We start from the raw sequence: 144,179 nt of genomic DNA, 5'->3' as shown, positions 1-144,179 counted from the left end.
TTTAAACAATCCCTCCACCTTAATCTTCAAGTCAAACCTCACCATGTGTGCCCTTGACCCATTCCCATCCCAACTCATCTCCAACTTCGCCAATATGGTTATCCCTGCCTTAACCCGCCTCTTCAACCTATCACTAACTACTTGTGCTTTCCCTTCCTCTTTTAAACATGCCATCATCACACCCATACTTAAGAAGCCTTCCCTGGACTCATCCTCTTTATCGTCTCACTACTCCCATTCACATTAAAACTCCTAGAATAACATGTCCATTTTGAACTGTCCTCCCATCTCTCATTTCACTCACTCTTTGACTACAATCCGGCTTCAGACCCAATCACTCCACTGAATTGTCCTAACTAAAGTTGCCAACAATCTGGTAGCTGCCAAAGCTAAACTTCATTTCTCTGTGCTACCCCTTTTTGACCAGTCTCTCCTGTTATAATCCCTCTTCTCTTTTCCCTTGGCATCAATGTCCTGGCCCTCTCCTAGATCTCCTAAATCACCAACAGAACCTTCATAGTTTCCCATTCACATACCACCTCCTCATCACGTCCCCTTTCTAATGGTGTCCCTCAAGTCTCTGTACTGGATCTCCTAATTTTCTCCACTTATATGTTTGGCCTGGGACAGCTCATAGAGTCCCATGGCTTCCAATACCACCTCTATGCTGATGACTCTCAAATCTACCTCTGTGGCTCAAGTGGCTCTTCCCTGATGCTGGCATATTAGCCCTTGTATGCTGTAGTCAGTGCTGACCGCGGCATGCACTGGATTTGCAGTGGGTACACACAGTCATCAGTGCTTGCCTCCTTTGAAGCCTATAAGACCCAGCCCTAGGCTGGATCTCATAGGAATGATGTCAGTGTAATACACTGACAGGAAATGCATTACAATTCACAATGTATTTGTCGCGGCCTTTGTTGTGCGCCGTGACACGGTTGCCGTGCATGCTGTTGCCAGCAGCAACGTGTTGTGGTTGCAGCATGTAGGTGCCTCCTCCTTTCTCCTGGGGCCTTCCCTGTCTGGTGCCGAGGGGGTTAATTATCTAGCTGGTGGGGATTTAGGTGTGTCCTGGGTGTAGCCATGAGGTTTATATTGTCTGCGGCCTGTTGGCTGGGTTGAGTGTTCCTCCAGCCGTGCTCCTTCCAGGCCTCTACTATCTGCCCAGTGCTTGAGGGCCACCTTGTGGCAAACAACTGACCTCCAGCTCACAACTCCAACATAGGAAGAGCCATGAGGCCACACCCAGCTCCACCTTGCACACACCTTAACCCCATACACACCAAAATGGGAAGGTACACCAGACTAAAAGGGGAAGTGACCACACATGCTAAAACACGTTGCCACCGGCCAAAAGCATGCACGGCACAAGTGTCACGGTCCACTACCACCAGACCATGACACAGCCGTGACAGTATTGTAATGCATTTCAGAGGGGATCAGACCCCCAAAAGTTGAATGAAGTTCCACAGTGGGACAAAAATAAAACAAAAAGTGTTTTTCATAATAAAAAAATAAAAGTATCAAGTAAAAAAAAAAACCCCTTTCCTATAATATGGACATATAAAAGTGCAAAAAAAAGAAAAAAAAAAAAGGTATCACCACGTCCGTAACAACCGGCGCTATAAAAATATAACATGATTCACCCAGTAAGATGAACGCCGTTTAAAAAAAAATAATAACTGTGTCAAAACAGCCATTTTTTTGGTCACCTTGCCTCAAAAAAACTAATACCAGAAGGTTGTATGTACCCCAATCAAACCGTCACCTCATCCTGCAAAAAAATTTGCCCCTACATAAGACAATTGGCCAATATGTCTATATTAGCCATATTTCTGGCGATGTAGTCTGCGACGTTTCCCCGCTCATGCCAGGTCTAAAAAAGTGGGCATAGTTTCTAAAATACCGGTCTTAATAAATGACCTCCAGGATTTTTTCTTTTCCAAAATGCTTTTACTGTATAAAACTTAACAAAAAAAAAAAAAAAGACATATTAGGTATCGCTGTGTCCGTAACGACCTATTCTATAAAAAAAATTACATGATCTACCCCTCAGGTGAATTCTGTAAAAAAAAAAAAAAAGAAAAATGTGCCAAAACACTTTGCCCCAAATAGTGTAATATTGAACAATCAAAAAATCATATGTACCCAAAAATGGTAACAGTAAAAACATCAACTCTTCCCCCCAAAAACAAGCCCCTACACAGACGATTGGCAGAAAAAAAGGGCTTTCACAAAATGGAGACACAAAACCTGATTTAAAATTAGACATATTAGGTATCGCTGTGTTCGTAACGACCTGCTCTTTAAACATATCACATGATCTACCCCCCAGGTGAATGCCTACACAAGATGATCGGCAGACAAAAAAAAAATATATAAGGCTTTCAGAAAATGGACACAAACGCTTTAAAAAAAAATAATAACTGTGTCAAAACAGCCATTTTTTTGGTCACCTTGCCTCAAAAAAACTAATACCAGAAGGTTGTATGTACCCCAATCAAACCGTCACCTCATCCTGCAAAAAAATTTGCCCCTACATAAGACAATTGGCCAATATGTCTATATTAGCCATATTTCTGGCGATGTAGTCTGCGACGTTTCCCCGCTCATGCCAGGTCTAAAAAAGTGGGCATAGTTTCTAAAATACCGGTCTTAATAAATGACCTCCAGGATTTTTTCTTTTCCAAAATGCTTTTACTGTATAAAACTTAACAAAAAAAAAAAAAAAGACATATTAGGTATCGCTGTGTCCGTAACGACCTATTCTATAAAAAAAATTACATGATCTACCCCTCAGGTGAATTCTGTAAAAAAAAAAAAAAAGAAAAATGTGCCAAAACACTTTGCCCCAAATAGTGTAATATTGAACAATCAAAAAATCATATGTACCCAAAAATGGTAACAGTAAAAACATCAACTCTTCCCCCCAAAAACAAGCCCCTACACAGACGATTGGCAGAAAAAAAGGGCTTTCACAAAATGGAGACACAAAACCTGATTTAAAATTAGACATATTAGGTATCGCTGTGTTCGTAACGACCTGCTCTTTAAACATATCACATGATCTACCCCCCAGGTGAATGCCTACACAAGATGATCGGCAGACAAAAAAAAAATATATAAGGCTTTCAGAAAATGGACACAAACGCTTTATTATGTAAAACTGAAATTTTAAAAATAAAAATACACATATTTGGTATTGATGCGTCCATAACAACCTGCTCTATAAAAATAACACATGATCTATCCTGTCAGGTGGTTACCTTAAAAAAATAAAAACTGTGCCAGAACAGCCATTTTTTGGTTACCTTGCCTCACAAAAAGCATAATATTGAGCAATCAAAAATCATATGTACCCCAAAATAGTACCAATAAAACTGTCACCCTCTCTCAATCCGTGGTGGCTTAACATAATCAAACTAAGCAACCAGATCTGCCAGACTTCCTTCTCCTGCTCACCAGATATAGCTCTGTTATCTCTAGGAATAGGGGGAGTCAACCCATTTAAGTCCTCACTCTTCTCACTTTTGATAGCTGCTGCCAGACTACTACTACCGACTTGTTGGCTGTCTCCTGAAGTTCCTAACTTGGAACACTGGATTAGCAGTGTAGACCAGATCTACAGAATGGAGGAGATCTCCCATTGGGAATCTCGCACTAGACACACTTTTCTCCAGATTTGGTCCCCTTGGAGAGCCTATAGGAACTTCTCTTAGCTCTCCTCCCCCACCCCACTGTTCCTGGGCTAATACCTTAATTCTATTCTAACGGTTCTCATACATACACCATGTCGGTTCTATCTTAGTACCCTGTCACAAAGTTAAATTAACTTAGTGTTACTGTTCGCCTTTATTTGACACTTGCCTTTATGTGGCCTTACAGGCCTCTCTCTGCGTTTTCAAATGTAAACTGTACTTATGACTGTTAAGCATAGATATTGCATATGTATAACTTTCCACATTGTATATCAGTCAATGCTCTTTATTATGACTATGAATATGAAAATGGAAAAAACTATAAAAATTGTCAATATAAAAAAAAAAAAAAAAAACTGTCACCCTCTCCTATATTTTCTAAAATGGGGTTACTTTTTGGGAGTTTCTACTGAAAGGGTGTCTCAGGGGGGGTCTTCAAAGGCGACATGGCAACCAGTAAAATCTGCCCTCCAAAACCATATGGTGCTCATTCCCTTCTGAGCTCTGCATTGTGCCCATACAGCAGTTTATGTCCACATATTGGGTGTTTCTGTAAACTGCAGAATCAGGGTTAGAAATATTGAGTTTGGCTGTTAACCCTTGCTGTGGTACAGGAAAAATGGATAAAAATGGAAAATCTGCAAGAAAATTTCACCTCCATTTTCCTTTAATTCTTGTGGAATACCAAACGAGGTTAACAAAGTTTGGAAAATCAGTTTAGAATAAATTGAGGGGTGTAATTTTTAAAATGGGATCATTTAAAATAACAGTAGTGGATGTATAGGAAATGTAAAATAATAACTATTTTCCAAAATTTATAAATAAATAAATAAAGGTAAAACATATTGACTCAAATGTATTACATGAAGTACTATGTGTCACACGAAAACAATCTCAGAATGGTTTGGATAAGTAAAAGCGTTTCAAAGTTATTACCACATAAAGTGACACATACCAGATTTGCAAAAATCGGCCTGGGATTTAAGGTGAAAAGTTGCTCAGTACAGAAGGGGTTAACGACGCTTTCAAATAAATAATAATAATGGTAACAGCTTATAATGTCAATTTGTATAGATAACCAGAGGTTATTATAGTTGAATGAAAATAAAATATGGCTTCCTGGTATGATTTTCTGCACCAATGTAGAAATATTATGATGCAGTTTGTGTTAGTTCTTTGTATAATGTGTATGTACAGCAATTTGGGGGTATGGATTCTTCCTTTCCAAGCCCCTAAGTGCTCTGTTATAGAACTACTGACAATTTCTACACCAAATATAAGGATGCACATCCTGAAATGAATATTACAGACGTGGACAAAATTGTTGGTACCCTTTGGTCAATGAAAGAAAAAGTCACAATGGTCACAGAAATAACTTTAATCTGACAAAAGTAATAATAAATTAAAATTCTATAAATGTTAACCAATGAAAGTCAGACATTGTTTTTCAACCATGCTTCAACAGAATTATGTAAAAAAATAAACTCATGAAACAGGCATGGACAAAAATGATGGTACCCCTAGAAAACACAGAACATAATGTGACCAAAGGGACATGTTAATTCAAGGTGTGTCCACTAATTAGCATCACAGGTGTCTACAACCTTGTAATCAGCCATTGGGCCTATATATATGGCTCCAGGTAATCACTGTGTTGTTTGGTGATATGGTGTGTACCACACTCGACATGGACCAGAGGAAGCAAAGGAAAGAGCTGTCTCAAGAGATCAGAAAGAAAATTATAGACAAGCATGTTAAAGGTAAAGGCTATAAGACCATCTCCAAGCAACTAGATGTTCCTGTGAGTACAGTTGCACATATTATTCATAAGTTTAAGATCCATGGGACTGTAGCCAACCTCCCTGGACGTGGCCGCAGGAGGAAAATTGATGACAAATCTAAGAGACGGATAATCCGAATGGTAACAAAAGAGCCTAGAAAGACTTCTAAAGAGATTCAAGGTGAACTTCATGCTCAAGGAACATCAGTGTCAGATCGCACCATCCGTCGTTGTTTGAGCCAAAGTGGACTACATGGGAGACGACCAAGGAGGACACCATTGTTGAAAACGAATCATAAAAAAGCAAGACTGGAATATGCCAAACTACATGTTGACAAGCCACAAAGCTTCTGGGAGAATGTCCTGTGGACAGATGAGACAAAAATCGAAGTTTTTGCCAAGGCACATCAGCTGTATGTTCACAGACGAAAAAATGAAGCATATCAAGAAAAGAACACTGTCCCTACTGTGAAACATGGAGGAGGCTCTGTTATGTTCTGGGGCTGCTTTGCTGCGTCTGGCACAGGGTGTCTTGAATCTGTGCAGGGTACAATGAAATCTCAAGACTATCAAGGAATTCTAGAGAGAAATGTACTAGCCAGTGTCAGAAAGCTTGGTCTCAGTCGCAGGTCATGGGTCTTGCAACAGGACAATGACCCAAAACACACCGCTAAAAACACCCAAGAATGGCTAAGAGGAAAAAATTGGACTATTCTAAAGTGGCCTTCTATGAGCCCTGACCTCAATCCTATTGAGCATCTTTGGAAGGAGCTGAAACATGCAGTCTGGAAAAGGCACCCTTCAAACCGGACACAACTGGAGCAGTTTGCTCATGAGGAGTGGGCCAAAATACCTGCTGAGAGGTGCAGATGTCTCATTGACAGTTACAGGAAGCGTTTGATTGCAGTGATTGCCTCAAAAGGTTGCGCAACAAAATATTAAGTTAGGGGTACCATCATTTTTGTCCATGCCTGTTTCATGAGTTTATTTTTTTACATAATTCTGTTGAAGCATGGTTGAAAAACAATGTCTGACTTTCATTGGTTAACATTTATAGAATTTTAATTTATTATTACTTTTGTCAGATTAAAGTTATTTCTGTGACCATTGTGACTTTTTCTTTCATTGACCAAAGGGTACCAACAATTTTGTCCACGTCTGTATATGAAGTTTTGTCAGACACCAAGACTCCCATGTGTTTTCAGAGCCATAGCTCATTTAATACATCAAAGAAACTTCCTCTATTTGTTTTGTGATTTCTAAAGAAACATATTTGTGCCAAACCACAGATAAGACTCACACAACTAATACTGCTGTGTTCAAAGGCAGGGATGAAAAGCCAGCTCTCCCCACATCCAGTGGACAGTCTGGCCAAATATTGTATTAAATCAGAGAAATGCTAACAGTATGATGGTTTCCTGGCCTCTGAGCTCAGCCATTACAGATTATTACAAACTCATAGCCTGCAACCTAAGGATTCTTTACATATATACAGTGCCTTGAAAAAGTATTTATACCCCTTCAACTTTTCCAATTTTTTTCACGTTACAACCACAAATTTAGGCTACATGCACACGAACATATGTGTTTTGCCATCCGCAAATTGCGGATCTACAAAAAAAAAAAAAAAGAATGCCATCCTTTTTTTTTTTCTTTGCGGATCCATTGTAACTATGCCTAAAACAGACAAGAACAGGACATGTTCTATATTTTTTTTTGCAGGACTAAGGAACAGACATACTGATGCGGACAGCATACGGTGTGCTGTCCACATTTTTTGTGCACCTATTGAAATGAATGGGTTCGCATCCTATCTGCAAAAAAAAAACGGAACGGACATGGAAACAAAATAAGTTTGTGTGCATGTAGCCTAAAATGTATTTTATTGAGATTTTATGTGATATGCTAACACAAAGTTGCAAGCATGTGTGAAGTGAAAAGAAAATGATGGATGGGTTTCAAAATTTGTAATAAATAAAAATCTGAAAAGTGTGACATTTGTATTCAGCCCCTTGTACTCTGATACCCCTAAATAAAATCCAGTGTGACCAATAGCCTTCAGAAGTCACCTAATTAGTAAATAGAGTTCACCTTTGTGTAATTTATTCTCAGTATAAGTACAGCTGTTCTGTGAAGGCCTCAGAGGTGTGTTAGAGAACATTAGTAATCAAATAGCATCATGAAAAGCAAGGCACACACCAGACAGGTCAGGAATAAAGTTGTGGAGAAGTATAAAGCAGGGTTAGGGTATAACAAAATTTCCCAAGCTTTGAACAGCTCACAGAGCGCTATAGAATATGACACAAGTAAAAACCTACCAAGACTGACAACCCAAGCAAAGAGAGCACTAATAGAGAAGCAGCCAAGAAAGCCATGGTCACTCTGGAAGAGCTGCAGAGATCCACAGCTCATATGGGAGAACTATTAGTCGTGTACTCTACAAATCTGGAAAAGTGGCAAGAAGAGAGACATTTTTGAAAGCAAGACTTATGAAGTCCAATTTGCAGTTTTGCCACAAGCCATGTAGGGGGCACAGCAAACATGGAAGAAGGTACTTTGGTGAGATGAGACCAAAGTTGAACTTTTAGGCCTAAATGCAAAATGCTCTGTGCAGAAGAAAACTAACACTGCACATCACCCTGAACACACAATCCCGATCGTGAAACATGGTGGTGTCAGCATAATGCTGTGGGGATGCTTTTCTTCACCAGGGACAGGGAAGCTCTACAGAGTTGATGGTAAGATGCAGTGGCGTAGGGATAGCCATAGCAACCATAGCAGTGGCTATGGGGCCCTACGCCACTGGGGGCCCGTCCCGGACTGCATTCATTTTTTTATTTTATTTTTTTTACACAGCCAGGCAGCCAGGTGGGCGGGGCTTGGGCGGTCCGCGGCTGTAGTGGGCGGGGCTTGGGCGGTCCGCGGCTCGGCTTGGCTGGGGGGAAGCCAAGGAAGGAGTAGTCAGGTCAGGACTGGAGTAGGCGGGCCGAGGCGCACTGCTGCACGAGCAGAAGATGAGGTAGGCCAGTGAAGGGGGGATCTGTGGAGGACACTGAAGGGGGGGATCTGTGGAGGACACTGAAGGGGGGGGGGATCTGTGGAGGACACTGAAGGGGGGGGGATCTGTGGAGGACACTGAAGGGGGGATCTGTGGAGGACACTGAAGGGATCTGTGGAGGACACTGAAGGAGATCTGTAGGACTGAGGACACTGAAGGGGGGATCTGTGGAGGACACTGAAGGGGGGATCTGTGGAGGACACTGAAGGGGGGGATCTGTGGAGGACACTGAAGGGGGATCTGTGGACGACACTGAAGAGGGGATCTGTGGACGACACTAAAGGGGGGATCTGTGGACGACACTAAAGGGGGGATCTGTGGACGACACTAAAGGGGGGATCTGTGGACGACACTAAAGGGGGGATCTGTGGACGACACTAAAGGGGGGATCTGTGGACGACACTAAAGGGGGGATCTGTGGACGACACTAAAGGGGGGATCTGTGGACGACACTAAAGGGGGGATCTGTGGACGACACTAAAGGGGGGATCTGTGGACGACACTAAAGGGGGGATCTGTGGAGAACACTAAAGGGGGGATCTGTGGACGACACTGAAGGGGGGGGAATCTGTGGACGACACTTAAGGGGGGGATCTGTGGACGACACTTGGGGGGGGATGTTGGGGTGGGAGGTCCTGGAGGGGTGTTTGGGTGGGAGCTCTGGAAGGGGTGGGAGGTCCAATAGGTATGTGGGGGTGGGAGATCCGGGAGGGGGGGCCCATAATTTTTTTTTGCTATGGGGCCCAGTCATTTCTAGCTACGCCCCTGGTAAGATGGATGGAGCTAAATACAGGGCAACCCTGGAGGAAAACCTGTTAGAGGCTGCAAAAAACGGATTTGATTGATTTCATTGTCATTCAATGGGGCTAATCCTTCATGTTTCTGCCTAAACTAAGTAACAAACCCCTTATTTCTACGGGGGATTGTTTTACATTATGCAGTTTGAAATGTGCTCTGAAATCTTCTATTGCATGGGAACTGGGTTGTGGATATCCCATTCACATGTATATGATGATGCAGACCTGTTCTCCCTGTGAAACACTGCAGTGTCTCAGAGTTAGGGCTCATGCACATACATTTATTTTCTTTCTGCTTCAGTTCTGTTTTTTTTTGCGGACCATATGCAGAACCATTCACTTCAATGGGTCTGCAAAAACAACGGAAGATACTCCGTGTGCATTCCGTTTCCGTATTTCCGTTCCTCAAAAAAGTAGCGCATGTCCCATTATTGTCCGCAAATCACAGTCCGAGGCTCCATTCAAGTAAACGGGTCCGGAAAAAATATGGAACGCACACGGAAGACATCTGTATTTCATCCGTATTTTGCTGATCCATACTGTAGAATTTCTATGCCCATATTGCTCATGTGTTTGGTGATTAATAAGTTACTGTTTATATTTCCAATCCGCAAAAAACGGATTGCATACAGAAACAATACGGATATGTTTTGTGGAATAACAAAACAGGACTTAAATCAGAGAAAAAAAAACCTCAGATACGGAACAACGGATCTGTGAAAAACGGACCGCAAAACAACGGTCGTGTGCATGAGGCCTTAAGTTGTTTGTATCCAGGGACCTGGAGCATGTGGTTCAGACAGCATGAAGCTCCTGACAGTTCCATTCCCTTAGTGACCACCATTATGTTTTTTTACAGCAGTCACTAATGGGCTCATTTATTAAGACAGACATTTAAGACGCTGGTCCTGCACTGGAGCTTGATGCGCCTAAGGTATGTAGAGACGCTGGCCTCTACACAACTTAGGTGCATCCCCCGATGGAGTGCAACAAGCTTAAATCTATGGCAACTCCCTTGCTGGTGTAGATTTTGTTCATTTACTATGCAAAAAGCTGTCATCCCGCCCTCTTCACACCCACGTCACACCCCTTAGTGGGGTACATGGCGTGGAAGGGGAAGAAGTCACATGTTTTGTCCCAAATCACCTTTGCAACAAAATCTGCGCCAAATATATGCCAAAAAGGGGCATATATTTGGTCATAAATTACCCCTTAAGTGGCAAATTTATAAGGTTTCTCCAAAATTGATAACCTATCCTCAGGATAGGTTATCAATATGAGATTGGCAGGTGAGCCATGGTGTTCACCAGAGCTCAGGTAAGCATCGCTGCCTTCTCGCAGCTTACATAGCACCGTCTATTATTTAATAGCGGCTGGGCTTGATATCACAGCTCATCCCAACTTACTTGAATAGGACTGACCTGTACTTAGGCCAAGTGACCAATGAACGTGACATCATAATCCAAGGAAGAGGCTTTAGCATTCATGGATGGCCTCTTCATACAGCTGATCGGTGAATGTCCCGGGACCACTGCCAATCTGATATTGATGATCTCTCCTAAGCATAGATCATCAATATGTAAATCCGAGAAAACCACTTTAAAGGGCTTCTGTCACCCCCAAAACACATTTTCTTTGGGGCTTGTTAAAATCCTTATTTAACGACTATTCCCTATATAGGGCTCTTACCTTTGTCTGTGGCTTTGTTTCCTTAAAAATCGATCTTTTAAAATATGCAAATCACTTCACTACCAGCAAGTAGGGCGTCTACTTGCTGGTAGCCGCCGCAAAAAACCGCCCCCTCCTCCTGTTGATTGACAGGGCCAGCGAGCCTTCTCCTCTTCCGGCTGGCCCTTTCAGCATTTCAAATCCCGCGCCTGTCTTCATTCAGCGCAGGCGCTCTGAGAGAAGGAGGCTCACATCCTCAGCATCCCCTCAGTGCGCCTGCACCGATGACGTCACTGAAAGAGAAACTGCCAAAGCGGCGGACCGTACTGAATTGCTGCAATCAAAACCTAAGCCTCGGAACACCCAAGTTCACCTTATCACTAAGTATAACAACCAACGGCGTGATCTGTACACAATACTGAACGCACACTGGCACCTCCTATTGGCGGATCCCAAACTGAGTGGCTATGTTAATACATGTCCCAAGATTGTTGCACGAAGAGCCCCAAATCTACGAGACAAACTGGTACGTAGCCACTTCCAAAGGCCCACACAGGATGCGCGGGACATACCCATGTGGGAATTGCAATGTGTGTCAATATATGATCTGTACTGACTCCTTTTCCACCTGCAGGCATCCAGCTGCAATTCCTCTGGGTCACTACATCAATTGCCGGACTAGAAGCGTGGTCTATGCACTCATCTGCGAATGTGGAAAGTTATATGTGGGCCAGACTAGTCAGGAGTTACGGAAACACATTCAACAGCATCTATCCAACATCACCTTGGCCCGCCGGGACCGGACCCAAGCCAAGAAACCGTTGACCTCAGTGGCCGCGCACTTTCTGGATTGCCACCAATGTATCACCTCTGGACTTAGGATTGCCGGCCTAGACATGGCATGCACCAATATAAGGGGAGGATCATCTTCTTCCCAATTATTACACCTGGAATCGAAATGGATCTTTAATTTGGATACGGTGGCCCCACAAGGACTGAATGAAGAGCTCTTGTTTACGGGCTTCTATCAATAAAGTCTGGTGTTTATCATCTGAAACGTACCCAATTGGGTTGCCTACCCTTACTCATGAATATTCAGCCATGTTGGTCAACATGAGATCTATTCACTTCAGTTGGACTGGTAACTTTTGATGCTGGCCTACCCGGACACATATTGACGTGAAGTTCTGGCAGCAGTCGATGAGTGATATAATGTGGACATGGGGAAACGCCTAAGTCTGCGACTATATAGTCATGGAATTAAACACTATTGTCTGACTTAGGCTTAAATGCATATGTGGATTTTATTATCTCATGCTGGTTTTCACCGCCCCTTGCACTCCGTATATTATTTGGTGTGCCCCCTAAACTTGTGACTCCACCGAAAGAGAAGACGTCATCGGCGCAGGCGCACTGAGGGAGTGCTGAGGATGCGAGCCTCCTTCGATCAGAGCGCCTGCGCCGAATAAAGACAGGTGCGGAACTTGAAATGCTGACAGGGCCAGCCGGAGGAGGAGAGGGCTCGCTGGCCCTGTCAATCAACAGGAGGAGGGGGCGGTTTTTTGTGGCGGCTACCAGCAAGTAGACGCCCTACTTGCTGGTAGTGAAGTGATTTGCATATTTTAAAAGATCGATTTTTAAGAAAACAAAGCCACAGAACAAGGTAAGAGCCCTATATAGGGAATAGTCGTTAAATAAGGATTTTAACAAGCCCAAAAAAGAAATTTGTGTTTTGGGGGTGACAGAAGCCCTTTAAATATCTGGAGACCATAATTTTAACTATGTCTAGGCAATAAAAGCTATTGTCCAATGTAATTTTCAGGGTTTTTCCCTCTTTATTAGGCTTCATGCACACTACTGTGTCTGTAGTTTGATCCGCAAAATACAGATACAGTACCTTTTTTATGCATTATGCATTTTTCTAACTCCCATCAATATAAATTACTTTTTGTGTCTGCAATATGTTCCAGAATAGGACCGGTTCTATAATTTGTAGAAAGGGTACTCAGGTCCGCAAAAAATAATGATGTATGCACAGCCCCATAGAAATGAACGACTCATTGTGCTATCCGCAAAAAAATGCAGCTTGCACATGGACTATAACAAGGTCATGTGCATGAGGCCCTAAAGGGGTATTCCCATCTCAGACAATGGGGGCATATTGTTAGGATATGCCCCCATTGTCTGATAGGTGCGGGTCCCACCTCTGGGACCTAAACTTACACAAAGAACATAGCGGGGAAGGTGGTGGCCAGAGCGCTCTCCCCATAGAAGTTAATGGGAGCGCATCATACATTAATTTCTATGGCGCCGACGGAAATAGCCGAGCCAGCGCTCAGCTATTTTCAGCGGCTCCATAGAAATGAATGAAGGGCGGCTGCGCATGCGCAGTGCAACCTCCACATCCTTCAGGGATCCATACTCAATGCAGATGTGGGTCTCAGAGGTGGGACCCGCACCTATAAGGCAATGGGAGCATATCCTAGCAATATGCCCCCATTGCCTGAGATGGGAATACACCTTAAATCACTTTATCTAGAGGACTTCTCTATTTCCTTTCTGTGGGTGGACAGCAAATTATCAAGCCTCTGCAGCCCCAAGAGTGCACTGCAATCGTCTCTTGTTAGCCCCTTCCTCCCTTGCATAGAAAATAGTCCTTTACACACAGTCCCAGCGATACCACTGATAAATAGGACTATTGTGCATAATGCCCCCCCCCCCCCCCCCCCCCCCCCAAATTTCCTTCTACACTGTTAGGTTTCTGGGCTACTTCGCTATGAGATCATTATGCCAGCAGGAAATAGAGAGCAGGGTAGTTACTGAACATGTTAGTCCACCACTGAATTTAGTAGAAGGTGACCAGAATTTTGGCCAGACGAGAAAAGGCCAACCGAACTACCAAAAGAACAATATTTTTATTGCATGTACTGTATATTGAAATGGTACTTTATTTGTAATGCCCTACTCATTGCATAGTAATGCACCAGTTTTAGTCAGGCTGAAACCCAGAGCTGATGCTGGGAACTGTCCTATCTCTGGCAGATCCCATTATAGTCAATTAGGCTCATTTATTAAGCTCGCCTTATTTTAGGAGTAAAAAAAGACTGGCGTATTTGAAACACCTGTCTTAGTAAAACAGCTTAATCCTGACCTCTAGTGGTTGTTTCCTTGTAAGACATCTTCATATTTACTAACATAATACCCATTGAAATGAATGCATCAGGATTCAGTCTGGGTGCTATGCATTTGCAACATGGAAAACTTGCTTGTGTGAAAGAGGCCATAAAGTGCACCTTCAGCAGTTTTGTTTTCTAAATTCATTTTCTAATATAGTATACAGCCCCATATTCTTTCAGTCAAGTACTGATGACTTGTTCCTCTTCATTAAGGGCAGCCACCAACTATTTGGTCAAGTATCAAGAGAAATGGAAGCCTTATATAGATCTCTCTCAATTGGAGAAGAATACGGGAAAGGTTTAAACACTCCATGCTGCTGAGACATGGCCAACATTAAATAACGTTTTTTGTTTTGTTTTTTAAAGTAGAAATATATAACTGGAGGCACTCTATAAATAATCTGGCATGATGCCTTTGAAACATTTTTGTTTATTAAGCCCAAACTTAATTGTGCATATTAAATTACCTGACTTCACAAATACAACACATTCCCTGCCTCTCTTCTGATACTAAAGGGGTTTTCAGTTTTTCATAACAGTTGTCCCCTAGTCACATTCTAGTAATAACAGAGAAAAGGAGGGCACACATACACAATTCAATATAGTATACGGACATTACACTAACAGCAAGATATGTATCCCTTTATGCAGTGTCAGACTGGGGTACCTAGGGCCCACCAGTAAAATTTATTTTGGGGGCCCACCATACGGATACATTCAAATATAATAAATAATCTAACAAGTTTTTTATATGAACATAGGCTGGTTGAGGTGCTGTACATTGAATATATGTATGAAATCCAGTAAGTCTACTGTGTTATATGCCATTTGTGCAGGGGGTGGGAGACTAGGGGCCCACCTGGGGATTCCCCTGTACCCCTGTGGGCCAGTCCGAGCCTGCCTTTATGTCAGTCTTCATCAAAAATTCTAACTGCCTGCAGCCACCACTAGGAGTGATCTAATTTATGCAGATTTTCCCAGTTTCAATTTAATTTAATATAATAATAATAAATAATTGTATGGTTATGGGAAAAATGTATATGTACCGTATTTTTCGCCCCATAAGACGCACCTGGGTTTTTGTGGAGGAAAATAAGAAGAAAAAAAAAAAGGTGTGCTTTTTGTGGGTTTTAAACTACCGTAATGGTGGTCTGTGGATGGCACTGTTATGGGGGCATATGTGGATGGCACTGTTATGGGGGATCATTATGGGGGCATCTGTGGATGGCACTGTTATGGGGGCATCTGTGGATGACACATATATAGCATCTTATGTGTCATCCACAGATCCCCCATAAGTGTCCCTGTGTAGTGAATGAGGGCCGGCACCTGTTTCTGTAATGGCAGCGGGGCCCGGTGCAGTCACTGTATTCTACTACACCGGGCCCCGCTCTCTGTAGTATACGGTAATCATATCTAATGTGGGGGGTTCAGTCAGCACAACCCTGTATGCAGATGCACATTGCTATGGCGAAATACAAACGCAAAAAAACAAATGCAATCACACTCTGCAACCAGCACTCTGCCCTGCCTTTATGCTGGATGTTGAATGCGGCATTAGTGTACATTTTGGCCAAAGCGTAATTAGCCACTCACCGCGTCAAGGTCGCCTCTATGAGCCAAGCACACTCTGCTTTTAACCCCGTCTGGTGCCATTACAGCTTTCATCGGATCCAGGGATGCAAATACCAACATGCATGCTGAGCCCACTATATACTTCTCCTGGAGCCAAATGGCTACTGGTAGGCGCTATGAAAGCAGACTCAGTTTTATACTGACTTTAAAACCAGCCTCCAGGGCAGACTAACTGGTCAGGTGTGCATGACTGCATGGAGATCGCCACGCCTCCAATATATACTACAAAGAAAAAAATGTGGGGGGTTCAGTCAGCACAACCCTGCATGCAGGTGCACATTGCTATGGCGAAATACAGATACAAACGCAAAAACACAAATGCAATCGCAATCTGCAATCAGCACTTTGCCCTGCCTCTATGCTGGATGTTGAATGAGGCATTAGTGTACATTTTGGCCAAAGCGTAATTAGCCACTCACCGTGTCCGTCTTAGAGGGCGAAAAATACGGTATATACACAATTACATCACATTTGCAGTGGCCGGGTTTGCGATGGCCCCAACGCTACGCTGGGTTCCCCAGACACCGTTGAGGTGTCACCACGTGTTGCTGCTCTCCGAAAGGGATGGAAAGGCGTGGTGCACCCCAATAGTAAATAAGTCCAGAGAGTCAGGGTCTGCAGTAAACCAGTGTGCTTCTATACTGGAGGAATTTAGGTGCAAAAGAATACATACAAGGCATAAGGCTGGCTTCTCCAGTCTCCTCTCTGGCAGAAGAGGGGTTTGATGCTGAGGAAAGGCCTGAGCTAGCTGTCCCTCTCTCTCTTCAGAAGGCTGGTACCCTGGTCAAAGGCTGATGATCCAGGGTCTATGGCAGCATATCCCCACCTCAATGTCTTCTTCTGGTCACTCAGTAGTCTGGCAGAGTCTCCTCTTCCAAGCACTGTTCCCTAACTGCAGAACACTCTGACTGCTCTCCTTATATACCATTTCTAGCTAGACTGGAACCTACTAGTGGGAGGGGTGGAGTGGAGAAACTCAGCACAAACAATTACAAAGTTACCACTCACGTCTGGCATTAATTACATTGGAGCTTCAATGATACTCAATGGCAAGGACATAGCATTTTTTCCAGACAAAAACAAGTTTTCAGACATAACAACACAGCTAAAACCAGACATTCAAAAGGTCAGTCTGTCTGGTTTTGGTGGTAAATAAGTCTGGCTTTTTCGCTCCAAAATAGGTTTTTCTTCAAACTATGGCAGCTGTGTAAAATTACCAGTTTCTTATTCAAAGTCCCAAAAGTCTCTCGGTATTCATTAACCCTTTCCACAAAGCCTTACAAATACAGTGCAAATGAGCAGGATATAGCGTACACCCCTCATTATTGTAAATATTTTATTGTATCTTTTCATGGGACAACAATGAAAATATGACACTTTGATACAATATAAAGTAGTCAGTGTTCAGCTTGTATAACAGTGTAAATTCGGTTTGTTCTCAAAATAACTCAACACACAGCCATTAAAGTCTAAACCGCTGGCAACAAAAATGAGTACACCCCTAAGTGAAAATGGCCAAATTGTCCAATTACCCATTTTCCCTCCCCGGTGTCAAGTGACTCGTTAGTGTTATGCGGTCTTAGTGTGAATGGGGAGCAGATGTGTTAAATTTGGTGTTATCGCTCTCACACTCTCTCATACTGGTCACTGGAAGTTCAACATGGCACAGCATGGTAAAGAACTCTGAGGATTTGAAAAAAAGAATTGTTCCTCTACATAAAGATGGCCTAGTAAGAAGATTGCCAACATCCTGAAACTGCGCTGCAGCACTATTGCTATAACCATACAGTGGTTTAACAATACAGGTTCCACTTAGAACAGGACTCTCCATGGTCGACCAAAGAAGTTCAGTGCACGTGCTCAGCGTCATATCCAGAGGTTGTTTTTTCAAAATAGATGTATGTGTATATGAGTAATGTCAGCATTGCTGCAAAGGCAAAAGGGGTGTGGGGGGGGGGGGGGGGTCAGCCTGTCAGGGTGCTCAGACCATACACCACATGTCGTCCCAGAAGGAAGCCTTTTATAAAGATGATGCACAAGAAAGCCTGCAGTTTGCTGAAGACAAGCAGACTAAGGATATGGATTACTGGAACCATGTCCTGTGGTCTGATGAGACCAAGATAAATGTATTTGGTTCAGATGGTGTCAACCAACTGAGGAGTACAAAGACAAGTGTGTCTTGCCTAAAGTCAAGCATGGTGGTGGAAGTTCCATGGTTTGGGGCTGCATGAGTGCTGCTGGCTGGATACCAACATGTACTGTGACATGCTGAAGCATAGCATGGTCCCCTCACTTCGGAAACTAGGCTGCAGGGCAGTATTTCAACATGATAACCCCAAACACACCTTCAAGACAATCACTGCTTTGCTAAAGAATCTAAAGGGTAAAGGTGCTGGACAAGCCAAGCATGTTTCCAGACCTAAACCCTTTTGAGCATCTGTGGGGCATTCCAGTGGCAACCTTTGAAGCTCTAGAGAAATCCATGCCCAAGTGAGTTAAGGCAGTGCTGGAAAATGATGGTGGCCACGCAAAATATTGATACTTTGGGCACAATTTGTCAATTTTCACTTAGGGGTACTTAGGTACTCACTTTTGTTACCAGCGGTTTAGACATTAGTGGCTGTGTGTTGAGTAGGGATGAGCGAACTCGAACTGTATAGTTCGGGTTCGTACCGAATTTTGGGGTGTCCGTGACACGGACCCGAACCCGGACATTTTCGTAAAAGTCCGGGTTCGGGTTCGGTGTTCGTCGCTTTCTTGGCGCTTTTGTGACGCTTTCTTGGCGCTTTTTGAAAGGCTGCAAAGCAGCCAATCAACAAGCGTCATACTACTTGCCCCAAGAGGCCGTCACAGCCATGCCTACTATTGGCATGGCTGTGATTGGCCAGAGCACCATGTGACCCAGCCTCTATTTAAGCTGGAGTCACATAGCGCCGCCCGTCACTCTGCTCTGATTAGCGTAGGGAGAGGTTGCGGATGCGACAGTAGGGCGAGATTAGGCAGATTAACTCCTCCAAAGGACTTCACTTGATTAATCGATCGATCTGCAGCTGTGCATCATTGAGCTGCTGATACTCAAATGCTCACTCACTGTTTTTAGGCTGCCCAGACCGTTTGTCAGTCACTTTTTTATGGGGTGATCGGCGGCCATTTTGTGTCTTGTGCGGTGCTGCGACCAAGTGCATCCAAGCTGCGACCAAGTGCATTTAACCCTCAATGGTGTGGTTGTTTTTTGGCTAAAGCCTACATCAGGGTGAAGCTGTCACACCAAGTGCATTTAACCAGCAATAGTCTGTTCATTTTTTGGCCATATACTAAATCAGGGGCAAGCTGCGCCTGTCACCAAGTGCATTTAACCCTCAATGGTGTGGTTGTTTTTTGGCTAAAGCCTACATCAGGGTGAAGCTGTCACACCAAGTGCATTTAACCAGCAATAGTCTGTTCATTTTTTGGCCATATACTAAATCAGGGGCAAGCTGCGCCTGTCACCAAGTGCATTTAACCCTCAATGGTGTGGTTGTTTTTTGGCTAAAGCCTACATCAGGGTGAAGCTGTCACACCAAGTGCATTTAACCAGCAATAGTCTGTTCATTTTTTGGCCATATACTACATCAGGGGCAAGCTGCGCCCGTCACCAAGTGCATTTAACCCTCAGTAGTGTGGTTGGTCAAGCTGTGACACCAAGTGCATTTAACCAGCAATAGTCTGTTCATTTTTTGGCCATATACTACATCAGGGGCAAGCTGCGCCCGTCACCAAGTGCATTTAACCAGCAATAGTGTGGTTATTTTTTGGCCATATCCCAGTCTAATTCTGTCACTAAATCCATACCGGTCACCCAGCGCCTAAATACTAGGCCTCAAATTTATATCCCGCTAAATCTCTCGTTACCGCTGTCCTGTTGTGGCTGGGAAAGTTATTTAGTGTCCGTCAAAGCACATTTTTTGTTCTGGGTTGAAGTACAATTCCCAATTTAGCAATTTCATAATTTAGTGGTTCCTGCTATATCAGAGCTATTTGAAATCTATCCCTAAAAGGGTATATAATATTCAAGGTGCACATAGGGTCATTCAGAATAACTTCACACACACGCTTCTGTGCATTTCCAAGTCTAATTCTGTCACTAAATCCATACCGGTCACCCAGCGCCTAAATACTAGGCCTCAAATTTATATCCCGCTAAATCTCTCGTTACCGCTGTCCTGTTGTAGCTGGGAAAGTTATTTAGTGTCCGTCAAAGCACATTTTTTGTTCTGGGTTGAAGTACAATTCCCAATTTAGCAATTTCATAATTTAGTGGTTCCTGCTATATCAGAGCTATTTGAAATCTATCCCTAAAAGGGTATATAATATTCAAGGTGCACATAGGGTCATTCAGAATAACTTCACACACACGCTTCTGTGCATTTCCAAGTCTAATTCTGTCACTAAATCCATACCGGTCACCCAGCGCCTAAATACTAGGCCTCAAATTTATATCCCGCTAAATCTCTCGTTACCGCTGTCCTGTTGTAGCTGGGAAAGTTATTTAGTGTCCGTCAAAGCACATTTTTTGTTCTGGGTTGAAGTACAATTCCCAATTTAGCAATTTCATAATTTAGTGGTTCCTGCTATATCAGAGCTATTTGAAATCTATCCCTAAAAGGGTATATAATATTCAAGGTGCACATAGGGTCATTCAGAATAACTTCACACACACGCTTCTGTGCATTTCCAAGTCTAATTCTGTCACTAAATCCATACCGGTCACCCAGCGCCTAAATACTAGGCCTCAAATTTATATCCCGCTAAATCTCTCGTTACCGCTGTCCTGTTGTAGCTGGGAAAGTTATTTAGTGTCCGTCAAAGCACATTTTTTGTTCTGGGTTGAAGTACAATTCCCAATTTAGCAATTTCATAATTTAGTGGTTCCTGCTATATCAGAGCTATTTGAAATCTATCCCTAAAAGGGTATATAATATTCAAGGTGCACATAGGGTCATTCAGAATAACTTCACACACACGCTTCTGTGCATTTCCAAGTCTAATTCTGTCACTAAATCCATACCGGTCACCCAGCGCCTAAATACTAGGCCTCAAATTTATATCCCGCTAAATCTCTCGTTACCGCTGTCCTGTTGTAGCTGGGAAAGTTATTTAGTGTCCGTCAAAGCACATTTTTTGTTCTGGGTTGAAGTACAATTCCCAATTTAGCAATTTCATAATTTAGTGGTTCCTGCTATATCAGAGCTATTTGAAATCTATCCCTAAAAGGGTATATAATATTCAAGGTGCACATAGGGTCATTCAGAATAACTTCACACACACGCTTCTGTGCATTTCCAAGTCTAATTCTGTCACTAAATCCATACCGGTCACCCAGCGCCTAAATACTAGGCCTCAAATTTATATCCCGCTAAATCTCTCGTTACCGCTGTCCTGTTGTAGCTGGGAAAGTTATTTAGTGTCCGTCAAAGCACATTTTTTGTTCTGGGTTGAAGTACAATTCCCAATTTAGCAATTTCATAATTTAGTGGTTCCTGCTATATCAGAGCTATTTGAAATCTATCCCTAAAAGGGTATATAATATTCAAGGTGCACATAGGGTCATTCAGAATAACTTCACACACACGCTTACTGTGCATTTCCAAGTCTAATTCTGTCACTAAATCCATACCGGTCACCCAGCGCCTAAATACTAGGCCTCAAATTTATATCCCGCTAAATCTCTCGTTACCGCTGTCCTGTTGTAGCTGGGAAAGTTATTTAGTGTCCGTCAAAGCACATTTTTTGTTCTGGGTTGAAGTACAATTCCCAATTTAGCAATTTCATAATTTAGTGGTTCCTGCTATATCAGAGCTATTTGAAATCTATCCCTAAAAGGGTATATAATATTCAAGGTGCACATAGGGTCATTCAGAATAACTTCACACACACGCTTCTGTGCATTTCCAAGTCTAATTCTGTCACTAAATCCATACCGGTCACCCAGCGCCTAAATACTAGGCCTCAAATTTATATCCCGCTAAATCTCTCGTTACCGCTGTCCTGTTGTAGCTGGGAAAGTTATTTAGTGTCCGTCAAAGCACATTTTTTGTTCTGGGTTGAAGTACAATTCCCAATTTAGCAATTTCATAATTTAGTGGTTCCTGCTATATCAGAGCTATTTGAAATCTATCCCTAAAAGGGTATATAATATTCAAGGTGCACATAGGGTCATTCAGAATAACTTCACACACACGCTTCTGTGCATTTCCAAGTCTAATTCTGTCACTAAATCCATACCGGTCACCCAGCGCCTAAATACTAGGCCTCAAATTTATATCCCGCTAAATCTCTCGTTACCGCTGTCCTGTTGTAGCTGGGAAAGTTATTTAGTGTCCGTCAAAGCACATTTTTTGTTCTGGGTTGAAGTACAATTCCCAATTTAGCAATTTCATAATTTAGTGGTTCCTGCTATATCAGAGCTATTTGAAATCTATCCCTAAAAGGGTATATAATATTCAAGGTGCACATAGGGTCATTCAGAATAACTTCACACACACGCTTACTGTGCATTTCCAAGTCTAATTCTGTCACTAAATCCATACCGGTCACCCAGCGCCTAAATACTAGGCCTCAAATTTATATCCCGCTAAATCTCTCGTTACCGCTGTCCTGTTGTAGCTGGGAAAGTTATTTAGTGTCCGTCAAAGCACATTTTTTGTTCTGGGTTGAAGTACAATTCCCAATTTAGCAATTTCATAATTTAGTGGTTCCTGCTATATCAGAGCTATTTGAAATCTATCCCTAAAAGGGTATATAATATTCAAGGTGCACATAGGGTCATTCAGAATAACTTCACACACACGCTTCTGTGCATTTCCAAGTCTAATTCTGTCACTAAATCCATACCGGTCACCCAGCGCCTAAATACTAGGCCTCAAATTTATATCCCGCTAAATCTCTCGTTACCGCTGTCCTGTTGTAGCTGGGAAAGTTATTTAGTGTCCGTCAAAGCACATTTTTTGTTCTGGGTTGAAGTACAATTCCCAATTTAGCAATTTCATAATTTAGTGGTTCCTGCTATATCAGAGCTATTTGAAATCTATCCCTAAAAGGGTATATAATATTCAAGGTGCACATAGGGTCATTCAGAATAACTTCACACACACGCTTCTGTGCATTTCCAAGTCTAATTCTGTCACTAAATCCATACCGGTCACCCAGCGCCTAAATACTAGGCCTCAAATTTATATCCCGCTAAATCTCTCGTTACCGCTGTCCTGTTGTAGCTGGGAAAGTTATTTAGTGTCCGTCAAAGCACATTTTTTGTTCTGGGTTGAAGTACAATTCCCAATTTAGCAATTTCATAATTTAGTGGTTCCTGCTATATCAGAGCTATTTGAAATCTATCCCTAAAAGGGTATATAATATTCAAGGTGCACATAGGGTCATTCAGAATAACTTCACACACACGCTTCTGTGCATTTCCAAGTCTAATTCTGTCACTAAATCCATACCGGTCACCCAGCGCCTAAATACTAGGCCTCAAATTTATATCCCGCTAAATCTCTCGTTACCGCTGTCCTGTTGTAGCTGGGAAAGTTATTTAGTGTCCGTCAAAGCACATTTTTTGTTCTGGGTTGAAGTACAATTCCCAATTTAGCAATTTCATAATTTAGTGGTTCCTGCTATATCAGAGCTATTTGAAATCTATCCCTAAAAGGGTATATAATATTCAAGGTGCACATAGGGTCATTCAGAATAACTTCACACACACGCTTCTGTGCATTTCCAAGTCTAATTCTGTCACTAAATCCATACCGGTCACCCAGCGCCTAAATACTAGGCCTCAAATTTATATCCCGCTAAATCTCTCGTTACCGCTGTCCTGTTGTAGCTGGGAAAGTTATTTAGTGTCCGTCAAAGCACATTTTTTGTTCTGGGTTGAAGTACAATTCCCAATTTAGCAATTTCATAATTTAGTGGTTCCTGCTATATCAGAGCTATTTGAAATCTATCCCTAAAAGGGTATATAATATTCAAGGTGCACATAGGGTCATTCAGAATAACTTCACACACACGCTTACTGTGCATTTCCAAGTCTAATTCTGTCACTAAATCCATACCGGTCACCCAGCGCCTAAATACTAGGCCTCAAATTTATATCCCGCTAAATCTCTCGTTACCGCTGTCCTGTTGTAGCTGGGAAAGTTATTTAGTGTCCGTCAAAGCACATTTTTTGTTCTGGGTTGAAGTACAATTCCCAATTTAGCAATTTCATAATTTAGTGGTTCCTGCTATATCAGAGCTATTTGAAATCTATCCCTAAAAGGGTATATAATATTCAAGGTGCACATAGGGTCATTCAGAATAACTTCACACACACGCTTCTGTGCATTTCCAAGTCTAATTCTGTCACTAAATCCATACCGGTCACCCAGCGCCTAAATACTAGGCCTCAAATTTATATCCCGCTAAATCTCTCGTTACCGCTGTCCTGTTGTAGCTGGGAAAGTTATTTAGTGTCCGTCAAAGCACATTTTTTGTTCTGGGTTGAAGTACAATTCCCAATTTAGCAATTTCATAATTTAGTGGTTCCTGCTATATCAGAGCTATTTGAAATCTATCCCTAAAAGGGTATATAATATTCAAGGTGCACATAGGGTCATTCAGAATAACTTCACACACACGCTTCTGTGCATTTCCAAGTCTAATTCTGTCACTAAATCCATACCGGTCACCCAGCGCCTAAATACTAGGCCTCAAATTTATATCCCGCTAAATCTCTCGTTACCGCTGTCCTGTTGTAGCTGGGAAAGTTATTTAGTGTCCGTCAAAGCACATTTTTTGTTCTGGGTTGAAGTACAATTCCCAATTTAGCAATTTCATAATTTAGTGGTTCCTGCTATATCAGAGCTATTTGAAATCTATCCCTAAAAGGGTATATAATATTCAAGGTGCACATAGGGTCATTCAGAATAACTTCACACACACGCTTCTGTGCATTTCCAAGTCTAATTCTGTCACTAAATCCATACCGGTCACCCAGCGCCTAAATACTAGGCCTCAAATTTATATCCCGCTAAATCTCTCGTTACCGCTGTCCTGTTGTAGCTGGGAAAGTTATTTAGTGTCCGTCAAAGCACATTTTTTGTTCTGGGTTGAAGTACAATTCCCAATTTAGCAATTTCATAATTTAGTGGTTCCTGCTATATCAGAGCTATTTGAAATCTATCCCTAAAAGGGTATATAATATTCAAGGTGCACATAGGGTCATTCAGAATAACTTCACACACACGCTACTGTGCATTTCCAAGTCTAATTCTGTCACTAAATCCATACCGGTCACCCAGCGCCTAAATACTAGGCCTCAAATTTATATCCCGCTAAATCTCTCGTTACCGCTGTCCTGTTGTAGCTGGGAAAGTTATTTAGTGTCCGTCAAAGCACATTTTTTGTTCTGGGTTGAAGTACAATTCCCAATTTAGCAATTTCATAATTTAGTGGTTCCTGCTATATCAGAGCTATTTGAAATCTATCCCTAAAAGGGTATATAATATTCAAGGTGCACATAGGGTCATTCAGAATAACTTCACACACACGCTTCTGTGCATTTCCAAGTCTAATTCTGTCACTAAATCCATACCGGTCACCCAGCGCCTAAATACTAGGCCTCAAATTTATATCCCGCTAAATCTCTCGTTACCGCTGTCCTGTTGTAGCTGGGAAAGTTATTTAGTGTCCGTCAAAGCACATTTTTTGTTCTGGGTTGAAGTACAATTCCCAATTTAGCAATTTCATAATTTAGTGGTTCCTGCTATATCAGAGCTATTTGAAATCTATCCCTAAAAGGGTATATAATATTCAAGGTGCACATAGGGTCATTCAGAATAACTTCACACACACGCTTCTGTGCATTTCCAAGTCTAATTCTGTCACTAAATCCATACCGGTCACCCAGCGCCTAAATACTAGGCCTCAAATTTATATCCCGCTAAATCTCTCGTTACCGCTGTCCTGTTGTAGCTGGGAAAGTTATTTAGTGTCCGTCAAAGCACATTTTTTGTTCTGGGTTGAAGTACAATTCCCAATTTAGCAATTTCATAATTTAGTGGTTCCTGCTATATCAGAGCTATTTGAAATCTATCCCTAAAAGGGTATATAATATTCAAGGTGCACATAGGGTCATTCAGAATAACTTCACACACACGCTTCTGTGCATTTCCAAGTCTAATTCTGTCACTAAATCCATACCGGTCACCCAGCGCCTAAATACTAGGCCTCAAATTTATATCCCGCTAAATCTCTCGTTACCGCTGTCCTGTTGTAGCTGGGAAAGTTATTTAGTGTCCGTCAAAGCACATTTTTTGTTCTGGGTTGAAGTACAATTCCCAATTTAGCAATTTCATAATTTAGTGGTTCCTGCTATATCAGAGCTATTTGAAATCTATCCCTAAAAGGGTATATAATATTCAAGGTGCACATAGGGTCATTCAGAATAACTTCACACACACGCTTCTGTGCATTTCCAAGTCTAATTCTGTCACTAAATCCATACCGGTCACCCAGCGCCTAAATACTAGGCCTCAAATTTATATTCCGCTGAATTTGAATACAATACATTGGGCCAAATAATATATTTGTTGTTGTGGTGAACCATAACAATGAGAAAAACATCTAGTAAGGGACGCGGACGTGGACATGGTCGTGGTGGTGTTAGTGGACCCTCTGGTGCTGGGAGAGGACGTGGCCGTTCTGCCACATCCACACGTCCTAGTGTACCAACTACCTCAGGTCCCAGTAGCCGCCAGAATTTACAGCGATATATGGTGGGGCCCAATGCCGTTCTAAGGATGGTAAGGCCTGAGCAGGTACAGGCATTAGTCAATTGGGTGGCCGACAGTGGATCCAGCACGTTCACATTATCTCCCACCCAGTCTTCTGCAGAAAGCGCACAGATGGCGCCTGAAAACCAACCCCATCAGTCTGTCACATCACCCCCATGCATACCAGGGAAACTGTCTCAGCCTCAAGTTATGCAGCAGTCTCTTATGCTGTTTGAAGACTCCGCTGGCAGGGTTTCCCAAGGGCATCCACCTAGCCCTTCCCCAGCGGTGAAAGACATAGAATGCACTGACGCACAACCACTTATGTTTCCTGATGATGAGGACATGGGAATACCACCTCAGCATGTCTCTGATGATGACGAAACACAGGTGCCAACTGCTGCGTCTTTCTGCAGTGTGCAGACTGAACAGGAGGTCAGGGATCAAGACTGGGTGGAAGACGATGCAGGGGACGATGAGGTCCTAGACCCCACATGGAATGAAGGTCGTGCCATTGACTTTCACAGTTCGGAGGAAGAGGCAGTGGTGAGACCGAGCCAACAGCGTAGCAAAAGAGGGAGCAGTGGGCAAAAGCAGAACACCCGCCGCCAAGAGACTCCGCCTGCTACTGACCGCCGCCATCTGGGACCGAGCACCCCAAAGGCAGCTTCAAGGAGTTCCCTGGCATGGCACTTCTTCAAACAATGTGCTGACGACAAGACCCGAGTGGTTTGCACGCTGTGCCATCAGAGCCTGAAGCGAGGCATTAACGTTCTGAACCTGAGCACAACCTGCATGACCAGGCACCTGCATGCAAAGCATGAACTGCAGTGGAGTAAACACCTTAAAACCAAGGAAGTCACTCAGGCTCCCCCTGCTACCTCTTCTGCTGCTGCCACCTCGGCCTATTCTGCTGCTGCCGCCTCGGCCTCTTCCTCCGCCTCTGGAGGAACGTTGGCACCTGCCGCCCAGCAAACAGGGGATGTACCACCAACACCACCACCACCACCTCCGTCACCAAGCGTCTCAACCATGTCACACGCCAGCGTTCAGCTCTCCATCTCACAAACATTTGATAGAAAGCGTAAATTCCCACCTAGCCACCCTCGATCCCTGGCCCTGAATGCCAGCATTTCTAAACTACTGGCCTATGAAATGCTGTCATTTAGGCTGGTGGACACAGACAGCTTCAAACAGCTCATGTCGCTTGCTGTCCCACAGTATGTTGTTCCCAGCCGGCACTACTTCTCCAAGAGAGCCGTGCCTTCCCTGCACAACCAAGTATCCGATAAAATCAAGTGTGCACTGCGCAACGCCATCTGTGGCAAGGTCCACCTAACCACAGATACGTGGACCAGTAAGCACGGCCAGGGACGCTATATCTCCCTAACTGCACACTGGGTAAATGTAGTGGCAGCTGGGCCCCAGGCGGAGAGCTGTTCGGCGCACGTCCTTCCGCCGCCAAGAATCGCAGGGCAACATTCTTTGCCTCCTGTTGCCACCTCCTCCTTCTCGGCTTCCTCCTCCTCTTCTTCCACCTGCTCATCCAGTCAGCCACACACCTTCACCACCAACTTCAGCACAGCCCGGGGTAAACGTCAGCAGGCCATTCTGAAACTCATATGTTTGGGGGACAGGCCCCACACCGCACAGGAGTTGTGGCGGGGTATTGAACAACAGACCGACGAGTGGTTGCTGCCGGTGAGCCTCAAGCCCGGCCTGGTGGTGTGTGATAATGGGCGAAATCTCGTTGCAGCTCTGGGACTAGCCAATTTGACGCACATCCCTTGCTTGGCGCATGTGCTGAATTTGGTGGTGCAGAAGTTCATTCACAACTACCCCGACATGTCAGAGCTGCTGCATAAAGTGCGGGCCGTCTGTTCGCGCTTCCGGCGTTCACATCCTGCTGCTGCTCGCCTGTCTGCGCTACAGCGTAACTTCGGCCTTCCCGCTCACCGCCTCATATGCGACGTGCCCACCAGGTGGAACTCCACCTTGCACATGCTGGACAGACTGTGCGAGCAGCAGCAGGCCATAGTGGAGTTTCAGCTGCAGCACGCACGGGTCAGTCGCACTACAGAACAGCACCACTTCACCACCAATGACTGGGCCTCCATGCGAGACCTGTGTGCCCTGTTGCGCTGTTTCGAGTACTCCACCAACATGGCCAGTGGCGATGACACCGTTATCAGCGTTACAATACCACTTCTATGTCTCCTTGAGAAAACACTTAGGGCGATGATGGAAGAGGAGGTGGCCCAGGAGGAGGAGGAGGAGGAGGAGGAAGAGGGGTCATTTTTAGCACTTTCAGGCCAGTCTCTTCGAAGTGACTCAGAGGGAGGTTTTTGGCAACAGCAGAGGCCAGGTACAAATGTGGCCAGCCAGGGCCCACTACTGGAGGACGAGGAGGACGAGGATGAGGAGGAGGTGGAGGAGGATGAGGATGAAGCATGGTCACAGCGGGGTGGCACCCAACGCAGCTCGGGTCCATCACTGGTGCGTGGCTGGGGGGAAAGGCAGGACGATGACGATACGCCTCCCACAGAGGACAGCTTGTCCTTACCCCTGGGCAGCCTGGCACACATGAGCGACTACATGCTGCAGTGCCTGCGCAACGACAGCAGAGTTGCCCACATTTTAACCTGTGCGGACTACTGGGTTGCCACCCTGCTGGATCCACGCTACAAAGACAATGTGCCCACCTTACTTCCTGCACTGGAGCGTGATAGGAAGATGCGCGAGTACAAGCGCACGTTGGTAGACGCGCTACTGAGAGCATTCCCAAATGTCACAGGGGAACAAGTGGAAGCCCAAGGCCAAGGCAGAGGAGGAGCAAGAGGTCGCCAAGGCAGCTGTGTCACGGCCAGCTCCTCTGAGGGCAGGGTTAGCATGGCAGAGATGTGGAAAACTTTTGTCAACACGCCACAGCTAACTGCACCACCACCTGATACGCAACGTGTTAGCAGGAGGCAACATTTCACTAACATGGTGGAACAGTACGTGTGCACACCCCTCCACGTACTGACTGATGGTTCGGCCCCATTCAACTTCTGGGTCTCTAAATTGTCCACGTGGCCAGAGCTAGCCTTTTATGCCTTGGAGGTGCTGGCCTGCCCGGCAGCCAGCGTTTTGTCTGAACGTGTATTCAGCACGGCAGGGGGCGTCATTACAGACAAACGCAGCCGCCTGTCTACAGCCAATGTGGACAAGCTGACGTTCATAAAAATGAACCAGGCATGGATCCCACAGGACCTGTCCGTCCCTTGTCCAGATTAGACATTAACTACCTCCCCATAACCATATATTATTGGACTCCAGGGCACTTCCTCATTCAATCCTATTTTTATTTTCATTTTACCATTATATTGCGAGGCTACCCAAAGTTGAATGAACCTCTCCTCTGCCTGTGTGCTAGGCCTAAATATATGCCAATGGACTGTTGCAGTGGTGGCTGACGTGAAGCCTCATTCTCTGCTATGACATGCAGACTAATTCTCTGCTGACATGAAGCCAGATTGTCTGTTACGGGACCTCTCTCCTCTGCCTGGGTGCTGGGCCTAAATTTATGACAATGGACTATTGCAGTGGTGGCTGACGTGAAGCCTGATTCTCTGCTATGACATGCAGACTGATTCTCTGCTGACATGAAGCCAGATCCTCTGTTACGGGACCTCTCTCCTCTGCCTGGGTGCTGGGCCTAAATTTATGACAATGGACTGTTGCAGTGGTGGCTGACGTGAAGCCTGATTCTCTGCTATGACATGAAGACTGATTCTCTGCTGACATGAAGCCAGATTGTCTGTTACGGGACCTCTCTCCTCTGCCTGGGTGCCGGGGCCTAAATATCTGAGAATGGACTGTTCCAGTGGTGGGTGACGGGAAGCCAGATTCTCTGCTATGGAACCTCTCTCCAATTGATTTTGGTTAATTTTTATTTATTTAATTTTTATTTTAATTCATTTCCCTATCCACATTTGTTTGCAGGGGATTTACCTACATGTTGCTGCCTTTTGCAGCCCTCTAGCCCTTTCCTGGGCTGTTTTACAGCCGTTTTAGTGCCGAAAAGTTCGGGTCCCCATTGACTTCAATGGGGTTCGGGTTCGGGACGAAGTTCGGATCGGGTTCGGATCCCGAACCCGAACATTTCCGGGATGTTCGGCCGAACTTCTCGAACCCGAACATCCAGGTGTTCGCTCAACTCTAGTGTTGAGTTATTTTGAGGGCACCCCACATTACACTGTTATACACGCTGTACACTGACTATTTTACATTGTGTCAAAGTGTCATATCTTCAGAGTTGTCCCATGAAAATATAAAATATTTACAAAAATGTGAGGGGTGTACTCACTTTTGTGAGATACTGTATATCACAACATACATATGAAATGCAGTACCAGAGTAATAAAAAGTATAAGTTAAGAAAAATAAAGTAAGAATTTTTAACTTTGCATAGGGGAAACTGGAAAATGTCCACAAATGTACAAACGTCCAGGGCACTACACATTATTATGACTATTTCCTACTTTTGACGTTGGCAGCGGAAAGCTCATAAAGTCACGTGTCGTGAGCTGCCTTGGTGAGTATATAAAGGTGTGCAATAAGCTGTCTGCACACACATCCCTTGTTTGTGTCATGGGTAAAAGAGGCGATTTATCAGAGCTGCAAAAAGAGATGATTATTGGCTTTTGGGCCAAGGATGGCAGTATTTCTGAAACTGTGTAGTTTGTGAACTGTTCATGTGCTGCTGTGGTGAAAGTGTAAATTGTAAATAAGAGAGGTAGAAACTGCGGAACACCATGTGCCATTGATGTGAATGGTAAACATTGCCTACGAAGATGTGCAAGGATTTGCTACAGTGGAGCAGCTCCCCACCAAAATGAACCAGGGGGTTACCAGACGTGTCTAAAACAACGAAGTTGCATCAGCAGAAAAGGCTTCACTTTTTGCAGCAGTATCAGAATTGCTTCTTACTACTTTGCATTCTCTGATAAGTCATGTTTTCTGCTTCATCACATGGAAGGACATGGGAAACAGCAGAGAACAAACAGCCTGCGACCTTTGCTGAAAGAACACAAGCTGGCGGTGGCAGCGTTATTATCTGGGGAGTATTCACTGGGATTGAGCTGTGGAACCCACTGAGTGCATGGTTATGAATGAAATCCCCGGTGAATCCCCATGACATTTCCTCAACAGAAAGGGCATACTGCAGATCTGAAAATCCAAAGCATGTCATATACACCATGGATTTTTGTACACTGTGATTGAATGGGGATTGTATGGTTCTTGTAAACTACAACCAGTTATAAAAAATAAAGTCCATATAGTTATATTGATCTACGTTTAAAAAAAACAAAAAACTATGCAATGCACCAACACAAAAAACACCTTTTTCTTTTCCCCCCCAATATGTACGGTATTTATTGTGCAGACATACAACATTAAAGGGATTATACCATCTTAGACAACGGGGGCATACATTGTCTGATAGGTGCGGGTCCCACCTCTGGGACTCGCACCTAGAAAGAGAACGGAGCGGAGAAAGTTGAGGAGGGCGCACTGCGCATGCTCAGCCGCCCTCCATTCATTTCTATGGATCCAGCTGAAAATAGCCAAGCGATGGCTCGGCTATTTCCGTCGGGCCCATAGAAATGAATGGGAGCGGTAGCCGCGCATGCGCTCCCATTCACTTCCATGGGAGAGGCAGGGAGCTGCGCCTAGTGGTGGACGGACCCTGGGAAACCCGGGGTCCTCCAGCCGCAACTCTCCCCGGCTCCGTTCTTCTTCCTATCAGACAATAGGGGCATATCCTAGAAATATGCCCATTGTCTAAGATGGGATAACCCCTTTAAAATATACATATTTGTTAATGATTCCTGGAATAAAATAACATGTTATTTTTACCACACAGTAGACAGAAAATAGAAAAAAAAAAAACAAACAGGAAAAAGCTATCTTCCTGTTTTTCTGCATTTCATTCCCAAAAAGACCCTCATAAAAGCTGATCAATAAATTAAATGTACTGCAAAATGGTAGATTTACACTTATTGCTCTTAGTGCTGGCGGTCATTTTAAATTATTAGAAGCTCTTTAGTTTTTCAGTTCCATTAAATATTATACAAAAAGCTGATAATGATTTAAAATATCAAAAGGTGTCATACTTAACCAATCACCCGCCGCTTTCATGCCCACATTGTCCTGGTTCCCCACTGGTCTATGTTTAACCTGCTGCAGTGATGTTGTGTCATTTCCACATGTAACTGTTGCAGCCAAGCAATGGACACAGGGGTGATTTCAGTATATCACCACTACAGCTAACGACTGGCTGCATCAGTCATGTGTTGACAGACCACATGATTGTTGGAAGCAGAGAAACAGAGACCACTGGGGAACCAGAGTACACAGGGGAAATTTACCCAATGACAAAAATAAAATAAAAAAGCACCAAGAAGGATTTCCTAGAATAGAATGAAACTGTATATTTGATAGATATGTTTATTGGGGGAACTGTACAACCGAAAGAAGGCTCTAGTACTATATAAGGCCGTTCTCTAGTCTGGCCACAAGATGAGATATGGCTGGAGATGGAGGCATACAGGTTCCATATAGTATCCTGCGGAATATTTGCCAACAGATGTTGCAGCTGGGTCTGTAGAACCTGCAGACTCATAGGTTGCTGAAGCTGGCATCCCCCTGCTGGTCCCATAAATGCTCAATTGGCAATAAATCTTGCGACCTGGTAGGCCAATGAAGTGTTGCAATCTGGCAGAGACATTCCTTGGAACCCTTTGCTGTATGGGGATGAGCATTGTCCTTCTGAACAATGCCAGTTGGAAGCCCTGCCATAAGAGAGGATGCAGGGTGTCCTGCACATATTGCTGAGCTGTTAGTGTCCCTCACATCACTACTAGGGGTGACTGACTGTCGTAAGCAATGCTTCCCCAAATCATCACACCACAGCAAACTCAGGGTTGAAGTGTTCACAAGGACGCCATACTCAAACCCGACCTTCATTGGATCCCAAACAGAACGGGGATTTGTTGCTAAACACAACATGGTTCCAGTCTGTAGCAATCCAGCTTTCTCGTTCACAACACCACTGCAAATGAAAACAACGTTGACTGGCTGTCAATGGCAGGACTTGTAATGTGTGCATTGACACCAAATTTCCTTCTGTTAAGTGCCTGGAAATGGTCCTGGCAGAGACAGGGGGGTGTAACGAAGGTGCCGCCTATATCAGGATGGTGGACAACTGTCTGGCCTGTGCGTGTGTGTGCATACCTTCACTTAACCACTACTCCCAACACCTCCTAATGGCTAGGTCAGAATGCTATAGATGGTAGTCAATTCGCCATAAACACCATCCTGCTTCTCTCAGTCCAATATCGTGCCCTCTCAGAGTCTTTGAGTGTGTCGTTCAGGCATGTCTAGCAGCCAACGATTTCTCACAAAGAGGTACACTAGCCAAAAGTAGTGTCTGAGAGCCTAGGGCAGTAAGGGAAGAACTTCTAGGCCCTCTTATGGCAAGACCCAGAGTCTTGACAATATTTGTAATCATTTACGTATATATGCATCTGCAACTTGTTATGTTTCTTTCGGTGTTTTTTTTTTGTTTTTTTCCCTATAGGTGATGTAGCTGTTTGAGGCCTTGTTTTGTGGGACAAGTCAACTTGTTTTTGATAATATATATAAGGTTTCATTTATATTTTATTTATTATATTTTGTTAACTTATGTGGGACAGGTGGAAAGGGGCCAACATTGCCAAAAAGACTGCTTGCCAAACTATAATGAGACAATGCATTCTATTGTTTACTAAAAATGGGTATCCACATCCAGACAATTCATATGCTTAGTATTTACACCTCTGCCTATAAAGGGAGTAGCACTATTCCTTATATTGCCAGAATAATCCATTTGCCAGAATAATAATTTGGCACTGCCCTAGCCTTCTCCCTGCTCACCAAGCACAATGCCGTCCATTTGATAGCAGCTGTGCTTGGCATCAAAGCTCAGCCCCATTCACTTCCATGAGGCTGAGCTGTGCCTAGACCATGTGACCAATGAATGTGACGTTATATGTCCTAGGGAAAGGTGAGAGAAGGCCACAGCGCTACTGCATTCTCAAACAGTTAATTAGCAGGGGTCCCAGATTTCGGACCCCCACGATCAGATGCTGATGACCTATCCAGGGCATAGCTCATCAGTAGTAAAGTCTCGGAAGACCTCTTTAAGCTTTATATTATAAATTAGTAATTTATTATTAAAAAGTTGCACTGTGTATACACAACTTGTTTATTCTCAATTCAATTTAACATCTTAAAATAAATAGTTATATAAATAAACATTTTACAGCTATGGAAAACGTTGTCGAAAATTTCCGCAAAAAATGATAAATTAATTTGTGAGTGGAGTTTACAATATAACAGCTGGGATGTTCTTGGATGAATAGGAGGACTTCAGTCTTTATGCACTGCGATGAGCAGACTCCAGCACTTGGCTCACACTGGTGCTGTTAAATATAGGTTTTAGCAAAGCAACTAGCTCAAGTAAGCGACCCAGTGTTTTGTTCAGTGTCACCTTCACATATGGCAGCATAAAACTGGCGAGTTTCCCTTTAAAAGGATTTTCAGGTTACACACTAAAAATAAAAATGACACTAGCATTGAACATTACTTAATTATATAAATCAGATGAAGTTCTGGGAGCATTTTGACTCCTTTAGCATAATTGTGATCTGTGACCCACACCTTGTGTTTACACCATGGTGCAAGACTCCCTGGGAGGGTCTGTAGAATCAGGTCTCTGCCTCTCCTTCCTCTTCCAGCTCGAACATCACAGATCCAAGCCTGCTTGAAGCCCTGCCGGAAAACCAAACCCTAAGACACAGAATCAATGCTGGCATCACGCTGGTCCGGAATACACGGGCACTGGCTGTGTGCACTCCCCATCATGGATGCGGACCCATTTACTTGAAAGGGTCCACAATCTGCAAGATACGGAGTGCTTTCTTGGGATTTCGGTCTGTGCCTCCGCACCACAAAAAAATAGGACGTCCTATTGAAGATTGCGACCCATTCAAGTCAATGGCTCCGCATCTGAAAACGGCAGGCACACGGACGGTGCCCGTGCATTGTGGACTGCTATTTGCGGTCCACAGGCACGGGCCTTACATGTTCGTGTGCATGAGCCTTCAGAGATGTGTTGTTTCCTGTTAACTGATGCTAAAAACTGCAAAATCAGAATACCCCTTTAATTTGCAGAAACCGCTTTAAAATATATTCATGCTAGTGGCTGACATGCACAATGTGTAAGATAGAGGCTCCCTCTTACCCGATTTGCTGAGAGCAGGCCATGTAGCCACAACCAAGGTACTTTTGCAGAAGGGATTTGGGTATTTATAACAAATACCCATAGCCGTTGATCCCAAAAGGAGTTTTTGACCCCAAGTACCACTGACTTACATGTTTGTCTTTGTTGAATGGGTTCGCCTTCCCCATAATATGTACTCATTCTTCTCACAGGTGGTAGAAACAGATCAATGGTACTTGAAGTTAATGGAAGGTTCAATACCTTAGACTAGATATAAGAACATCTCAGAGCTATGATCCAAAACAGCACATCACACAGGCAAACCCCTCGGAGTATTTCTTCTAGAAACCAGTAGTGATCCCAGCCCACAGAATCCCACTGATTCTATCTTCCGGCATGTAAACGAGTAGAAAAAATGTACTGCACATTTCATTAAGTGGTTCAACTTTGTGAAATGCATCAAAGTCTAAGCACATTTTAATACTGACCACTTATTATACTGGAAAAACAACGTGTACCGTTTTCTGAGGCTTCTAGCATTAAATACATTAACAGCTGTCTTCTAATATAAATGATCTTTTCGTATTATGTCGAAAAGGTAGTTTAGACGCACAAGTTTGCGTGACCACCACACGGGGTGCCCACAGTTGAGTAGTAACACCCCACTACTCAAAATAGTATAGAATAAATGTATAAGAGACTGGGCACACCTCCAGATATTGGGCCACTGACTTTAATGATATTCAAATAAAAATGTAAAAAAAATAAAAAAAATATTAATAGTGTATTGCTAATAAAATACATAAATACTATAACGATGCGATCATAAATATAGCGCTAAAAATGGAAAATAGAAATCAGCAGCAATCATATAAATGTGAAAAAAGCGCAAAACTGGAGTAGTACTGTGGCAGAGAATGACAGTCACTGACAATGGGAGAGTTCCTTAAAAGCTGCAGTACGTTTACAGAGCAGCCGGCAACAGGATCTTTATTTAAGAATCAGTGTCCCTTATAGGTACCAGAAATTTGCGGAACAGCCGACAGCAAAATAGCAGTTAGGTGAACGACTGGATGAATATTCTTATACAAGGTAGTAACACTCCGTATCTGTCACAGGCAGCTTTGTACTACCTGTATAGCGCGTACAGTGAAGTTAGTTCAGTGCAGCAGAAAGCTAAACATACGGCGGCGTCCCGCTGCATGTATGGCTCAACAATGTTTCGCTACAAAGTTACTTGATAGCAAACTGGATTACGCCGACCTCAAAGTCGGAACGGTCTTACCCGCTTGGTGCGGCCCCAGCCGTCCTACGATATTCAGATGGACTTAAGCTCTCTATCCAGCAGAGTTTCGTTCGCTGGCGTAGGTTTGCACACGTGGGTCCGCCGGTTTGGCTTCGGATCCAGTATAGTAGTGCCCTCCACGCGAATTTTCAGTGGACAATAAGCGGCAGTCTTTATCCTTTAAGTAGTGCACTACTTCTTTAAGTGATGGGGGGTCTGACAAGACGCGTTTCAGGGCTGGAGTGTCCCCTTCTTCAGTGGAGACGTTTGGCTCACTCACAGACTTTCCGTCTCACCACTGGTGCCGTCGGCTGTTCCGCAAATTTCTGGTACCTATAAGGGACACTGATTCTTAAATAAAGATCCTGTTGCCGGCTGCTCTGTAAACGTACTGCAGCTTTTAAGGAACTCTCCCATTGTCAGTGACTGTCATTCTCTGCCACAGTACTACTCCAGTTTTGCGCTTTTTTCACATTTATATGATTGCTGCTGATTTCTATTTTCCATTTTTAGCGCTATATTTATGATCGCATCGTTATAGTATTTATGTATTTTATTAGCAATACACTATTTATAGGTTTTTATTATATGATTGTCATTTTTATTTGAATATCATTAAAGTCAGTGGCCCAATATCTGGAGGTGTGCCCAGTCCCTTATATATTTTTTCTTATTATGTGTCTCTGCGGTCACAGACTGAGGCCGTACTGTTAATACACACACGTCCCTACTACTGTACATACAGAAGCTTTGTTCACTGAAGTCTATGGGGGAAGATTAATCATCTCTCTTGCACCTGAAAAGTGGCGTTAGAAAGTCGCAAACTATGCGTTTATGACTTTTCAAAAAGTTGCTGCATCTCTCACTTTTTTACCTACCCTTGCCACTTTTCAGAAAGGAGTGTGACAAGAGTGGAAGGGGGCATGGCCAGCAGCAGCGACTAATTTATCTTCATTTACGCCAGTTTTCTGGCGGAAATGAGGTCAGAGATCTATGGCAGCTCAGATCTCTGTTTAGACGCACAGACTGCCGGAGGATGTGCCCAATTCATGACAAGGCCTGAGCCTCATCATACAGTAGGTGCATCCTCCGGCAGTGCAGGTGATATCAAGACCAGCACAGAAAGCATCTATCTTGATAAATCTCACACTGTGTGCACCATACTGAATTTTAATACCTATGTTAAGGTGACATGTTAAAACTACAGAACCTATTAAACAGGAGCATTTTCAAGTAGCCAATAAATAACTAGTAAACCTAGAGGGCGCTAGCGTACACCGCGTTTCATTTATCCTTACGCAGAAATGTCTTTTCAAGGGTTTCAATGAATTTGTGCTTGAGCTTTAGTTTGAACTGTCTGTACCATTCTAGAATCCTCTTTCTTCTCTGAATCTTCTCTTGTAAGCTCATGTTTTTCTCCTGATTTATAATGGCAGGAAGTTCTTTCCATGATTTGATAAAAATAAATGGAGCGCCATAAGACTTCAGTAGTCGCAAAGGAGCGTTACTGTTAACAGACGAGTTTCCACAATTTCCGGGTGTCATCACATCTTCTACCACAGGAACAGAGCCATAGGAACAGGCCTCATAAATTCTGTAGCACTCCGTGTTTACTCCCACTGGGCTCAACGTTATATCGCTCTGTAGCAGTGCGTCATGATAGCTCTTATAACTTTCATTCGCTTCTTGTGGTTGCCACCTATAGATACAAAGTTTACTCATTTATGTTGTACCTATATAGCCCTGTAGTAATATAATATATAGATTGGTATCACATGCTTTCCAAACCTACAAGATTTAAAGCCCATTTGCATTAGGGAAGGGGGTAAAGATATTCAAAGTTGTCCACTTTGGAGAGCCCCTTTCCATACACCGTATATAAGGTAGAGGGCAGCTCCTCTCGGAGTCTCTCCATTAAGCAGCATGAACATGTGTTACAGATACCCATGGATTACAATGGGCACTGTGTAAAGCTGCTTTGACATGGCAAATATGTGGTCTGGGTAAAAGTCCATTTGACTGCTGCTTTCCCTTACCAGCTGTGGCTCAACATCCTTAGGCCCATTCACACGTCCGCAATTTCGTTCCGCATTTTGCTTAACCGAATTGTGGACACATTCATTTCTATGGGGCCGCACGATGTGCTGCCCGGATACGGAATTTCGGACCTGCACTTCCGGCTCTGAAATTTTGTTCCCGGAAAAAAAAAATAGAACATGTCCTATTCTTGTCTGAAATGGTGGACAAGAATAGGCATATTCTATTAGTGCCGGCGATGTGCAGTCTGCAAAATGTGGAACGCACATTGCCGGTGTCTGTGTTTTGCGGATCCGTGGATCCGCAAAAACACGCTACGGACGTGTGAATGGACCCCAACCGTAAGTCTACTGTCCTATACACAAATGATGCGATGAGTACAAGGCAACAGATTGGTGGTCAGGCTGGAACTCATAGCATAATAGATCACTATGATAAGTGATAGTTTGGCTTCCATGAGCTGTGGTTGGTCCAGTAAATGCAGCTATCACAAGAATAGTCTCCCCAGACCACACACCTCTGTCTGAAAGAAGCCTAATACTACTTCTACATTGCCAGGAAAAAAAAAAAAAGTATTAATGTGTGCAGCCGCTATGCTGGGATTCCTTCTTTACCAGGAGAAGAGGCTGCTGGACAAGGCTTGTCTAAAGTGGCTAGCCTTTTAAGCATATGTATACTTACTCATTTCTGGGTGAGATCCAACAGTGCTGGTCAAGACCCTCCTTCCTTATAACCTCCATAAGATTTTCTCTAGATGAATTGCCATACACAGTCCCTAGAAAGTTGCACAAGTATGGCCGAGAATCATGAACCAGAGACCAACTTGGATCAATGACTGGAAAGTTTCTGTACCTGAAATGTTAATATAATAGAATTAATACTTGAAAGACTACAAGAGATATTTGAAACTGAGAAAGAAATGAATAATTGTTAAGCAGTCTACATCTTGAAGTGTCCATCAGAGTTTTGATGACTTGTACCTCCGTCCATTGGAGATGCCTTGCCTAAGACAGATACAGTACTCAGGCTAATTACTGCAGTCCCCTAGAATAAATGGACCTGACACTCCATCATGGTGGGGGTATGGAGCCCACATTGTCCGGATCGATGGGGATCCCTGCAGTCAGAAACCCGCTGATTAGTTAGTTATCCCCTATCCAGTGGACAGGGTACAAGCTTTAGTTATGGAATAGCCACTTAATGCCAGTAATAATCCAATACCTGCAACATACTGTCATAAGGTGAAAGTGCACTTTATATCTTAAGCCTCATATTTTTCATTCATGTAGTATCCACATTGTTTTGCGGATGTCACACTGATCCATTTATTTCTATGGGGCCTTACTCACACGTACTTTTTGTGGATCTTTGTGACCATTTTTCAAATTATAGAACGTCTTTATTTTTTCTGTAGAGCAGACAAAAAAAAGTTATTTATATTGATGGTAGTGAGAAAAATGAGGAATGTACACAAAAGTGTTTGCAGTCCGAAATACCAACACGGCTGTGTGTATGAAGCTTTAGGGTGTAGTCACACAGTGAGCTTGTGTTGCAGCTCTTGCTGTGCAACTGGGAACCATGTGGTTTTACCGCAAAAGGCCACCGTTTTTGGACTCGCTGTGGAACCACGGCAGCTTGCAGTAAAAATGCATGCAGTTTTTGCTGTCTAGAGCCACAATGAGAAACATGTCATGTTATTCACAGTCAATGTTTTCATCAACTAATGAATTAAAACATTCTAGTTGACAAACTCAAACACATGGCTGAACAAATCATACATTTTCAGGGATTTGGTTTTCAAAAGGTTGTCTCATCAGCTGATTCCTGCTCCCAGCAAACAGTCATTCTTGTAGGAGAAAGTCACAGACAGCCAGGCGAGTAGTATTACATCATGGCCATTCAGATGCATGGCTGTCCATATAGTAGATGTATACCTGAAGCTTGTCAGAACAAATGGGTGCCAAACAGGGAACTCCCCCTAAAAGGGTATATGGACAGGGTTAGTCTTCATGAGACAACCCATTTAAAGGAGTTGCCCTACGAAAAATATTCATCAGTTTTCAAACCAGCATCTGGATCGGAGGTGGACACACATGCTCGGTTCCATCCTTCAACTGCCTCCTGAGCTGTGATAAGGAGAGACATGCAGCATAAAGTCCCCTGTGCTCCCAGCTTGATACAAATCGAGCAAAGCAGAAACCAAAAAACAAAAAAATTTATTAGTGGCAATTTTGGAGGAGCTGCTCAACCCCTGACACAGTGGCGTGTCCTCAATTAGGGGGAGCAACCCGACCGCATGTGGACCGCGGTAATCGACTAACCCCAGCAAAATATGCATACAATGGAGGACGTTGACGCGGTCCACATGCACCACAAGAGCAAACTACACAGAATGTAGCAATCATATGAAACACAGAGAAAGAATGCACCAAACAGATATAACACTGACTATACTGGCAAGATACAAATGAAGATATTAAAAGCTGAGACTTTCGCCAATATATACCAGTGATGGATATATCGGAGCCCATCATGCACCACGTCACGGCTCTCAGCATGGCAAGGGGTCCTAACCGCTGCTCTAACTATGGTGTGAACACGGTCTGGGGGTGATATAGTTCAGCTCGCAGCAAAGCTTCCCACAAACGTCCAGCATGAATGCTGCGGTTGTGCGATGTGAATGAAGCCAGGCTGCAAGCCACACCCACACCAGACCATGTGATGGAGGTTACCAGGTGCAAAGGAGTGTTTAAATGCCAGGTAAAGGCAGACACACTCAAATCTAGCAAAGCAGAAACCAAAAAACAAAAAAATTTATTAGTGGCAATTTTGGAGGAGCTGCTCAACCCCTGACACAGTGGCGCGTCCTCAATTAGGGGGAGCAACCCGACCGCATGTGGACCGCGGTAATCGACTAACCCCAGCAAAATATGCATACAATGGAGGACGTCGACGCTGATACAAATCTAGCAGAGCGACTGGAACAATGAATGGGAAGTTCTAGCTTTGTTAAAAAGATTGTCATATATTATATGATGCCTGATTTTCATTTTTTACATTAATAATGGGCAAACCCCTTTAAACATTATCATCCATTCAACTTTTGTATTATGATGTCCTGAAAGCGTAAAAGAATTTAAAAAACACTTACGTAGCCACTCCTAGGGGCCACTGGTAAACATCTTCCTCATTAATCCAAGTACTGTCATAGACGAGATAGAGGACCTCCACAAAGCCTCCATTCTTCTTCAAATAGGGAAGGATCCAGTTATTGATGCACTGCTCACTTCCTAGCAGAACTACAGCAACGTGCCGGAGTTTATGGTTTTCAACCAGAGTCTGGGTGTAATGAAGCCACTGAGTGGCAAAAGAAATCTTTGCTTCTTCTCTGCCGTTGAGAACAAGAACTATATTCTGGACTCCCACCGAGAAGTAACCAGGAACAACTGCGGGACCGGTGATGAAGCTGGAGAAAAAGGGATCAAGCAAAAAATAATGACCAAGGAGCTCATACATTGAAGTTTTAAAACATGATCCTAATGGAAATAATATTTACTGAAATTAACAGTGTTTTCCCGTCTCATATAATGAACATGTAAAGGGATTATCCAAGAATTTGATACGGATGGTCTATCCTCAGGAGGAGGTCAAACTCCCGGGACCCCTGTGTTTGAAGAGATCCGCAGCACTCCATGAGCGCTTGGGCCTCTTTGTAGTAGTGAAGTCAATAAACATTAGTCACATTGCCTAGACACAGCTCAGTCCCATTCAAAGCTGCAATACCAAGCATAGCTGCTATACAACGCAATGATAATACAATGGTCAGCTCACGCAGTGGCTTCTTCAAACAGCTCATCGGCTGGGGTGTCAGGAGTCAGCCCCCCCCCCCCCCCCCCATTCTCATACTGATTACCTATCCTGGTTAATCCTTTAAAGTGATTGTCTATATGCACTGGTGGATTAAACATGACCATGAACACTAAATGTCCTGCTGAGGAATACATTGTGTATGAAACTTAAAGGGGTTGTGCCACGAAAAATATTCTACAGTTTTCAAAGCAGCACCTGGAGCTGAATACTTCTTTAATTGCATGTAATAAAAAATTAAGTATAGCCACTCAGTTATTCAATAAAATGTATCTGTATCGCGCCACCTGCTGTTTGTTTTTCTTATTTTTTGACCTGCTCACTGAGAAGACCGCCCATGCTCCGTTTCATCCTTCAACTGCCTCCTGAGCTGTGATAGGGAGGGAGCTCCAGCAGAATGGACACGCCTCCTGAGCTGTGATAGGGAGAGAGGTCCAGCATAAAAGACACATCTCCTGGGGTGTGATAGCGAGAGAGCTATAGCAGGAAAGACATGCCTCCTGAGCTGTGATAGGGAGAGAGCTCCAGCAGAAAAGACACGCCTCCTGAGCTGTGATAGGGAGAGAACTCCAGCAGAAAAGACACACCTCCTGAGCTGTGATAGGGAGAGAACTCCAGCAGAAAAGACACACCTCCTGAGCTGTGATAGGGAGAGAGCTCCAGCAGAAAAGACACGCCTCCTGAGCTGTGATAGGGAGAGAACTCCAGCAGAAAAGACACACCTCCTGAGCTGTGATAGGGAGAGAACTCCAGCAGAAAAGACACACCTCCTGAGCTGTGATAGGGAGAGAGCTCCAGCAGAAAAGACACACCTCCTGGGCTGTGATAGGGAGAGAGCTCCAGCAGAAAAGACATGCCTCCTGAACTGTGATAGGGAAAGAGCTCCAGCAGAAAAGACACCCTTCCTGAGCTGTGATAGGGAGAAAGCTCCAGCAGAAAAGACACACTTCCTGAGCTGTGATAGGGAAAGAGCTCCAGCAGAAAAGACACGCTTCCTGAGCTGTAATAGGGAAAGAGCTCCAGCAGAAAAGACACGCTTCCTGAGCTGTAATAGGGAGAGAGCTCCAGCAGAAAAGACACGCTTCCTGAGCTGTAATAGGGAGAGAGCTCCAGCAGAAAAGACACGCTTCCTGAGCTGTGATAGGGAGAGAGCTCCAGCAGAAAAGACACATCTCCTGAGCTGTGATAGGGAAAGAGCTCCAGCAGAAAAGACACGCTTCCTGAGCTGTGATAGGGAGAGAGCTCCAGCAGAAAATACACATCTCCTGGGGTGTGATAGGGAGAGAGGTCCAGCATAAAAGACACCTCCTGAGCTGTGATAGGGAGAGAGGTCCAGCATAAAAGACACACCTCCTGAGCTGTGATAGGGAGAGAGGTCCAGCATAAAAGACACACCTCCTGAGCTCTGATAGGGAGAGAGCTCCAGCAGAAAAGACACACCTCCTGAGCTGTGATAGGGAGAGTGTTCCAGCAGAAAAGACACACCCCCTTAGCTGCATTAGATAAGACACTCCCCTTAAGCTTTCATCTTGATATAAATCAAGAGCAATGAATGGGGAGATCTCTGGATCCATGCGAGATACAGGGCTGGTTCTAGCTTTGTTAGAAAGATATTATCATGTACTATATGATGCCTGATTTTCATTTTTTTTACATTAGTTATGGGATAACCCCTTTAATATACTCATACACTAGTTCACAAAATGTTTTTATGTGCCCTCATCGACATGCAAGATTTAACTGCACTTATCAGTTTTATGCACTTCAGAAAAAAAATTGATATGTCAAAGTGACATTTGGGCCAGTCAATAGCAGGCCGCAATGGTGACGAGCCTAACGTTACCCGCAATGTTAGGGAGGCTCGTCCCCGTCACGGCCTGCGATTTGGCTGCATCAACAATCCTCCCCCCCTTGTCGCCAGATGTTTTAATCCTCGCAATGAGGGGGATGTAGCTTTGGCTGTGAGGGTAGCAGGAGCCATGCGGGTGCTTGGTTTTGTCAGCCTCTTATAGAATTGATAAGTAAACCCCACTGTGTTCAAAATCTGCAGTATTTCTACACACTGCTTCTAGAGATTTAAAGGGAACCTGTCATCAGTTTTATGTTGCCCTAAGGAAGATGCTGGGTCACTTACTTTTGTGGCATTCGAGTCCACCCAAACTGCACGAGCTGTCTTCCTATACATAGTATACAAGGAGGGCCATCAGTCACCCACAGGGGGCAGGGAGAGACAGGAGCTCAGGATTTCGAGGACTCCTGAGCTTGTGCAGTGTATTCCAGGTGGACTCTAGCACTAGGCTCGCACTAAAGCTGCTCAGTAGACATTTTAAAGGGCTTCTGTCAGCCCACTAAACCCTTTTTTTTTCTTTTTTCGTTAATATTAATCCCTACACTGCAAGCTCCCTGTACATATGCGAAATATTAATTTTCGTTCAGTAGATATTGTTAAAAATCAAGTTTTATCATATGTAAATTACCTTGCTACCAGCAAGTAGGGCGGCTACTTGCTGGTAGCAGCCGCATCCTCCTCTCATCATGACGCCCCCTCCGCCGTTTGATTGACAGGGCCAGGGAACGGGTTCGTTCTCTGCTGGCCCTGTTCGAATTCAAAATATCGCGCCTGCGCCGATGACGTCACATCTACACCCGGCGCAGGCGCATTGAGGATGGAGCGGCCGGGAGAGAGGCCGCCTCTCAGTGCGCCTGCGCCGATGACGTCACATCCACACCCGGCGCAGGCGCATTGAGGATGGAGCGGCCGGGAGAGAGGCCGCCTCTCAGTGCGCCTGCACCGATTAAAGAAAGGTACGGCGCAGGCGCGATATTTTGAATTCGAACAGGGACAGCAGAGAACGAACCCGTTCCCTGGCCCTGTCAATCAAACGGCGGAGGGGGCGTCATGATGAGAGGAGGATGCGGCTGCTACCAGCAAGTAGCCGCCCTACTTGCTGGTAGCAAGGTAACTTACATATGATAAAACTTGATTTTTAACAATATCTACTGAACGAAAATTAATATTTAGCATATGTACAGGGAGCTTGCAGTGTAGGGATTAATATTAGCGGGAAAAAAAAAAAAAGGGTTTAGTGGGCTGACAGAAGCCCTTTAACAACAGAGGCAAGTGACCCAGCAATTTCACCAGGGACTCAGTCACCAGTTTATGTTGCTCGCAGATAAGGAAGCATAAAACTCATTACAGATTCCCTTTAAACATCTTTATTTTTCTGTGTACATTTGAAGAGATGTACTGTGCTGGGAGAGAAAGAGATAGGGAGACACATAGATGATTAGATTTTCTTTCAGACTTTTCCAAAAATGTATTTGACAAATGGATATTGGATATTCACTTTAGGCTACTTTCACACCTGCGTTTAGGTGCGGATCCGTCTGGTATCTGCACAGACGGATCCGCACCTATAATGCAAACGCTTAGATCCGTTCAGAACGGATCCGTTTGAATTACCATGATAGTGTTCATGATAGTGCAAACGGATCCGTTTTGACTTTACATTGAAAGTCAATGGGGGACGGATCCGTTTGAAAATTGAGCCATACTGTGTCAACGTCAAACGGATCCGTCCCCATTGACTTACATTGTAAGTCTGGATGGATCCGTTTGCCTCCGCACGGCCAGGCGGACATCCGAACGCTGCAAGCAGCGTTCAGGTGTCCGCCTGCTGAGCGGAGGACAGACGCTGCCAGACTGATGCATTCTGAGCAGATCCGCATACACTCAGAATGCATTAGGGCTGGACGGATCCGTTCGGGGACGCTTGTGAGAGCCTTCAAACAGAACTCACAATCGGAGCCCCGAACGCAAGTGTGAAAGTAGCCTTACATGACTATATTGCTATAGCTGGTTAGGATTCATAGGACATAATACTGTGCCCTCTTGAGACGAATCAGCATATCATACCTGATGTCAGTTCTTCCAGTTTTAAGCTTGCCCTCCCTCCAGTGAGCAGTATCCTCAAGAGGTTCAAGTGGTCCCTCCAATATATGCTGCCAAAAGTAATGCCCTAAAGAAAATAGAAAAAAATTGTGTAAAACTATACATGACATTTTCCTTTATTAGACTGGCTTTTCCATAAAGCGGAGTCTGATTTCAGAAGTCCCTTTTAGTTTATGGCTACACGGCATCTTTGGCCACAACACGTCACATGCTGCCTTCATCACAACTAATGAAAGTAAGTAAGGTAGAGTTGCGACTCACAAGTTGTCACAAGAAGCTCAAACTTGCTTAATTATTTGCGACTGTTGTGTGGCTGCAACTTTCAAGTCGCAACCTCATTTGCTTCCGTTACTTGAAAAGCACATGAAATAAAGAGAGGAGGTGCATCACGTATAGCGCGATAAAAAAGGAAAGAAAGGTTCACCAAGGGTTCTCACCTTCTGGTGGTATAACATCTCCGGGCCTGTACAGACAAATGTGTGGGGTCCACTGCTGCACGTCGCGGGCTCCGTTCCAAGTATCACAGGTACGATCAAGTACAAAAATGCACGGCACTTCTTTAATAACTTTTATTGTTTACAGAATAGAACTACGCATTTCAGGGATGTCCAGTGAACCTGACAAAGGGGGCGTTCCATCTCCAAAATGCCACGAGTTCTATTCTGGAAACAATACAGTTTATTAAAGAATCCCTGTGTCAGACGTCCTGTCCTGCTGCACATTTTTCTACTTGATATTTACTTGCAAAGCAGAGATTTCCAGCGGTGCAACATGTGTCAAGGCCACAGTCGCCTTGCAGCAGAGCACGTAGGAAGTACCTCGGACCTGTATAGACAAGGGTGCGTTCCTACATTTCAGCTTTTCCAAAGAGTCAGTGAACGGACAGCAGTAAGTACATATATGAATCGTACTCAAATTTTTAAAAACCTTGCTACAAAACCATGACTGACAAAACATGCTGCGGGTCGATAAAATGATCTGAGAATGCCATAGAAACTCCACAATTATCCTCCATATTATGCGAACAGGATTTTTGAAAAACCCCTCACTACAACATACAATCTTGAAAAAAAATTAAAATAAAATACAACACATATGATCGGACCCCAAGTCTATTCGATGATGTCTACCCATCACTTACCAATGGCAGCCTTCCCCCAGATCTGCACCTGGAGCTCTGCTTGTTCTTGATGGGAGTTTGGGTTTAATAGGTCTTTCCAGTTTTTTTCTCCTTTTTGCAAACGTGAGCCCTTATGTCCGTTTTCATCTTCTTCCCAAGGATTCCATTGTTCACTTCCAAGGTAGAGAGACCCTGTCAAGCAGGAAAATATTGCACTCACACAGAAACAAAAGTGATCATTGGGGTTAAAATGCTGGAACATCTGTAAATCAGCCAGTAGAGATGGTAAAGCTGCCAGCTCCCTTGCAGTTAATCTACAGAAGAAACGTAGTGTTACCCTGAAATTTTATAGGTGAGACCCACACCATTCCTTCAGAAGGAGGTGCCCGAACCAGCCTGGTGAGGCGACCAACGGCCACCGACTGCAGGAGGGGAAAAAATTGAGAAGTGACCACAATGCTCCCTATTAATTTTTTATGGGAGTTACAGGAATAGCTGATCAAGTACACCCCGTCCATTCATCCCTCACATGGATGGTGCTGCCTGTGGGTATTGGGGGGCCACCTTTCTGGAGGCAGGTATGGGTTTTACCTCTGGGATCCCGACCTATTAAACATTTATGGTACATAACCACCATATAAGGCTACATGTACACGACCGTATGTGATTTGCGGTCCACAAAAAAAAAAAAAAAAAACGGGTGCCATCCGTTTTTTTTTTTGCTGATTCATTGTAACAATGCCTAAAACGGACAAGAATAGGACATGTTCTATTTTTTTTTGCGGGGCTACGGAACGGACATACTGATGTGGACAGCACATTAAAATGAATGGGTCCGCATCCTATCTGCAAAAAAAAATGGAACGGACACGGAAACAAACAATGTTCGTGTGCATGTAGTCTAAATGCTACAAATATCAGTGATGGGAATGCCCATTTAAAGAGGAACAGGTCAGTGTCAACATCGGGTGCACTGTGTTGATCTTAATCATGACCTTAATCAACATCCACATCCAAGGGTTTATTCACCAGTCACAGTCCTGTCACAGTTTTTTGCACAATTTTCCAAAATCACAGCAGAGCTCTTGCAGTGCTTTCGGACCGATACTACGGCCGTGTTCATGGGTACTTAGGAAGAAAACTATGTAGAGCATTTCTGGGTGGGTGTATTTATATAGGATTATGGGCTGTTCACATTTTTGCCCCACATTTAACATATATGTTGAGAAAAAGTGTATATATATTCACCAGTCACGGTCCCGTCACAGTTTTTTGCGCAATTTTCCAAAATCCGAGCAGAGCTCTTGCAGTGCTTTCGGAAAACAGCAGCCAAAATCAAGAAATGATAATGAGTGAATAAATCCTAGGCAGTTACAGGGGCGGTTAGGGTGTGAATATTGGGGTGGTCAGTTCTACATTATAAATACTATATCTTTATTTGATATACAGTATATCTAACAATGTGATTAATAGCCATCAATATTCAAATTAAAGTGCTCATGCACACGATCGGCCCAGGAAACAAGGTTCGGGTATCGGCCACATCTCCCACACCGATGGCATCATAGTACCTTTTGATACGTCTCTATCTGATCACTGGGACGATCGCTGTGTACTCACATCATCACGCAGTATCCCTGCAATCAGATACAACTGACTGTATTATAAATCACTATGATACAGTCAGTTCGGGTCAGTGGAGCCGTGGCAGACACACGGACTGTGTTTCCTGGGCATGAGTCCTAAAGCATTCCTATGGCTGTTGCTGTGTTTTCAAAGTCCTCATCTACACAGCCGTGTTTTGTGGTCCGCAAATCGCAGATCCGCAAAACACAGATCCCCCCACCCCCCCTCCCTCATCTAAAATGGACAAGAATATAAATATAAATAGGTGGTTAGCTCACACTTAGTGGCTATGATGGGTGCTACTAACTCAACTTGGGTGCCCGACCCAAAAAAACAATAGAAACAGAAGGGACTGCAGAATGGACTTACTGTCCGCATCATATGAGATGAATGGGTTGGCATCCAATCTGCCAAAAATGCAAACCGGATGTGGACCGAAACTACGGCCGTGTTCATGAAGAAAATTAAGAAGAAAATTATGTAGAGCATTTCTGGGTGGGTGTATTTATATAGGATAATGGGCTGTTCACATCTTTGTCCCACATTTAACATATACGTTGAGAAAAAGTGTGTGTGTGTGTATATATATATATATATATATATATACACACATATATATATATATATACATACACACACACACGTACATACTTTTTTTGCTGCATTCTACAGGATGGGAAATCATTGCATACTACACTTGTGAATCCCTTTTATATGTCAGCCCATGCTATACACTTGTAATGAGGGCACTATAAGGCCTCTTTCACACGGGCGTGAGTTTTTTTGCCCGGATAAGAGCCGGGTGCGTTGCGGGAAAATGCGCGATTTTTTCTGCGCAAGTGCAAAACATTGTCATGCGTTGCACTCGCGTGAGAAAAATCGCGCATGTTTGGTACCCAAACCCGAACTTCTTCATAGAAGTTCTTCTTCATAGAAGTTCTTCTTCATAGAAGTTCGGGCTTGGGATTGATGTTCTGAAGATTGTATTATTTTCCCTTATAACATGGTTATAAGGGAAAATAATAGCATTCTGAATACAGAATGCATAGTAAACCAGCGCTAGAGGGGTTAAAAAAAAATTAAAAAAAATTTAACTCACCTTAGTCCACTTGCTCGCGAAGCTGGCATCTCCTTGTGTCTCCGCTGCTGATGAACAGGACCTGGGGTGAGCTGCTCCATTAAATACAGGTTAAGGACCTTCGATGACGTCACTCCGGTCATCACATGGTATGTCACATGATCTTTTACCATGGTGATTCACCATGGTAAAAGACCATGTGATGACCGGAGTGACGTCATCGAAGGTCCTTAAGCTCTATTTAATGGAGTAGCTCACCCCAGGTCCTGTTCATCAGCAGCGGAGACACAAGGAGATGCCAGCTTCGCGAGCAAGTGGACTAAGGTGAGTTAAATTATTTTTTATTTTATTTTTTAACCCCTCTAGCGCTGGTTTACTATGCATTCTGTATTCAGAATGCTATTATTTTCCCTTATAACCATGTTATAAGGGAAAATAATAATGATCGGGTCTCCATCCCGATGGTCTCCTAGCAACCATGCGTGCAAATCGCACGGCATCCGTACTTGCTTGCGGATGCCATCTGATTTTCACACACCCCATTCACTTCTATGGGGCCTGCGTCACGTCAAAATCGGAAAATATAGAGCATGCTGCGATTTCAACTGAACGCACAAGTGATGCGTTAAAAACATCGCTCATGTGCACAGCCCCATAGAAATGAATGGGTCAGGATTTAGTGCGGGTGCAATACGTTCGTCGCACGGATCGCACCCGCACGGAAAACTCGCCCGTGTGAAAGGGGCCTAAGAGTATCTACGTTCTACCTCTGACTTGTAGACCCCCACTGGTGACCACTATTTTTTATCCCCCTAGTTCTGGTCTACAGGTCAGATAAGAGCTCATCTCTACATATGTCCTGAATCATATAGTCACACATTGCAGTTTTTTTAAAATAAATTTCTGTTCCATTTATCTGAATGGGCTTGCTTCTGCTTCATGCACATGGCTATTCTCCAACCTCAAATCCCATGAGACAGTCTCAGACATTCCTGCAACAAACCTGCCAGGTGTGAATGTAACCCTGCAAGTTACAGAGCCAGTATATTCCTATATACTCTTACAGCCCCCTAAATAAACGTCATACGGCAGAATTGTATAAGTCCCAAGTAACCAATCAGGCCACTGCTTTCATTTATTATGATGGCTTTTACAAATGACAACGGGATTGGTTCCTTCCTTCTCCGTATAGCCCCCCTTTGTTATAGTCCAGAGCCGCAGACGTCATTACCTCTGCTGCCTCCTTCCTTCTTGCTCACCACCCGGTGCACCCGGGACACCTGGGGAGGTCGGAAGAAGACATTATAGGCGGCGTAGAAGGAGAAGGCGCAGTACACGAGCACTAGCACATAGCAGCAGAACTTCTTTCGAGAGAATCTCATGCTGCTCCCTCTGCAGCCATATCCAGCTCCTGTCACCAGTGACTCCGCCCCCTTTCCGCTCACGTGACTAGCGCCCTGATTGGTCCGGGTGGAGGCGGGGCGGTATATAAAGCGGACCTACTTCCGGTTAGAGGCAGTGCTCAGCTCTTGTGTATGGGGAGGCTTTGGAGTGAGATTATTAATGGGAATAACTGAGGAGCACATGCAGGCAGAGGCTAAACCGACCTCTGTTCAAGCGCTGTCCAGAAAATCCGCGCAGGGACAGCTTTTTCCGTACTTCTGTTCTGTATAACTTATAGTGTGGCTCTCCCCTTTAGGGCTTATTCACACTTTTGTGCTGCACCTGCAACACGCTGACAGTTTTAGGCCGGCGGTGAAAATCAGTTCCATTCATTGATAAGGTGCAGCAAGCACGTGAAATTCTGCCAGCTCTATTCAGGTGGCTGGAACTGATTTTCAGTTGTGGTAAATTGTTCAGCATGTGAAGGCACCCTTAGGTGTCTTTCACACGAGCAATATGGATTGTGTCAGGGTAAGGCCTCATGCACGTGACCATTTGTGTTTTGATATCTGCAAAACATGGATCCAGAAAAAAAATACAGATGACGTCTATCAGGGCCGGCAACAGATTCATGTGGGCCCTCGGGCAATAAAGCTTCAGTGGGCCCCCTTCTGGCATTTTGCACAACACACAAGGCAACAAAACTGCATGTATTATATATTGTGCCAAATACAAAAGACAGAACACGCTACAGAGCGGATATATGTGAATCAATCCTTATGTCCCTACTTTTATTTTTTATCTACACAGTGTTTTAATCCCTCAGGTCTACTCACAGTATTCAATTTTTACTGTACACCCTCTAAAGAGAAACAGACATTGAATATAAAAATATTTTATTTGGACATACTGTAAAGACATAAAACATTTGAAAAAGTACAAAAGGAAGTTGATGCAGAACACTTTGAAATGTCTTGTTGGAGTCCATGCATTGATGGGCCAGAACTTTTTTGGCAGAACACAAAAGTGGTATCTTGTGTATATCAGTTAAAACACTTTTCTATGTGTTTTTTCTGCTGCAAAAAAATGTAGTAGGCTATTTACACACTAGCGGCAGGACGGATCCGACAGGCTGTTCACCCTGTCGGAACCGTCCTGCCGCTATTTCGCCGGATCGCCGCTCCATCCCCATTGACTATTATGGGGGCGGAGCCCCGATGCAGCACGGCAGTTCGCGGTGAGAGGCTGCCGGACTAAAAAGTCAGACATGCAGCCTCTCGCCGTGCTGCACCGGAGCTCCGCCCCCATCCCCATTATAGTCAATGGGGACATAGCGGCAGGACGGATTAAAGTCTACACATTCTGCTTCTTGAGATTCGATTGAAAGAACCGCCTTAGGTAGTTTTTAATTAGCTTCCATTTAGGGTACTTTCACACTAGCGTTTTTTGTTTTCAGGTATTGAGTTCCGTCATAGGGGCTCAATACCGGAAAAAAACTGATCAGTTTTTATCCTAATGCATTCTGAATGGAGAGCAATCCGTTCAGTATGCATCAGGATGTCTTCAGGTCAGTCACTTCATGCTACGGTATTTTCTCCAGCTAAAATTCCGGCATTATTTTCTATTGAAATGCTTTAAAGGGGTTGGGACATACCCTTATTTTCACCCAGACAGCCCCCCTGAGGCTAGCATCGGAGCATCTCATGCTCCGATGCGCTCCCTTACCCTGCGCTAAATCGTGCAAGGCACAGGCTCTTTTGTTTTCAATAACACACTGCCAGGCGGAAACTTCCGCCCGGCAGTGTGTTCGGTGACGTCACCGGCTCTGAGGGGCGGGCTTTAGCTCTGCCCTAGCTGTTTTACTAGGCTAGGGCAGAGCTAAATCCCGCCCATCAGTGCCGGTGACGTCACCGGGGTTCCTGGCAGCCCCATGGAGAGCCCCGGTACGTCACCGGATCTCCAAAAAATGCCTTTGCCCTGCGCAATTTAGCGCAGGGCAAAAGGGGAGCATCGGAGCATACCATTTTTCCGGATGACAACCGGAAAACACGGATTTGGTATTGCAATGCATTTGCGAGATGGATCCGCATCCGGAATGCATCAGTTTGCGTCCAGATTGCCGGATCTGCCTGCCGGAATCCTCTGCTCATGTCCGAAAGTACCCTTACTAAAGCTCCTTTCAGCAGATGCAACTGAAACAGGCACAGTTAAAGGGGTTATCCGAGTTATGGGGAAAAAAAAAAAAAAAAAAAGCTTAAAAAACGAATCAGGACATCATATACATTAGTTAAGCTTGATTTCTTAACCCCTTCCCGACACATGACGTACTATTATGTCATTGAAGCCACTGCGTTCATGCAATTTGACGTAATAGTACGTCATGGTGATCAGGCAGGCTTTGGAGCGGTGCGCTCGCGATCACTGCAGGGGCCCAGCAGTCCCTGGTAGCCGGGCCCCATGCTGTATACGCGGGCATGATTAACCCCTTCTGTGGCGCGGTCCGCGCTGAACGTGACATAGAATGGGTTTGTGTAGGGTGAGGGAGCGCATTGAGTCCCCGCGCTGCTGTGCCGGGGACTCGATGTCTCAGAAGGCAGCCCGATGCCGTGCAGAGGCTGCCCAATGCCTTGCATGACATCGGGACCTGCCGTCTACGGGAGCCGAGGAGATCCAGCCTCAGGCTGCGTCTCCTAGGCAACCTGTTAGTGTATGACTCAGTGTAGCACACGAACAGACAATGCATCACAATACAGATATATTGTAATGCATTGCAGAGGAGATCAGACCCCCCAAAAAGTGAAAACAACAAGACAAAGAAATACCATATAATGGCCGAACATCAAAGTAGAAAATAGAAAATATTTTATTGAAATGTCAAAGTTAAAAACAACATGCACATGGGGCAACCCCAAGGATGGTGCAGTAAATAGTATAACAGTAATTATGTCAACATTAGAATAATGTCCCACAGAGATGACAATGAATAAGCGGGATAATCATGAAAACACTGTCAAGAAATTGTATCCCTCAATCCTATGGTGAGAACATAATCAATGGTAACACACAAGGCATACAAAACCCATCCAAGAGGAATGCACAGCAGCCTAACGCGTATCGCTGGTTCCTAGACCAGCTTCCTCAGAGGTCCATGTGCATTGTGATCCTAAAACTCAGCTTTTATAGTCAATATCATTAATTGAATAAATGTTACATAAATTGTGGTCAAACCTGATAAGGCAATTTAGATATTCTTAGGTAAGAGGGTCGACAGGTATCACCTGTATGTGTCCCGGTGCATGGTCCACGCACACCCGCGGGCGCCAGCTAAGCCGGCGTGTTGACATCGCGGGTGCGCATGCGCAAAATGGCTCCCGGAAGTGACCCCAGCCCAACGATGCGCTCCAAACAGCGGAAGTACACCGTGGAGCCCGACGTCACATCCGTGAGCCACGTCGCAAGATACTCCCCATATGACGCAAGGCGCGAGCACGCACAGCCACAGCAAGGATTACTAGTATACAATGCTTATGCAATATTCTTAACCATGATTAGGTCCTCAAGATGCATGATGATGGAGCAATATGTGAGAGAAATAATCCATTTCGGAGTATTCTCTTAAAGATGGATCCTATATCCCACAATAAATATACAATCATACAGAAAATGTGAAAAAGTGCAAAATATATTTGCAGTATATATTTGTTCATGTGATCCACATCAATCTTAGCAGTAGCGATATAATTTATAAAACAAAATTCATAGATTTCTAAGGGATATTGCATATCATACATGATTGAAAGAAGAATAAAAACTCATCATCATAATGTGCAAACATGCAAGAATATATATATCATGAACTATAATTTATGTCAATGATAACAGTCTGATCAATATAATTTATAAAACCAGGTTTTTTAAAAGGATATTACATATTGTGCATGATTGAAAAAAAAAAGGGTAAAAAAGTCATCATCATGATGTGCAAACAACACAAAAATTTCTACCACAAAGACCATGATTATATATAGGGCCATAATTCATATCAGTAATCAATGACCAACATATCTATTAGCATATTACAATTCACCAAAAATATATTTTTATGCTGAAGCGGTGATCGCATACGCACCCCACACATCCAAGGGATTTATGGACCATGCACCGGGACAGAAGGGACCAAACAAGTGCAAGCGCATATATGAGCAAAAAAGAGAGCGAGCCTGGAGCACTCATAGAGGGATGAGTGGTACATGTCTGAGTTATCAATTATCAGTTTCAGATCCCACTATTATTATACCAAGATCAAATTATCGGTGGTCCATGCAACATACAATTACCTATTACATATTACAAATCCCACCATTTTCATACCAACACCAAATTATCGGCGATTCATACAGCATGGAGATATATAACAAAATGTTACATCACAAAAATTGCAACACCAAGCGATCAAAAAGGCATATACCCTCCAAAATAGTACCAATCAAACCATCACCTCATCCTGCAAAAAATGAGATCCGACCTAAGACAATCGGTCAAAAAATAAAAAAGCTATGGCTCTCAGACTATGGATACACTAAAATATAATTATTTCGGTTTCAAAAATGCTATTATTGTGTAAAACTGAAATAAATAAGAAAAAGTAGACATATTAGGTATTGCCACGTCCGTAACGATCTGCTGTATAAAAAGGTCACATGACCTAATCCCTCATGTAACCGCTTTAGAAATAAATAAAAACTGCGCAAAAATAACCAATTTTTTGGTCAACTTGCCCCATAAACTGTAATAATGAATGATCAAAAAATCATATGTACCCAAAAATGGTACCAACAAAAACTTTAACTCTTCCTGCAAAAAACGAGGCCCCTGCACAAGACGATCAGCAGAAAAATAAATAAAAATAGGGCGTTCAAAAAATAGAGATACAAAAAACAAATTTTTGTTTTAAAAAATGCTTTATTATGTAAAATTTAAACAAACATCATAGAAAGTAGACATATTTGATATCATTGCGTCCGTAACAACCTTCTCTATAAAAATAGCACATGATCTACCCTGCCAGATGAATGTTAAAAATAAAAACGTTGCCAAAACATCAATTTTTTGGTTACCTTGCCTCACAAAATACGTAATATAGAGCAATTAAAAAATCATATGTACCCCAAAATAGTACCAATAAAACTGGTACCTTATCCCGTAGTTTCAAAAAAGTGGTCACTTTTTTGAGTTTCTACTGTACGGGTGCATCAGGGGGGCTTCAAATGGGACATGGCATCTAAAAACCAGTTCAGCTAAATCTGCCTTGCAAAAACCATATGGCGTTCCCTTTCCTACTACACCCTGCGGTGTAGCCATACAGCAGTTTACGACCACATTAGGGGTGTTTCTGTAGACCGCAGAATCCAGGTAATAAATATTGAGTTTGTTAACCCTTGCTTTGCTACTGGAAAAAATGAATTAAAATGTAAAATCTGCCAAAAAAGTGAAATTCTGAAACTTCATCTCCATTTTCCATTAATTCTTGTGGAATACATAAAGGGTTAACAAAGTTTGTAAAATCAGTTTTAAATACCTTGAGGGGTGTAGTTTCAAAAATGGGGTCATGTTTGGGTGGTTTCTACTATGTAAGCCCCACAAAGTGACTTCAAACCTGAACTGGTCCTTAACCCCTTAAGGGTTTTTGCAAATCTGACCAGTGTCACTTTAAGTGATGATAACTTTAAAACGCTTTGACTTACCCAGGCCGTTCCATTCTGAGATAGTTTTTTCGTCACATATTGTACTTCATGACACTGCTAAAATTGGGTCAAAAAAGTTAATTTTTTTGCTTAAAAAAATACCATATTTACCCATTTTTTTTAAAAAAATAGCAAATTTCAAGGTTTCAGTTTCTCTACTTCTGTAATACATAGTAATACCCCCAAAAATTGTGATGCCTTTACATTCCCCATATGTCTACTTCATGTTTGTAGCATTTTGGGAATGATATTTTATTTTTTGGGGATGTTACAAGGCTTAGAGGTTTAGAAGCAAATTTTGAAATTACCCCATTCTAGAAACTACACCCCTCAAGGTATTCAAAACAGTTTTTTCAAACTTTATTAACCCTTTAGGTGTTCCACAAGAGTTAATGGCAGATTGAGAAACAATTTCAAAATTGAATTTGAATCAATTTTTTCCAGGAATAAAACAAGGGTTATCTGCCAAACAAAACTCAAAATGGGTTTCCCTGATTCTGTAGTTTGCAGAAACCCCCCATATGTGGTCGTAAACTACTGTTTGGCCAAACGGGAGCACATAGAAGGAGGGGAACACCATATGGGTTTTGGAAGGCAGATTTTGCAGGACTGATTTTGTTTATACCATGTCCCATTTGAAGCCCCCTGTTGCACCCCTAGAATAGAAATTTCAAAAAAGTGACTCCATCTAAGAAAGTACACCCCTCAAGGTATTCAAAACTGGGTTTACAAACTTTGTCAACCCTTTAGGTGTTCCACAAGAGTTAATGGCAGATGGAGAAACAATTTCGAAATTTCTATTTTTGGGAAAATTTTCCATTTTAACCCTTATTTTATTACTGGAAAAAATGGGTTAACAGCCAAACAAAACTCAAAATGGGTTCTGTAGTTTGCAGAAAGACCCCATATGTGGTCGTAAACTACTATTTGGTTAAACGGCAGGACATAGAAGAAGGGGAACACCATATGGGTTTTGGAAGGCAGATTTTGCTGGACTGGTTTATTTACACCATGTACCCTTTCAAGCCCCCTGATGCACCCCTAGAGTAGAAACTCCATAAAAGTGACCCCATCTAGGAAACTACGGGATAAGGTGGTTGTTGTTTTGGGACTATTTTAGGGGTAAATATGATTTTTGGTTGCTCTATATTACTCTTTTTTGAGGCAAGGTAACAAAAAAATTGAATTCTAAAATTGTTTCTACATTCGCTATTTAGTTTTGTGGAACACCTAAAGGGTTAACATAGTTTGTAAAGTAACTTTTGAATACCTTGAGGGGTGTAGTTTCTTAGATGGGGTCACTTTTTTGGACTTTCTAGTCTAGGCTACATCAGGGGGGCTTCTAATGGGACATGGTGTAAAAAAAAAATAAAAAAAATAGTCCATCAAAATCTGCCTTCCAGAAACCGTTCTATGTCCTGCCGTGCGGCTATATAGCCATTTACGACCACATATGGGGTGTTTCTGCAAACTACAGAATCAGGGCAATAAATATTTAGTTTTGTTTGGCTGTTAACCCTTGCTTTATTACCCAAAAAAAAGGATTCAAAGTGAAATTTTGCCCCCAAATGGGTTTTTTGGCACCGTTTTTATTTTATATTTTTAACACCGTTCATCCGAGGCGTTTGGTCAAAAGTTATTTTTATAGCGACGGCTTTTACGCACGCGAAGATGCCCAATATGTATGGCTCTCAGACTTTGGAGACACTAAGCAGGCATCCTAAAACTGCGGCCCTCCAGATGTTGTAAAACTACAATTCCCACCATGCCCTGCTGATGGCTGTAGGTTGTCTGGGCATGCTGGGAGTTATAGTTTTACAACATCTGGAGGGCCGCAGTTTGAGGGTGCCTGCACTAAAACTATTTTTTTGGGGAAAAAAAAATTGTTTCTGTGTCTCCAAAGTCTGAGAGCCATAGTTTTTTATGTTCTGTAGTGGACTGTTGGGGATTATAAAAATTTAGTACTCCATGGAAGAAGTGTGATACTCCCTGAAGCAATCGATAACGCAGAGGCCCGGATGATCGGGGCACATGACGCACTGAGTGGTGGTGTCCTTCCGTATCCCCCTCCGGCGACACACTCTGCACTTTTTTTGGGTTCGTCCCTTCTTTCCAGTATGGGGGACCACACCTGGAAAGTGTTGGCCAGGGACGATCCAGGTCCTTGAGGACTGCCTCATAGAATTGGAGGAATGTCCCTGTGCTGCCAGCGCTTCAGGATAGTACAAAAGAGTTGTACGTGGCAACCTGTACCAAGTAGACCGCAACTTTTTTGTACCATGCCCGGGTTTTGCGCATGGCGTTATATGGCTTGAGGACTTGATCAGAGAGATCAACTCCTCCCATATACCGATTGTAGTCGACGATACAATCGGGCTTGAGGACCGTTGCCGCGGTACCTCGCACAGAGACGGGGGTGGTGCTGTTACCGTGGATTGTGGACAGCATAAGGACATCCCTCTTGTCCTTATACCTGACCAGCAACAGGTTTCCACTGGTAAGGGCACGGGTCTCCCCCCTGGGGATAGGTACCTGGAGGGGGTAGACAGGGAGGCCGCGTTGATTTTTCCGCACGGTCCCACAAGCGAACGTGGATCAAGGGGATACTGGTATAAAAGTTATCCACATACAAGTGGTAACCGTTATCCAGCAGTGGGTACATAAGGTCCCACACGAGTTTCCCGCTAACAGCCAGAGTGGGGGGCATTCTGGGGGTTGAATACGGGAATCTCGCCCCTCGTACACACGAAATTTGTAAGTATACCCTGAGGTACTCTCACAAATTTTGTATAGCTTCATGCCATACCTCGCCCGCTTTGTGGGAATATATTAGTGGAAACTGAGTCTTCCCTTGAACGCAACGAGAGACTCATCAACCGCGACCTCCCTTCCAGGTACGTAGGCCTCCATGAATTTGGCCCCAAAGTGATCGATGACCGGCCGTATCTTATACAGACGGTCATAGGCACGATCACCTCCGGGGGGGGGGGGGCTTGGGCATGCTGCATTATCGGAATAATGCAGACATTTCCGTATTGCCTCAAACCGGGGACGTGTCATGACCATACTGTACAGTGGGGTCTGGTATAGGACGTCCCCACTCCAGTATTGCCTGACACTGGGTTTTTGGACTAGACCCATATGCAGCACGAGGCCCCAAAATGTCCTCATCTCGGCTGCACTGACCGGCGTCCAGCCACCGGGTCTAGCCAAAAATGAGCCTGGCTTTTGAGCGACGAACTGTTGGGCGTACAGATTCGTCTGCTCCACCATCAGATTCACCAGTGGGTTACTAATTTCAGTAAACCCCACTGTGGAAATCTGGATTCCAGGAGGGGGGGGGGGGGGGCTGGTGGAGGGGGCTGATGGTGGTGGGTGGGGGGGGCTGGTGGTGTGGGCAAGTGGCAGGGGGGTCTGGGGTCTGAGAGATGGAACAAAGAAAGTTTTAGATAAAAGTTATTATATATTTTTTCCTAACTAACTTTTCCCTTCTTTCCTGCCTAACAGTGCCTCTCCCTCACTGACCCTAACCTACCTGGATGGCGATGGGTGCAGGAGGGTGATGGATGCCGATTTTAGGGGGACGCAAGAGCTGGTGCTGGACAGGAAGAGGAGGGGAGAGAGGAGCGCAGGAAGTTTGAATCTCGTGCCTCTCTCCCCTGCACCAATCAGCACCTTGGACAGCAGTGTTCAGCACCAGGGCCAGCACCGCCTCTCCAAATCTTCGTACTGCGATTGGTGGTGTATAATCACGCCACCGATCGCAGTCTTTTTCCGGTTTATCGGGTCACAGGACACCCGAATGGACCGGAAACGCAGAAAACCGCAGGTCTGAATTGACCTGCGGTTTTCTGCGATCGCCGATACGGGGGGGGGGGTCCCTGCGTTGGGGTTCCTGCGTTGTTACGGGATGCCGGCTGAATGATTTCAGCCGGCATCCCGTTCCGATTAACCCCCGCTGCGCCAGAATTCCGATTTAAAGTTAGGACCGGTACGCCCTGAGTCCTTAAGGAGAATCACGCACTTCCGGGTAAGGAACACCTCCCCATGGCGGAGATAGGGGGAAGACATTCCTTTAGGCCTCCTGCACACGAACGTGTGCTGCCGGTTGCCGTATTGCAGACCGCATTTGCGGATCCGCAATACCAGGGCGCCGTTCCGTGGGCATTCTGCATCACGGATGCGGACCCATTCACTTAAATGGGTCCGCAAATCCGAAGGAGATGTGGAATGGTGCGGAACGGAACCCTACGGAAGCACTACGGGGTGCTACCGTGGGGTTTCGTCCTGTACTTCTGTTTCGCTAAAAGATAAAACATGTCCTATATTTTTGCGGAACGGCCGGATCGCCGACCCATTAAAGTGAATGGGTCCGCGATCCGCTGCGGCTGCCCCACGGTCAGAGTTCGTGCATTTCATCCTGCATTTTGCAGGCCGCAGCATGGCCACGGGGCGCACACATTCCTGTGCAGGAGGCCTTACAGTAATGAGCCTTTACTACGTTTCCAGGCTCATTGCTTGTATATTAGGCTAGGTCTACACGACAACATTTGTCGCGCGACAATTTTCATAATGGCAGTCTATGGTGTCGCACTGCAACATGCTGTGACGCGACAGTCGCAGAAAATCCAGTTCAGGCCAGCAGGTGGCAGCACAACTGTAATATAGTGATTTCTGTATAGCATGGAGAAAATAACATTGTATACAAATTGGGGTCCAATTAGGGACCTAACAAAAATTAAAACTGACTGAGGACTGCCCTCCCTTACCACTGTCTGCTATGCACCAGTGCCCCATGCACTGGTTACCCCCATAATAACAATCGTAGCTAACCCTCATGTACCAATCAATCACATCCAGATCTCAGACATAGATCTATCCAAACTGATGTAAAGGAAAACTGGTTTAGTTGTCTATAGGAACCATTTGTGTTCCACCTTAAATTTTTTAGAGTTCCTTTGGAAAATGAAAGGTGGAATCTGATTGGTTGCTATGGGCAACTAAGAAAGTTTTTCTTTGCACCAGTTTAATAAAGTGACCCCACAGAGTAATCACATTCAGGCTTAACATCCCCACACCAAGCAATCACTTTCAGGTTCACCACTCCCCCATAGTAATCAGAAAGCTGGTTTCCCACATAACCTGCCTCCCCTACCCCACCAGCAATCACATTAAAGTCCAACATCCTCCCACTACCACCAAACCAGTCACAAAACTGGTTCCTAATCATCAACCCCAGAAGTTACATATGCAGGCTCATCATCTCCTCCAACCCCCCCCCCCAATCTTCTCCACAAGTAGTCAGCCTGCTCACCATTATCCCCCACCATTCCTTCAGCAATCCTATAGCCTCACCATCACCCCTCCTTCACAGTGGTCAGAAAGCTTGGTCTCCATCATCCCCTATTCCCGCAGAAATCACATACAGACTCACTATCCCTTCTACCCCCACAAATTAGTTAGAAAGGCCAATGAATTAATTGCAAGCTCATCATCCCCTCCCCTCACCCCAAAAGTAGTCGGAAAGCTTCCCATCATCCTCCCCACCCCCCAATTACATGCAGGCTTATCATCTTTCCACCACCCCCAAGCTGGTCACAGTGCTCCCATCCTCCTCCCAGCCCATTCACATACCTTTCTTGAGTGACAGCTGCAGTCCACCAGATTGCATTCAACTGAACGCGTGCATTTGGACTGCAGCTGTAGTTCAATAGTAAAAATCAGTCAGTCTCAATGTAGCCGAGGCATTAATCTGTGGCAGTCCTGAGGCAGAGCAGTGCAGCGAGGTACTCAGGCAGCCAGACTCTTTGGTGGGCAGGGTGGGCTTAGCAGTAGGGCTGTGCGTGGCACCTCTGAAGTTTTTTCATTAAAAGGTACAGCATAGCGGTGGGGCTACTAACAAATTGCGATAAGACTGAAAAGTCTTGCAGTTGTTTGGTGACAGCTGGCTTGCCAGCATATTACGGTCTGCATACCATCCCTAGCACGCATGCGGCAGGTTGCCGACCCCTGATTAAGGGTCCATTCACACGTCCGTAAGTGTTTTGCGGATCCGCAAAACACAGACACCGGCAATGTGCATTCCGAAATTTGCGGACCACACATCGCCGGCACTATAATAGAAAATGCCTAATCTTGTCCGCAATTGTTCTATTTTTTTGCGGAAACGGAAGCATGGATGCGGAAGTGCGGATCCGCAAATGCGGATGCGGACAGCACATTCCGGCCCCATTGAAAATTAATGGGTCTGCACCCGTTCCGCAAAATTGCGGAACGGATGCAGACCCATTCTGCGTACGTGTGAATGGACCCTTACTCTTTGCTACTTTTTGATGTGCAGAAATTGATCTGCCGTGTGGGTTTTACAATGCACTGTGTGTCAATTGTTTGTGCAATTCCGCCCATTATATGGGAAAGTGAAAATATGCAGCAAAAATTGCATTAAAGGAACGCCCCAAAAAGGCACCAAAACTGCAATAAATAGTGTGGCTTTGGCCTCATGCACACGACCGTGGTGTGTTTTGCAGTCCGCAAATCGCGGATCCGCAAAACACGGAGGGTGTCCGTGCGCATTTTGCAATTTGGAGAACGACACGGACAGCCTTTATTTAATATAAATGCCTATTCTTGTCCACAAAGCACGGACACGTTTTTTTATTTTTTTGCGGGGCCACGGATGCAGACAGCACACGGAGTGCTGTCCACATCTTTTGCAGCCCCGTTGAAGTGAATGGGTCCGCATCTGAGGCTGCCAAAATGGACCTTTATGTGTGTTTTTTTTCTGTAGTTTTGGTGTGGATTTTATATAGATTTTCTGCATATAAATCCACAGTATGTGCAGGTAGCTTAAGGATATGTTTTCATGTCTTATAAACGCTGCATGGGGCAGATTTATCGCAGCCGACCCGTTATGTGTGCCTGTCCCCTCACATTGCATAGCAATTTGCTCTACGATCTGTCAGTGTTGAGCCCCAAGTTAACAGTGATTTTGATTTATTTATTTTTTCTAACCTCTTTTGGATAATTTTTCTTTTTCCATGTATTGCAAAAATATTTGATTTATATACAAATATGAATTATTGAAATTTAATAAGAACCCACTTTTTTTTATTTTTTTACTAATTGTACCAAGAACAGGAAAGGGCACTGCCTTGCTGCTCTGCCTGTAATTGGTCACCTCCCCTCAATCATTAACTTTAAAGGCTGCGTTGGTGACCTAATGAAATGTCAGTTTAGGCAGCAAAGCTAATTCTGAGCATCACCTTTTGCCCCCAGCCTAAGGAGCTGCATCTTTACCAAGAAATATGCCAAGATACACAGTGCATGTGAGAGGAGAATGGCTGTCATTGCCTTGTAAAGATTCCTCAAAAACTATCAGATGTCTGGGTAAGGAAGCGCTGAGGAGGTACATCAAAAATAAGCCTGACAACGGAGGCTTTGTAACTCTGGAGAACGTGACGTTTTACCTGCGGAGATGTAAGGGCTTGGGCTTACTGGACCTGGATGACAAACTAGAAGATGCATTGGAGGATAACGAGTTTGTGGAAGTTGGTGAGTTTGCAAGTATTTTCTCTATTTATTTCCACTAAAAAGACTTCTTGAGAAATCGAAAGCTTCTTTATACATTTTGTTTTTCTCACTCCCATCAATATAGAGGGCTATTCTTATCAAGAAAGCCAGACAGATGAATAGGATCTGCTGTGAGATTCTTGGGTTGCGTACATGGGTCCATGGGAAAAAAAATAAAAATAGATGTGTGCCTTGCCCCATTAAATTGTATTGGGTCTGTGTGCTATCTGAAAATGGGTAGCACACTGAAGAAAAATATATTGTGTGCGTGACGTTATTTTTATATCCTACACAAAATACGGTGGAGGTCATTTATCAAAGATGGGCTTCTTATGCCAGTTTTTGATGGCCCCTGCGATGCCGGAGGAGAACCTCATTTATGACAAGGCACAGGCCTCGTCAAAAAATGAGGTGCACCTACGGCAGTTCTAATGTCTGGAGTGAAAACTAGAATACCCCTGTTTCCTGGCTTAAATGTTGGTATATTTGCCAGGGCCCATGCCCAGGTCTCGTTCATTCTCGCGCCACGGCATAAAAAAATAATCTGTGCAACAAAAGTTTATCACATGGGTGTTTTTTGCATGTTATTGCATGATAATACCAGTTTAGGCAGACAACGTGAATCGTTAGGTTGGTTTCACACACACAGCATTAAAAAAATGCATTTTTTTCATGCAGTTTTTGGAAACGAATGAGAAAGGAATTACGGTACTTTCCTGGATCTTTATTTGGGTTTAGCTTTAAAACAAAAAACTGCAGTGGCGCTGGGTGTAAGATTACCCTTAGGGTTCATACACGAGAACATATTGTCTTTTCGTGTCCGTTCCGTTATTTTGTTGTGGACTGTATGCGGAACCATTCAGTTCAGCGGGTCTGCAAAAAAAACGGAAGTTACTCCTCGTGCATTCCATTTCTGTATGTCCACATGTCTGTTCTGCAAAAAAAATAGAACTTGTCCTATTATTTTCCGTATTACGGGTAGGATTGTTCTATTAGAGGACAGCTGATCTGTTCCGCAAAATGCGGAATGCACCTGAACGTCATCTGTATTTTTATTTTTTTTGTGGATCGCAAAATACATACAGTTGTGTGCATGAGCCCTTAGGGCCCATTCTGTGTACATAGACGATATACAGAGATATTTGGAGTCCCTACATGTAGGCATCTTGTGTACTTATTTAGGGCTCATGCACATGACAGTATTTTGCGTTCAGTATACTGGCCGTTTTTTTTAGTTCAGTATGCGGTACATATACTGAACCATTCATTTCTATGGTTAAGCAAATAGAAAAAAAAATGAAGTGTCTCCGTGTGCATTCGGTTTCAGTATTTCCGTACCATGAAAAGATAGAACATGTCCTATTCTTGTCCGCAAATCACGGTGCTTGGCTCTATTCAAGTCAATGGGTCCACAAAACAAACGGAACACATACGGAAATGCATCCGTATGTCTTCCGTATCTGTTCAGTTTTTGCTGAACCATCTATTGAAAATTTTATGCTCAGCCCAATTTTTTTCTATGTAATTACTGTATAATGTATATGGCATACGGAAAGGAAGCGGAAACAAAAAACAGAACAACGGATCTGTAAAAAAACGGACTGCAAAACACTGAAAAAGCTATACGGTCGTGTGAAAGAGGCCTTGGGCTACATTCACACAACTGTATGAATGAGTCCGCATCCGTTCCACAATTTTGCGGAACGGGTGCAGACCCATTTATTTCAGTGGGGCCGCAAAAGATGCATATAGCACACTGTGTGCTGTCTGCATCTGTAGTTCAGCTCTGCGGCCCCCCAAAAAAATAGAGCGGCGGCTGTGTAAAAGCATGGCACGACTGTATGCAGGGCTACGAAACAGACATGCTGATGTGGACAGAACACGGTGTGCTGTCCGCATTGTTTGCGGACCCATTGAAATGAATGGTTCCACATACTATCTGTAAAAAAAAAAAAATATATAATAATAATGGAACAACGTTCGTGTCCATGTAGTCTACACTGACGGCACACAGCTTTTCACACTGAACTCCCTTTTGTGCATTTGCCCTTAGGTCTCTTGCTCACGAACGTGTGCTTCCTGCATTTGCAGATCCGCAATACACGGGCACTGTTCCGTGGGCATTCCGTATCACGGATGCGGACCCATTCACTTGACTGGATCCACAAATCCAGAGATACGGAAGCACGGAACGGGAGCACTACGGAGTGCTTCCGTGGGGTTTTGTCCCTTACTTCCGTTCTGCAAAAAGATGGGACATGTTCTATCTTTTTGCGGAACGGCCGGATTGCGGGCCCATTAAAGTGAATGGGTCCGCGATCCGCTGCGGCTACCCCATGAACGGTGTTCAGTGCATTGCGGCCTGCAGCACGACCACAGGGCGCACACGTTCGTGTGCAGGAGGCCTTATACTGACATAATGCTGTCAGTATAATTCAATAGATGCAAGATCACACAGGGACACTCATTATAATGCCTGTGCAAGAAGCAATGTCCATAATGGGAAATCATGCTCCCACATGGACACGCTCGTCTGAAACTGCCCTTTATCATATGTCAGGATTTATCTGTATTTATAAGCCAAGACGAAGAGGGGACCCTAAGCAGAGAAAACCATAAGGCTGGGTTCAGACCTGAGCGTTTTACAGCACGTTCCTACGCGCTGTAACACGCTCAACAGGCAAGAACCAACGATTCCCTATGGGAATGGTTCTCACCTGAGCGTTTTACAGCGCGTACGATCGCGCTGTAAAATGCCCGACGCCCCAAGAAGTACATGAGCTTCTTTGGGGCGTCTTGTCGCACGTTCCCGTACATAGACTTCAGCGGGAACGCGCGACAACGGGCGTTCGCTTGTCTCTGTATGCGTGATTGCAAACGCCCGTACAATCGCGCATACAGAGCGTACGCTCAGGTCTGAACCCAGCGTAATGGAAGGATCCAAACCAACTTTAGTGCACTCCAGGTTTATCTTACAAATATGGATGCAAACTCTCTAACCAAATCTGCACTGTGTAAAAGTGGCTTGGTTTTCTCATTATACTTTCATTCTTTAATATTTTTCTTTGTTCTAGTTGTGGAAGGCGATGTGATGTCTCCAGATTTTATTCCATCTCAGCCGGAGGGTGCCCATTTATATCCTTTATTGGCCAGAATTGTACCGTTATAGCTGGGAGCACTCTGAACATGTGTGTACCCATCAAAGGTCATATACACTGTGGTAGAATCTCAAATATTTGAATAGCATTGATCCACAAGCATGGACACACTGGTGAGTCTGAGACTTGTAGCTAAACACTAATCCACTACAGGTTGTCTGAATGTGTAGATAGTTATCTTTTCCCATGCCCGATGATGACATTGTTAACCCCTTCAGGACCCTGCCATTTTTCACCTTAAGGACCAGGCCGTTTCTTGGAAATTTGACATGTCATTGTATGCGGTAATAACTTTGGAATGCTTTTAGTTATCCAAGCCATTCTGAGATTTTCTCATGACACATTGTACTTCATAATAGTGATACATTTCAGTCAATAGTTTTCATTTTTATAAAAAAAAAAGAAGCAAATTTACACATTGGAAAAATTCACAACTTTCCAAATTTCAATTTCTCTGCTTTTAAAACAGATAGTAATATCTCATATAATAGTTATTACTTTGCATTTCTACTTTGTCTACTTTATGTTTGGATCATTTTGTGAATGCCATTTTATTTTTTTGGGGACGTTACAAGTTTAGAAGCAAAATTTCCAAAACCCACTTTACTTAATATTTATGGCCCTGATTCTGTAGTTTACAGAAACACCCCATATGTGGTCGTAAACTGCTGTACGGGCACACGGCAGGGCGCAGAAGGAAAGGAATGCCATACGTTTTTTGGAACGCAGATTTTGCTGGACTGGTTTTTTGCAGGCCCATGTCCCATTTGAAGCCCCCCTGATGCACCCCTAGAGTAGAAACTCCAAAAAAGTGACCCCATTTTAGAAACTATGGGATAGGGTGGCAGTTTTTTTGGTACTAGTTTAGGGTACATATGATTTTTGGTTGCTCTATATTAAACTTTTTGTGAGGCAAGGTAACAAGAAATAGCTATTTTGGCACAGTTTTTGTTATTTACAACATTCATCTGACAGGTTAGATCATGTAGTATTTTTATAGACCAGGTTGTCACGGACACGGCGATACCTAATATGTATACTTTTTTTATTTATTTTATTTACGGTATGTAAGTTTTACACAATGATTTCATTTTTGAAACAAAAAAAAAAAAAATCATGTTTTAGTGTCTCCGTAGTCTGAGAGCCATAGTTTTTTCCATTTTTGGGCAATTATCTTAGGTAGGGTATGATTTTTGCAGGATGAGATGACTGTTTGGCACTATTTTGGGGTGCGTATGACTTTTTGATCGCTTGCTATAAAAAAAAACTTTTTTTATTTACGTTTTACACAATAATATCATTTTTTTAAACAAAAAAATCATGTTTTAGTGTCTCCATATTCTGAGCCATAGTCCCTTTTTTTTTTTTTTTTGGGGTGATTCTTAGGGGCTCATTTTTAGCGGGATGAGGTTACTGTTAGATTGGTATTATTTTGGTGGGCATATGCCTTTTTAATCACTTGCTGTTGTACTTTTTGTGATGTAAGGTGACAACAAAATGGTTTATTCAGCATAGTTTAAATTTTTTACGGTGTTCATCTGAGGGGTTAGGTCATGTGATATGTTTATAGAGCTGGTTGATACGGACACGGCGATACGTAATATGTCTACTTTCTTTCTCTTTTCTATATTTTTACCAATTTTTTTATTTAATTTTTTTTACTTTACTTGAAACTTAATTTTTTGGAGGGAAACTTTTATTTTTTCAACTTTTTCTTTCAGTTTATATTTTGTCCCACTTTGGGACTTTAACTTTTTGGGGGTCTAATCCCCTTTACAATGCATTCCAATAATTCTGTATTGGAATGCATTGGCTGTATGAGTAATACAGTGTGTATTACTCATACAGCTTCCTGCTTGTGAGATCAAGGGGGCTGGATCTCACAGGCTCTTCACCGGAAGGCATTGCGCTGCCTTCCATGCCATCGGGGACCCGATTACAGCCGCACGGGGACCGGATGGCACCTCCGCCTGCCGCAACTCCTGTAAAAGCCGCAAACCGCAGGTCTGAATTGACCTGCGGTTTCCGGCGATCACTGATACGGGGGGGGTGCTGTGTTCTTAAGTACCAGGACATCAGGGCGTACGCCCTGTACACCCTGTGTCCTTAAGAGGTTAAGGGGTTAATGTAAGCACACAACCATGCTTTCCGCATCTGTATATCTGTTCCGCAAAACATAAAACATGTCCTATTCTTGCCCGCAAAGTGTGGACCACAGATGCATTGAAGTCAATGGGGGTCATTTATTAAGGGACTTTCAACTATTTTATTTATACACAATCGTGTATTTGGGTGATTTTGGTACTTATGGTGCACATTAGGGGCAGTCCCTAGGATACAAGGTTGGATGCTGATTGGCACCAGAGACATTATTATTGCACAATGCACTTTATCGGACCCTGGGTGTTACAAGGTCTAGCTGATATGTTGTTCTATATGCTGCTTATATTATATATATATATATATATATATATATATATATATATATATATATAATTTTTTTTTATTGCAATTTGCTTTTTAACTATGTTTTAATAAAGAAAAGATTTAATATGATGTGCGGTCTTGCTTTTGGGGTATTTTGCCACATTGGATCGTGCTTCATTCTATCTGCAGAATTGTAGAGTGTTATTTTGTGTACTGAACGTTCTTCTGCAGAATCATACTGGCAGCTTTATGTAACTATCATTCCGTTACAGAAAGGTCAGGCAAATACGTGTGTACACATCATTATCAATCATGATAATGCCATGCGCATCTGTAGCCCAGACTGCACAATCCCTCTCTTACACGAAGCGTGATTCCCGCAAGGGACACGTTGGTGTGAAAGAGCCCTCATGGCTGGAAACAAGCAGAATTATAAGGGTAGGTTGATAGTTTTTTTTTTTTTGGAGCAGGTTTTACGATCAAAGCCAGAAGGGGGATTGAAAGGAATGGGAAATATAAAGGAAAGACATACTTCTCCTTTCTGCTGGATCAATTTCTGGCTTTGGCTGAAAATCCTGCAGGAAAGACTTCCTCAAAACCTCCTCCAAAAATGTCATGTGAACCTACCCTTTGTGGATTATCAGATGCTGGATTAAAAAAAATTCTCTGTACCTATATTTTTAAATATTACCTGTTTTCGAATAGTAACTTTATGGCTGTTAAGATATTTTGGCCCAAATCTCTGTAGGAATTTCTTTAACAGATACATAGATATAGCAAATATAAAGAGCCTGACCAGGTGAGTTCTTTATATCCTATATTTACATTTTTAATTAAATAAAAATACTTCTGTACTCCAGAATGAGATATAATTTATATATAAAGAGTGTGTTACATCTGTCAGATCTGAGTCCTATGGAGGCCACTGATCGATTAGGAGTGTACAGTGAGAAGTAAGGCTACTTTCACACTTGCGTTCAGTAGCGGATCCGTCTGCATTATATTGTTAAAAAATTTCTAAGTGTGAAAGTAGCCTCAGACGGATCCGTCCAGACTTTCAATGTAAAGTCAATGGGGGACGGATCCGTTTGAAGATTGAGCCATAGTGTGTCATCTTCAAACGGATCCGTCCCCATTGACTTACATTGTAAGTCTGGACGGATCCGCACTCCTCCGCGCGCCCAGGCGGACACCCGAACGCTGGAAGCAGCGTTCAGGTGTCTGCTTGCTGAGCGGAGCGGAGGCCAGACGCTGCCAGACTGATGCATTCTGAGCGGATCCGCATCCACTCAGAATGCATTAGGGCAGTACGGATGCGTTCGGGGCCGCTTGTGAGCCCCTTCAAACAGAGCTCACAAGCGGACACCCGAACGCTAGTGTGAAAGTAGCCTAAGGCAGCTGGAAATTAACTAGCAAACTGGTGGTGGTGGGAGATCTTCCATTTAAGGGCTCATGCAGAAGATTGTATTTTCTCTCAGTGTCCGTTCCGTGTTTATTTTATTTTTTTGCGGACTGTATGCAGAACCTTTAATTTTAATTGGTCCACACAAAAAATTTAAGTAACTCCGTGTGCATTCCATGTCTGTATTTCCATTCCGCCCAAAAAATAGAACCTGTCCTAATATTGTCTGCATTACGGACAAGGATAGAACTGTTCTATTAGGGACCAGCTATACGGTTCCGCAAAATACGGAATGCACACGGACATAATCTGTATTTTTTGCGGACCGCAAAATTCATATGGTTGTGTGCATGAGCCCTAAAGGGAACCTGTCACCTGGAAATACAGTACAATCTGCAGGTATCGGTATACACAATTACGTGGAGAATACTATGAATCGCTAATAGTAGCTGAATGGGCTTACTTGAGCTCAAAAAGAGCAGAGATTTAAACGAATAAATTACAAGTTTTAGGCCTCTTTCACACGAGCGTGTCCGGATCCGTTGCGGCAAACCTGCGTGAGTAGGTACCCAATTGCAGTCAGTTTTGACTGCGATTGCGTTCCGTTCAGTTTTTATCGCCCGGGTGCAAAGCGTTTTGCACGCGCGTGATAAAAAACTGAATGTGGTACCCAGACCCGAACTTCTTCAGACCCCGAAGTTCAGGTTTGGGTTCAAGGTTGTGTAGATTGTATATTTCCCCTCTATAACATGGTTATAAAGGGAAAATAATAGCATTCTTAATACAGAATGCTTAGTACAATAGGGCTGGAGGGGTTATATAATAAATAAATAAAAAATAGTAATAATAATTTAACTCTCCTTAATCCACTTGTTCGCGCAGCCGTCATCTCTTCTGTCTTCATCTGTGAGGAAAAGGACCTTTGATGACGTCAGTGTGATCATCACATGTCACATGATCCATCACCTTGGTAAAAGATCATGTGATGATCGCAGTGACGTCACCACAGGTCCTTTTCCTCACAGATGAAGACAGAAGAGATGCCGGCTGAGTGAATAAGTGGATTAAGGTGAGTTAAATTTATTTATTTATTTACTTTTACCCCTCCAGCCCTATTGTACTATATAGTCTGTATTCAGCATGCTATTATTTTCCCTTATAACCATGTTATAAGGGAAAATGATAGTGATCGGGTCTCCATCCCGATCGTCTCCTAGAAACCATGCGTAAAAATCGCACTGCATCCGCACTTGCTTGCGATTTTCACGCAGCCCCATTCACTTCTATGGGGCCTGCGTTGCGTGAAAAACGCACAAAATAGAGCTTGCTGCGATTTTTCACGCAACGCACAAGTGATGCGTGAAAATCACCGCTCATGTGCACAGCCCCATAGAAATTAATGGGTCCGGATTCAGTGCGGGTGCAATGCGTTCAACTCGCGCATTACACCGGTGCGGAAAACTCGCCCGTGTGAAAGGGGCCTTATTGAATAAAATTAGATATCAATCTGCTCAGCTCCTCCTGCTCTATAACATGCTGCCTGCAGATTACATCGCACGTCATGGTAACGGGTTCTCTTTAAAACTGGGAAATTCAAATGTAACTGTAGCTTAGGCTACTTTCACACTTGCGGCAGTGTGATCCAGCGGACATCCTGATGCATCCTGGATTGCTCTCCATTCAGAATGCATGGGGATATAACTGATCAGTTCCAATCTGGTATTGAGCCCCTAGGGCGGAACTCTATGCCGGAAAAGAAAATCGCTAGTGTGAAAGTACCCAACCTCAATATCCCACTCCTATCCAATTCATACTCTCATATACTGTGAGCCATATTTTTTCAGTCTACATTTCATAACAAATAAGGGTTTGTAGCCTTACTACTTCCTCACTAAGGCCTCTTGCACACAAACTTTTTTTTTATGTTTGTTTCCGTTCCGTTTTTTGCGTTCCGCATTCCGTACACGGAACCATTCATTTCAATGGATCCGCAATTGAATGGGTATTTGATCCACATGCGGCTGCCCCACGGTCTGTGCCCGTGCATTGCGGACCGCAATTTGCGGTCTGCAGCACGGGCACGGAGCCCTAACGTTCATGTGCATGTAGCCTAATAGAAACAGTCCATAATGCAGACAATAATGGGACATGTTCTATTTTTTTTTTGCGGAAAGGACATACGGAAATGGAATGCTCATGGAAGAAGTTCTGTGTTTTTGTTTTTTGCGGACCCATTGAAATGAATGGTTCCACATACAGTCCGCCAAAAATAATTGAATGGACACCGAAAGAAAATAAGTTCATGTGCATGAGCCCTAAAGGCCTCCCAGACTCTTGGAAGGACTGACAAGTCAGGGCTGCTATCGGATAAAAACTGCTAATAGAAGGCTACTTTCACACTTGCGGCAGGACGGATCCGACAGGCTGTTCACCATGTCTGATCCGTCCTGCGGCTATTTCGCTGTGCCGCCGGACCGCCACTCCGTCCCCATTGACTATAATGGGGACAGGGGCTGAGCTCCGTCACAGCACGGCGGTACACGGCGAAAGCCGCCGGACTAAAAAGTCGGACATTCAGGACTTTTTAGTCCGGCGGCTTTCGCCGTGCTGCGCTGGAGCTCTGCCCTCGTCCCCATTATAGTCAATGGGGACGGAGTGGCAGTCCGGCGGCACAGCGAAATAGCCGCAGGACGGATCCGACATGGTGAACAGCCTGTCGGATCCGTCCTGCCGCAAGTGTGAAAGTACCCGAAGTGAAGGAGCGTAAATGACATGCAGACAAGCTGGTCTGCGGCAGATTATTATTTTTGCCACCATTTATGGGAGCACTCTGGCTGTTATGAGGATGTGGCTAGAGGTTGAGGGCAGGGTTTATGTACAGACCTTTACATTCTCACGGAAAGCAATTCTTTAGAAGCATCTCTAAGTGCTGTTTGTTTCCAATGACTACATGGATCTCGCACTGAATCCTGCTTTTATTGGTGATAAGTCTTCTAAGTCTGAGATACCCCTTTAATGAACATCATATGTCTGTGCAGTATATTGAAATGGATGGAGAGAGTCTGACAACAGGGGATTTGCTCAACCTAGGAAAAGGACTCTATAAAATAAAGGTATGTCCCGTTTTACATAGGCTACAGTATAATTTACTAGAATGTTAATTTAGAACTACAGTATATTTGTGAAACTCAAATCCAAACCAGTTCAAAAATGAAACTGGCCATACGTAAAAGCAAATAAAGTATAGATCAAATTTTAAATAAAAAAAATTAAGTATCTTATTTTTTTAATAATTTTTGTGATTAAAGTAATTTTTTTAATTTTGCAAGCTTACTGCAGAGGCTGCACAGAGAGTGAAGCAGTCCAGACTTCTTATCGAGAGCATTGTGAATGAGAAAAAAGGTACCGTACTCTGCTGGTCCTTGTGATATAAGGGGCAGGTGGAACATTTATGGCCATGTCTTCTCTCACATGTATATTATGCAATTTATTGCAGTGGTGTATGGAATTACTACAGGATTTGGGAAGTTTGCTCGCACTGTAATCCCAGTCAGCCGGCTGAAGTAAGTAATATGTGCCATTTGGAGTGCATTGTCGGTAGCCTAGTATATAAAACTATATATATATATATAACGGCTCATACACACACTTGTATTATAGCTCCATTCTGTATATAAAAATAGCGCTCAAACTCTGTTCACACTACATTTGGCCTCCGCCAGGCTTGTGTAACTCTATGGACACGTTTACTATGTTAATTGAAAGTTTTCCTGTGTGAACGTAGCTTTAACTAGAGTTGCATGGGATCTCTACTGCACCTCCGTATGCTTGGCATTCCATTCAGATTTTCTTTTTCTTTTGAATACATAGTTTTTGTGAATCTGTACTAGAAAGCCATATGGCATCAGTGCTCTGCTCTACATTCTCTGTTGTGTGCATAAGCGTATGATTTTAAGGTATTTTCTGGGTGTTTAATATTGATGACCTATCCTCAGGATATATGATTGGTGAGACTCTGACTCCTGGCACCACTGCTATTTGAAGAAGCCGTGGCATTCTGGTGAGTGCCGCAGCCTCTTCCTAGGCCTGTGACATTGCATTCATCGATCATATGGCCTAAGCACAGCTCAGTCCCTTTCAAATCAATAGGCCTAAGCCCAAAAACAAGCACAGCCATTAAGCCATGGATGGCGCTTTGCTTGGTAAGTTTGTGAGGAGACCACAACCTCGTCAAACAGCTCTCAAACCCTCTCTGATATCTTGATCACCTATCCTAAGGACAGGTCATAAACCTTAAACAACCATGCACACAACAGTGGTTTTGGTCCACGTCTGATCCACACTTTTGGCGGATCAGATGCAGCCATATTCATCTCAATGGGGCCACAAAAGATGCAGACAGAACACGCAAGGCTAGTTTCACACTAGCAGCAGGGGAGTCCGGCAGGCTGTTCCGGCTGGTGAACAGCCTGTCGGATCTGTCCTGCCGCTAGTTCACATGTGCCCCGGGGCTGCCGCTCCGTCCCCATTGACTATAATCATTTAAAATAACCATGAATGAGAGAAGTTTTTTACCTTTTTAAAAAGTAGGCAAATGTAGGTGCTTCTACTTTATTAATATTTTTTTGGCTAAAAAAAAAAAATGCCTAAAATTTTTTATTATTTTTTTACAAGCAAATGAAAATGTGAACTGCCACCCTTGCGAAATCTGCAATTGAGCGAGTCTTCCATGCAGATGTGAACCTAGCTAAAATTTGTGTTTATGAGCTCTCAAGAAAGGGGTACAAACACAGTTCAAGGGCTTATGCACGCGGCCATAGCCGTTTTTTGCAGTTCCCAAAACACGGACACCAGCCGAGATCCGAACAGCATTTTTTTTTTTTTTTTATGTCTTATCCATGTCCACAAAACGGACAGTTCACGTGTGCCCCCAGACTGCCGCTCTGTCCCCATTGGAGACATTAAAGGGGTTGTGCAGCAGGGAAATTGTTTTATGCAAAGAACTCAAAGTGGGTTCAGAGAATAAAGTTATACCTCACAGATTTTCCTCCCCAGGCACTGCTCCCGTTCCTACACTTACTGGGTCACCACTGGTCCTTACTTCCTGGTCCTGCCACAACACACAGGAGATCCCAGGAGATGCATGCTCAGGTGGACACTGCTGCAGCCAGTAACTGACTTAAAGGGAATCTGTCAGCTATTTTGACCATCTAAAACCGTTAACATAGCAATGTGCAATAAAGTACCTTCATTCCTGCATGTGTCCTCTTTCTTTTATTCAACTTTTCATTCAGATGAAAAAGCTATTCGATTTTTCTGATATGCAAATGAAGTCTCAAGATGCCCAGAGGGGCGTTATTACTCTGCTCTGGTGCCCAGTAACGCCCCCCTGAAGTGCCCAGCCCACCTTTCTTTCAATCCGAACACGCCTCCTAAGAAATAAATGTACTCCCACATCGGAGCTGAATGGCGCCGCCCCCTCCACTATGTCATTTAATTTATTCACTGCACCATCCTCGCTTCCTCCTCTCTTGGCCTCCGAAATCCCGCGCAGGCGCAGTATCGCTGAGTGCCTGCGCCTGTACGATACTCCTGCGCCTGAGGGCAACAGCCTCAATAGTGTCACTGGACATGCGCCGAGCCCAGTGATGTAATCAGAGCGCTGTTGCCCTCTGGAGCAGGAGTATCGTACAGGCACTCAGCGGGATTTAGGAGGCCAAGAGAGGGCAAGGACGGTGCAGTGCATATCAGAAAAATCGCTTTTTCATCTGAATGAAAAGTTGAATAAAAGAAAGAGGACACATGCAGGAATGAAGGTACTTTATTGCACATTGCTATGTTAATGGTATTATAGGCTCAAAATAGGTGACGGATTCCCTTTAACAGTAATTTCCTGTGTGTCCAGTCAGGACTAGGAAGTGGGTACCAAGTAAGGGACCAAGGGAGTGGTGGGAGTCAGTGAGGTATCGTTTCTCATCTGTGCCCTTGGCATTTACTTTATTCCTTCTGGACAATCCATTAAATTAGGAATTATATCTGGCTTAGGCCTCTTTCACACTTGCGTTGTCCGGATCCGGCGTGTACTCCGGATCCGGAAAAACGCAAGTGTACTGAAAGCATTTGAAGACGGATCCGTCTTCAAAATGCTTTCAGTGTTACTATGGCACCCAGGACGCTATTAAAGTCCTGGTTGCCATAGTAGTAGTGGGGAGCTGGGGAGCGGGGGAGCAGTATACTTACCATCCGTGCGGCTCCCGGGGCGCTCCAGAATGACGTCAGAGCGCCCCATGCGCATGGATGACGTGTCCATGCGATCACGTGATCCATGCGCTTGGGGCGCCCTGACGTCACTCTGGAGCGCCCCGGGAGCCGCACGGATGGTAAGTATACTGCTCCCCCGCTCCCCACTACACTTTACCATGGCTGCCAGGACTTTAGCGTCCCGGCAGCCATGGTAACCATTGAGAAAAAGCTAAACGTCGCATCCGGCAATGCGCCGAAACGACGTTTAGCTTAAGCCCGGATCCGGATCAATGCCTTTCAATGGGCATTCATTCCGGATCCGGCCTTGTGGCAAGTGTTCCGGATTTTTGGCCGGAGCAAAAAGCGCAGCATGCTGCGCTATTTGCTGCGGCCAAAAAACGTTCCGTTCCGGAACGAAAGACATCCTGATGCATCCCGAAGGACGGACTGTCCATTCAGAATGCATTAGGAAAATCCTGATCAGTATTCTTCCGGCATAGAGCCCCGACGACGGAACTCTATGCCGGAAGACTATAACGCAGATGTGAAAGAGCCCTTAGGCTACTTTCACACTAGCGGTTTTCTTTTCCGGCATAGAGTTTCGTCACAGGGGCTCTATACCGGAAAATAACTGATCAGGCATATCCCCATGCATTCTGAATGGAGAGTAATCCGTTCAGTTTGCATCAGGATGTCTTCAGTTCAGTCGTTTTGACTGATCAGGCAAAAGATAAAACCGTAGCATGCTACGGTTTTATCTCCGGCGAGGAAAACTGAAGACTTGCCTGAATGCCGGATCCGGCATTTTTTCCCATAGGAATATATTAGTGCCGGATCTGGCATTCAGAATACCGGAATGCCGGATCATTCCTTCCGGTCTGCGCATGCGCAGACTGAAAAAAAGGTTAAAAAAATAAATGCCGGATCCATTTTGCCAGATGTCACCAGAAAGACGGATCCGGCATTTCAATGCATTTTTAAGACTGATCAGGATCCTGATCAGTCTTATTAATGCCATCAGTTTGGATACGTTTTGCCTGATCCGGCAGGCAGTTCCGGCGATGGAACTGCTTGCCGGATCTCTCTGCCGCAAGTGTGAAAGTACCCTAAAATTAGGAGAAATAATATATTGTGCATTTAATATTAAATTATGTCAGGGGGGAACTAACTCTCCTTAGGGAGAGAGCACCTTAATCGGGGGGAGTTGGTTCCCCCCTGACCCAGAAACGGGTCTCTCACCCAGTTAAGCCAGTACTCTCTGCTCTGATGAGGGGCAATCACCCTGAAACAGCTGTCTGCAGATGAGGCGCTGGCTTATTCAATATCCAAGTCATGTCTCAAGGCTTATTTTAAGAGCTGAATCTTGACTTATAAGATAGCTGCCTTACATCTGGTGGCATTAGAGGCAGAGCTTGTTAAAGGATAACTGTCACACTTAGACCCTTATTTCAATTTTCATATATGTAGTTACTAATAACATGATATTCCAGAATCAGTTACTATTAGACTGACTTACCCCATATTTAATAAGATTCAGCCCTTAGCAACCAGTCTGCATAAAACTGCAATCTCACTATTCAGTTAAGATGGCCGCCACTGCCCTCCCCCTGAGGCTAATCCCGCCTGCCCTTACTAGCCAGTAACAATAGCCCCTCAAAAGTGTCAGTAACCAGAGCCCTCCCCCTAAAGGGTTAATCTCCTGCAGCACAAAGGGGTCCTCTTACCACATGTTGCGTTCATTTATACACTGAGCAGATGGCAGATCTCCCTTCCCTGGTCTGCGCTGCTTCCACTCTGCATTGTCCCAGTCTGCTGAGTGAGGGAGCGTCTGCCAAGCGCAGGGACAGGGAGAAGTGCACACAGCCCAGGCACTGTTATCAGCTGCTGGGGAGGACCTGGCTTTAATCATTTACTTACAGTCCCTGCTGTCAGTAATCTGACCTTGCAGGCTGCGTGCTTCTGTGTCCTCCAACACATAGACGGAACATGCCTCGCAACCTTATTTTAAGCACAGGTAAAAGTAGGCAGTACAGGGAACAAACATGTGGAATTAAGGGGTAATTGAATACACAGTGAAAAGTTGAAATAGGGCCAGCAAGGAGATATTAATCACCACAATCCAATACTCCCCCCCCCCCCCCCCCCAAAAAAAAAAATGACAGTTATACTTTAAGGGCTCATTTGCATCCCTTCCCTCTCATATTGAATTATGAAATGTTATTTTCTTTCTTCCAACTTAGTGATCTTCAAGTCAACCTTGTTCGTTCCCATTCAGCAGGTAATGGTTTATTTCTTGTATTGTAAAATTTGTGCTGGATGGCATATTTTAAGGTAATCTAAAGAATAATGGTTGTGATGTATTAACAGGTGTTGGAAAGCCCCTAAGTCCTAACCGTACACGTATGCTTTTGGCTTTGAGAATCAATGTCTTAGCAAAAGGATATAGTGGCGTTTCACTGGAGACACTTCAACAAGCAATTGACGCATTTAATGGTAAGCATGTTCTGTAGAACCTGCTAAGCTTCATTTTATAAAGTGGCAGGTGGTATTCATAGTGACAAAACTGCAGTTGGATGTTCCTAGGGCTTCCACCATTCTCATCAAAAGTACTGGCCTAATAGGTAAAGCACGGATGTGGTTTTGTAGGTGTGACTTAACAGTGAGTGTTACATGGCATACGGTTTGGTCATATTTTGAGTTGTGAAACATTTTTTAAATATGAAAAACAGTCAAAATAATGTGAAGGCCTCAAGTGTGAACAGGTGTAGCTGAATTGGCTCTTATGTAGTAGCAAATAACCACAAAGCCAGGAAAAATACCCTACAGCTATTTTAGTTCCTCCCCTGAACCTTGCAGCCCTTTGCCAAAGCCCAGTTTGCCCTAGTAGTTTGTTTTGTCATTAATTAAACACTATTTTTTTGGGCAGATAATCGCTAATGAGCTTTCATTTGAACGTATGAGTGTAATACTGCAAGCTTAAAGCACGCTTAAAAATCATTGTTTGCTGGCGTGGCGTCTAATTACGATCTGCTGCCGGCAAACCACTAGACAATATGGGGACAAGTGATGGCATAATGATCGCTCCTCCCCATGCCGCGGAGGAGAACACTGCATGTAATAGCAGCAGTCTCCTCCTCTAGCGAGCAGGTGATTGCCAGGAGAGAACACTTCCCTTCTGACAATCGCTTGCTCAAGCGGCCTGTGTAATACTGGCTTTACAGTGTGCAGACAGTACTTTTTCTCTTGTCAAAACATGATGGAAGGGAGTCAGACTGAGCATAGCTGAAGCTAATATTTTTTTTAACTTAAATCAGTAATAATAAAAAAAAAAATCTGTTTTTAATGGAACAGAACAACAGAAACCTTTAGCACTGATGTGAAGTCACACAAAATTTACATGCACAAAAGTTCATTCACATCTACATTGGAGGCTCCTTCAAGGGTCTCCAAAAATGAGGGACAAAATGGCACAGAGTGCTGTACTTTTTTGTCAGGTATTACTTGCAGATCTAACTCCCACCTGATTTCTAAGGCCCCTTTCACACGAGCGTGACAGATTAGGTCCTGATGCGTTCAGGGTGCGTTCAGTGAAACTCGCACCATTTTGCAAGCAAGTTCAGTCAGTTTTGTCTGCAATTGCGTTCAGTTTTTTTCCGCGCGAGCGCAATGCGTTTTGATGTTTTTTATCATGCGCGTGAAAAACGCAATGTATCCGCACTTCCAGATGCAATCTGTTCAGAATATAGAACATGCTGCGTTTTTCACGCAACGCAACTGATGCGTGAAAAAAAAAAAATGTACACAGACTTAGGCCTCTTTCACACTACAGTTTTTTGCGTTCCGTATACGGTCCGTTTTTTGCGTTCCGTATACGGTCCGTATACGGAACCATTCATTTCAATGGTTCCGCAAAAAAACGGAATGTGTTCCGTATGCATTCCGTTTCCGTATTTCCGTTTTTCCGTTCCGTTGAAAAGATAGAACATGTCCTATATTTGGCCGCAAATCACAGTCCGTGGCTCCATTCAAGTCAATGGGTCCGCAAAAAAAACGGAACACATACGGAAATGCATCCGTATGTCTTCCGTTTCCGTTCCGTTTTTTGCGGAACCATCTATTGAAAATGTTATGCCCAGCCCAATTTTTAATATGAAATTACTGTATACTGTATTTGCCATACGGAAAAACGGAACGGAACAACGGAACGGAAACGGAACCACAACGGAAGCAAAAAACGGAACAACGGATCCGTGAAAAACGGAACGCAAAACACTGAATTCAACATACTGTAGTGTGAAAGAGGCCTTATTGAAATAAATGGGTCAGGATTCAGTGCCGGTGCTATGCGTTCACGTCACACATTGCACCCGCGCGGGAAAACTCGCTTGTGTCAAAGGGGCCTAAGAGTTTTATATTTTGGGCTGTATGGTGGCTAGCACCACAATCCTCTTGTTTTAAAGCTTAGATTCTTAGCTTCAAAACAAGATCATCATCTCTAGGCGCTATACAACATGAGATATAGCCATTAGTAGGAGATATTTCATACCTCTATGATTACTGAAAATGACTGACATTTTAATGTGCCAGTAAAAATGAAATACCGGTTAGGCTGGTGGTTCACAGGCCAGGTAGCAACTCTAAGTTCCTTGTCTCTTTTCCTCTTTACTTTCATACTGATCCCTGCCTCCTGCTACTAAATTACCTTCTCCAGAGTAATTTTGTGCATACTTTTACTTTTTTTTTTTTACAAATTTATAATCTTTAATGTCATAACAAACTTAACTTCCTATGTTTCACACGTTGTTTATTTTGCACTTTGATTACTAAAGTAATTATATTTTTATTTTTTCTAGCTTGTTGCTTGCCATACATCCCTGAAAAAGGAACTGTTGGAGCTAGTGGAGATCTTGCTCCTTTATCTCATCTTGCTTTGGGCTTAATAGGAGAAGGAAAGATGTGGTCACCTAAAAGTGGCTGGGCTGATGCTAAATATGTAAGAAATGATCACCTCACATGTAGTTATCATGGCTCTAATTTACTAACCCAATTCTAGGCCAGCTATGTAAAGACAGAAAATGCTGATGTTTTTATTGAGTATAACCTGTAAAAACATGATTTTCTTTATACTTTGTAACTTAAAGAACCACTCCAGTCAAAAAAAATAATCGGCTATCACTTGGTATTTATGTCTTCCTAACTTACATTGTTCAGGCTTTCTGCTCCCTTTTATTCTTGTTACTACATATTTTCCACAGTGCAGCATCGAGGGGCTTCCATTTCCATGACTGCAAGGCCAGTAACTGAGTCGGCTGTATAGCAATCGCCTCTCAGTACATACAGGTCAGTGGGTGGTGCACACAAGCCCCTCCCACAGAGGTAGAAATATGAAACTAGAGTTGGATATTAAATGTTATGGAGCCTAAGAGCAAGCCCCATCAGCACTGGTTACTTTATAGTATCATACCTCCCAACCGTCTAGAAATCTCTGGACAGTCCGTAAAGATAGGTGACTTATTTCCTATGTCCATGTCTATTTTTTATTTTTTTTAGGCTGGTGGTACTTGACTAGATTATTTTGCTGGTAATTATCGTCACTTCACAGCTCACAGTAAATACTAGTAATGGGTTCTCCTCAGTATTTTGGGCTATAGACATATTACTTATAATCTTTATAATTCATTATGGTTCTCCAATTTGTCCGTGAAAAATGTTAGCTGCCCGTCATTTTCCATAAAAAATAAATAAATACTGGTTGGCAACCCTGCAACTGTCCCAGATTTTAGTGTCCTGGTACGGCCGAGGTATGTTCCACTCTCAACAGTCCCTGCAGTTACCCACCAGGCACAGTGCTGTCCCACATAGCACTGTTAGGGTCCATTCACACGTCCACAATTCTGTTTCACATTTTGCGGAACGGAATTGCAGACCCATTCTTTTCTATAGGGCCGCACTATGTGCTGCCTGGATCCGGAAATGTGGACCCGCACTTCTGAGTCCGCAATTCTGATCCCCCAAAAAAATAGAACCTGTCCTATTCTTGTCCGCAATTGTGGACAAGATTAGGCATTTTCTATTAAGTGCCGGCGATGTGCGGTCTGCAAAATGCGGAACGCACACTGCCGGTGTCCGTGTTTTGTGGATCCGCAAAACACACACGGATGTGTGAATGGACCCTTTGGCTGTGTAAGAGGACCATGCAGGAACAGGAATCAGTCTGTGCACTCTTACACAGTCCAGCAGCGTGAGACCCCTGCGTGTGACCCCATTGTGCCTGCTGGAGACCGCAGGATATGCTCCAATCATTGTGGAAAGCCTAGGTGAGTATTGTTTTTTTTCTTTTTATCAAAGGAGGTGGCACTACTGAAAGGGGGGGCATGACTACTAAGGGGGCATAATGTGGGCATATCTACGTAAAATTTAGTGATTACTGTGCATTGTGGGCATAACTACAGTGAGGGGGCACAGTGTAGATACAGTCCTGATCAAAAGTTTAAGACCACTTGAAAAAATGGCAACAAATCATATTTAGCATGGCTGGATCTTAACAAGGTTCCAAGTAGAGCTTCAACATGCAACAAGAAGAAATGGGAGTGAGACAAAACATTTTTTTGAGCATTCAATTTAATGAAAACAACAAATAAACTGAAACAGGCTGTTTTTCAGCTGATCAGAAGTTTAGGACCACACCTCCATCAAAAACTAAACCCCCCCAAAACAGAAATTCAACTTCCAAACATGAACTCAGTAATCAGTAGCACCGCTGTTATTTTTTATCACTTCAAAAATTAGTTTCGACATGCTTGATGCAAGCGTTTCCATGAGGTGAGTGGGAACATTTCTCCAAGTGGTGAAGACGGCCGCACGAAGGCCATCTACTGTCTGGAACTGTTGTCCATTTTTGTAAACTTCCCTTGCCATCCATCCCCAAAGGTTCTCAATTGGATTTAGATCAGGGGAACACGCTGGATGGGCAAAAAGAGTGATGTTATTCTCCTGGAAGAAGTCCCTTGTCCTGCGGGCATTGTGTACTGTAGCGTTGTCCGGTTGAAAAACCCAGTCGTTACCACACAGTCATGAGGAATGCTCTCTGCAACATCTGGACATAGCCAGCGACCGTTTACGCCCCTGCACTTCCTGAAGTTCCATTGTTCCACTGAAGGAAAAAGCACCCCATTATGGCTCCCCCTCCACTGTGGCGTGTAGAAAACATCTCAGGTTGGATCTTCTTGTCATGCCCGTAACGTTGGAAACCATCAGGACCATCAAGGTTAATTTTTTTTTTCTCATCAGAGAATAAAACTTTCTTCCACCTTTTGAATGTTCCATGTTTGGTGCTCTCTTGCAAAGTCCAAACGAGCAGTTCTGTGGCGTTCAAGGAGACGAGGTCTTTGAAGATGTTTTTCCATTTCATCCACCATGACGGCCCACATTGAGATTGACCCTTGACCTCTGTAGGGGCAGGAACACATAGAGTTTAAGAACCCCCCACCCCTCCACCTCCTCAGTGGAGGAGGTGGATAACATCTTTATTCCTTTGCAGGTTTCTCCAGCTGGCCTCCGGCGGCATGGGCTAAGGCTGGCCAGCTTGGAGAATCAAGGACCCTCGTCTTGGCCTATGCCGAGGCCTGCGGTCCTCCCCATACCTCTTGTACTTCCTTCCCTTCTTGGGGAAGCAGTCGGGGGTGCCGGCTTCACTGGCGCGCGCTGCGCTCGGCGTCCCTTCCTTCTGGAGACGTGCCGAGCGCTTGTGACCGGCAGGGGGAGCGGGTGCGGCGCATGGAGCGCTTCAGGAGGCAGGCCGGGCGTCGCACGGATCCTCTAATAGGATGGTGCGACGCCGGCTCTTGCCGTCACCAGGGCGCAGCTAGATGACGTCAGACGCCGGGATCTTTAAAAAAGAAAAAGACCGCGGTTCCCTCCGGCCCTTCGCCTGCTGCACCGCGATGTCTGAGACACCTGCTCCCCGCCAGGAAGGCCCTGATCCTACTGCCGCCAGTACCGTGAGTCCCCTTCTGGGGGGTGTATATTTCAGATTCTTGTCTTGAAATACTAATTGTGGCATATCTGGTTGCTTCCTCACTCCAAGGCAGCAAGGAGTCAGTCAAAAACTAAGCTCTTAAAATGCTGCGCTTGTTCCAAGCGTCTCCCTGAGAACTACAAAAAAAGGTTGTGCAAATCTTGCACAACGGAAATATGGAAGGAAGAACAACCAGATATACTCTCTGAGATGAAGTCTTTTTTATTGCGGACGAAATTAAGTCTTCTTTAGCTACCTTGTCTGCCCCCGCTAATAACCCCAACCCCTCTAAGAAATGCAAATTGTCCGCTATCTCCTCTTCTGATGGTGAAGACGTTGTAGTGGCCTCCGCCTCATCCAGACAATTTCCTAATGAGGAACCCTTTGTCTGACGGGGAAATTCTGGACGAGGATAAAAAAAAAAATTTCTCCGCTGATGAAATGGAGGAGCTGCTGAGAGCAGTCAGATCCACAATGGGAATCGAGGATACCCCCTAAACCCCGTACGGTACAGGATGAGATGTTTGGGGGTCTTAGATCTAAATCCTCTATAGAGATGATAATGGAAGAGTGGTCAGACCCGGAGAAAAGATTAGGCGTTCCCAAAGAGTTCAGAAACAGACTCTGCTTTGACCCGGCTGAAAGCAAACTATACAATCAGACCCCTAAAGTCGATTTACAGGTGGCCAAGGTAGTAAAGAAGACCGCCCTACCCTTTGAAGACTCCTCACAGTTGGGCGATCCCATGGATAGAAAGGCAGATGGGCTCCTAAAAAAATCCTGGGAATCAGCTATGTTCGGGGTCAAAACTAACATTGCTGCTACCTCCGTTGCCAGAGCGATGTATATATGGCTAGGAGAGTTGGACGAACATCTAAAAAATAAGACTCCAAGAGAGGAGATCAGGGATTCGCTCCCTCTTCTCCGCTCCGCCACAGCATTTTTGGCCGATGCTTAAGCAGAGTCCATTCGTTTCTCAGCCAAAGATTCTGCTCTTTCTAACGCAGCCCGACGGGCGTTATGGATAAAGGCCTGGTCTGGGGACAAGGCATCCAAGGCCAAACTTTGTTCCATCCCCTTTTCGGGGGAATTTGTCTTCGGTCCCACTCTGGATAAGATCCTAGAAGGGGCAGCAGACAAGAAGGGGTTCCCAGAGGACAAAGAATCAAAAAAGAAGCCCTTTCGTCAATTCAAGCCTCAGCAGAGATCCTACAGGGGGAAAGGGAAGACCGGCCGATGGAGCTATCCAAAAGGGGAGAGAGGAAGAGGCTTCATCCTCAATCCCCAGAATAGACAAAATAAACAGCAGTGACGCCAGAGTAGGGGGGCGACTGATGGGTTTTCTATCTTCCTGGAAACAGGTAACCACAAATCCCTGGGTTCTAAATGTAATCTCTCAGGGCTACAAGATAGAATTCACATCAGTCCCCCCAAGAAGATTCTGCATCTCACCCCAGCGCAGATCAGAACTTCCGCAAATTTGGCAGGGCGTCCAGGACCTCTTAGATCTAGGAGTGATTCAAAAGGTCCCTGTCCCAGAGGAAAGGAGAGGGTTTTATTCAAGCCTCTTTTTAGTAAAAAAACCAGACCAATCCTTTCGCACTATAATAAACCTAAAACCCCTAAACAGGTCTATTCTATACAGGAGGTTCAGGATGGAAACCATCCCATCCACAATCCCCCTGATCCAGAAAGGGGCGTTCATGTCGTCAATCGATCTAAAGGACGCTTACTACCATGTCCCTATTCATCATCATTCCCAGAAATATCTAAGATTCGCTCTAAGGGGTCCGGACAGATCGATCCATCACTTTCAATATGTGGCCCTTCCCTTCGGTATCTCCTCGGCCCCCAGGGTCTTCACAAAAGTCATAGTAGAGATGGTGGCCTACCTTCGTCAGGAAGGAGTTACAATCATCCCATATCTCGACGACTTCTTAATTCTGGGCAAGACAGAATCCGAAAACCTTCTGGCAACCCAAAGATTCTCGGAATTCTTAATAAATCTCGGCTGGATCATAAATCTAAAAAAATCCACCCTAATCCCATCCAGGAGAATAAGGTTCCTGGGTGTGGAACTGGACTCATCCCTGTTGAAAACTTTCCTCCCTCAGGACAAGGCCAAAGCCACACAAGGGTGATCCAGAGTTGGATCTTAGGTATATGGGACGGGAAGCAAGTAAGTCTAGACAGGACTTTCCGGATTCCGCAGGCCGTAAAAACAGATCTAGATTGGTGGAAAGAAAGAAGACGACTGCTCGGAGGCCTACAGTGGCAGAACCATCCGGCCGTTCAGGTAATCACGGATGCAAGCCTCGGAGGCTGGGGAGCAAAGATAGGAGATCATCTTCTGCAGGGTACCTGGCCAGCCGAGATAAGAGTCAGATCCTCAAACTACAGAGAGCTGTACGCGGTCCTGGAGGTGTTATTAAGGGGAGAGAGTCTTTTAAAAGGGCGACACCTAAGAATAATGTCCAACAATACCACAACGGTGGCTTATCTGCGACACCAAGGAGGGACAAGGTCACGGCCTCTGGGTTCGATAGCAAGAAGAATCTTCTCCTGGGCAGAAGAGAACGTTTTATCTCTCTCCGCCATCCACCTAAGGGGCTGCGAAAACACGATAGCAGACTTCCTGAGCAGAGAGACAATAGATCCAGGGGAATGGTCTCTGAACAGGGATATCTTCCAGAAGATCTCGGAAAGATGGGGCCGTCCGGAGGTAGACTTATTCGCCTCCAGAAAAAATACGCAGGTGGAATGCTTCTGCTCCCTAAACCTAGAGGACAGACCCTGGGCAATCGATGCCCTGTCAATACATTGGAATTGGAAACTGGCCTACGCCTTTCCCCCAATACCTCTTTTACGCCGGGTTATCCAGAAGCTCCTAGGGGAACCAACTACTCTTATCCTAATAGCCCCTCTATGGCCAAAGAGGAGTTGGTTCTCCACTCTAAAACGGCTATCGCTGGAAGATCCGTGGGAGATCCCTTTCCAGAGGGACATTCTAGTTCAGGGCCCTCTTCTTCATCCAGACCCGGGGATATTCAAGCTGTCGGCCTGGATCCTGAGAGCGAGACGTTGAGAAGCAGGGGTCTTTCGGAAAAGGTGATACTTACCCTAAGGACTAGTAGGAAAAAGGTGACTTCCTCCATCTACCTAAAGATCTGGAAGAGATACTGTTCTTGGTTAGGAGTTGAGCGCCCAGACACCTCCTCTCCTCCCATCAATAGGATCTTGGACTTTCTACAGTGCGGCTTGGAATTAGGCCTAAGACCTAGTACTCTGAAAGTCCAAGTTTCTGCTCTCAGCTCTTTCTACGACTGCAGCCTAGCTAATCGCAGATGAATCAGGAGGTTCTTTAGAGCGGTTTCAAGATTGAGACCCTCTCTGAGATCCAGAGCTCCTACTTGGGACCTTAACATCGTCCTAGAAGGCCTAACAAAACCTCCCTTTGTACCATTGTCAGAAATCTCTTTAAAACACCTTTCCCTGAAGACTGCCTTTCTGATTGCAATCACCTCAGCCAGACGTATTGGAGAGATCCAGGCCCTTTCTTGTAGAGAACCCTACCTCCAGATCAGCAAAGATCACATCCGTCTAACTCTCGATCCAGGTTTTCTCCCTAAAGTAGTCCCCTCTTTTCATCGAGAACAGGAGATCTTCCTACCCTCTATCCCTAAATCCGAGTATTCAGGGTCTAGGGATAATTTACATCTCTTAGATGTCAGGGATACAGTTATCCATTACCTGGATTCTACCAAAGATTTTAGGATTGATAACAATCTCCTTATTCAGTCTTCAGGGAAAAATAAGGGAAAGAAATTAGCTAGGTCTTCCATAGCCAGATGGATCAGATCCACCATTGAATGCTGTTACAGGATTCAGAACAAGCCCAGTCCTGATAATGTTAAGGCCCACTCTACTAGGGCCACTGCCTCCTCTTGGGCTGAGAAAGGAGGAGTCTCGCTGGACCAGATCTGTAAAGCCGCAACCTGGTCAAGCGCTAATACCTTTTGTAAAACATTATCGTCTTAATCTTCCGGATTCGAATGAAGCTCTTTTCGGCCGGAGGGTTTTACAGGCGATATCCCCACCCTCTTAGTTATCTGATATATCTCAATGTGGGCCGTCATGGTGGATGAAATGGAAAAACAGCAATTAGACTTACCGGTAATTCCGTTTCCTTGAATCCACCATGACGGCCCATACTATTCCCCTTCCCAAAAAAAAATAAAGTTTATATAATTTATTTATTTATACATACTTAAGATAAATAGGAGTTTAAGGGTATGAGTCAATATCCTTTTACTTTTGTTCCACCTTTTGGGTAATTGTAAAGCACTGAGGAGGTGGAGGGGTGGGGGGTTCTTAAACTCTCTATGTGTTCCTGCCCCTACAGAGGTCAAGGGTCAATCTCAATGTGGGCCGTCATGGTGGATTCAAGGAAACGGAATTACCGGTAAGTATAATTGCGTTTTTTTTTGTTCTTGAAGCCCTTCAGTCTCAGATGCCGTCTGATGGTTATGGGGCTGCAGTCAGCACCAGTAAGGGCCTTAATTTGGGTCGAGGAACATCCAGTGTCTTGATGGACAACCAATTGGATCCTTGACTTTTTTGTTCCATAACCCTCCAGAATCATTTAAGAAATTCCAAATGACTGTCTTACTGCGTCCCACCTCAGCAGCGATGGCGCGCTGTGAGAGACCCTGCTTATGCAGTTCAACAACCCGACCACGTTCAAAAAGGGAGAGTTTTTTTGCCTTTGCCATCACAAAGTGTGACTACCTGACAGAAAATGACAATGAATCCACATCTTTGCACAGATTTGGCCTTTTAAAGACATGTGGTCCTAAACTTTTGATCAGCTGAAAAACAGCCTGTTTCCGTTTGTTCGTTGTTTTCATTAAATTGACTGCTCAAAAAATGTTTTGTCTCTCTCTCATTTCTTCTTGTTGCATGTTGAAGCTCTACTTGGAACCTTGTTAAGATCCAGCCATGCTAAATAGGATTTTTTTTGCCATTTTTCAAGATCTTAAACTTTTGATCGGGGCTGTATAACTTCGGTTTAGGGGCACTAAGGGGACTGGGCATATATAGATATGCATTGGGCAAAGTTAGAGGCATGGCTTAGTATTTAAAAATTACTACGGCTCGCTACGCTTCTATTGTCCCTCTTTGTGATTTTCAAAGGTTGGGAGGTATGGACATCATCCTGCAGGGAAGTCTGTGTATAAACTGACTCTGACTGGGCTCAGGACTGCTCTGATGTTATGGCAGCACAGGCTTCACCTGCGGCCTAGCAGGGCACAATAGGAGATTGCTGTTATGGCACCATTCAAGTAAATATAACGTTGAGGGCATGTATAGCTCCATGACTTTGGCCAAAGGATTAATTTTTAGTTTTTGCCTGGAGTGTTTTTTTTTTTTAATAACCTTCATTATTAACTACACTAAACAAGAGAACGATTGGTTTTGTAAATGTGTTGTTTTTTTTTTTTTTTTCGTATTCAGGTTCTTGAGGCTCATGGATTAAAACCAGTGTCTTTGAAACCAAAAGAGGTAAATGCGTTTTATATAACAAGTATAATAACCATTTACAGTGAAGCCCAACAGAAGTTTCTTTGTATAAACCATGTAAGGTTTTATTAGCATTATGTGAATTGTCTGAGTCAGATGTTTAGCTTTGTATGCCAAAAAAGTTTATAGCCATAGCATGCATCCGTGAGTGTCTTCTGTGCAGATCTACGCAAATGTTTGATGAATTTCCTTCCATTTTTTAAGGCGAACTGTGTACACGTCAACTAAGAATACAGATATATGTTATGAAGGCTCTCAATTCTATTATATATTTTAATTATATAGGTGGTAAATAAATCAAAATTGCTTATTAAACATGTTATATTCTCAGTTTTTAAAAAATTATATTGCTCTGTACTAGTAGACAGTTTTTTGCTGGCAGGTTAAGATGATTATTTGCTCCTTGACAATGTTATAATAAAACGTCCCACACCTACAGTCTGCTTCTAACTGGCATCCATAAGCTCTTACTAATTCCAGACTGAGCAGGTTGCATCTAACCTGTCCTCAATGCAAATACCCTTTATTACTCTGTAACTGTTTATTTGCAGGGTTTAGCTCTTATCAACGGTACGCAGATGATCACATCGCTAGGCTGTGAGGCTGTGGAGAGAGCCAATGCAATTGCCAAGCAAGCAGATATTATTGCTGCTCTCACGTTGGAAGTGCTAAAGGGAACTACAAGAGCCTTTGATTCTGGTTGGTCATTATTGTCCTACTAAATTGAATAGCCAGTTAGGTACAGGCCATTATATTAATGAGCTGTGATTTCTTTCAGATATCCACAGATTGAGACCTCATCCTGGCCAGGTGGAGGTGGCTTTTCGGTTTAGATCACTTCTAGATTCGGATCACCATCCTTCAGAGATAGCTGGTAGTTTAAAATGGACGTTGTATAAGTAATATGTAACATGATGCAACTGTAGAACCAAGGAAATGATATATAATGTATATGTATGAATAATATATATTGTATGTACGGTATATATGTAAATATAAATAGCAGGCAGTGTTTTTTTTGTTTTTTTAAAAAAAATTTAGGTTAATAAGAGGAAAATTCTGATATTGCATAAATGCAATGATGATACTGTCAAAGTAATCTGTATGTCAGGTTCTTTTTTGTGCTTATTTTTACTTTTAGAAAGTCACAGATTTTGTGACAGGGTTCAAGATGCTTATACACTACGCTGCTGCCCTCAGGTAAGTAAATTGACCATATAAGCTAACAATAAGACTAAAGGCCCTATTACACAGGCAGATTTTTGTTAATATGAACACTTGTTAGCAATCATCTTAACTCTCGCTAGTGATCATCTGGTATTGTAATACTGCCGCCGATTACCCGATGAACGAGTGTTTGCTGGGGGCAGATCACGCTGTGTAATGGGCAAACTGCTGCTGGCAAACAATGAGACAGTATAGGGACGAGCGATGCATTAGTGATATCTCGTCCCTATACTGAGGAGGAGATTGCTGCATGTAATAGCAGCTGTCTCTTCCTCTAGCGAGCAGCGATTGATGGGAGGGACCACTTCTGTCCCGACAATCGTCTGCTCTATCTGCCCGTGTAATAGGGCCCTAATACTGAATTGACCAATATGTATGACGATATATAACATTTGGAGGTTGTATCCTTTGATTTATCCTTGTAAGATAAGATGGGCTGCGGTTATTGAGAACAATCCATTAGTTTGTGATAATTGCCTGCTCATTACAGAAGGTGAGGGCTGCATTTACATGCAGCAGTCACTTCCTCTATACAGTGGTCCCTCAAAATACAATATTGATTGGTTCCAGGATGACCATTGTATGTTGAAAACATTGTAAGTTGAGTGATCGGTTCTAAAGCCCCAAAATGTCATCCAAGGTAAGAGAAAATGAAGATTTAAGAAAAATAAGCAGATAACTAAGACAGATAAAACAAGTCCTTACATATAACAGTAAGGAATAGCTTCTAACTAGGATCTAATACAGTTACTTTACCAGAGAAGTGTCCTTCATTGGTTGGATCTGAATCTGGGCCATTGTATGTTGAGTCTGGTTTCAACTTACAATGGGTCAGAAAAGACCATTGTATGTTGAAAATATTGTATCCTGAGGCCATTGTATCTTGAGGGATCACTGTATAGGGATACAGGATTGCTGTGCGATTGCTTGTCCCCATAGAGAATCATTGTTTCTGGGCAGCAGATCAGTTTACACGGCACAAGGTGCTGCCCAGAAACCAGTATTTTAGGTGTTCAAATCGGCGATGCTTTTACCCGATGAACAAGCGTTTACTTGTTTTTCAGGCGATCAGTAGTACACAGGGCAGTTATAGGCAATTAGTTTCTCTAGGTTATGCCATGAATTTTTAAAGCCTATAGTTTCAGTTCTCCCTCAGCTATGGGTTGGATCCAAGCTGCTATGATGATTGTTGACCTTACACAGCACAAATAGAGAAGATTCTGCTCCTCTGTACCAATCTCTGCAGCCTGTTCGCAGCATACCAGGCACAAGACTCTACACTGTTTAGGTGCTGTGCTTCATATTGCAGCTTATTCCCATTCATTTGAATGGGATTGAGCTGTACAATTGCCATGTGATCGACGTGGACGTGACATCACAGGCCAAGGATGAGGCCTCAGCGCTCGACGAGCGCCTCAGCCCACTCCAACCAGTAAATGGTAAAGGTGCTGGCAATTGGTCACCCACAACTACTTAAGGAAAACCTGTTTTAAGCACTACAGTTAAGCATTTTGTTGCTTAAAGGAGTTGTCCAAGTTCTGGGAACCCCTCTAAATAATGTAAAATAACAACGGAATTGATATCGCCACCATTCTCCCCTGCTTCTTCAAGCACAGTGCTCAGGTTCTCCCTGCCGCTGACGTCCACTTCCTGGCTGCAGCAACATCGTTCTGTGCACACTAGTCACTGGCCTCAGCAGAGCCCGGGACATGACTTCTGCAGTTAGGAAAACAAACAGCAGCAGGGAGGACCAGGAGAAAAGGGGTGAACAAGGGGCTGCCAGAGTTTTTATTAAACTGGCACAACCCCTTTTAATTGTTTGCTTTACTTTATTTAACAATCTCATTTCATCTTCTCAGATAGATGACAGGGCCTAATAACGAACTCAGTAAAGTTGTTAGAAGTGATCATGAGTTACTGAACTAAAAAGTCATCGCTTTACAAAATGAAGATAAAATGTTAACTATTTAGAAATACTAAGACGATTTGGTAATTGTGAAAATTGTGTTTCTAGGTTCATGGTGTGGTGAACGATACCATTGACTTTGTTAGAAACATAATTTCAACAGAAATTAACAGTGCTACAGACAATCCTGTATCCTTTTATGTGCTCTGATGCACGAGGAATGATCTTTTGCAGGTTAGGTGTAATTTCCGAATCTTCTGCGTTATTCTTAACGAGAACCTGTCAGCTGCATGGATTAGGCACACTGATTTCAGTAGTTAAGAATGGCTGGTTTTCCTAAACTCTGTCTAATCCTTGCTGCTGCAAGCTGTCAATCAGCAGCAGTGGGAGCATGCATATCATGAATACATTGGACTCTGGACAGTGTTGGCTACATACTGAAGGGTTAAATTGTGAGTTTAGGTAAGCCACACAATAAGCATTAATCGCAGACACACTGAGGAGAAATATATCAAAGTCTGTATGCCACTTTTGAAAAAGTGAGAGGGGCCATGGTCTCCCACATATTTACTATAATTTATGCCAGACACGAAGATAAACCTAAGCCAGTTCATAGCAGGCATATAACTGGCCTGCAAGTTTTATTTAGGATCTTAATTCAGCACACTGCTTATTAACCCCTTCAAATGCCGGAGCCCCATTTTTCACATCTAACATGTATCAGTTTATCTGGTAATAACTTTGGAATGCTTTTACTTATCCAAGCCATTCTGAGAGATTGTTTTCTCGTGACACATCATACTTTATATTAGTGATGAATTTGAGTTGATACATTTTACCTTTTTATGCATAAAAAAAAAAATTTGCTGAAAATTTGGATAAATTAGCTTTTTTCAAAATGAGAATTTCTCTGCTTTTAAGTGATACTACATAAAATAGTTATTACTTAACATTTCCCATATGTATACTTTGTTTGCCTCACTTTGTAAAGGTCATTTTATTTTTTAGGACGTTAGAAAGCTTAGAAGTTTAGAAGCAAATTTTTACATTTTTGTGAATAATCATTTTTATTAATTTTTCGTGAACGGTTTGACAAACATGCTAAAAGTAAGCAGTTTTACATCGAATGCATATAATCAGTTGACAGTGATCTGATTACATAAGATGTCAAGAAGATATGGTCGGGGCGAGCCCCTAACAATGGCGATGAGAGTCTTTCTGAGGGATTATTCTCCCACAGAAGGTAAGTTTCTTATACCGTTAAAAAGTACTTAGGATAAGCAGACAAAAGTAAAAGAAAACCAAGCAGGTGACAACGAACATGTGTCTCAGTCGGCGTTTCCATATCATAGAGGTCAGAAAAAGCATAAGTTACCATCACTGGGTGTAATGTGGGTGTGTTAGCCAAGGGGCCCATGTTGTGTCTCTCTTTTGGGGATCGTTCATAGAGATCAGTAGGGACCTTTCATATCGTGAGGTGGTATTCACTGCAAGTATCACTTCTTGTAAGTGACTTCCAGTGGTGAGTGATTACTAATTTGGCACTTAATAGAATATGGCCTACAAGGTTGCTATAAACTTGGTGGAAATAATGTATGCCCAGAAATAGGAGGGCTAATTCTGGGGAAAGTGTAATTGAGACCAAACTAATTTGGGAGATCAGTGCAAACACTTGCTGCCAATAGCTTTCCAATTTGGGACATGACCAAAGAATCTGATACAAAGTGCCAGTGCATCCACATTCCCTTCAACAACAAGCCGGTACATAAGACTCAACCTGTAAGGTGTAAAGTACCTTCTCAAGAGGGTGTTAACTCCTGATTCATAGTGAGTGACCCATTTAAAGTTAGATGAAGGAAAACTTATAGCTTTGGTCCATTCTTTCTCCGGGTAAGATCTCCCCAGGTCTAATTCCCATGCTAGAATGGGTCTAGACTTGACGAGTATCACTTTATCACCTAATAGGTCATATATATATTTAGTAGTTTGCTTTTTATGTAATAATGGATTGTGGTAAAGTTAATAATGTCAGAGTAAACTTTTGGGGTAGATTTCATGATTGTACCTAAATAATGTTGCACACTCAAGTAGTTGTAGAATTCCCTGTGTGGGATATGAAAAGAGTCATGTATTGACTGAAAAGGAAGAACCAAGTTTTCCTGGATAATTTGGTTAATTGCGTTTACCCCCACCATACAGAGAGATCAAGGCCCTCAATACATCTTTCCAGTATATAAGTTGAGGCATACAGGTTGCCCTGCTCTCCATGGGAACTGTAGAAATGTTGCCATAAAGTTCCAGCGTGAGTCACTGTGAGCAAATTGGCTTCAGGAGGGGTTGGGTTCCACAAGATCTGGATCTCTCAGGGAACTTCTACTAACTGACTCTGATTCAATTTGAATCCATGAGTCCATCCACCATTCCCCGAGGAATGATATGCCTATTTCTCTATAGTAATCTTTAATGGAAGGGAGGCCTAAACCTCCTGCTCCTAGCCTCCGTGTCATCAGATTATATGCTATTCTGGGACGACCCAATTTCCAGAGGTATTTATTCGGGAGGGTTTGTGCTCTCTTAAAGAAGGATTCCAGTACAGGGATGGGAAGAGCCCTTAATAAATAAATAAATATAATATATATATAATTAGTTTGGGTAGGGTCATCATTTGGAACAAGGCTATTCTGCCCACCCAAGATACGTCTTTCATAGCAAAGCTATTAACATCTTGGGCTAAAGTAGAAAGTAATGGTTCATAATTCTGTTTGTAGAGGAGGGTGCTAGGGGTGGTAAGTTTAATTCCCAAGTATGTCAACTCAGAGGTCTGCCAGTCCAGGGGGATATAAAGCTTTAAGCTGTCTCCACTCATTAGGGGGGATGTGGATGGGAAGGGCCTGCGACTTAGCTATATTGACCTTGTAATAGGATAGTGAGCCAAAGTGGGAGATTGTCATCAATGCTTTTTCAAGGGATTGGGGTTGGGTTTGAAAGGCTAAGGCTACTTGCACACTTGCGGCAGGACGGATCCGACAGGTTGTTCACCATGTCGGATCCGTCCTGCGGCTATTTCGCAATGCTGCCGGACCGCCGCTCCGTCCCCATTGACTATAATTGGGACGGGGGCCTTTAGTCCGGCGTCCTTTCGCCCTGCTGCGCCGGAGCTCCGCCCCCGTCCCCATTATAGTCAATGGGGACGGAGCGGCGGTCTGGCGAAATAGCCGCAGGACGGATCCGACATGGTGAACAGCCTGTCGGATCCGTCCTGCCGCAAGTGTGAAAGTAGCCTAAGTATAATATCAACTGCATACAGTGATATAGTGTGAGTGGCGGAGCCGACAGTAAATGCACTTATTCCAACAGTGTTCCTTATATGTTTTGCTAAGGGCTCCAGGACTAAAATTAACAACAGGGGTGACAGCGGGCAGCCTTGGCGTGTGGCACTCCATTCACAAATACTTTTGTGGTCGAAGTAGAGTACAAGCTGGATATAGCACTTAGACTAGGGCCCTGAAAGCCCATCACTGCAAGGAGCGAGAAGGCAAACAGACAATGTAGGCGGTTGAACGCCTTTTCGGCATCCAGGGTCACCGCCAAGAGAGGGGAACGGTGCAATTCTGCATAATTAAATCAGTACCCCAAGGGTCTTGTCTGAAGCTAAGCGCCCTTTAACAAAACCTGTCTGGTCAGCATTAATAATCAATGGAAGGATAGGGGATAATCTAGAGGCAATTAATTTAGCGAATATCTTAATGTCCGAATTCAGTAGGGAAATAGGCCTAAAATTTTGAGGGGCATTGCTAGGTTTGCCCGATTTTAGGGAGTATGATAATTGGGGCCTTTAGCATGTCTGTGGGGAAAGGGGTGCCCGTCATGCACTGTTGACATACATGCAATAGATGAGGAGTTAATGTAGAGTGGAATTGTTTATATATCACAGCAAGAAAGGATTCAAATGATTCAGCCGAATCACGTTACAAATTGATGTCCGGACGCCGCATACGCCACTTCTGGTGCTGTGGAACGCACCATGGAGTGCATAAGGTGACTGTAAGCGAACTGGAAGTTACAATGAAGCGCGATTAATGCGCATGACAAAGTCCAGTAATGCGGTGCCAGATATGCAGGGAAGGGGGCGCCTAGCTAATTCATAGGTTTGACGCTGCATAATGTACACAGTGCCTTTTTAGAAGCCTGAATTCACTGAGGGATGTGTAGATTAGAAATAGAGAATTTTTATAGTCATACATTGCTAATATAGATTATAATAATATACCCTCATGGATTCAGAAGGGGTATAATATTTAAATACTTTGGGCTAAGATAAGGCGAATCGATAAATATCGCCTTTTTAGACATGATGCTTTTCGCATCGATGAGACCAGTCACGGGTCAATCATCACAGTGACTGAGGGTAAGTGAATGAATGTGAGTCTTTCGTTTAAACCACCAGGTGACTGGGAGCGGAAACGGTAGATCCACTCCGTCTCCTTCTGGAGGATAATGAACACTATAATGGAGATTTAAAATCTATCTCCTTTGCGGCCATTGAAACGGTCCCCCCCTCTCCGAGAAAAGGTGACTGGGATAGGAAAATCCTCCAGAAGGAGACGAAGTGGATCTATCGTTTCCGCTCCCAGTCACCTGGTGGTTTAAACGAAAGACTCGCATTCACTTGTTTCATTTAATTGAAAAATTGGCATACAATGATGTCTCTCCTGGTAAATCTCATGGTCGGCAAAGGCTTACCCCCAGTCACTGTGATTGACCCGTGACTGGTCTCATCGATGCGAAAAGCATCATGTCTAAAAAGGCGATATGTGCCTCTTACCAGGAAAGAATAAAGGACCTTAACATGTATAGCTTGGAAGAAAGACGAGACAGAGGGGATATGATAGAAACTTTTAAATACATAAAGGGAATCAACAAGATAAAAGAGGAGAGAATATTTAAAAGAAGAAAAACTACCACAAGAGGACATAGTTTTAAATTAGAGGGGCAAAGGTCTAAAAGTAATATCAGGAAGTATTACTTTACTGAGAGAGTAGTGGATGCATGGAATAGCCTTCCTGCAGAAGTGGTAGCTGCAAATACAGTGGAGGAGTTTAAGCATGCATGGGATAGGCATAAGGCCATCCTTCATATAAGATAGGGCCAGGGGCTATCCATAGTATTTAGTATATTGGGCAGACTAGATGGGCCAAATGGTTCTTATCTGCCGACACAGTCTAGGTTTCTATGTTATTTATTCGCCTTATCTTAGCCCAAAGTATATAAATATTATACCCCTTCTGAATCCATGAGGGTATATTGGTATTATAATCTATATTAGCAATGTTTGACTATAAAAATTCTCTATTTCTAATCTACACATCCCTCAGTGAATTCAGGCTTCTAAAAAGGCACTGTGTACACTTATGCAGCGTCAAACCTATGAATTAGCTAGGCGCCCCCTTCCCTGCATATCTAGCATCGCATTACTGGACTTTGTCATGCGCATTAATCGAGCCTCATTGTAACCTCTGATTCGCTTACAGTCACCTTATGCACTCCACTGGTGCGTTCTACAGCACCGGAAGTAGCAGGGGTGGCATGCGGACACGTGATGCGTTCCACTGGTGCGTTTCATGGCACCGGAAGTGGCGTATGCGGCGTCCGGACATCAATTTGGAAGCTAGAAAAACAGACTACAAATAGGTATAGATAAGCCTGACAGCTCCCCAGCTGGAACATCACTTAATCATATTCTTGGCAGAATGTAAGTAAGCACCTTTTATGGATTTCTCTACACCTGGTATCCTTATCTCTGGTACAGTTCATGTGACATTTAACTTTGATCTTTTTAGGCCATAATTATTCCAGCCAAGATTGATGTTTCCCAATATCAGAACGGGGAGCTAAGTATACAGTCGTGGCCAAAAGTTTGGAGAATGACACAAATATTAGTTTTTACAAAGTTTTGCTGCTAAACTGCTTTTAGACCTTTGTCTCAGTTGTTTCTGTGATGTAGTGAAATATAATTACACGCACTTCATACGTTTCAAAGGCTTTTATCGACAATTACATGACATTTATGCAAAGTGTATTTGTATTTGCAGTGTTGGCCTTCTTTTTCAGGACCTCTGCAATTCGACTGGACATGCTCTCAATCAACTTCTGGGCCAATTCCTGACTGATAGCAACCCATTCTTTCATAATCACTTCTTGGAGTTTGTCAGAATTAGTGGGTTTTTGTTTGTCCACCCGCCTCTTGAGGATTGACCACAAGTTCTCAATGGGATTAAGATTTGGGGAGTTTCAAGGCCATGGACCCAAAATGTCAACGCTTTGGTCCCCGAGCCACTTAGTTATCTCTTTTGCCTTATGGCACGGTGCTCCATCATGCTGGAAAATGCATTGTTCTTCACCAAACTGTTGTTGGATTGTTGGAAGAAGTTGCTGTTGGAGGGTGTTTTGGTACCATTCTTTATTCATGGCTGTGTTTTGGGGCAAAATTGTGAGTGAGCCCACTCCCTTGGATGAGAAGCAACCCCACACATGAATGGTCTCAGGATGCTTTACTGTTGGTATGACACAGAACTGATGGTAGCGCTCACCTTTTCTTCTCCGGACAAGCCTTTTTCCTGATGCCCCAAACAATCGGAAAGAGGTTTCATCGGGGAATATGACTTTGCCCCAGTCCTCAGCAGTCCATTCACCATATTTTCTGCAGAAGATCAATCTGTCCCTGATGGGTTTTTTTGGAGAGAAGTGGCTTCTTTGCTGCCCTTCTTGACACCAGGCCATCTTCCAAAAGTCTTCGCCTCACTGTTCGTGCAGATGCGCTCACACCTGCCTTCTGCCATTCCTGAGAAAGCTCTGCACTGGTGGCACTCCGATCCCGCAGCTGAATCCTCTTTAGGAGACAATCCTGGCGCTTGCTGGACTTTCTTGGACGCCCTGAAGCCTTCTTAACAAGAATTGAACCTCTTTTCTTGAAGTTCTTGTAAATTCTTTTTTTATTATTATTTTGCAAGTTTAAGATTACATGAGAGTAAAGTCACCCTCAGTAAATAATGCTAATCACATCATTCTGAAAAGTGGGGAAAAAGAAGAAACTAAGGTGAGTGGTGGGACAGTGGAAGGATGGAGAAAGGGAGAGGAGGGGAAAAGTAGGGAAAGAAGGAATGAGGAGTAAGTACCAGTCAGTAACCCGATAATTAACACTCATATTTCGGAAAGATCATTAAACAAAACAGAATACTGAAAATATTGAAAACATAAGTAATGTTCCATTGCAAGTTACAATGCATGGTGCCAAAAAACAAAAAAATAGGATAAAAAAAAATTAACTAATTGTGGTTAAAGTTCAGACAGTTGGAGTGCTTTAGCTGGAGTTAGAAAATCGGTCCATTTGCTCCAAATGTTCTCAAATCTTGAGGGCTTGAGTAGAATACGCCATCTCCTTCTTTCAAAACCTTGAATTTTCTGCAACTCAGTGAGCCATTCTCGTATTGTGGGTGGATCAGTTTGTAACCACTTCCTTGGAATCAATATCTTAGCGATGCTAAGGAAGTATGAGCATAACTCTGATTTCACAGATGATTGATGGACATCATGTAAGTTAAACAACACTAGATTAATGGAAAGCTTGATTTTAACCCCAAATACTTCATTGATGATGTTATTAAGCTCTTTCCAGAAGGGTGAGATTCGGGGGCAGTTAAACCATATATGAGTATAATCTCCAATCCCAGCTCCACAGCGCCAACATAGATTAGAAATGTTTTGATCTATTCTATTTAATAAGACTGGAGTCTTATACCATCTAGAAGTTAATTTAAATTGCATCTCTTGGTATGCAAAAGACTTTAGACTTGAAAACGCATTATTGATCAAACCTTGAGTTTGTGATTCATTTAAGGGAGTTTTTAATTCGGTAGACCACTTATCTATATAGATCGGTTTGTCTTTTGGATTGTTAATAAATCTGTACCACTTAGATAGTAAGTGGGTTAGTGGAGTTCTACTGTGGAGGTGCTGAGTTACCCAATTACTTTCTTCAAACAAACTATCATCAAGATTGTAGCTGGACAGTATTTTATCCAGTATCTGATATTGCTTTTCTGGAATGAAAGTATTGTCGATAATGTTTCCCAGGCCCAAGCGAGAAATGATTTTATCTCCTTCCCATACTGAGCTTATCGGGGTTTCTGATAAGTTCCTATTACGTCTTAGTGTGTTGTGCCAAAAAAACCATTTATTAGGTATAAAACCTATAAGAGGGGTATCCGAGCTAATAGAAGGCATAAATTTCAAGGATTTATTAACGGAGTGCCATTTTCTGATAGAGAATTTGGTAAGGGGATTTTTAATATTTCTGAGATTATGAGAATAAATTGGAGATTCCCAAAGGAATGAGTAAAGCGTAGTTTCAGAAGATTCATATTCCAGCTCGACCCACGGTTTCTGTGGGGGATTAACTGCCCATTCCATTAGTCTTGATAGAATTGAGGCCTTGTAATAACTTTCAAGGTCCGGAAGGCCAGTGCCACCGTTACTTTTGCTCCTAATCATGGTTTTATATGCTAATCGATTATGTTTATTATGCCAAACGAATTTAGTCAGTTCTTTTTTGACCGCATAAAAAAACTTCTTAGGAAGCTCAATTGGGAGACAGGCGAATAAATAAAGAAATTTAGGGAGAATGCTCATTTTAATCAGATTTATTTTCCCAAACCAGGAGAGGAGCAATGGTTCCCAGACTTTTAATTGGTTTTTAACAAATTTCAGGAGTGGGGCATAATTGTGTTTGTATAAATCTGAGGATTGTAGACAGATATTAATACCCAAATATTTAAAATAGTTATCAGCTGGTTTGAGTTCGCTAGTTGATTTGGTTTTTTCCCAAACTTCTTTGCTAAGTGATACATTGAACATTTCTGATTTATTGAGGTTGATTTTAAAACCTGATACTACATTAAAGGAGTCAAATTCTGAAATTAATTGGGGGAGTGAAGTTAAGGGGTCGGTAAGGGCGAATAACGTATCATCAGCATATGCCGCAATTTTATATTCTTTTCGTCTGGTGCATAGACCACTAATTTGGGAATTATTCCTAATTTTAATTAAGAAGGGCTCCAAGGACAAAACAAAAAGAAGGGGTGATAGTGGACAGCCTTGTCGCGTACCATTCCGAATATCAAATGAGTCTGAGAGTTCACCGTTGATTTTAACTTTAGCCGTGGGGGTGGTATATAGGGCCATAATTTTAGTTATAAATGGACTGGGGAAATTAAATTTCTCAAGGACTGCTTTGAGATAAGGCCAACTTAACCTATCAAAGGCCTTTTCTGCATCGGAGGCGACCAGTAAGAGTGGGATCTTCTTGATGTGTGCATATTGGATCATTTGTAATACTTTGATAGTATTATCCTTAGCTTCTCTTTTGGGAATAAACCCCGCTTGGTCATCTCCGATCAGAAAGCACATAAGATCCCGAAGCCTCAACGCCAAAAGTTTAGCGAAGAGTTTCAGATCGTTATTCAAAAGAGAAATTGGTCTGTAGTTCAAGCATTGAGAATTGTCCTTACCCTCTTTAGGGATTACCGTAATATGTGCAGCTAATGATTCAGTCCTGAAAGGAACATCCGAAGATATCTTATTGAAATAGTTCATCAGGTGTGGGGCTAGAATATCTTTGAACTTTTTGTAGTAAGTAGCTGAGAACCCATCTGGGCCAGGACTCTTACCGCTTGGTAGACTATTGATAGCATTTTTGATTTCCTGAACGGTAAAGGGGGCATTTAGAGATTCTATTTGGTCTCGGGACAGTTTGGGTACATCAATATTGTGAAGGTAGTTCTCAATGTTAAAATTTTGGACCCCATTCTCTTTTTGTGTTGATTGAAGGTTATACAATTTGCTATAGAATTCTTGGAACGCCCTCGCTATGTCTTTAGTATGACTGACCTCTTTGTCATCGGCTGTTTTAATGTATGGAATATTTTTGGCAGAGATATCTTTTTGGGCCAATTTTGCAAGATCCTTGCCACATTTATTGGCATATAGATAGTGACGAAAGTTAGCCATATATAGATATCTCTGAAATTTCGAATCCAGTATTTCTTTAACTTTTAATCTATGTTGGGACAATTCTAATTCCGCTTTTTTGCATAAAGAAGCTTTATGTAACTTCTCCAGTTTTTTAATCTTGTATAAAGTATCCTCTAGATCTTTATTTTGGGCTCTTTTTTCTTTGGCACCTATTTGCATAAGAATGCCCCTAATGACGGGTTTATGAGCTTCCCAAACCAAGGGGTTGCACTCACTACCCTCCAGGTTTTCTTTAAAGTAATAGTTCAGATGGGTGCTAATAAGGTCTATGTTGTCCTTTTTTGCTAATAAGCTTTCGTTCAGTATCCAAGTGAAGGGTTTAGCCTTGGGTAAACTAAATTGGAACCGGGCATGGAGGGGAGCATGGTCAGAGAGGAGCCTAGAACCATAATCTGACTGTAAAACATTTTCTAACTCTCTCTGTGTTGTAAATATATAATCAATCCTAGAGTACGAATTGTGTACGCTAGAGAAGTATGAGAATTCTTTTTCAGTTGGATGCATGGCTCTCCAGACGTCAACCAAATGAGACTCATGCAGGAGGTTTTTAATTGCCTTAAGTTTTTTATAGGAAATGTAAGATTTGCCTCTAGATGTATCTATGCCTGGCTCAAGGGCTATGTTAAAATCTCCACCGAGAACCAAAGTTCCCTCCATGAACGGACCCAGCCTGCCCAATACAAATTTAACGAATGCTACCTGTTTATCATTTGGCGCGTAGACATTCGCAAAAGTAAACATCTGCATACCAATTTTACCTTTGAGAAAAATGAATCTGCCCTCAGGGTCAATAAATATATCCGATCTAATGAAGGGAAGGTTTTTGCTTATAAGTATAGCTACTCCTTTCCGTCTCTGAGAGGGGGTGCAGGCATTGTACCATTGATTGTAAAAACTATGTTTAGTTATAGGGGTGGAATTCTTTTTAAAATGTGTCTCCTGAATAAATAATAAATCAACTTTTTGTTTTTTGAAAATTTGAAGTATCTGGCCCCTTTTAGTGGGAACATTTAAACCGTTAGCATTGTAGGTTGCACATTTAAAATCGACCATTACTTGTTAAAAGAGTATAATGAACCTTCTTCATAGTCTGACTGGTGGGGTTATGTAAGAACAACATTGATAACAAACGGTACGCCTCTTTAACAGAGAAAAGTACCAAAGGGATGAAGAATAACAGCGTCTGATCCATAGGTGAAAAAGGATAACCTCCTGGATCAGAGTTTAGAACACTCATCAAGATGGAAATGGATGGGTGTTTCTGTAGGGGGGGGAAATAACTATGTTAATTAATAATTAACACAACTTAACAAGTTACAACATGTGAAGTGAGACTAGGGAGTGATCAAAACTGATCAAAACCTAGTGTGGAGGAGGAAGACTTCTGCTTACATCAACAGGAGCCAATGACCATGACAGATAAGATATCAAGCGTTAAATAACGCAATTGTGTCAAGTGATACACATACTGAGGTAAAGACACACATTATGAAAAAAAAAATATAACAATAAGATAAAGTAAATTAAAAGAAAAAGCTTATTAAAGGATATATAACTTATTCATCCTGGTGTGAAACCTCTTTGGAATTTGCGTGGAGCCCTTGGGAAGGGAGAGTCTTGGGGATCGCTCCTTCTTTGTTTCGGGGTAGTAGTGGTTTCCCACTTGTTTTCCTTAGGTAAGCTGGGAGCAGATTCAATAAGTCCCTCATTAAGCCATTCTGGTATGTCAATATCTCCTAGGTTCAGTTTCCGAATGGCTGATGAAAGGTCCTCCGGTGTTTTGATAATATAGGGTCTGCTGTTGTAGGTGGCTAAAAGGCCGAATGGATATAGCCACCTATATTTAATATTCCTGTCTCTAAGGGCTCTGGTGAATGGAGCAAGCTGCCTCCTTTTGTCAAGCGTGAATTTAGAAATGTCCTGGAAGATAGCTATCTCTCCACCTTCGTATTCAATTTTTTTTGCTATTCGGGCTTTTTTCAAGATCTCTTCTTTCAGGCTGAAACTTAGAAGATAACATAGGATGTCTCTGGGTATGTCAGTGGTCGCATTCCTTGGCCTAAAGACCCTATGAGCCCTTTCAATGCCTAAGTCTTGTGAGTCTTCTTTCCCTAAAAGTTCTGAGAATAATGTATTCAGTACTGAGGAAATATCCTTATCTTCTACCGACTCAGGCATTCCTTTAATTCTAAGATTGTTGCGCCTTGATCTGTTCTCCAGATCGTCAAGATGTAGGCGGAGCTCATGCAATTCTTTTTGTTGGGCTACAACTTTGTTTTCTAGATACGTGGAATGTGAGATGATTTTAACTGTGGTATCTTCTACACTATCAATTCTGGAAAACATCTGTCTCATGTCAGCTTTGATTTCGGTTAGTTCTGACTTTAGAGTATCAGAGAATTCCCGCAGCATACCTTTCATGCTTTCTGAAGTAGGAAGTGATTTTATGTACGATCTCAGATCGTCATGATCTTGGATGGAGTCGTCATCATCAACCTCAGAGCCGGCGTCACTTTTGGTGTAAAACTTACTAGCTCCTCTGTTTGCTGATGAGCTGAGTTCAGCAGGAAATGCATGTAATTTCTGTCCTTTGTTAGTATCAGGATGCTTTTTGGGAGTCTTGCTAGGTCTATCTTCCTCTTGCAGGCCTTTTGATTTCCCCATGGTGACTGGAAGAGATTGCAGATAAAAGGGCTAGAGAAAGGAATGATTAGTATGAATCTGAAGGGTCGAATGTTTAGTTAACCCAAAGGTGAAGAGAGGAGGCAGCTTGGTAGCTTAGTATTAGATCATATCTGAAAGATATATTTCTGTGGTCATGGCTCCTATTTTACTTTGAAGGGCATTTCACATAGTTATCTGGGGCTAGGAATACTTTAATATTTAAGTCTCCCGGATACAGTTGGTGTCTCCGTAATTAATTCTCATCGACTTTCCGGGCGTTGAGTAGTAATGTCACATATATGGTTGATAGGAATAAACTTGGGGTATACAGGCTTAAATATCCTCAACTAGCCATCAATTGAATAAGCCACCTTATTTCAATATAATTGTCTGTCACAAGAAGTTGAAGTCCTGCGAGTTAAGTTGGAGTATTCAGCGGATTGATTCTTACGCCAAATATAAAGACTCCGCTCCGCGGGCAGGGAACCGGGCGAGGCCTCCGCACCCAGCCGCGGCTACAGAGCCAATCTCTATAGTACTTGCAGGAGTGATGAACAGCAGGCTTGTAGGCTTTGTTTCAAATATGGGGTTACTGTCTCTTTAAATTTCACCCGATGTAATATTGCGAGTTAGTACAGAGGTTGACTCTTCAAATCACAGTTTTAACCTTGACAAGTTATTAGATCACTTGGCAAGGTGCTGGTTAATAAATCAACAGGCCATTACAATAAGAGTTACAGAAGCTGGTGGGTAACTCAATGGGATCTGTCTGGCTCCTTTCTGGTGTGTTCTATATCACTTGCAGACAGAGTAAATAGAACATTTAATCAGAAAAATCACGACTGGTGTATGTAAATAGTCAGTGTAGCTATCAGCTACACTGCATAGATTCGAAAATCGCGCTCAGGGGAATCCACACAGTTCCGGTCGGCGGATGAATCTACTGCGCTCCGTCTCCTATCTGCCTCGTGTCAGTGGGGAGGTAAGAAGTAGTCCCGCAAATATCCTCTAGTATTCCCCAGTTACTACTCTGGAAACGGTGTGAGGTACTTACCGCTCCAGAGGTGGCACTTGTAGGCAGTAAGGGGAGCAGTTTAGAGTACATTTTCAATCTGGTCTTCTGTGATGGCGGCCGGAACTACTTTCGCCGCATCCAGTGTAGTTGAATCGGCGGTCTCTATCTTCTCCTCAGTCAGGGGTAGTTTGGGGTACTTACCGCTCCAGCGGTACCCGGGTCCGGTGGTGAATTTGGTCGGGCAGGTCCGCTTTCTTTTATCACCACTGTAGTCACGGCCGGATCTTTTTACGCCGAACTTGATTAAATCTGTTCAGCAGCGCCGCTAACTCCTGGTCCTCAGAATAAAATCCTCACACCCCTGTGTGAATCGGGTTTATGGGGTGGAATATAGTAGAGGTCTGCAGCTAATGGCATATACAAGCCGCGGGGTACGGCTCTCACTGCACGGTGGGTGCCCTAATAGAGTCCCAGGCTTCTCAAAGGGCTGCAGGCCGCAACCTTTCCCTTCCACAGAATCTGCCAGTTAAGGTGTCTCGATGATCCTGGCTGTGTTCTGAATCAGGATTTGCGGGTTTTAGGCTGAATAAATCTGATTCTAAGCAGTTTTTGTTAGTTTTGTCCTCTCTCTTCACAGAGCTAACACTGGCTGCAACTTGTCAGCTCTGCAGCAAACTCCGCCCCCCCCTTTTCTTGAAGTTCTTGATGATCCTATAACTTGTTGATTGAGGTGCAATCTTAGTAGCCACAATATCCTTGCCTGTGAAGCCATTTTTATGCAACGCAATGATGGCTGCATGCGTTTCTTTGCAGGTCACCATGGTAAACAATGGAAGAACAATGATTTCAAGCATCACCCTCCTTTTAACAGGTCAAGTCTGCCATTTTAACCCAATCAGCCTGACATAATGATCTCCAGCCTTGTGCTCGTTAACATTCTTACCTGAGTTAACAAGACGATTACTGAAATGATCTCAGCAGGTCCTTTAATGACGGCAATGAAATGCAGTGGAAAGTTTTTTTGGGGGGATTAAGTTAATTTTCATGGCAAAGAAGGACTATGCAATTCATCTGATCACTCTTCATAACATTCTGGAGTATATGAAAATTGCTATTATAAAAACTTAAGCAGCAACTTTTCCAATTTCCAATATTTATGTAATTCTCAAAACTTTTGGCCACGACTGTACATCTATTATATCTACACTGTGTTACCTTATCTACCCCCTGATGATCCTTGTTCTTAGGTGAAACGCGTAGGGGTCTTTTGCTTGCATAAGTATCGGTATCAGATTATCTGTGGTGTGCCGAACTTAGTTTATATTTATATATCTTTGAAACATCTTTTGTTCATCTAACTTGTATGTTATATCCCTTTCTGATAGGGTTTTTTAACAGGGATGCTATAGGATTAGGCACGGGGACAGGGAACCTCCACCATCAGGGGGTGACCCTGGGCTGAGGATAGACTAGGGTATTACAAGGAAAGCATCCCCTGTGGTCCCCTGATCATCCTCCCCTTTTTTTTTTTTTTTTTTTTTTTCTCCTTTCTTTTATTATTTTATTTATTCCCCCCCCCCCCTCCTCCCCCGCTGCTTTATAAATTATATCTTCCCTCAGGGGATTACGTCACGTATCGTTAACTAATAGGTACTTTTTGTACTAATACCCATTACTTTGATATTAAAGGTATATTTTAAGTCACGTTCTTTTCCTGTGCTAAACCTGGAATTGTTTATAGTATTCGTTAGACAGACCGTCAGGCTCTTGGGTTTTCCCCTGTGGGAGAGATGAGATCATTTTTAAATTTCCTATTCCTAATCATCCACTTGGGAGGGTGTAAGTGAGCACAGAGGCCATTACTACTACAAAGGGGGCACAGAGGGCAATACCACTACAAAGGGTGTTACTAGTATTAGGGGGGCACAATGGGCATTACTACTATGGAGGGAGCACAATGGTCATTACTACTATAAATGGGATACAATGGGCATTATAACTATGAAGTGGGCACAATGGGCGTTACTACTGTGAAGAAGGCACAATGGGCATTACTACTATTAAGGGGGCACAATGGGCATTACTACTATGAAGGAGCACAGCTTGCATTACTACTGTGAGCATTACTCTTGTAAAGTGGGTGGGCATAACTGTTATGGGACACTGAGTGGCCATTATTACTATGAAAGTGGCACAGAGGGCATTACTACTGGTATGGGGGACAGTGAGGTCATTACTCTGAAGGGGGACAGAGGGCATTAAAACTGAAGGGGCACAGATAGGGCACTACTACTTTGAAATGGGCACAGAGAGGGCATAACGACTGTGAGAGGCACAAAGAGGGCATTATAAATTTGAAGGGGGCACAATAAAGAGATAAGTACTTTAAAGGGGCACAATGTGGGTGTAACTACTGAGAAAGTTGTACAGTGAAGGCATAACTACCTTGAAGGGGCACATATCTGGAAAAACTACTTTGAAGGTTGTACAATGAGGGCAATACTACTGTAAGGGGATACAATCTTTTTAAAGTTATTGGGGGCGGGGGGCAGAGAAAGGACCTGCCCCGGGTGCCAAACACCTAGGCACACCACTGAGTTGAAGTCCCCACACATAATCAATTTACCCTTTTTTTGTTTTTGTTTATGGACATGTCTCATCACTTTATGTAGGAAGGACAGTCATTGGGAGCGTAAATGTTAACTAGAGTGTAAACAATCGTTTATAGAGCAAACCATAATGATATAGCGTCCATTCCCATCCACTGTTTGTGATATGAGGGATAAGAAGACCGAGTTCTTGATTGCTATAAAGACTTCCCTAGCTTTTTTGGAGTGATGTGAGTGAAATATATTAGGAAACAAGCGGTGTTTTAAAAGATGATGCACACTGATTCAAAGCTGAGACTCTTGGACACATAAAATGTCTGCTTTTAAAGTTCGTGCTTTACAAATGCTTTTTTTTTTTTTTTAGGGCAATTCAACCCCTTGGCGTTCAAGGACATTATTTAGATCCCCGTAGTGGAAGATATAGCCATCCGATAATGGTGGGGTACCGCCAGAGAGAATCAACATAGTGTACCTTCAAACATTCAGAGAAAGCTAGTAAAAGAAAACATAACCAATAAAAAAAACTGAAAAAACATTGTGACCAGTAGGGTTCTACCCACTTACGCTAAGGAGGGGCAAAAGTCCTTTAAAGAAGTTGAAAGCACAGGAACTAGAAGCTGGTGTAGCTCTTATCTGGAAGAATGAAGGAACAGCACCTGTAAGGGATGCATAAAAACAGAGAAACAAATTAGAGGCCTCCGACTTTACAGTGTATAAGGCTCGTCGTAGATCACATTTCACCAGCTAAGAGAAATGGGTATAGAGTTCCATAAGTCTTCGATAGGAATCCTCAGATTTCTTTGTTGAGGCACCGGTCTCCATTCTTATGGAAGAGAGGAAAGAATGCTGGTATTCCCGGAGTCTGGGAGAGTCAATTGGATTTTCCAATCCTGGAGCACGCTTTTATCTTCAAGAGTGTGAACAACATGAAAGCGTCCATCTTTAGAGATGAGCAGCTTTAAACTGTTCGATACCAGCGGCGTACATGTACGGCGCTGAATTGATATGTAAACATGGCGCCCGCTCGCACATGCAGCGGGCGCCAGGGTCGGCAGATCTCTGCTGATTCAAACAGCAGAGATCTGCGGCTGATTACCGTGACTAGCAATAATGCCGATTGCGGTAATTAAATGCTTTAGATGCAGTGACCAAGTGAGGCCATTGCATCTAAATGCACAAAAACCTGGAAGCTCGCGCATGAGCCTAGCTGATGTGGCTGAAAGTGTTCAGGCTGCAATTCTTATTTTGGCCACCAGATGGCAGGCCAGGATAAGAAATGAGCAAAATTGAGTTTAAATGGCATTTTAAAAATCCCTGATAGACCAAAATTTTAAATTAAAAAACATAATTTAAAGGCTCATATATTAGCCAAAAAATCATCAAAAATAAATGTTAAATATATAAAAAATATAAAAGCTTAAATTGCCCCTCTTTCCATATAATAACTATAAATATAAACATCATAGGTATCTCTGCATCCAAAAACACCCATACTATTAACCCATTAAGGACTTGGGACATACCGTTACGCCATGTTTGCCGAGTCCTTAAGGACCCATGACGTACCGGTACGTCCTAACTTTAAAACTACATTGCGGCGCGGTGGGGGTTAATTGGAACAGGATGTCCGCTGAAATCATTCAGCGGGAATCCTGTCACAACGACCCCCCCCCCCCCCCCCCGCATCGGCGATCGCAGCAAACCGCAGGTCAATGCAGACCTGCGGTTTGCGGCTTTACCTGAGGTGTGCGGCGGCAATCGGCGGTGCCATCGGGTCCCCATGCGGCTGTAGGGGGGACCTGATGTCATGGAAGGCAGCGCGATTCCTTCCTTAGGCATCAGCGCTGCCTTCCGGTGACGAGCCTGTGAGATCCAGCCCCCTGGATCTCACAGGCCGGAAGCTGTATGAGAAATATACACAGTATTACTCATACAGCCAATGCATTCCAATACAGAAGTATTGGAATGCATTGTAAAGGGGATTAGACCAAAAGTTCAAGTCCCAAAGTGGGACAAAAAAATAAAGTTAATTTTTTGGGGGGAAAACTTTATTTTTTCAACTTTTTGTTTCAAAGTTTCAAGTAAAAATAAACAAAAATGTAATTTTCCCCCAAATAAAGTAAAAAAAAATTGGTAAATAGGGAGGGAAAAAAAGTATACATATTAGGTATCGCCGTGTCCGTATCGACCGGCTCTATAAACATATCACATGACCTAACCCCTCAGATGAAAACGATAAAAAATAAAAACTGTGCTAAATAAACAATTTTTTTTGTCACCTTACATCACAAAAAGTACAACAGCAAGCGATCAAAAAGGCGTTTGCCCACCAAAATAGTACCAATATAACCATCCCCTCATCCCACAAAAAATTAGCTTCTACCTGAGACAATCGCCCAAAAAATAAAAAAAAACTATGGCTCAGAATATGGAAACACTAAAACATTATTTTTTTTGTTTTAAAAAAGCTGTTATTGTGTAAAACTTGCCTAATATGTATACTATTTATTTATTTATTTATTTATTTATGTATCACTGCGTCCGTATCGACCGGCTCTATAAAAATATCACATGACCTAACCCCTCAGATGAACACCATAAAAACAAAAAAAAATTGCTAAATAAACCATTTTTTTGTCACCTTACATCACAAAAAGTGCAATAGCAAGCGATCAAAAAGTCACACGCACCCCAAAATAGTGCGAATAAAACCGTCATCTCATCCCGCAAAAATCATACCCTACCCAAGGTAATCGCCCAAAAACTGAAAAAATTATGGCTCTCAGACTATGGAAACACTAAAACATGATTTCTTTATTTTTTGCTTCAAAAATGAAATCATTGTGTAAAACTTGCATAAATAAAATAAAAAAAGTATACATATTGGGTATCTCAGCAGTCCGTGACAACCTGGTCTATAAAAATATCCCATGATCTAACCTGTCAGACGAATGTTGTAAATAACAAAAAAAAAAAAAAGGGTGCCAAAACGGCCATTTCTTGTTACCTTGCCTCACAAAAAGTGTAATATAGAGCAACCAAAAATCATATGTACCCTAAAATAGTACCAACAATACTGGCACCCTATCCTGTAGTTTCTAAAATGGGGTCACTTTTTGGGAGTTTCTACTCTAGGGGTGCATCAGGGGGGCTTCAAATGGGACATGGTGTAAAAAAAAAAAACAGTCCAGCAAAACCTGCCTTCCAAAAACTGTATGCCATTCCTTTCCTTCTGCGCCCTGCCGTGTGCCCGTACAGCGGTTTGGCTGTTAACCCTTGCTTTGTAACTGGAAAAAAATATTAAAATGGGAAATCTGCCAAAAAAGTGAAATTTTGAAATTGTATCTCTATTTTCCATTAATTCTTGTGGAACACCTCCTAAAGGGTTAACAAAGTTTGTAAAATCAGTTTTGAATACCTTGAGGGGTGTAGTTTATAGAATGGGGTCATGTTTGAGTGGTTTCTATTATGTAAGCCTCGCAAAGTCACTTCAGACCTGAACTGGTCCCTAAAAATTGGGTTTTTGAAAATTTCTAAAAAAAAATATGTAAGATTTGCTTCTGAACTTCTAAGCCTTGTAACATCCCCAAAAAATAATCTATGTAGGGAAGCTTATTAATAAAATAAAAAAAGTCAGTTTGAGGGTCAGAGCTTGTATGTTCCTCTGGAGAAGCACTGAGTGGTTTCTGAGTTGTCCATCCTTTGCTTCTTGCGACTGTTGGATGGGGACACTACCGTCTGCTCTCTGTGGGCGCCATGTTGAATGTCCACCCTCGCTATCCACGAGGACCGAATATCCTCAGGAGTTGGAGGGAACTGGGAATGGAAGGCTCCAGGTAGGAGGATGAATCCGTGTGCATTGGTGGCGAAATAGAGTCTGGGGAAAGCGTTAGACATGCTGCTTACCGAGGCAGGAGACGACACCTTGTTATAGGAGCTGGCACCATCTTAGATTTTTTTCCCTTCTCGAAATAGAACTCTAGATTGGAGCTGTTAATCCTCGGTAAGATCCATTTGTTCTTCACCATGTTGTCAGGGAGTGAACCAGGAGGTAGAGCCGTTTGTTAGGCATCTATAGACTGAGGTCTTGCTGTGTAAAAGTCACTATGGTGCAAGAGCTACTCACCCACGCCCCCAATTTTGACATTTAAGAAAATTGCCAAAACCCACTTTTTTAAGGAGCAGTTCAGTTATGAAGTCACTTTGTGGGGCTTACATAGTAGAAACAAATTTTGTTAACCCTTTAGGTATTCCACAAGAATTAAAGCAAAATGGAGGGGAAATTTAAAATTTTTGTGCAGAGTTTCCATTATTTTTATTTTTTTCCTGTAAGGCAGTAAGGGTTAACAGGCAAACAAACCTCAGTATTTATTACCCTGATTATGCAATTTACAGAAACACCCCATATGTGGTCGGAACCTGCAGTGTGCAGAAGGAAAGAAGCGCCATATTAACAGAGGGCAGATTTTGCTGGAATGGTTTTTAGGTGCCATGTCACATTTAAAGAGACCCTGAGGAAACGCTAAAAATAAAAACCCCAAAAGTGACCCCATTTTGCAAACTACACCATTCAAGGAATAAATATAGGGGTGAATGCTTTGACCCAAGCATTTCATAGAATTTAGAAAGTCAATATAATGTTGCTTTAGTCCCAAATTCTTTTTTCACAAGGGCTAACAGGAGAAAATGCACCGCACAACTTGTTATGCAGTATCTGGGGGCATTATCACGGGCACTAAATCACTGGTGCACGGAAATGATCAGGGGCACGGTGGCACACAGGCAGTCTTGCCTGATCTCAGACTGTGATCTCCAGCGTGGAGATCACAGCCTGAAACTGGCATTTTCACTCTGAGGCGCTCCGATTGGTTAGTCTGCAGAGACTAACTAATCGGAGCGCTTGCCGGCAAGGGACCACTCTGATTGGTCCCTTGCCGGCTTCTCCGGGGGCTCTGCTCTCGGGAAGAGCGGAGACTCCGCGGCTGAGACACTTTATAGTGTCACAGCCCCGGTAAGCATTTTGGATGTGACTGTATGTGAAGGGGTTAAACCCTTGCCGACATGCGTCATACATATACAATGCATTGGGAAATTTCCTGACTAGCAACATACACTGACCAACAAAAGGATAACTATGTTTCCAGGACGTCCTCCATGACAGCACCACATGGAGGATGTCTCCCCGCCCACTATTGGGACAGGAAACAGAGAGGTTAAAAGTTTCCCCCCACCCCACGTACACCAGTGTTTTTTCCTGTTCCAATAATGGACGGGGCAGAGATGAGGTCTCTGGAATTTTTTGGACCTGGACGGAGGCCAGGATCGGGGGGCATGTTCCTCCTTTAGATGCCCGGCTAAAACCTCCTAAACTGGGGGTCCCTTAGCCTCCCCAGCCCTTCCGGTACCTGTCAGCCATGTGGCTGGATTCCAGGTAGGAATATACTGCCACGGGCAGGGGGATTGGTAGCCGCAACCCTGGTGGGGCTCTGGGCTCCAGACTCGCTCCTTTTTATTGCGCCGCAGTCGCTGGAGGCCGCAGGTGTCAGGAGCGAAGTAAGGGCAACTGGAAGTAAGATGGCAGCACCCATAGTGGATTCCTTCAGTGGTTATAACGCATGTGCGTTCCACATAGACGTCCAGAAACAAGATGGTGCTGCCATACAGCAGTTCTCATGGCGTGGGATGCTTTGAGACCTGGCTTACCGGCCTCACGTCCTATCCGGTTGACTCGCTTAAGAGGAGTCCCGGAAAGGAAGAGGGGGAGCGGAAGAGAAGGAGCTTTGCAGCAACAGGAGAGGTAAGTGCCGAGGTCATTTAAACCTGAAGGGGGTTAGCAACAGGGTCCTTGCATATGGATTCCTCCAGCTCTATTAGGAGAGAGCAGTCCCCAGAGCCTCCTGTCCAGGGTCATGTGAGTAAGAAAACCAGACTTGGGTTTTAAGGAAAAAATATATATAAAATCCCCCAAAAATTGCTAGTCGTGTTTCCTAGGGGGAAAAAGAGACTTTTTTTTCATAAGGTGGAACCTAAAAGGAAGCCTAAAAGATGTGCCATCTGCAACAAATAGCTTCAAGATGCATACGCATAAGGGAAGAAGTAAAAGCATCTGCAACATCCTTTGTACCCGCTTCTGCTATCAGTCATACCCCAAGGGCTAGGAGACCTAGAGAGGTCTTGGTATATTGTACCTCCATATCCTCTGAGTCGGAATCTCAGTTGGACGATGGGGATGAAGAAGAATTAGATTCTTTACCCTCCACATCCTATGATGAACAGCAGAAATACTGCTTCTCATCCGATGATATGAACTCTCTTCTTACTGCCGTTCGGAAAAAAATATGGACATAGAAGATCCGTTCAGGACGAAATGTTTGCAGGCTTAATGGCAAAAAAAAAGATTTTTCCCTGTAAATTGTAGTCTAAAACAAATTATTTTAGAAGAATGGGAAGATGTGATGAAGAGACTTTTTTTTTTTTCCCCATGGAATTTAAGAATCGCCTAGCCTTTGATAAATAGGGGGAAAAAAAGTAGTGGGAGGAAATCCTGAAAATGGACACTCCTGTGGCTAGAAAAAATGGCTATTGCCTTTGAGGATTCATCTCAGCTAAAAGATCCAATGGATCGTAAGACAGATGGCCTCTTGAGAAAAACGTGGGAGACATCAACATCCTTAGTCTCGACTAACATTGCCGCGACCTTGGTGCAAGGTCCATGCTTTTGTGGTTGCCCCAGTTGGAAAACCATTTAAAAATGGGGACTCCCAGGGAGGATATACTGAAATCTATTCCTCTCCTAAACATGGCGACTGCATTCGTAGCAGATTCATCGGCAGAGTCAGTCAGGTTTGCGGCAAAAAAACGGAGCACTTCTGAATACGGCAAGAAGAGCCTTATGGTTAAAAAATTGGTCGGGCGACCTAGCGTCTAAAATCTATGCGTGATTCCTTTCTCAGGGTCTTATGTTGTATTAGATAATATCCTTGAAAAAGCCGCAGACAAGAAGAAAGGCTTTCCGGAAGGTAAGCCCAAGAAAACGTTCTCGTAAAAAGTTCCAGCAAAAAAATGTAACATACAGTGATAAGGAAAAATCGGGAAGAAACAGAAATAAGGAAAAGGCAGTTTTTTTTTTTTTACTTAACCCCAACACCTCCCAGAACAAACAATGACGCTAGGCCGGTGGAAGGAAGACTAAAATTCTTTCTTCCAGTATGGTGCCAGATAACACAAAACCCATGGGAGCTTCAAATCATACAAGAAGGCTACAGAATAGAATTTTTGTCAGTTCCTCAACAAAAATATGTGCTGACTTGGTACAGAGAAAATACAAAAGAATACTCAAAGAAACCAGATAGAAGACATTACAAAATCTTGGTGCGGTGAATCGGGTCCCAAAACATCAGGAAGGCAAGGGGTATTACTCAAGACTGCTTCTTGTAAGCAAACCGGATGGCTCGTTCAGAACCATAATAAATTTGAAACCTCTGAACAGATCAATAAAATATCGGCGCTTCAAGATGGAGTCTATCAGATCGACCACACCTCTAATTCCTCCAGGAGTAGTAATGTGCACCCTAGATCTGAAGGATGCATATTACCATGTGCCAATTCACCCAGATCACCAGAAATACTTAAGATTTGCAATAAGTGAAGAAGGCGGAGTGGATCATTATCCATTCCAATGTCTTCCATTCAGAATATAATCGTCCCCTCGGGTATTCACAAAATTAATAATAGAGATCATGTCTTTTTTCAGGATGAAAGGAATAAAAATCGTACCATATGTGGATGACTTTCTTCTAATCACAGACTCAGTGCACATGTTAATCGATCATACTCGGGCTGTGATCTCTCTCCTGCAAGACCTAGGTTGGATCCTAAATTGGGAAAAATCAGACCGGATACCAGGAAAATTTTCTTAGTAACTGCACTAGACTCGAGATTGCAAAAATCCTTCCTTCTGCAGAATAGACAGCAAAATATGATAGAAAAATAGAGTTTTTTCAAAATAAATCAGTTTGTACGGTCAGAGAGGCAATGAGAATCCTAGGCCTGATGACAGCTTGTATCATGACGGTGCCACTGAGCCAGTATGACACAAGATCACTTCAGAAGATGATCCTCTCGGTTTCGGATGGGAACCATCAGTCCCTAAATCAGAAAATTCTCATGAAAAAAAGCTGCTCGGAAGTCTTTGGAATCGTGGAAGAACATGGTCAACCTGTCAAAAGGCTTTTCCTGGAACCCAAGCCCCTATACCGGGGATCAGTATCCTTCGGCACTCCAGCTGTTGTGAAACTACAATTCCCAGCATGCTCCATTCATTTCTATTTGAGAACTTGGGATCAAGCCATAAAGAGGACATCCTCAAATTACCGAGAACTTCGAGCAGTCTGGGAAACTCTACAACAAGGTCAGGATCTTCTGCTGGGCCAGGACATACGAATCAGCAGATTGCCTCAGCAGGCATTACCTTGACCCAAGCGAGTGGTCCCTAAACAAACAGATTTTCCAGGATTTGACAGCGAAATTTACCACACGGAAAAATGCTCAAACAAATTCCTTCTTCTCCCGGGATCCAGCAGACCATCCGACTGCAGTAGATACCTTGTCCCAGAGATGGAATATGAAGCTAGCTGGTTTATGCTTTCCCCCCCCTTCTCTCTAATTCCGGCTATTCTCAGAAAGATCAGGATGGGGTCATCAAAAGTGTGGTGTTTTTTTTGTTTGTTTTTTGCCCTGTTCTGGCCGAAACAAGCGTTGGCTGATAATTCTTCCCTGAGACCAGATCTGCTGTCTCAGGGTCCAATTTGGAACCCGGGAATAAGCAGGCTAAAGTTAAGTGTGGCTTCTGAAAGGGACTTAAAATTACAGGGGTTTTCGGACGATGTAATATCAACCCTGCAAAAAGGCCATAAACAAGTAACCTCTGCCATCTATAATAAAATTTGGAAGAGCTTCTGCTCATGGATAGCTTTGAGAAATGGAAATCTGCTGCTTCCGGGTTTGGGGGAATTCCTGAACTTTCTAGAAGATGGCTTTGATAGGGGTCTTAGACCAAGCACCCTAAAAGGCCAGATAGCAGCCTTGAGCTGGTTTCTAAACTGTTCCCTGGCAGAAAATAGATGAATAAGCAGGTTTATAAAGGCAACCACATGGATTAGGCCAACTCTAAAATCCTCAGTCCCACCATGGGACCTGACAATAGTTCTCAATGGCTTAATAAAGGAACCCTTTGAACCTATGTAAGATATGGTCTTCCTAGTGGCAATTACATCGGCCCATAGGTTAGGTGAAATTCAAGCTTTAACCACCCGAGAACCTTACCTTAAAATCTTAGAGGACAGGGTTATCCTTAGACTAGATCCAACCTTCTTACCAAAGGTAGTTTCTACGTTCCATCTAAATCTGGAAATTATACTGCCTACCTTTTGTGTGGATCCCAAAAATGACAGGGAAAAAATCTTCCACTTGTTAGATGTCAGACATTCTCCTCTTATCTATTTAGAAGCTACCAGTGGATTTAGACGGGACTCTAATCTGTTCATACAATTTGCCACCCGAAACGAGGGCAAGAAAACTTCAAAGACAACGTTAGCCAGGTGGATAAAATCGGCAATTAGGGAATCCTACCAGCTGCAGGGAACACCATGTCCTCAAGATATCGGAGCCCATTCCACCAGAGCAGTTGCAGCTTCATGGGCAGAACACCCTGACGCTACTATTGACCAGATTTGCAAGGCGGCTACATGGTCAAATTGTCATACCTTTTGCTAACACTATAGATTCGAAATTGCAGGAAACCATGACCAGATGTTTGGACGGAAAGTTCTCCAAGCCGTAGGTCTGTATTTTAATCTGGTATTACTCCATGTGGTGCTGTCATGAAGGACGTCCTGGAAAGTAAGAATTAGTCTTACCGGTAATTGTATTTCCAGGGATCCGACATGATGGCACCCGGAGTTCGCTCCCTTTTTTCCCCTTAAGATTATTATTCTACTATTATTTTGTTTAAGGGGTTACTGTAAGATATCCATTATTGGGTCATAATTTCGAAAACACTGTGTGTGGGGGGTGGGGGGAAACTTTTAACAGCTCTGTTTCCTGTCCCAATAGTGTGCGGGGAGACATCCTCCTGGAAATAGTTACCAGTAAGACTAATTCTTACTTTTGACTTTCAGGCTCCATATCTCCCCATCCACTACAGCGTCCAATGTGAGACTACTATCATTTTATAGACAATCATCTTGGCTATCTCATACAAAAATTGGACTTCAACTATTTAGCACATGGGTCAGCAACCTTCGGCACTCCAGCTGCTGTAAAACTACAACTCCCAGCATGCATACCCGCTTGGCTTTTCTTGTAACTCCCATAGAAGTAAATAGAGGATTTTGGGAGTCGTAGTTTTAGAACTGCTGGACTGCCGGAGGTTGCTGATGCCTGATTTAGCATATGATTAGTTATTTAGATTTTTGTCATGTAACTGGTTGCCATGGCAGCTGAAAGCCTTACAAAGGCCTCTGGCCCTGCCAGCTACTAAAGCCTATGAGGCCCATCAGGTGAATACTTTAAATAATAACTATACTAGAACAGCCATTTTTATTTTATATTTTTTGGTCACCTCACCTCCCAAAAATCATAATGTCAAGCAATCAAAAAATTATTTCCAGACCTCCTTACATATATATACGTTGGCGGTAGGTACTTTAAATATGACCCCCACTTGCGCATGCAGTGGCGCCATAACCGACGAGTGCCTGCGGTAACGCCAATTGCTGACTTTTAACCCTTCAAATGCCATGGTCAAATGTGACCACGGCATCTGGAAGGATGAAAACTGGGAATGTGCATTCCCTGCTGTGCTCTGGCTACCCCCAGCAAGGCTCGGGGAAGCCTGATGCAGTGTGCGGCAGCCCATGTACTCAGGAATGGTACAGGGCTGCCACACATTAGTTCCTATGGATAGCTTGCATGTGGCTCCATAGGAACACAGTGTAATTCTAAGGCCCCTTTCACACGGGCGTTTGCGGGAAAATGTGTAGGTGCGTTGCGGGAACACCCGCAATTTTTCTGCGCGAGTGCAAAACATTGTCATGCGTTTTGCACTCGCGTGAGAAAAATTGCGCATGTTTTGTACCCAAACCTGAACTTCTTCACAGAAGTTCAGGCTTGGGATCGTTATTCTGTAGATTGTATTATTTTCCCTTTATAACATGGTTATAAGGGAAAATAATAGCATTCTGAATACAGAATGCATAGTACAATAGCGCTGGAGGGGTTAAAAAATAAAATAAAATAAATTTAACTCGCCTTAGTCCATTTGCTCGCGTAGCCGGCATCTCCTTCTGTCTTCATCTTAGCTTTTTGTAGCAACAAGGACCTTTGGTGACGTCAGAGTCATCACATGATCCATCACCATGGTAAAAGATCATGTGATAAACCGGAGTGACGTCATCACAGGTCCTGTTCATGGAATTAATGCTCACCCCAGGTCCTGTTCAGCAAAGGAGACAGAAGGAGATGCCGGCTACGCGAACAAGTGGACTAAGGGGAGTTAAATAATAATAATAATTTTTTTTAACCCCTCCAGCGCTATTTGACTATGCATTCTGTATTCAGAATGCTATTATTTTCCCTTATAACCATGTTATAAGGGAAAATAATCATGATCGGGTCTCCACCCCGATCGTCTCCTAGCAACCGTGCATGAAAATCGCACCGCATGCGGATGCTTGCGATTTTCACGCAACCCCTATTCACTTCTATGGGGCCTGCGTTGCGTGGATTATCGCACCGCAACGCACAATATAGAGCATGCTGCGATTTTCACACAACGCATAAGTGATGCGTGAAAATCACCGCTCATGTGAACAGCCCCATAGAAATGAATGGGTCGGTATTCAGTGCGGGTGCAATGCGTTTAACTTGCGCATCGCATCCGCGCGGAATACTCGCACGTGTGAAAGGGGCCTAATAGATTCCAATGCTAATGCAGCAAACGGCGAAACGAAAAAAAGAAGTCAAAATGGCTCATCGGCTGTTCTTTGGTTGCTTTACTTCCTACAAATTTTTTTTAATTAAAATTTATCAAAAAGTCATACACACCCTAAAAATGATATCAAATGAAAAGTACAGATCAGCCCTCACACAGCTCCATACATATAAAGTTATGAGGGTAAGAATATTGTGATGCAAAGAAAAAATGGTATGGTACCCATAAAAATGTCACATTCTCCAAAAAGCCCTCATCGCCAGAAAATGGTGACACAAAAACTAACCGTTTTTAGTAATAACAAAGCCAAAAAAGCAGTGGTAGAATTGCTGACATTCCTTTTATCCTGCTTCTCAAAAAATGAAATAAAAAAAAAATATTCAAAATGTACCCCAAAATAGTACCAATCATAATGGCAACTTATCCTGTAAAAAATAAGCCTTTACACAGCATCATCGAGAGAAAAATAAAAACTTATGGTTGTCAGAAAATACTGGTACTGGTTTCCAAGGGGCTGTTTAAAAGCATCAAAAGCCGCACTGCCAACAGCCAAAAGGTGGTCTTTCCATTTCCACTGTACAGATGCCTCAGGGTCTCTGCAAATGTGGTGTAGCACCCAAAAACAATTCCAGCAAAATCTGCACTCCACACTACAGCTTTTGACCACTTATGAGGTGTTGCTATATTTAGAAGGACATGGGTAACCAATTGCTTTTCCTCCTGTTACCCCCTGTGAAAATGAAAAATGTGGGGCTAAAACAAAATATTATTGGGAAAAAATATATAACTTTATTTTCACAGCCTAGTGTCTTCCTTGAGGTGTGTAGTTTCCAAAGTCCCCTTTTGTTTCCACTGCAGGGTTGCCTCAGGGTCTCTTTAAATGCCACATGGTGCCAGAAAACCATTCCAGCAAATCTGGCCTAAAAAAAAACATATGGAGCTCCTTCTCTTCTGAGCCCATACAGCAGTTTATGACGGGTTAAGACAGTTTATGAAGGGTTAACAAAGTTTATAAACTCAGTTATGAATAATTTGAGGGGTCTAATTTCTAAAATGTGGCAATTTTATGGGTGGTTTCTATTATGTAAGCCCCTCAAAGTGTCCAGAACTGATTCGGTTCTTAGAGTGGGTTTTGGAAAATGTCCTAAAAAAATAAAATTACATTTACAAAATGATGCCAACATAAAGTACACATATATGGTGAAAGTTAAAGAGGTAATCCTGGAATTTGATATGGATAGCCTATCACCCGGATAGGTTATCAATATCGGATCGGTCCAGGTACAATTGCCAACACCCCTGCAGATTAGATATTTGAAGAGACTGTTGCACTCACTGGAGCTTTGGTGAGCAATGCAAGCAATTCGCAGCTTACCAAGCACAGCAAAATTCAAATAAAAAAATTGCAGTGTTCCAAAGTTTTCGATAAAAAAAAATAAAGGTAAAACATATTGATCCAAATTTACCATTTAAAAATCTCTTGGATAAGTAAAAGTATTCCAAAGTTTATTACCACATACAGTGACACCTCAGATTTGCAAAATGTGGCCGTATCAGGAAGGTGGAAACGGGATGTGTCTGGAGTGGGTTAAAACGGGCATATGTCTTAATACATTCCCCTCGCTGTTCAAATCAGTGTGCCTAGAACTACTGCCTGCTGCTCTTACCCTAACACTGGGTTCACACCTGAGCGTTTTACAGCGCGTTCAAACGCGCTGTAAAACGCTCAACACATGAAAACCTATGGGAATGGTTCACACCTGGGCATTTTACAGCGCGTACGATCGCGTACATAGACATTCGGAAACGCGCGACAATGGGCGTTCGCTTGTCTCTGTATGCGCGATTGCAAATGCCGGTACAATCGCTCATACAGAGCGCTCCTTTCAGAACGCTCAGGTGTAAACCCAGGGTAAGTTCTCACCTGGGCGTTTTACAGCGCGTACGATCGCGCTGTAAAACGCTCAAAAGAGTTCTTGAGCTTCTTTGGGGGCGTTTTGTCGCGCGTTCCCGTACATAGACTTTCGGGAACGCGCGACAATGGGCGTTCGCTTGTCTCTGTATGCCCGATTGCAAACGCCCGTACAATCGCGCATACAGAGCGCTCCTTTCGGAACGCTCAGGTGTGAACCCAGGGTTAGAGAGAGAGAGTAGCATGACATAGCTAACAGGTTCTCTTTTAAACTAACTGAAAAAGATGGCAAACCGGTCAAAGAATGACTGGATGTGTTCTAGATCAGCTATATCTTATCCTTTTTTGGAGGAGGGGGGGGGGGGGGGGTTTCAACCAAGTACCAGAAAAGTTTTGTCACCATTTTTAAAAAGATAAAGATATCTGTAGTAAGGCACACTTAAACTTTTTTTTATTTTTTTTATAATTTTTTATTTTATTTTACTGACATTTACCTGGGAAAACTTGTCAATTCACTTTCTACAATTTGGCAGCAGATGTCCATATTCCCCAATTGGTCCCAAGTGGACAACCTCTTTAATTGCTCTATACTATAGCAAACGCTTTTTAAGTACTTTTACTGTGTGTGTGTGTGTGTGTGTGTGTGTGTGTGTGTTTTTTTTTTTTTTTTTTTATTATTAACCTTAACTACTCTTTGAAGATGGTTTTTGCAGAAAGAGGAGAAACCATTTCTGGGGGAAACTTTCATGGTGAATATCCTGCGAAGGTACAATATTATGTTTTTCAGGTTCTTCCCTGTTATGTATTTCAATATTTCAGATTTTTCATCTTGAAGTATTATTCCATTTGCAGGCCTTGGATTATCTTGCCATTGGGGTGCATGAACTTGCCTCAATTAGTGAGAGAAGGATTGAAAGACTCTGTAATCCGTCCCTCAGTGAATTACCAGCATTTTTAGTCACTGAGGGGGGATTAAACTCCGGCTTCATGATCGCCCATTGTACAGCTGCTGCACTTGGTAAGAGTGGTATACATTCCAGTGTGTCTTCCTTGTGAAGGCTTCTAAATACAGATTTTATTTATTTTTTTTGAAATTTTTTTTATAATAAAGAAAAGAGGGAAGATGAATGAAGTCTTCTAAAATTTTCCTTTTCAATTTGTCCTTCAGTTTCTGAAAATAAAGCTTTGTGTCACCCATCCTCAGTGGACTCCCTCTCCACAAGTGCTGCCACTGAAGACCATGTATCTATGGGAGGCTGGGCAGCAAGGAAAGCTTTGAGAGTTATTGAACATGTGGAACATGGTAGGCTCTAAACTCATATATTAAAGTGTAACTGCCTTTTTTTTGTCAATGTGTAGGGACAAGGATTGTTTTTCCAATATATTTTATTTAGGGAAAATGTTTATTTTTGGTAGAAAACTTGGGGTGAAATGTCCCTTAGCAGCGCTCTCCCAAATGAGTGTTACTAAGGGATATCCGTCTTTCATCAGCAATGAATAGTAGATTGTTTGGGTTGCACTCGTTATCCAATCTGTGGAGTGGATATAATCCAGTTAAATAGTAATAAGAGAAAAACCACCGCACACTCAAGGTTATCATGCAAATAAAAATGTTATTCTGACATGTCCTCCAATAGGTACAGAAATAATAACGGAGAGATGCCAATATTGTGACTCCGGAACCAAGTGTCACTCCGGACCTTGGTCAGATAACTCACACAGGTAGAGTGTAGGCAGAAGGAAGGATCCCCGTGGGACAGCGGGAATGTGCTGAGGGTGGAGGCTGTGGACCACACTGGTCCACAACCTCCCCCAGCAGCGCGTTCCCGCTGTTCCACGTTTGTGTGCAGGAGGCCTTAGAGCTCTTTTTCTGCAGCACGTGGATGAGATCCACTTTGCTGGTGCTGCAATATACAGGTGAAACTCGAAAAATTTGAATATCGTGCAAAAGTCCATTTATTTCAGTAATGTAAATTAAAAGGAATTGCATTAATGCAGCTTAAAATTAGAATTTTGTGAAAAGGTTTAATATTCTAGGCTCAAAGTGTCACACTGTAGTCAGCTAATTAATCCATACCCCCTGAGCAAAGGGTACCTTAAAATTGAGACTTTGGGGTTTGATAAGCAGTAAACCATAATCATCCAGATTATAACAAGTAAAGGCTTGAAATATCTCACTTTGCATGTGATGAGTCTATCTCATATATTAGTTTCAACTTTTAAGTTGCATTACTAAAATAAATGAACTTTGCACGATATTCTCATTTTTGGAGTTTCACATGTATGCAGATTTTCTGCCTGCAAAATCCACAGCAGATCCGTTACCTCTCTACATACCCTAGAAAACTGTGTGAATAAACAATAATCTTGAGAACAATCGTTTTGATAATTGGCCATTGTAAACATGCTGCACATAAATGTAGTTTGTCTGCAGCATTTTGTCCTGTGTAAACATGGATGTGCTGCCCACAAATAATGTGGCACACTTACTATTGAAAATGCCCCAGTTTTCTGGTGCATTTTAAATAAATAAAAATAGCGCCCATGCTTTGCATCCAATTTACCACCTGTTTTACACAATTTTCTAAGATTTTTACACCCTGCCCAACAAGGGTTAGTAGCTTTGTGTGTAAAGGGTAATGGCTAGTGTTGATCGAACACCATAGTGCTTGGGCCGAACACATCGTGATATTCGCACCCGAGTATAATGGAGGTCAATGGGAAAACCCAAGCATTAAACCAGGTACCCCCTGATCTGAAGGGAGGGTGCCTGATTCATAAGAAATTGTCAGAAATGATTGGTAACGCCACCAAAATGGTTCTATAACAGCATGGGGAGGATGTATGGATGCATCTTGGACTCACTGGTCGCTGCTGGGAACTATGTTGTCCAAATGGCACGCCACTTTTTACATAATGACAAAAATACGCACAAAACAAAGGGGGGGGGGGAATCATTTTAGAGGAAAAATTGATAGAAAACAGTCTTTCATGAATATTTACTTGTATATAAAGTGCAAGTGCTGCCAAAAATTACAAGGAAGAGGCACTCTGATACAACCTTAGTTACACAAAAACGAGGGCATTATACCATACACACCCTTTAAAAATTATGATTGATGGCCTGCTGGTGACCCTCAAAAACATTAGGAGCAAGGGCCTGCTGATCTGACCATCTAAAACATTATGGGCAGTTGCCTGCTGCCGCTTTGGTGACTTTAGTTAACCTGGGGCCGATGGCACGTCCCCGTGACGGCCACGATCCTTTCGGATGTCTGGCCTATCAACTTTCGATGTAATTGTCAGCTCAAAACTACGGGTAACGGGGAATCATTGTTTGATTCTGGGGAGGGAGCCTGAGAAACTGCTACCACATCCAAGGAAGGCAAGCAATGTCAGAATGGGAAACAAAGGTGATTTAAGCAATTTTGAGCGTGGCATGGTTGTTGGTGCCAGACGGGCCGTTCTGAGTATTTCACAATCTGCTCAGTTACTGGGATTTTCACGCACAACCATTTCTAGGGTTTACAAAGAATGGTGTTAAAAGGGAAAAACATCCAGTATGTGGCAGTCCTGTGGGCGAAAATGCCTTGTTGATGCTAGAGGTCAGAGGAGAATGGGCCGACTGATTCAAGCTGATAGAAGAGCAACGTTGACTGAAATAACCACTCGTTACAACCGAGGTATGCAGCAAAGCATTTGTGAAGCCACAACATGCACAACCTTGAGGCGGATGGGCTACAACCGCAGAAGACCCCACCGGGTACCACTCATCTCCACTACAAATGGGAAAAAGAGGCTACAATTTGCACAAGCTCACCAAAATTGGACTGTTGAAGACTGGAAAAATGGTTTCTTGAACATGACAATGAGTTCACTGTACTAAAATGGCTCCCACAGTCACCAGATCTCAACCCAATAGAGCATGTTTGGGATGTGGTGGAATGGGAGCTGCGTGCCCTGGATGTGCATCCCTCAAATCTCTATCAACTGCAAGATGCTATCCTATCAATATGGGCCAACATTTCTAAAGAATGCTATCAACACCTTGTTGAATCAATGCCACGTAGAATTGAGACAGGCAAAAGGGGGTCCAACACCGTATTAGTATGGTGTTCCTAATAATTTTTTAGGTGAGTGTATATGCGAGGGCATTATATGTGACGAATAAACAATGCACTGAGGGATCATTGAGAACACTGACAGTCTGCTATGTACTCCTTCACCATCTTCCCAAAATTTTCTCTCCTTGTGGCAAATCAATTGTGAGCAGCGAGCATTTTGAGAAGACACAGAAGTGGGATGGTGACGTTAATAATAGCGGTATTGCCGCTCGCCATCTGTGTTGATTCCTCAAAGTTGCATAAAACCTCACAGAGGTCAGACATCCATGCCCACTCCTTGCTTGTGAATAGCGGAAGCTGACTGGAAAGGCGATGACCATGTTGCAGCTGGTATTCCACAACTGCCCTCTGATGCTCACAAAGCCTGGCCAACATGTAAAACGTGCAGTTCCAACGTGTGCTCATGTCGCACAACAGCCGGTGAGCTGGCACTTTCAAGAGCTGCTGCAGCGTTGACAGACCGGCTGAAGCTGTCGGTGACCTGCAGAAATGTGCACACACACACACAGCGCACCTTCACCAGTAGTTCAGGCAAATTGGGGTGTGTTTTTAGAAACCGCTACGCCACAAGGTTGAATACGTGGGCAAGGCATGGGATGTGTATAAGGTTGCACAGCTCCAAATCCACCACCAATTTACGTCAATTATAAGACACAACCATGCCTGGCTCTAGGTTGAGTGGAGAGACACAGCCCAGTCTGGTCTCTTATCCCCTGCCACAGATCTGCGGCGGTGTGCTGTTTGTCACCTAGGCAGATCAGCTTCAGCAAGGCCTGTTGCTGCTTCCCCACTGCAGTGCTACACTGCTTCCAGCTACGGACTGATGACTGACTGGTACTGCACGCAGGTACTTCCGAGGTGGAAGTGGAGGAGATGGCTGAGGAGGAGAAGTGGGGTTGGAGCCACTAACGTAGGTGGTGGCGGAAGCCCTGATGGAATTGGGGTCCGCGATCCTTGGCGTCAGTAGCACCTGTGCCTTCCCAGGGTAAGAGTCACTCCCGGCCTCCACAACATTCACCCAGTGTGCCGTCAGGGAAGTGTAGCGTTCCTGGCCGAAAGCACTTGTCCATGTGTCCGTGATTAAGTGGACCTTCCCAGTAACTGCATAGGTCAGGGCACGTGTGATGTTAAGGGACACATGTTGGTGTAAGGCTGGCACAGCACACCGTGAAAAATAATGGCAGCTGGGGACTGCGTAACGAGGGACGGCCACCGAAATCAGGCTGCGGAAGGCCTCAGTATCCACAAGCCTAAATGGAAACCTCTCCAGGGCCAGTAATTTGGAAAGCTGTGCATTTAGTGCTATGGCCTGTGGGTGGGTGGCTGGGTATTTGCGCTTGCGTTCAAATGCTTGGGGTAATGACATTTGGACGCTGCGCTGGGGCAGGGAAGTGGATGTGGTCGCTGATGGTGCTTGCAAAAGGTCCAGGTGCAGGGCGGGAGGCATCTGGGCCTGGGTCTTGGACAGGGGATTGGCCAGCACGTAACACAGGGGAAGAGGAGATTGTGGACCCAGGCGTTCGGCCCACCTTTTAGGGTGCTTTGACATGTGGCGGATAATGTTGGTGGTGTTGAGGTTGCTAGTGTTCATGCCCCAGCTCATTTTGGTGTGGCACAGGTTGCAAACTACTATTCTTTTGTCGTCCGCACTTTCCTCAAAAAAGCGCCATACTGCTGAACACCTACCCCTTGGCAAGGGAGATTTACGCAAGGAGGTGCTCCGTGGAACAGTTGCGGGTCTGTTCGGTAGCGCCCGCCTTCTACCTTTTGCCACCCAACTGCCTCTTCCAGCCTGTTGCAGTGCTGCAGATCCCTCCCCCTCTTTACTGCTCTCTTCACTCGACTTGTTGCCACCTGGGTCAGTGACCTCGTTGTCCAGCACCTCCTCTTTCACTTCCTCACTCTGATCATTCTCCTGATTTGTTGACCTAGCCACAACCTCAGTGATGACAACTGTGTGTCATCCTCTTCCTCAACCTCTTGAGACAGTAATTGCGGTTTAGTCATTAGCAACTGTGTCTTATCATCATCCACCTCATTAAACACTAATTTCCGTTCCCCAGTGTCATGTTCTCGCTAATATTTTTCCCAATATCTGGCCCTGATGCACGCTATTGTAGTGCAGATGTGACAATTCACTGCAGACACCATTTATATATATATATATATATATATATAACTATAACCACAAATATTGCAGCAGCACAGTCAGAAGTTGTGCACTGGGTGCAAAATTCCTCACAGAGGCAGGCTTTTCCTCCAAGACATATATTCAGCGAATGAAGAGGCAGCACTTCCAGCTTTTGGTGATAGGGTAACGACCCAAAACTTTATTCCCAGCAACGTTTCGGCCTTCTCAATGAGGCCTTTGTCAAGCTTGACAATGGATGCTTGAGAAAGGCTCAGGATTTTGAGCCGAAACGTCGCCTCTTGTGCCACTGTGGCTGAATAAAATTTTTTGAACATAATTCTCTATTGGATGTGCTGTCCATTTCTACATACAAAAGTTGGGTAAGCAGTGATAACCCTGGACATAGCACCCGTCATTTTGTTATGCTTTGGTGCTGCCACATTTTTCCATTTTTATATATATATATATATATATATATATATATATATATATATATATATATATATATATATATATATAAAAATGGTGTCTGCAGTGAATTGTCACATCTGCACTACAATAGCGTGCATCAGGGCCAGATATTGGGAAAAATATTAGCGAGAACTTTTGGGTCTTTGAAAAGTTTTTCTGTTGAATATATTGCAATCACACTCCCTATACTATCTGTCCCTTCCTAATCGCAGCTCTCCCTGACTCACAATGAGCCAAACCCGCATCATCGGGTGCTATATAGCCAACATGGCTACTGGCATTACAGTGATGGCAGTACTTACCTGCACGTTTATTGGCTGCTTAGCAGCCGTGAAACATGTGGGGAGGAGACTCTAGCATGGCGCTAGAGCACATGCGGTACTCTGTCGCGTATCGCCAGGTGCCGAGCATAGCAATGCACGAGCCGAACAGGTATTCGGCCGAGCATACTCGCTCAACACTAGTAACGGCCCAAATGTGCCTCAGGGCATCAACATTCTCCAAAATGTTGGTGCTTTTTTGGAGCAAAGCACTTATAGGTGGCTAAACTTATACTAGACCGTTTTTTTTTGTTTGTTTGTTTTTTTGTTTGCGTGGACAAAATTCTAGCATAAATCTGACACAGGATTTACAATACTCAAGTTTATAAAGATCGATGCCAGAATAGGGAGTTTGTCTAATATTAAGTTCTGTGATTTCTATTCATAGACAGTGTAAATCTACCCCTATAAGTAGTGGTGAGAAGTTGTAATAATGCCTGTAAAAGTGTATTTTTTTTTTTCCCCATTACCACCCCAAAAAAGGTAATAAAAGTTAATAACTTACACGTACCCCAAAATGGTGTCCCTAAAAGATGCAGTACAACAAGCCCGTATATGGGAACATTGACAGAAAAATAGTTATGGCCAGAAAAAAAACTGCCGCCTAATGTCTTATTTCGTACTCCTCTTGGCTGAAAATACTCCTCAAAGATGCTAAGAGGAGCATTTATGCCTATGTGAGCTCCCACAGTTGCAGCCACCAGAAAGGCCTGAGTTTTTCCTAGTAGTTTGCAAGTACTGCTACCGCTGCTGGATTGCAGGGTGGTCGTAACCCCTGGATATGAGCAGTGTATAGTGTGATGGAAAAAGAAGAATCAAACCAGCAAAGAAGGCAATATGGACAATCACAATACATTAGAAAGTGCCTTGTATTAACTTTCTCTACATGATAAATGCCACTTGCTGAAGTGACAACCCCTTTTAATTAGTATTTTTTAGTTATTTTTATTAAATGGCAAGTTGAGCATATTGGGAATAAGCTTTCTGTTTTTCAGTGCTGGCTATTGAGCTTCTTGCCGCCTGCCAAGGGATTGAATTTCTACGCCCTCTTAAAACGACAACTCCATTGGAGAAAGTCTACGACCTTGTTCGCTCTGTTGTTAGGTAAAAGTAAACAGCATTTCAGAGTCTGTTTTGAAGGCCTGTATGTTGTAGTGGTTAATGATCAATTAATTTTCCTAACTCCTATCTTGCAGGCCTTGGATGAAGGACCGCTTCATGGCTCCAGACATCGAGGCAGCTCACAGATTACTTGTTGATGAAAAGGCAAGAAGTTTTTTTGTTACAAATGATATTGTGAGAATGACTTTTTTTGTTTTGGTTGTTCTTTCTAATTGAGAAGAAGAGTTTAGATAACTGTCAGAATAATCAAATAATTTGACTTATAATATCAATGCAAGACTATAGTGATGAATTATTACATATTTTATGCACTTGACACCGATTTAAGGCATGCGTTAAAAAGTACCATGATATTAGCACAGTGTGATATTTTAAATTGATTCTAAAACTAGAATACAAAGTACACATGTTGTTGATGGGTAGGGCAGAATGAGATCTGACGAGGCCAAACATGAGTTCCCATGAATTCTCGAAAGGAGGGAAATGAGGAACAGTACTTCCCCAATAACAATGCCATTCAGCAGCCACATAATGCTGCCTTACATTACTTACATACAGTGGTGCTATACTGATGCATAAATTTTATCTAAAACTATATCATATTTTCACACACAGGTCCTAAAAGCAAATAACGATAAACAAATGAGTCAGATATTCGATTTGGCCAAGTTTATATTAAAGAAATTGTTCCAATATATGTTAATTTGATTGAAAACACCTGACTCTAATTTCACAATCTATGGAATGACCATCAGGAGTGAATAGGTGACCTGTTTTATTTAACCCCTTTCCGACCAGCGCAGCGGGGGGTGACTTGCTGCCCAGCGCCGTACTATAAAACACCGATGCCGGCGCATTAACCAACGCTGACCGCGACATAGAAGGGGTTTGCTGCGGGTGAGGGGGCCCATCGGGTCCCCGCACTGCTGTGGCGGAGACCAGATGAGTGAGAATGCAGCCCAATGCCGTGCAGAGCTTGCCCAATGCCTTGCACAGCATCGGGACCTGCCTTCTACGGATGCCCAGGGGATCCAGCCCCCGGCTGGGTCTCTTAGGCAACCTGTTAGTGTATTACTCTGTGTAATACACTAACAGGCAATACATTACATTGCAGAGGAGATCAGACCCCCAAAAATTAAAGTAAGAAATAAATTTAAAAAATGTGTTTTTAATAAAAAAAAAAGTTTCAAGTTAAAAAATAAAAAGTCTCTTTCCCCTGATTTTATAATAAAAAATATTTTAAAAAACACATTAGGTATCGCCGCGTCCATAACGAGCGGCTCTATCAATATATATTACATGATCCACCCTGTCCGATAAACGCCATAAAAACAAAAAAAAATGTCAAAGCAATTTTTGCTTAAAAACTGCTATTATTCTAAAGTGAAATAAAAAATCTTGGCTACGTAACACCTTGACTGGCACTTTCCCTTGTGGGTCCTGTAAGTTCTGCAAATTAACAAAAGTAAATTCTTTGCAGGAAATATACCTGTTAAGATATACTACAACAGATCATTCATAAACTGTAAATCGGTTGGGGGTGATCCATTTACTGACATGTATTTGTGGTATCAAATACGTCGGAAAAACGAGACGTGAACTGAGGCGACGTGTGGGAGAACACATCTTGGACATTGTTAAATCTAATGACACTCCAATAGCTCAGCATGTGGCAGACTGTCATGAGGGCAAGGTCCTCTGTAAAGTTTCAGGGCATTGAACAAATCAAGATATCATCAAGAGGGGGTGATGTGGATCGCATCTTGTTGCAAAAGGATGCCTAATGGATTTTTAGATTGTACACCATTAAACCCAATGGTCTCAATGATGCTATCTCGTACACTTCGTTCGTCCTGAAGTTGTGGGGTTTATATCTACCTCACATAGCTGCTGTAGGCCTAGTGCTCTGTATCCTTTCGGCTGGTACATGCCCACTGTTATGGTGGACAGGGTATATGCCAAGGCACATTCCAATATCCTGGTTTAATATACCCTTATCATTGCCAGTGGGAGGAGTTAATGTGTGCCCCCAGACAGTACTGATGGGACTGTGAGCCCCTGTACTGTTCTGGCGACACTGGGACCTTGTCCCTTATGGTCTTCCTCTGTGTGCCCTCTTCATAATCTAATGGCCGTGTAGCAGCGGTCATATCGTCATTAGGCATATTAACATCTTTGCTATAAACAAATGAATTATTTTCTTGTTGTGATATCCTTGAGGCTGTTCTTTTACTACTGTTGGTTCCAATGTAGGGTCACTGTTTATTCCCCTATTTACCTTTGCGCAGATGCGCTTTCCCCGGGGAGTACCTCGCTCCCTCTGCCTCTCAGCTGACCGGCGATGTTTGAGCTTGTCTCTCGCCGGGTTGGCTGAGCACGCGGAGGCACGTCTGCGGGGAGGGGTGTTTACCTTATTTATTGCTTAGCGGCCATCATAGTGCCGTGGCTTACATCAAGCCACATTATAATGCCGATGCTCACACTAGAGAAGTGCAGCTTAGGCAGGGTTTTCTGTTTCTGGTGCTCCATGCTCCTGAGGAAGTGCGCTAATTAGGCGCACAGAAATGCGTTGAGCCTTCCAGTATCATTACCCCCGCTAGCTTTGGCTGATAGGTGGCTGTATATGAGCCATATCAGCTGGTGTATCTACTAGCGGGAGTAAAGCACCATTGCTTTGTCTCCGGGGGATGGCAGAATGCACGGCCATCTCCGGGGTGACTCTTATATCCCAGTGGCGAGAGCGGTGCGTTTACTGTGCTTCTTGCCAATATTCAGAGGTCTGTGCTTTATGTCCCCAGGGCACAATACACATTGTATAATTTATATACAATTTATATTCACTTTAGCGTTTTTCTTTTCCGGCATAGAGTTCAGTCACAGGTGCTCTATACTGGAAAAAAACTGATCAGGCATATCCCCATGCATTCTGAATGGAGAGTAATCCATTCAGGATGCATCAGGATGTCTTCAGTTCAGTCATTTTGACTGATCAGGCAAAAGAGAAAACCGTAGCATGTTATGGTTTTATCTCGGGCGAAAAAAACGGAAGACTTGCCTGAATGCCGGATCCAGCATTTTTTTCCATAGGAATGTATTAGTGCCAGATCCGCCATTCAAAATGCCGGATCCGTCCTTCCGGTCTGAGCATGCGCAGACCTTTAAAAATGAGAAAAAAATAAAATACTGGATCCGTTTTGCCTGATGACACCGGAAAAATGGATCCGGTATTGCAATGCATTTTTCAGACTGATCAGGCATTTTTCAGACTGATCAGGAACTCTTTTAGTGAACTCCCCATCACCACCTCCTCAGGCAGAGAGTTCCATAGTCTCACTGCTCTTACCGTAAAGAATCCTCTTCTATGTTTGTGTACAAACCCTCTTTCCTCCAGACGCAGAGGATGTCCCCTCCTCACAGTCCTGGGGATAAATAGATGATGGGCTAGATCTCTGTACTGACCCCTGATATATTTATACATAGTTATTAGATCTCCCCTCAGTCGTGTTTTTTTTCTAACGTGAATAACCCTAATTTTGATAATCAATGGTATGCATGAAAAGTTTGCAAGGAGAAAGCTGCTGCTCTCCCCCAAAAAATATTTCAGCCCGTCTACAGTTTGCTAAAGATCACCTGGATGAGACACAAGACTACTGGAACAATGTTTTATGGATGAGACTAAAAGATAACTTTTTGGTTTAAGTGAGACGTGTTATATTTTGAGAAAAGAAAATGCTGCATTACATTATAAAAACCTTCTCATCTGTGAAACACGGTGGTGCTATCGTGGTTTGGGCCTGTTTTGCAGCATCTAGTCCAAGACAGCATGACATAATTGATGGGACAATGAGTGCTGAAATACCAGTAAATTCTAGAGGAAAGTGTCAGGACATTTGTCTGTGAGCTGAATCTCAAGATAATATGGGTCAGGCAGCAAGATAACAACCCTAAGCACACAAGTCTGTCTACCAAAGAATGGTTAAAGATAAAGAAGAATAGAGTTAAAGTTTCACAATGTCCCTCAAAGTCCCTACCTTAATGCAATAGAAATTCAGTCGAAGGACCTGTAGTGAGAAGTTCATGGGAGGAAAACCATCAACATAACAGTTAAGGCTGCTTTGTACAGAGGAGTGGGAGAAAATTCCTCCAAGCCGATGTGCAGGACTAATCAACAATTAGCAGAAATGTTTAGCTGTAGTTATTGTAGCACAAGCGGGTCACACTAGATACTGAAAGCAAAAGGTTCACATACTTTTGTCACTCAGATATGTGATATTAGATCATTTTCCACAAATAAATAACCAAGTTTAATATTTTTGACTAATTTGTTTGATTAGGTTACCTACTTCAAAAATTTGACCTAAAACTACAACAGGTTTTCACACAAGTCTTTAAATAAATATGGAAAACTCTGGGTTCATAAATTAAGAACCACAGTAGTAGTTCCATACAGTTAACACGTAACTGGTATAAAGTGCTAAAATAACAGAACCATGTAGTTCCCAAAAGATACTATACAATTCCTAAATAATATCATGTAGGCACCATGATGTAAAGCTAAATGAACACTCATTTACAATAAACTGCGCAGATTACCAGATGAACGAGTGAAATGCTCGTTCTTCGGGTGAAATGATCTGAAGTGCAGACACCTCACTTATCATTTCTGGGCAGCCGATTGTGCTGTCTAAACAGCCATCTGCTGCCCAGAAACACTGCAGATGTATGAGGACAAGCGATAGCAGTAACCACCGCTCGTCCTTATACTGTGGAGATGATCTCTGCATGTAAATACAGCTCTTCACCTCCACCTAACAATCACCTGCTCATCTGCAGTTTCTTTCCTCTTTACTACAGGTGAAACTCAAAAAATTTGAATATCGTGCAAAAGTTCATTTATTTCAGTAATGCAACTTAAAAGGAGTTGCATTAATGCAACTAAAAATTTCATAAGCGGTAAGCCATAATCATCCAAATTATAACAAATAAAGGCTTGAAATATCTCGCTTTGCATGTAATGAGTCTATCTCATATGTTAGTTTTAAGTTGAATTACTGAAATAAATGAACTTTGCACGATATTCAAATTTTTCGAGTTTAAACTGTATATCGTAAGCATTTATTTGCCCTTGCATTTGGGACATATTTAGCACTTTATTTTTTTAGAAGCATTGTCAATGATTAATGTGGTGTACACACTTCAGATAGATTCAAACCTATCATGTAAAACATGACCAAAGGTCTGTGAACTAAATGCTTATTTATTTAACCAAGGCAGTCATAACCTGTACACCAGCTTCAACATTTGCTTATCTATCTGTATTGACCCATGGGGAAATGAAAGGCTGTGAAAACATCACGTGGCTTTATAAGGACAATGAGTGTACCTTTTATTATGCATGTGAATGGGATCTACACAGTGCTCCAGACTAAAAAAAAAATAAACAAGAGCCATTGGCTCCAAAACTTTAGGAGCTAAATTTATTTTTTAGTTTTTTAGACAAATTGAAAATGCATATAAATAATTAAAAAACGATTTGGAGAAGATGAGACATGGGTCACAGTAATGAGCCAGCACCACATACCTAGCACATCCAGTGACCTCGCCGCTCATTTAGACCTTCTCTTCCTCTTCTCCATTTGACCCAGACCTCCATGACAAATACTTCCAGCCGCATCTCGTCTCTACAGAGTTTGTTACACAGACACGTTAGATTTCTAAATTCTTCCATAACCCCCCCCCCCCCTTGGGGCCACCCCCAATACTGTGCCCGTGGTGCTCCCTAATGCCCCAGGTACTATACTGCTGAAAAAAGTGACCCCACTAGAAATGTCCCTAGTGTTTACAGCAATTATAAAACCTAGAGTGCCCCCAGTAATAATAATAAAACCTTAGATTAATTCCCCACACACCCACACACACACACACTGCCCGCACAGTAGTAACTCCCCACCCTCACATAGTAATTTTTTCCCACACTGCCCCCATATAGTAATTTCCCCACACATAGTAATTACTCCCCCATTGCCCCAACAGTAGTAATATGCTCCACAGTAGTAATTTCCACTTATGGTCAGTAATGTTGGAACGTAAAAAAAAAAAAAGCTAAAATCTTGTACTCTCCTGTGTCCTGGCGCTCACTAGCTGCAACACAGACTCGCACACCTCACTACAGTGCGTCCTGGCACAAGGCCTGCCTGCACTGGCATTTCACTACCAAATAAGCCTCAGGCATGTAGCCTATGACAACGTAGGTGATCGGCGGCAGGGCAAGGAATGGCTCCTGTGCCCTGCTGCAATATTCAGCTACAGCGAGGCAGCCCTGTCGCAAATGGCACCAAGGTTAAAAAGTCTTGTCGCCATCTGCAAATTTGAAAGCGCAATGGTTGGATGTTGAACCAATACTAGGCTGGGGTCATAAGGCATAGTTGCCACATGATTTTTTTTTGTCTGTACTGTATAACATGCAGTAAATTAAAACCCCATAATCTACATTTCCACTAAAAAGAAAAAAATATATATTGTACAATATCCACACAGACTGATTGCTGTCATGCAGTATTTTTATTTATTTAGCAGTCTGTTTCTGGCAAAAGGGGTCCGCTCTCCAGTTATACACAGGTGTCATGTGCCTATGGCCAGCCAAGGGTGCCTACTGTGGAAAAATAGCGTTTTGTAGAATTCCATTTATTTTTGTCTGATTTTGCAGAACTGAATTAGCTCTTTCTGAAAATATATAATTTTGATAGCTAAGTTTATTAAATAGTTCCAGTACTCAGTGGTGTTCCTTTACTTGCTTATATATTAAACTCTTACAAAATTATTTTGTTTTTATTTAATGGAAAAATTGGCTTTTTTTTTTTCAGGTTTGGCTTGTGGCAGAACCATATATTGAGAAATATAGAATGGAGCACATTCCTGAATCCAGACCAGTTTCACCTACAGCTTTCTCTGTGGATTCAATGAACTTGAGCAACTCCTCTGTACATGACCACCGAGACCATCCTGGCAATCACAATGAATGTTAGACTACCCTAATTTGAATACCATAAAACCATAGCTTACTCATGGCGCTTGTAGTCGCGCTCCATCGGTGCAGGTCAGAAACCTGAGATGTTAAGATAACATTTGTAACATAGATGAAAGTCCTAAAATGAAGCTTTAAACGGAACCTGTCACCAGGATTTTGGGTATAGAACTGAGGACATGGGTTGCTAGATGGCCACCAGCACATCCGCAATACCCAGTCCCCATAGCGCTGTGTGCTTTTATTGTGTAAAAAAACTATTTGATACATATGCAAATTAACATAAGAGTCATATCTTACTTGTGTGACCAGAGAAGAGTCATATTTTCAAGCTCTGACTTATCTCAGGTTCATTTGCATATGTATCAAATATTTTATTTTTATTTTTTACACAATAAAAGCACACAGAGCTATGGGGACTGGGTATTGCGGATGTGCTAGCGGCCATCTAGCAACCCATGTCCTCAGCTCTATACCCAAATTCCTGGGGACCGGTTCCCTTTAACTCCGTGTACTATAATATGACTGTGATGTAATCCTGTCTTTTGCAATAATGGTATTAAATGATATTCATTGGAAAACAGGTCTTGTGAGTAATTAATGTACTATACAATGGAAATGACTGTTTTGGGTCCCTAATCCAATCACTTTACTTTATACTTGTTGCTGTTGCAAAATAACAAGAAGGCGCCCCAGGAAAATACACTCTTCCTGTTTTTTAGGAAAGTGATTTAAGACCTCTGTGTGGTTCCACCCTATATGCTCTCCAGATGCAATATTACGAAGGATATATTCATTACATGGTGCCGCAGGGTTAGTTCCTATAGCTTCCATGTAGGATGAAAGGGGCACCATGTACTGCCACATAGTCTCCTGCACACGATTCCGGTGCTTACATAAGGCCTTTGTGAGATGACGTCAGGCATGTACACTTCTGCTCTATTCATTTCCATAGGGGTCTCCACGGGATAGAGTCCCTGTTTTTGTTATTCATCAGGGTCTCAACAGTAGGACCCCCGCTGATCTAATAGTTATCCTTTATCTTGTGGATAAGAGGTAATTTAATACCAGAAAACCCCTTTAAGTTCAGAATAAGCAGAGATATAAATATATAAAATGCATGTTTTAATGAATCTCTTCCCAGAAAACTCCTGGCCCAGTGTGGTGTATCTGTTGAAAAACCATACTCTTCTGTTCCCTGCTGCTCTGTTCCAGGTCCTTGGCTCTCTTTTCCGGTAGTTTTTTGACGGGAAATGACAGATGCGTCTCCCAAAAGATAATAAGACGATGTACAAGAGGCATTATTGTGGAAAAAAAACATTTCTCAGCTTTTATTTACATTTGAGCAAAAAATAAAAGATGTTCCGCACTGTCAAATCTCAGAGTACGTGGTCGGAAGCCAAAAGTGACACCTGTGCTGGCCAGTAGGATGGTTAGAGAGGTGAAAAAGAATCCAAGGATCACCACCAAGGTCATCCTGGTGAATCTGGGCTCTGCTGGTGGCAATGTCTCAAGGCAGACAATCTAACGGACACTGCACAATGCAGACCAAGGAGGACGCCACTTCTCCAGATAAGGCACATAAAAGCTCGCTTGGCCTTCGCGAAAGCTCATCTGGACAAAGAAGACGACTTCTGGTCTTCTGTGTTATGGTCAGATGAAACAAAAATTGATATGTTTGGTCACAATGATGTTTCCTTCATTTGCCGTAAAAATTTAGAAGCCTTCAACCCAAAGAACACCATCCCCACTGTCAAACATGGTGGTGGGAACCTAATGCTTTGGGGGTGTTTTTCAGCCAATGGACCAGGGAACCTAATCACAGTAAACGGCACCATGAAAAAAGAGCAATACATGAGGATTCTCAATGACAACATCAGGCAGTCTGCAGAGAAACTTGGCCTTAGGCACCAGTGGACATTTCGGCATGACAATGGCCCAAAACACACAGCAAAAGTGGTGAAGAAATGGTTGGCAAAAAGACCCCCGCGCCTCCCCCTCCTGACCTCGGGTATTCTGAAGATTTGGGATAAAATTGCAATACCACTTGGCCTCACCCAACTCCCTAGCCCCCTAACCCCTCTTTTTAATAACCCTGATTTCCCTTTGGGCATGAAGAGTAAGTCGTTTCTGGGTTTGGACCTTGCAGATAATCCTACTTTATCCTCAGTTATGGAGAAGGGATCCTTACGGCCGCTATCCTCCTTTCCGGAGGGTTCATCTCAAGGGGCGTGGTTTCGGTACAACAGCCTTAAAAATTACCTATCCTCTTTAGGCCCCAAAACAGCTTTAGCTAGAGATCTCACCTCTTTTGAAACTATGTTCACTCAAACATCCCCTCCTACACATTTAGTGTCTCTGACTTACGGGCTACTCCAGGGGAAAGACGACACCATCTCCACTTTACCCTTTGTAAGGGTATGGGAAAGAGAACTGGGGTAGTCATTTCCTGCTGACCTGTGGGAGAAGGCATTCAAGCTATCTTATAAGTCTTCTATAAGCTGCAGACTCCAGGAAAATTAATTTTAAGGTGTTATCTAGGTGGTAAAGGACCCCGGCCCTGTTACATTCCTTCCTTCCCACATGCCCCAATACTTGTTGGAGATGTGGTAGTGAGGAGGGCAATATGTCCCATATCTGGTGGTTCTGCAACAGAATTACACCGTTCTGGGAAGCTATTAATGATCTTTATGATTTGGTCTGTGGCAGTTCTTCTAGGTGGACACCGGAGGGTGCTTTACTCTCCATGTTCCCTAGTTCTGCTTCCACCTTGAAAAAAGGCCTCTTGAGATTCTTTGTCCAAGCCGCTCGCCTGGTCATACCTAGATTCTGGAAATCCACATCTGCCCCTCTCCTTAGGGACTGGCTCATCACCTTTGAGAAAATCTACAAAATGGAGGAGCTCTGGGCGGAGGACAAGGGTAATTCCAACAAATTCTTAAAAATCTGGACTCATTGGATTTTGTTTAAGGGTTCTAGCGAATATCTCAATTGACTAAACAGAGATGTTGCCAGTCCCTAAGGAGATAACGACCCCCTACTTAGATTTTCACTATCTCATGCCTAGATGTTAATTCCATTTGAACTGAGAAATATTTATAGACCGGCTCACTTAATCTGGAATTTATTTTATCTGATTGTTTCTCTGCATCTCTTGTCAGGGATTCCTCTTTCCC

General features: G+C 43.2%; 2 protein-coding genes across 2 annotated transcripts; one reads left to right on the top strand and one right to left on the bottom strand.

Moving 5' to 3' along the window:
* Positions 1 to 37,842: 37,842 nt before the first annotated feature.
* Positions 37,843 to 52,297, bottom strand: RXYLT1 (ribitol xylosyltransferase 1). The gene is made up of 6 exons (XM_044277243.1): positions 52,106 to 52,297; positions 48,192 to 48,362; positions 47,015 to 47,117; positions 42,383 to 42,697; positions 39,913 to 40,083; positions 37,843 to 38,893 (listed from the first exon to the last, which is right to left on the bottom strand). The coding sequence occupies exons 1-6, from the start codon at positions 52,254 to 52,256 to the stop codon at positions 38,479 to 38,481; spliced, it is 1,326 nt and encodes a 441-aa protein (XP_044133178.1). The 5' UTR covers positions 52,257 to 52,297; the 3' UTR covers positions 37,843 to 38,478.
* A 12,945-nt stretch (positions 52,298 to 65,242) lies between these two features.
* HAL (histidine ammonia-lyase) lies at positions 65,243 to 141,174 on the top strand. The gene is made up of 20 exons (XM_044277242.1): positions 65,243 to 65,552; positions 68,645 to 68,705; positions 71,927 to 71,954; positions 75,596 to 75,670; positions 75,887 to 75,959; positions 76,054 to 76,120; positions 81,041 to 81,078; positions 81,168 to 81,293; positions 83,654 to 83,793; positions 92,332 to 92,379; positions 92,949 to 93,096; positions 93,176 to 93,271; positions 93,539 to 93,597; positions 95,639 to 95,719; positions 126,512 to 126,577; positions 126,664 to 126,829; positions 126,980 to 127,114; positions 133,853 to 133,961; positions 134,054 to 134,123; positions 140,843 to 141,174. Exons 1-20 carry the CDS (start codon positions 65,306 to 65,308, stop codon positions 141,002 to 141,004), a joined length of 1,995 nt encoding a protein of 664 aa, XP_044133177.1. The 5' UTR covers positions 65,243 to 65,305; the 3' UTR covers positions 141,005 to 141,174.
* Positions 141,175 to 144,179: the final 3,005 nt, after the last annotated feature.

This window comes from Bufo gargarizans, chromosome 2 (genome assembly GCF_014858855.1).
Source record: "Bufo gargarizans isolate SCDJY-AF-19 chromosome 2, ASM1485885v1, whole genome shotgun sequence".
Taxonomy (NCBI): domain Eukaryota; kingdom Metazoa; phylum Chordata; class Amphibia; order Anura; family Bufonidae; genus Bufo; species Bufo gargarizans.
Note: the sequence above shows the minus strand (reverse complement) of the source record. Positions and strands in the feature narration are given on the sequence as shown.

Bases quoted from the DNA above. Each gene is read 5' to 3' on its own strand.
- RXYLT1 (XM_044277243.1), bottom strand. From the start codon at position 52,256: ATGAGATTCTCTCGAAAGAAGTTCTGCTGCTATGTGCTAGTGCTCGTG. The intron at 47,118-48,191 runs GTAAGTGATGGG...TATTTTCTTTAG, and splicing joins CTGGGGGAAGGCTGCCATTG to GGCATTACTTTTGGCAGCAT. The intron at 40,084-42,382 runs GTAAGTGTTTTT...TTAACATTTCAG, and splicing joins TGGCCCCTAGGAGTGGCTAC to GTACAGAAACTTTCCAGTCA.
- HAL (XM_044277242.1), top strand. From the start codon at position 65,306: ATGCCAAGATACACAGTGCATGTGAGAGGAGAATGGCTGTCATTGCCT. The intron at 126,830-126,979 runs GTAAGAGTGGTA...TTTGTCCTTCAG, and splicing joins TTGTACAGCTGCTGCACTTG to TTTCTGAAAATAAAGCTTTG. The intron at 134,124-140,842 runs GCAAGAAGTTTT...TTTTTTTTTCAG, and splicing joins GATTACTTGTTGATGAAAAG to GTTTGGCTTGTGGCAGAACC.